General features: G+C 39.3%; 3 protein-coding genes and 1 pseudogene across 8 annotated transcripts; 1 reads left to right on the forward strand and 3 right to left on the reverse strand.

Moving 5' to 3' along the window:
- Positions 1–34,130: 34,130 nt before the first annotated feature.
- LOC131254804 (probable LRR receptor-like serine/threonine-protein kinase At3g47570) lies at positions 34,131–44,444 on the forward strand. 2 transcript variants are annotated; one of them, XM_058255525.1, is made up of 3 exons: positions 34,131–36,930; positions 39,019–39,435; positions 44,350–44,444. In XM_058255525.1, the coding sequence occupies exons 1-3, from the start codon at positions 34,260–34,262 to the stop codon at positions 44,361–44,363; spliced, it is 3,102 nt and encodes a 1,033-aa protein (XP_058111508.1). In that variant the 5' UTR covers positions 34,131–34,259; the 3' UTR covers positions 44,364–44,444. The 2 variants fall into 2 exon arrangements, with proteins under 2 accessions (XP_058111508.1, XP_058111507.1); XM_058255524.1 differs by lacking the exon at positions 44,350–44,444 and having other exon boundaries at positions 34,132–36,930; positions 39,019–39,694.
- Positions 44,445–58,872: 14,428 nt separating this feature from the next.
- On the reverse strand, positions 58,873–61,740 carry LOC131254928 (chorismate mutase 2-like; annotated as a pseudogene).
- A 1,309-nt stretch (positions 61,741–63,049) lies between these two features.
- On the reverse strand, positions 63,050–63,997 carry LOC131254929 (UDP-galactose/UDP-glucose transporter 4-like). Its single transcript, XM_058255632.1, has 3 exons — positions 63,773–63,997; positions 63,508–63,609; positions 63,050–63,175 (listed from the first exon to the last, which is right to left on the reverse strand). Exons 1-3 carry the CDS (start codon positions 63,995–63,997, stop codon positions 63,050–63,052), a joined length of 453 nt encoding a protein of 150 aa, XP_058111615.1.
- A 1,713-nt stretch (positions 63,998–65,710) lies between these two features.
- LOC131254805 (alpha,alpha-trehalose-phosphate synthase [UDP-forming] 1-like) lies at positions 65,711–70,768 on the reverse strand. 5 transcript variants are annotated; one of them, XR_009175886.1, is made up of 5 exons: positions 70,496–70,768; positions 68,950–69,188; positions 68,358–68,483; positions 67,713–67,836; positions 65,711–66,142 (listed from the first exon to the last, which is right to left on the reverse strand). XR_009175886.1 is itself a non-coding variant. In XM_058255526.1 (4 exons), the coding sequence occupies exons 2-4, from the start codon at positions 69,630–69,632 to the stop codon at positions 66,087–66,089; spliced, it is 318 nt and encodes a 105-aa protein (XP_058111509.1). In that variant the 5' UTR covers positions 69,633–69,669; positions 70,496–70,768; the 3' UTR covers positions 65,711–66,086. The 5 variants fall into 5 exon arrangements, 2 of the variants coding, with proteins under 2 accessions (XP_058111509.1, XP_058111510.1); XR_009175888.1 differs by lacking the exon at positions 68,358–68,483; XR_009175887.1 differs by lacking the exon at positions 67,713–67,836.
- Between the last annotated feature and the right edge of the window lie 73,411 nt (positions 70,769–144,179).

Here is a 144,179-nt window from a genome sequence, read left to right on the forward strand (position 1 = left end):
GTCAAAACCCGGCAAACAACATTGGGAAACAGTGAAATGGCTACTTCGATATATTCGAGGTACAAAAGACTACGTCTTAACTTTTGAGAAGACGAGGGAAAAGTTGGTAGGCTATGTGGATTTAGACTACGCGGGTAGTGTAGATTCCAGAAAGTCAACCTTAGTATACTCGTTTGTTCTATTGGGTGGCATAATTAGTTGGATGTCGAAGCTTTAGTTTGTAGTGGGTCTTTCCATGACCGAAGCAGAGTATATGGCAGTGACCGAAGTGTTTAAGGTGTTTGGTTGAGAGGCATGATAAATCAATTGGGGCTTCAACAAGAAGACGTGATGGCTGATTATGACAGTGAAAGCACTATAAATTTGGCTAAAAATTTTGTTTATCACTCTCGTATAAACACATTGATGTTCGTCACCACTTTATCCGATAGGTGCTTGAAGGAGGCATAACTCTGGAGAATATTCACACTAGCATGAATTCGACAGACATGCTCACCAAGGTTGTTCCTACAGAGAAGTTCAAGTTTTGTGCAACTTCTCTAGGCTTGGCGATGACGTAAAAGGAAGACGGAGTGTGCATGAGAAGTTTTGATGAAGCTATGATGCGAGGTAGAGATAAGAGAAGAGGACAAGGAGTTACACATTTGAAGATTGAAAACATGGTGGAGATGGTTGTATTTGATGTCTTAAATCTAATCAAATTCTATGCAGATTTTTTTGCAAAACTATGAAATTGTAGGATTTATTTTTTATTTCGTTTAAGATTCTTTCTAAGACTATATATACATACATATATATATATATATATATGCATTATAATGGTTTCTAAATAGTTCTAGGGTTTTAAAGGGGTGTAACAAGGGTGAGATTCAAGGTTATTCGAATCAGGTAAGCCTTCTCTCTTTGTAATTTCTACTTTCATAGTGAATTTCTGTTGTTTTGTGTCGTGGTTTTTTTCCAAAAGGTTTTTCCACGTTAAATCGATGTGTTCTCCTTCCTTTTTCCTTAGTGCTTTTTGATTGCTATCCTAGATTCATACCTGTGTGATTCTACCGTTTCCCTAACAGATATTACCTATAAAAACATTCCTTAAGAAATCTGTGTTGGGATGCTAGGTGGAGCCCATTGTAATGTTGGTGAGGAATCCAACCCATCCATCTATTTTGCAAGCTCATTTTAAGGCATGCATCCAAAATTGAGAAGGATTTAAAATTCAAGTCGGCCATACTAAAGGAAAAGGTGAGGATTCAGCGATCACCGTTAAAACATCTCTATGGCCACAAAAATTTTGTATTAGGATAAGTCTTTTGTGTTTTCGCTTCATCCCAGTCGTAATGTAAACACTAAGAGGTTTAACAGTAGTCATTTCTTTTTGCAATTTTTCCACTCATAGCCCACTTAAGTTTTGGATCCGCCTCAATTTTTTGTCTTATTTCCTAAAATGATCTCTCAAAACATATGGAGAGGTGGATTTCTCACCAACATAACATGATGGGCACCACTAACCAGCTCAGCACAGGAAGGAAATCCGCGTCCAACAATATGTATTGTCACGTCATTAGGCAAACGTGGGATCCACTCCAAGCATTGTGAGCCCACCTTGATGTTTGTGATAAATCTACAACATCTATCCAATTTTCTAGATCATTCTATGACATGGGATAAAAAATTATGCATATCTAAAGCTCAAGTGGGCCACACAACTGGAAGCAGTGGGTAGAGAAATACCTATCGCTGAAAACTCCCTGGGATCCATTGTGATGTTTATATGAAATCATTATTGTTCACAAGGTCATTAGTATGAGACGAACTGAAACACAAATATATTAGCTTGATTTAAATTTTTTCTGGCCCTAAGAATTTTTCAATGATGGATGTTTAATCTCGTTGTTTCCTGTTGTGCAGCCAGTTCAATTTTGGATGGGCTCATTTTTCGTTCCATGTCTTGTAATGATTTGGGGGAATAGATGGACGGGGTGGATATCTCACAAACATTGCGGATGGCCCCACCTCCTTTCCGGTCAAAATAAGTTCCGATGAAAAATAAGGGCTGATTTTTATTTTTATTTTTTTTACTGAGAAATACAGTGTGCGTGTAGATGTTTAGAATTATAAAGAAATAATGATTTTCTATAAAATATAGAAATCAAAAAATCAAATTGATCAGATATAAGGACAGGCTTAAGCACGTATGAAATGGTGTCCTTAAAGCGTTATTTGCCCCTACTCAGGTAAATTGAGTATGCTGAAAGGTTACAAGCAAATTGCTTCTAGGATACGACGAACCTGGTGTGGGTCAGCATTCAACAAACACGAAGGCCCACCAATGAAACTCTGTTATACAGTATCTGATAGAAATAAAAAAGGAAAAATCCTAAAAAAAGAGAGAAGAACAATGTGAATTAAACCAAAACACTAGTCTGTTCTTCAGCAAATGGTACAAATGAACCGTTCTTAGACCACACCACTGGTCTGATCTTCCAGCAATGGTTCTGATGAACCTTGCTGTGTTGCTGGAATTTCTAGTCTGTAGGAGAAGAGTGGCTCTGGTTCATATGGATTCTGCTGGAGTGAGTTGAGATGGTTTGGAAAGCCATCCAGGCCCTTTTTATATCAGCTATGGTGGCTGGGGGTTATGGTCCAGGGAAATAAATCCCATTGAATATTTTTCTAGCTATTGAGAACCTAGCCATTATTGGCTTTTTTTACTGTTGTGCATGAGCCACAACAATTGTTGCATGCTGACTATTGTGAGACAGTGGCTAGCCATTTCTAGCTATTAGGCTAGCCACATGTAGCAGTTTCTCCATGGTCAGTAATGAGCAATTACACTTCTCTGCAACAGCTTTTTTCCAACCTCTATATATTCAAAGGGACTCTCATTCAGTCCTCTAGTCTTCCAACCATCCATCTTCCTTAGCCGCTTGTCGCACCGCGACTTACACACGTCTCGCTCCGGTTTGCCTAAGGTCGTGAAGGAGCGACCCTCTGCGACACGATGCAGACCTGCGAAGTGTGCCATTAGTGCCTCTATAACCACACTGTCTCACATGCCCATACCCTCACACTGAGCCCATGCCCATGACCGTGACTGAGACCGAGACCGAGACCGAGATTAAGCCGGTGCTCGTGCCCTTACACTCGCACATCGCACTGGAACATGCAATCCTGATTCTCCTTAGACTAGGTGGGTAAACATTACAATACTACACCATTCTCATATATACCCAAAAATCCTCTTATCCTTTTCCAATGTGGGACTATTCCCAAAACCCATGAAAAAGGTATTTTGCAAACTCTTTTTGTATATATTATATAATATTTTTATTAATAAAAAAATCAATATATTACAACAATCCCACACTTGATTTTTTAAAATATATTTTTTGAAAAAATATTTCTGCCAGAATAAAAGCACTTTATATGCATAAAGAAAGATATCTTTCAATTTTAATCTTCCCTTAGTATAAGTATCTCAAAACTCTATTGAAATGACTGGTAGGCGTAGCGTTGAACTAGTTATTCCTATATAACAGAGCCGAAGAAACCACACACATATTAACTTTGTGTTAATTAGCGTTCCCATATTCTTACTCAGCACAATTAATGACCATGTGCTTATCCTATTTTATAAACGATCCCGAGAGAGAAAACTCCAACTCTCATGAGAGACGGCACCATATATACATTCATATAGATGAAATCCTTCCAGTGTCTTCGTTACTATAAGACACTTGTCCTTTAGACTAGATTTCATTAAGAGTTCTATAACTCAACCCTTTTTCATAATGCTCAATACTTATCTATTATGAATGAGGTCTTAAATAATTTAATATTGAAAAATTTTTCACATATCAATAACTTGTTTTTACCCATTAAACTCAAAATTAGAGATTTTCTAATTTTTGGTTGGGTTACCATCACTGGTGGAACTTTGGTTAAAGAGTTTCAACCGCATCTCTCTAGATGTCGCCTTTACTACCTCTCTCAGCAGAGGTTTAGTAAAAGGGTCTGCTAGATTATTGCTAGATTTCATATAGGAAATAGCAATGATTCTATCTCAAATTAATTGTTTAACATAGTCATATCGAAGACTTATAAGTCTAGACTTACTATTGTATGTGCCACTATAGGCTCTAGCTAATATGGCTTCACTATCGCAACGTAGTGACACAGCTGATATAGGTTTTACATAAAAATGAATTTCTAATAAAAACTCCCTTAGCGACTCAGCCTCTTGGCCTGTTGCAGCCAGGGCTAAAAATTTAGACTCTATAGTCGAATGCGTTATGCAAGTCTGTTTCTTGGATCCCCAAGATACAGCTGCACCTCCTAGGGTGAATACCCACCCTATAGTAGATTTGTTATCCCCTGCACTTGATATCCATCTCGAATCGGTATATCCTTCTAATATGGCAGGAAACTCTGAATAAAATAGTTATAAGTCTTTAGTTGCTTTTAAGTAGCCAATAACTCTACTAATTGCATTCCAATGTTCATTACTGGGGTTACTAGTAAACATACTATGTTTACTCATAGCATATACGATATTAGGTCTAGTGCATTGCATTGCATACATAAGATCCGTATGGCACTCGCATATTCCAATTGTGCAACTGTTCTTCCGTTATTCTCTTTTAGCTTGATACTTGGATCAAACGGAATTTTTGCTTCTTTTATATTTAGATGGTTAAACTTGTTAAGTATCTTCTCAATATAATAAGATTGACAAAAAGCATAACCCCCACAATATTTTTTAACTTTGATACCTAGGATGGTATCTACTTGTCCAAGATCCTTCATTTTGAATACAGAAGATAAAAATCTATTTGGTGCTTGTTTTAATCCATACAAAGATTTGATTAATCTACGTACCTTATTTTTATTTTTTAGTAGAATGAATCCTTTAGGTTATTCCATGTATGCATCCTTATTGAAGTCACCATTGAGAAATGCGGTCTTTACATCCATTTGATGGATGTGAGATGATGTATGGAAGCTAGCGCAAATAATATCCTAATGGATGTTATCCTAACTACGGGAGAATATGTTTCAAAATAATCTATCCCTTCTTTTTGTCTTAAACTCTTAGCTACTAGTCGAGCTTTAAAGGTTTGGATAGTTCCATCGGTGTGATATTTCTTTCTAAATATCCACTAACACCCTATGGGTCTAGAACTTGTAGGTAAGTTTACTAGTTCCCATGTTTGATTTGACAATATAGAATCTATTTAATCATTTATAGTTTCTTTCTAGAAAGTTGAGTCCCTAAGGATACAACCTCTTTATAAGTTTTAGGATCATCTTTTATAGTCATTACTATATGTATTTGCTTATAACATTTTCTTTATCTCCTTCTGCAAGATGGAAAAAGATACGCTGAGAGTCTATATAGTCATTATCTAGATTCTTCTCTATTCTTGTCTTTTGACTCCTACAATGTTCAACTGGAGCTTCCACTATTTGTGGAGTTGTACTATCTGGTTCTTTATTAGGAGTTTGGACTTCGTTAACTTTTGACTCCAAGGATAGTGAGTTCTCAAAGAACTCAACGTCTCGTGATTTTATTATAGTATTAGACTTCAGATCTAGATGTCTATAAGCTTTACTATTTTGTGCATACACTATGAAGGCGCACTTAATAGCTCTGGGTCCTAACTTAGTTCTTTTTGGATTAGGAGTTATGCAATATGCAAGACACCCCCACACTTTAAGATATCGTAGGTTAGGTTTTCTACCTTTCCATGTTTCATATGGAGATGTTTTATATTTTTTAGATGGAATACTGTTTAATGTATGACACACTGCAAGCAGTGCCTCACCCCATATACCGAGTGACAACTTTGCTCGTATTAGCATTGATTTAACCATCTTTACTAATGTTCTATTCTTCCTTTCTACTATTCCATTTTGTTGAGGTATGTATAGCGCAGTACACTTATGAATTAGTCCATGTTCTTCACAGAAGTTATCGAATTCATTAGAGAAGTATTCTCCTCCTCTATCGCTACGAAAATTTTTTATCTTCTTATTTAGTTGATTTTTTACTTCTGCTTTATATATTTTAAACATGTTTAATGCTTCGTCTTTGCTCTTTAACAACTACACATACACAAATCTAGAGTAATCATTAATAAAAGTTATAAAGTACAATTTACCTCCACGAGTAAGAATGCCGTTTAACTCACAAATATCACTGCGCACAAGATCCAACTTTAGATGATCTCTAGACATTGGAAAAATGTTTCTTCGTCATTTTGGATCATATGTACACTTCATATTTATCGATATTACTTTATGTGTATGAGATTAAACCATTCTTAGCCATGAACTTCAAGGTACTATACCTTATATAGGCTAGTCTATCATGTCATAGTCCAACGGATTCAACCATATATGCAGAAGTGCTGCTTTCATTCAGAGAAAACTTAACCATACTGTTACAAGCATATCCCTTTCCGATAAAATTTTCATTCTTTGACAGAATTAGTTTTCTTGACTCATATACTACCGTTATCCCTGGTTTACCCAAAAGATCCTGAAAAACTAAGTTTCGCCTCATGTCTGGATGTGTAGGACATTTGTAAGAATCACTTCTTCGCAGAGGTGAATATCAGTTCGACGATTCCTTTGCTAACAACTTTGGATCGGACTTCATTACCCATTTGGACTTCTTGACCATTGGTCAATTTCTCATAGGTTTTGAAGGCTAATCAATTGTACCACACATATACAGTAGCGGTCGTATCGTACCACCAACCAGGAACCTTTCCTTAGATAGTAATCACCTCAAAGATCATAGCCACAATATCGCCTTCTTTCACTGCACTTGCTTCTTTTTTAGATTTGCAATATCGACAAACTCGAGCATAGTGCCCATTTTTCTCACGGACATGGCATGGGCCTTTAAGCTTTTCATTCTTCTTTTGGGTGTTTTTCTTGAATTTTCCATTATTGGGTTTCAAGGAATCATCCTTCTCAAGGTTCTTATTTTAGTATTTTCTGCTGAGTTTACTTTGGACAAGGAATTTCCATTGTCATTCTTTTTATCACAGTTGCAGGACTCTTCCTCAATTCTGATATATTTTTAAATTTGTTCCAGTGTATAGTCATCAGTCTTATGCAATTACTTCTTTATATAGTCTTTCCACATCGGTGGCAATTTTGCAATAATAGCCCCGACTTGGAGTGATTCAGGAAGATCAATCTTAATGACTTTAATTTTGTTGACTATTAGTTGCAGTTCTTAGATTTGGGCTAGCAGCGGTTTGTTATCTACTATGTTATAGTCAAAATACCTGGCAATCAAAAAGTTATTTGTCCTTCTTCTTCATCTTTGTATTTGAACTCCAGAGCAGTCCAGATTTCTTTTGTTGATGACGTTTGTATGTACAGATCGTACAAACGGTCGGAGAGCGCATTCAGAATGTGTCCTCAGCACAGGAGTTCATCTTCAGCTCGTTTAATGCGGGCAGTGATCTGTTCAGGTGTGTCTTTGTCAGATGCTTCAGGTAACGGCTGCAAATTCATACCTAAGATGTAGAAGATCTTCAGCGCCATCATAAAAAAGTTGAGTTTGTCTTGCCATCTAGTAAAATTGGTTTCATTGAACCGGTCATGACGAATCAAGTCTTAATTCATCAACTTGATAGACGATACACTATCGGCTTCCATCAAATAATGCTTTAAGATTGATGAGAACTATACAGAAATAATGATTTTTTGTAAAATATAGAAACTAAAAATCAAATTGATCTGTTATAAGGACAGGCTGAAGCACGTATGAAACGTTATCCTTAAAGCGTTATTTGCCCCTACTCAAGTAAATTAAGTATGCTGAAAGGTTACAAGAAAATTACTTCTCGGATACGACGAGCCTGGTGTGGGTCTGTGTTCAGCAAACACGAAGGCCCACCAATGGAACTCTGTTACACAGTATCTGGAAGAAAAAAAAGGAAAAATTCTAGAAAAGAGAGAAGAAGAATGCGAATTAGACCACAACAATGGTCTGTTCTTCAGCAAATGGTTCAGATGAACCGTTCTTAGACCACACCATTGGACTGATCTTCAGGCAATGGTTCTGATGAACCTTGCTGTGTTGCTGGAATTTCTAGTCTATAGGAGAAGAGTGGCTCTGGTTCATATGGATTCTGTTAGAGTGAGTTGAGATGGTTTGGAAACCCATCCAGGCCCTTTTTATAGCTGCTATGGTGGCTGGGGGTTATGGTCCAGGGAAATAAATCCCATTGAATATTTTTCTAGCTACTGAGAAACTAGCCGTTATTGGCTCTTTTTTACTGTTGTGCATGAGCCATAACAGCTGTTACATGCTGACTATTGTGAGACAGTGGCTAGCCGTTTCTAGCTATTGGGCTAGCCACATGCAGCAGTTTCTGCATGGCCAGTAATGGGCAGTAACACTTCTCTGCAACAGCTCTTTTCCAGCCTATATATATTCAAAGGGACTCTCATTCAGTCCTCTAGCCTTCCAACCATCCATCTGCCTTAGCCACTTAGTCACACTGTGAATTGCACACGTCTCGCTCCGGTTCGCCTAAGGTTGCGAAGGAGCGACCCTCTGGGACACGATGCAGACGCGCAAAGTGTGCCACTAGCGCCTCTACAGCCACACTGCCTCACATGCCCACGCCCTCGCACTGAGCCCATGCCCGCAACCGTGACTGAGACGGAGATCTAGACTGAGTCGGTGCTTGTGCCCTTGGGCTCGCATGTCGCACTGGAACATGCAATCTCGATTCTCCTTGAACTAGGTGGGTAAACATTACAATACTCCACCATTCTCATATATACCCAAAAATCCTCTTCTCCTTTTCCAATGTGGGACTATTCATAAATCCATGAAAAAAGTATTTTGCAAACTCTTTTTGTATATATTATATAATTTTTTTATTAATAAAAAAAATCAATATATTACAACAATCCCACACTTGATTTTTTAAAATATATTTTTCAAAAAAATATTTCTGCCAAAATAAAAGCAGCTTATATGTATAAAGAAAGATATCTTTTAATTTTAATCTTCCCTTAGTGTAAGTATTTTAAAACTCTATCGAAATGACTGGTAGTCGTAGCGTTGAACCAGTTATTCTTAGATAACAGAGCCGGAGAAACCACACACATATTTACTATGTGTTAATTAGAGTTCCCACGATCTTACTCAGCACAATTAATGGACATGCGCTTATCCTATTTCATGAAAGATCCCGAGAGAAAACTCAAACTTTCATGAGAGACGGCACCATCTCTACGTTCACATAGGTGAAATCCTTCTAGTGTCTTCGTTACTATAAGGTACTTGTCCTTTAAACTCTATTTCATTAAGAGTTCTACAACTCAACCCTCTTTCGTAACGCTCAATACTTATCTATTATGAATGATGTCTTAAATAAGTTAGTGCTGAAAAACTTTCCACATATCAGTAACCTGTTTTCACCCATTAAATTTGAAATTAGATATTTTCTGATTTTAGGTTGAGTTACCATCACTGGTGGAACTTTGGTTAAAGAGTTTCAACCCCATCTCTCTAGATGTCGCCTTTACTACCTCTCTCAACAGAGGTTTAGTAAAAGGGTCTGCTAGATTATTGCTAGATTTTATATAGGAAATAACAATGATTCTATCTCGAATTAATTGTCTGACATGGTCATGTCGAAGACTTATATGTTCAGACTTATTATTATATGTGCCACTATAGGCTCTACCTAATGTGGCTTCACTATCACAATGTAGTGACACAGCCAATATAGGTTTTACACAAAAATGGATTTCTAATAAAAGATTCCTTAGCCACTCGGCCTCTTTGCCTGTTGCAGCCAGGGCTAAAAATTTAGACTCTATAATTGAATGCATTATGCAGGTCTGTTTCTTGGATCCCCAAGATACAGCTGCACCTCCTAGGGTAAATACCCACCTTATAGTAAACTTGTTGTCTCCTGCACTTGATATCCAGCTCGAATTGGTATATCCTTCCACTATAGCAGGAAACTCTGAATAAAATAGTTCTAAGTCTTTGGTTGCTTTTAAGTAGCCAATGACTTTACTAATTGCATTCTAGTGTTCATTACTGGGGTTACTAGTAAACCTACTAAGTTTACTCACAACATATACGATATTAGGTCTAGTGCATTGCATTGCATACATAAGATTTGTATGACACTCGCATATTCCAATTGTGCAACTATTCTTCCGTTATTCTCTTTTAGTTTGATACTTGGATCAAATGGGGTTTTTGCTTCTTTTATATATAGATGGTTAAACTTGTTTAGTATCTTTTCAATATAATGAGATTGACACAAAGCATAACCCCCACAATATTTTTTAACTTTGATACCTAGGATGGTATCTACTTGTTCAAGATCCTTCATTTTGAATACGAAAAATAAAAACCTATTTGTTTCATCACACCCTCCATTATATTACTTATTATTAATATGTCATCAATATATAGACAAATAATAATCATATATTTACCGTCTACTTTAGAATATATGCATTTATCAGCTACATTATCCATGAAACCATGAGATAGTATTTTGGAATCAAACTTCTCATGCCATTATTTTGGTGCTTGTTTTAATCCTTATAAAGATTTGATTAATCTACATACTTTATTTTTATTTCCTGGTAGAACGAATCCTTTAGGTTGTTCCATGTATGCCTCCTTATTGAGGTCACCATTGAAAAATGCGGTCTTTACATCCATTTGATGGATGTGAAGATGATGTATGGAAGCTAGCATAAATAATATCCTAATGGATGTTATCCTAGCTACAGGAGAATATATTTCAAAATAATTTATCCCTTCTTTTTATCTTAAACTCTTAGCTACTAGTCGAGCTTTAAAGGTTTGGATAGTCCCATCAGTATGATATTTCTTTCTAAATATCCACTTGAACCCTATAGGTTTAGAACCTGTAGGTAAGTTTACTAATTCCCATAACATTATAGAATCCATTTAATCATTTATACCTTCTTTCCAGAAAGCCAAGTCCCTAAGGACACAACCTCTTTATATGTTTTAGGATCATCTTCTATAGTCATTACTATAGGTATTTGCTTATAACATTTTCTCTATCTCCTTCTACAAGATGGAAAAAGATGCGTTAAGAGTCTATATAGTCATTATCTAGATTCTTCTCTATTCTTGTCTTTTGACTCCCACGATGTTCAACTGGAGTTTCCACTATTTGTGGAGTTGTACTATCTGGTTCTTTATCAGGAGTTTGGACTTCGTTGTCCTTTGACTCCAAGGATAGTGAGTTCTCAAAGAACTCAACGTCTCTTTATTCTATTATGGTATTAGACTTCAGATCTAGAAGTCTATAAGCTTTACTATTTTGTGCATACACTACGAAGGCGCAATTAATAGATCTGGGTCCTAACTTAATTCTTTTTGGATCAGGAGTTCTGCAATATGTAAGACACCCCCATACTTTAAGATATCGGAGGTTAGGTTTTCTACCTTTCCATGTTTCATATGGAGATGTTTTATATTTTTTAGATGGAATATTGTTTAATGTATGACACGCTGCAAGCAGTGCCTCACCCCATAGACCTAGTGACAACTTTGCTCGTATTAACATTGAGTTAACAATCTCTACTAATATTCTATTCTTCCTTTATACTATTCCATTTTGTTGAGGTGTGTATGGCGCAGTACACTGATGTATTAGTCCATGTTCTTCACAGAAGTTATCGAATTCATTAGAGAAGTATTCTCCTCCTCTATCGCTACGGAGAATTTTTATCTTCTTGTTTAGTTGATTTTCTACTTCTGCTTTATATATTTTAAACATGTTCAATGCTTCGTATTTGCACTTTAACAGCTACACATATACATATCTAGAGTAATCATCAACAAAAGTTATAAAGTACCATTTACCTCCACAAGTAAGAATGCCGTTTAACTCCATATATCATTGTGCACAAGATCCAGCTTGAGACGATCTCTTGACACTTGGAAAATGTTTCTTCGTCATTTTGGATCGTTTGCACACTTCACATTTATCGGTATCACTTTATGTGTATGAGATTAAACCATTCTTAGCCATGAACTTTAAGGTACTATACCTTATATAGGCTAGTCTATCATGTCATAGTCCAACGGACTCAACCATATACGCAGAAGTACTACTTGCACTCAAAGAAAACTTGACCATACCATTATGAGCATATCCTTTTCTGACAAAATCTTCATTCTTTGACAGAATCAGTTTTCTTGACTCGTATACCACCATTATCCCTGGTTTACCCAAAAGATCCCCAAAAACTAAGTTTCGCCTCATGTTTGGGATGTGCAGGACGTTTGTAAAAATCACTTCTTCGCAGAGGTGAATATCAGTTCGACGATTCCTTTGCCAACAACCTTGGATCGGACTTCATTACCCATTTGGACTTCTTGACCATTGGTCAATTCCTCATAGGTTTTGAAGGCTAATCTATCATAGCACACATATACAGTAACGGCCGTATCGTACCACCAACCGGGAACCTTTCCTTTGATAGTAATCACCTCAGTGAGCATAGCCACAATATCGCCTTTTTCACTGCACTTGCTTCTTTTTTAGATTTGCAATATCGACAAACTCGACCATAATGCCCATTTTTCCCATGGACATAGCATGGGCCTTTGAGCTTTTCATTCTTGTTTTGGGTGTTTTTCTTGAATTTTCCATTATTAGGTTTCAAGGAATCATCCTTCTCAGGGTTCTTATTATTAGTATTTTCTGCTAAGTTTACTTTGGGCAAGGAATTCCCATTGTCATTCTTTTTATCACAGTTGCGGGACTCTTCCTCAACTTTGAGATGTTTCTGAATTTGTTCCGGTGTATAGTCATCAGTCTTATGCAGTTACTTCTTTATATAGTCTTTCCACATCAGTGGCAATTTTGCAATAATAGCCCCGACTTGGAGTGATTCAAGAAGATCAATCTTAATGACTTTAATTTTGTTGACTATTAGCTGCAGTTCTTGGATTTGGACTAGCAGCGGTTTGTTATCTACCATGTTAGAGTCAAAATACTTGGCAATCAGAAACTTGTTTGTACCTTCTTCTTCAGCCTTGTATTTGAACTCCAAAGTGGTCTAAATTTCTTTTGCTGATGACGTTTGTATGGATAGATCGTACAAATGGTCGAACAGTGCATTCAGAATGTGTCCACGACACAGGAGTTCATCTTTAGCTCATTTAATGTGGGCAGCGGTCTGTTCAAGTGTGTCTTTGTCAGATGCTTCAGGCAATGGCTGCAAATTCAGATCTAAGATGTAGAAGATCTTTGGCGTCGTCAGAAGAAAGTTGCGTTTGCTTACCATCTAGTAAAATTGGTTTCATCGAACTGGTCAAGACAAATCAAGTCCTGATTCATCAACTTGATAAACGATACACTATCAGCTTCCATCAAATAACGCTTTAATATTGTTGAGAATTATATAGAAATAATGATTTTCTGTAAAATATTGAAACCAAAAAATCAAATTGATCTGATATAAGGACAGGCTGAAACACGTATGAAACACTTCCTTAAAGCGTTATTTGCCCCTACTCAAGTAAATTGAGTATGCTAACGCCCTTGCACCGAGCCCATGCCTGTGCCCGTGACCGTGCCCGTGAATGTGATCGAGATTGAGCCTGAGCTCGAGTGTGAGTGTGCACTGGAACACGCAATCTCGATTCTCCTCGGACTAGGTGGGTAAACACTACAATACTCCCCCATTCTCATATATACCCAAAAATTCTCCTCTTTTTCCAATGTGGGACTATTTCCAAAACCCATGAAAAAGGTATTTTGCAAACTCTTTTTGTATATATTATATAATATTTTTATTATTAAGAAAACAATATATTACAACAGTAGGTATTAACAAAAGTGATTTTTTTTAGAGTCCCTTACTTTCTTATAAAATGACAGAAATATCCATTCAACGGGTAGGGGTGTTGTCCCCATGGGATGGCCCACCTGAGAGTTGATTGAAATAAATTTTAGCCACTAGAAAAACAATTTTAGACATGCATGATGAACGGATTAAATTTTATACACCCATCAATTAGAGACGTGGGGTCGTTTGGCACCATGGATTGGAGGGGATTTAAGGGGGTTTCAAATTCCCTGGTTGTTTAGTAGCATAAAGTAACTTAGGGTTTCAAATCCAGGGGGTTTCCAATCCCCTCTTTGAGGGGGTTTGTAATCTGTGGTGAGAGCTTAGATTACACCTAAAATCATTTCAATAGTTGCAGGTGTAACATGTGTGTCACTATACACTATCATTCTATTGGGCACATGGCCCACTAATGATGATCAACACCTTCCAAACATTGTCCATGTAAATCAGCACCGTTCAAACATTATCCATGTAAATCAACGATTAAAATCATTGGTTAGTCACTCAGACATGATCTTGTGCTTGCGACCCACCTGAGACTTGGAATTTCATCATTTTCGGGCAAAGCATATATTTCAGCGGGCTTATCACAACCATTGTGTTAAAAATTACATATCTCACTAATTAGAGATATTAAAGTTGATTTAGTAATTAAATTCAAACCCATGTAAATATAGCATGGGTACGTACTTTTGGATTAAAGTTGATTCACACTCCAGGGTGTCAAACACACAGGGAGGATTGCTAATCCAGGGGGTTTCTAATCTTGGGGGTTCCGAATCCAGGGGGTTCCAAATCCACGTTCCAAACAGACTGGAAGAGATTGCAGTGTACTTTTTTACCTTAACCTACAAGCGCTTGGAGTAGATCTCACCTCTTCAAAGAGTAAGAAAAACAAAGGCCGGACCGATCGAAAACGTTGCTATGATAAGCTTATCCTAGAAATGATTGCATTTGTCTCCACCTTTTATACTAATGAGATCTGATTCGTTCATCAGTTGCCTAAGTCGAGCTTGTTCTTCCTAGATAAAAATCAATCCAATGTTGATCTCAGGTGGGCCACCCCACGATGGAAAGTTTTCCCACCCTTCTTTACTCTTTGATGGGCTTTTTCATCATTTAGTAAAAATGTTCAATACTCCACTTGAGCCTTGTATATGCATCATTTTTTGACTTGTATCCTAAAATGATAGGAAAAAATGGATGGACAGTGTGGATAAGACCCATACATCACGGTTAGAGGTACACACGAGCAACAAAAGCTCGGTAACTCGCTTGACTCAACTGAAAAAAGCTCGACTCGGCTCGGATTGAAACGAGTTCGAGCCAAGCTCAAGCTGATTTTTAAAGCTCGAAACTGGTTCGAGCTAAGTTTGATCTTGCCCTGGCTCGCCTTGACTTGACTCGAATACTGCTTGAACTTGGCTTTGCTCAGTTCGACTTGGCTCAACTTGGTACTAGGTATATATACCCTTTAAAAAAATCCCTACCCCACCCTTTTCAAAAAACATCCCGCTCGGCGCCCCACCCCTTTTCAACCTTAAACCCTAACCCTCTCCTCCTCCCTCTCTGTCAGTCCGGCCGGCGAAGCTCCTCTCTCTCTCTCTCTCTCTCTCTCTCTCTCTCTCTCTCTCTCTCTCTCTCTCTCTCTCTCTCTCTCTCTCTACTCTCTGACTCTCCCTCATCCTCCCTTACCCGCACGGCTGCACCGACGCATAGTTGTCTTCCTCCCTCTCTTCCTCCCTCTCTGTCAGTCCAGCCGGTGAAGCTCCTCCCCCCTCTCTCTCTCTACTCTCTCCCTCATCCTCCGTTACCCGCATGGCCCGTCTTCCTCCCTCTCTGTCAGTCTGGTCGACCTTGCTCGAACTTTGCTCAAACTCGACCGAACCTAGCACGAGCTGTTGTTCCGAGCTCGAAGGCCGAGTCGAGTCGAGTACAAGCTGGGACTCGAGTAGTTCGAGTCGAGCACAAGCTGGGTAAAGCTTAGCTCGGCTCCACTCGTGTACACCTCTAATCACGGTGGCCACTCAAACCTCCTGCCCTTTCCCAACCGGAGACGGGTGGGGTTAGGACACAATCCGCGTAGCTCGACTTCGACTTCTGGTCAAGTCCTCCATCGCATGATTTGACTGCGGATGCACTACAAATTTGTTGCAGAAGAACTTCCACAGAAGCTCGTTCGATTGGAAGGCATGTCTGCCACAGCATGATGATTCTAGACAATTCACCCAGTCCATTCATTTTTGTAGCTCAATATTGGACATGTGACAAAAAATTAGAAAGATCAAATACTCAAGTGGGCCGCATGAAAGGAGAATTTGGGACTAAACATCCCCCATTGCTATATGAAGATGATCAGTTGACCCTAGGAGGATTCAATGGTAGGAATTTTCAATTTTTGTTGTTACACAGCCCACTTGATTTTGGATCTACCTAATTGTTGGTCCCATGTCCTAAAACGATCTTATAAAACGTATGGACATTGGGGATTTCTCATAAACATGATGGTGGCACCACATAGCTTCGGGTCAAACTACCTTTGTGGGAAAGGCTTTCTATGGAAATCCACATAATTTAACAAAGTGATGGGACGTGATGACTAGGGCTAAAAGTTGGGCGGGTTGAACCCGACCAACCCGTGACCGACTCGACATTGGGTTAGGCTTGGGCAGGATATATCTGAGTCCGAACTTAGGCTTGGGCTATACAAACACCAACCCGATAAAACTTGGGTCGAGCTCGGGTAAAGGTCTTGGGTTGCCTGACCCAACCTGAACACGATCAATATATAAGTTACTTATAAATTATAATTGAGTGTGGATCGTTTGTATTGAAGACATAGGAAAATCTAGTGTTATCGGGTCTCATTGGTCCGCATCATTTCCAATGACTCAAGCTAACAAGAAATGCTGAATTTCTTTATCTCAAATAGTTTGTGTTCTACACAACACGACTTTTAAATGAGTAGTTGTCTTTTATTTTAGCTTGTTTGTTTAGAATAAATGAAGTTCTCTATGATAAATAACTACATGTCACGCCCCAAACTCAGAAATCGGATTCACAGGAATACCGATCACTGAATCCGGTGTCGACAACCTCCGTAGTACCCCATTCTTGTCTCCTAGCGTCCATACGCCAGATTTCAATCCTGGGATTCTAAAAGGAGGATTTTTTTTATTTTTTATTTTTTACATTTAATTTGCAATAAGCATAACCACAAGATTACCTAATTCACAAAGGCAACATCATCATCACATATCCACTAATATAATCAGTTGAGTACAATGTTAGAAGGAAATACATAAAAAAAAATCAAGCTCCAGAAGACCACTGTATGCTCCAAGCTCAACACTGCTACAACCTAACATCACATGCACACATTTATCGTGCATAAGCTTATGGAAAGCTTAGAGGGCGGTGTATGTGTGTGCACAAGGTAAGTGCCAAGTATTCAATACAATGCCATAATCATACAATACTGAAAATACTGATAATCCATAAATTGTATAATATCAAAATAAGTACAAATACTGACAAGATCAAGAATTATCAGAGTATACAAAAATACTGATGAGATCATAAATCATACGGTAACAAATTACGCGAAAATACTGATAAGTCCATGAGTCATACAATATTTGAATACGCAATACGAGTCAACTATACAATTGAGGAGTCATAGAGAGCCAAATATTATATACAGAGGATGCAATGCAACATACATTCCTGATGAGTAACACAAATAGCGTCAGCCGTACTTAGACCATATAAATGCAGAAGCACAATAACCTAAATTGTCATATGCCACGGATGTAATGCAATATGTGGTGCGAATGGAATGATCATGCTGGAGTGTGAAGTAGGGATGGTAGTACATAGTATCGCAAACTATGGGGTCCATCACAATGGACTTCTATCCAAACTAGTCCCATACCTAATTTGGATAGTCAGACCCAATGTGGTAAACTCCTGATCTCAGGTTAGTCGCGCGCCCCAACCGAAATCCTGGCCATTGCAAAGGTACATGTAACAAATAGTTGCGCACCACCAGCCCGAGTGGATAGTGAATGAATGAATGACTATGCAACTCCTAATCAATAAGTCCACATATCAATACAGTTCCCGGGATCATCACCAGGGTTTAGTACACTCCAAATGGCACTGCCGCTCTCCCATCCGCACAATCCAAGTGAGCGAAAGAAACCTCACTATCCATCTGGCCAATAGTCTGTCAATAGCTATCCGGCATGTCGATACCAGATCCATTCATGAGATCATCAAACTCAGCCTAGCAATGCCCCCTACGCTCGGGCGGGTAAGGCCACACCCCCTCCCAATTGACCACGACATAGTGGGAGACGCGGCCTCCTACTATTCGGCACTCGGGCGCTCATGTATCCACTCGATCTCGACGTTGGGGCGTCCTCTAGTACCAAGAGGGTTTAAGAATTTTCACCCAGGGCCATCTATGGCAGCCCGATGCTAGAACAGATTTTCGGTGTCCCATCTGGCCATCCACGATATGCTTGTGGAGGCTACGGCCTTGATGTCTCTAGGGCGTACAGTAATCACAATGTAAAATGCATGAGTCATACAATCTAATCATGCATCAATCCTGCACATACTGCACGCTCATGTGAAATAACCTTCGCCTATCATGGAGTCTCATAACAATCTGTCCAATGACATATGCAATGGTGAACCACATCTCATAACAAACATGCAGATGATGCTATGCTGTCACATACTCATAATCGGTGTCAATAACCGGCCTCAACAATCGGCTTCGATAATGTGGACATTTAACCAACATTGCCCCCAAGGAATGGCCCACATAGAGCCTAACATATAGTGGACCCATGGCCTCACACAAGGGCTAAATATACAACGCCATGGGCCTCACTCAAGAGCTTAATATACATCACGATGGGCCTCTCACATGGGCCTCATACCAGGGTTACATATATATTATGAAAGGCCTCGCCATACGGGCCACAAATATATCACAATGGGCCCTATCAACTGGGCCACAAATACATCACCGTGGGCCTAATATACATTTCACAGGTGGGCCCTATACATTAGCTTCATTCACATCAAGTGGGTTGCATCAATGGGCCGCACCAATATATTAAGGTGGGCCATAAAAACATCATATTGGGCCTTGACGAAGGCCACAAATACATAACAGGTGGGCCCTACACGTGGGTCCTAGAATACACCATATGGGCCATATAAGCATCAAGTGGGCCGCATTACACATCGTTGTGGACCGCATCATATGGGCCAGAAACACATCTCAATGAGCCTCATCATAGGAGCAGGAATATATATCACAATGGGCCTCACTAAATGGGTCGAAAATACATCTCGATGGGCCACGACGTACGGGTCGAGTATACATCTCAATAGGCTACAACCTATGGGCCCCAGTACATGACAATGGGCCGTAACCAGTGGGCCTCAGATACAACAAGTGGGCCACATCAATGGGCCTTACATACACCTTAGGCGGGCCTAACTCATGGGCCTCAAATACATAACATGTGGGCCCTACACATGGGCCTTATACGCATTAAATGGGCCACGTATCTAAGCCTTGAACACATCAAATGGGCCACGCGTCATGGGCCCAATACAATCACAATGGGCTTGCATCAATGGGTCGCACTAATGGGCCTCATACACATCAAGTGGGTTACCTCAATGGGCCGCACAAATGCACAATAGGTAAGCCCTACACATGCAGCAGATGGGCCCCCACCTGATGGTTAGTGTGGATATAGAATGCATACATCTAGTGGGTCACCCGTCTCACGGACGGTGTGGATCATACATCGAGGCTGGCCCTATATGACCTAGATGGTTATGATGGAACATATGAGGTGAGCTCTGCTCATGGGTTCTAAGTACATTACAATGGGCCTTAACCCATGGGCTTTGAATACATCTCAATGGGCCTCAACCCATGGGCTTTGAATACATCTCAATGGGCCTCAACCCATGGGCCCATATAAATATATATATATATATATATATATATATATATATCATAATGGGGTGCTTGCCCTGGACGGCATGGATCAAAATACATCTTGGTGCATCCCATCAAAATAGTTGGACAATATGGATATTAAACATATATATCATGTGGGATCCATGTGTACAACGGATGCATCAAGGTGGGCCGTACATAGATGGACTACATGGAACGAAATACATATATCACGCGGGTTCCACATCCCACGGCTAGAGATTGGGCGGTGTGGATAAATAAATACATCATGCTGGCCCCACTGCATATGGATGGTATGCTTATACAACACATATAATAGCATATAATAAGGAGGCCCCCACCATCCAGTAGCTGCTGGACGGTGTGAATATAGAATGCATGGATCAAGGTGGGCACCTCGAATGGACCACAAAATACATCAAAGTGGGCCTGTCGGATGGGCCACAAGGTACATTAAAGTGGGCCCAACAAATGGGCCGCAAAATACATCAAAGTGGACCCGACAAATGGGCCACAAAATACATCAAAGTAGGCCTATCGGATGGGCCACAAAGTACATTAAAGTGGGCTTGACAAATGGGCCACAAAATACTTCAAAGTGTATGTAATATATATATATATATATATATATATATATATATATATATATATATATATATATATATATATATATATATATATATATATACAAATTAAAAAATAGAAGTATTGGACCGCACTCCAAATAACAGTGGTAACAATGATTTCCACCATTAAAATTCCCATGGCCCACCGTATCATTTATGCCCCCTCTAATCTGATCATAAGATCTTAAAGACTAGGATTAAGAGGAACAATAAATATCATATCGGTCCAAATTTGGTAGCCCAAGGGTCTAATGGCAGACGCTCAAACCTATTGTTTTCTATAATGTGGTCCACTTGACCCTAGATCCGTCTTATTTTTAGTCTCAAGCCTGTGAGACAAGTTGGCCAAATGGTTGGACGGTTTGGATACAACACATGCATCATGGTGGGTCCCATAGATGGACTACATGGATGAAATAGGTGGGACCCACAGAACTTGGAGACTCCACCACGACAACAGTTGGAGTGAGGTACACCAGCCATCCCACTCCACACATGGGACGGTGTGGGGGTATAATACATGCATCCGTGGGTCCCATGTGGGGCCCATCATAATGCTTACATGCCATCCAATCCATTAATAAGGCCACACGGCCCTAGATGAAAAAGAAAAACAAATTTCATAGCTACTCCAAAACTTCTGTGATACCCAAAAAGAGTTTCAATGGTAGTCATTTAATCTCATTGTTTCCTCTGATGTGGGCCACTTGAGTGTGGTATAAGGCTGCTTTTGGGGTGGCCCGCTGCCCTAAGGCCGCCCACCAAATGCAAGGTGTTAATGCTCCAACACACCTCATGGTGGGGCCTACGGCTGGGACGTGGGTTCCTGGCCACTGTTGCACGTCACAGGCATTAGGAGGACGCTGCTGGCGTCCTCGGTCAACAGCAGAAGTTGCTCATGTATTTTAAAAAAAAAAAAAACTAAATTTCTGTGGTTTTTCACAGGTGGGCCCCGCCTTAGGTGGATCCACTCCACCCATTAGATTTCATGGCTCGAGACAAGCTAAAAGAATCCAATATCCAATATATTTTGGAATGTAGAAAAATTAAAGTGAATTTAAACGTTGAAAATTACTATTTTCAATGGTATGACCCGTCTAACAAGCGGATTAGCTTCATTTTTCGGCTCAACGCCTAAAATGAGCTAGGGAAAGGAATGGACCCCTTGGATTAAAATCATACACCAAGGTGGGGCCTGTAAGAGCGGCCCATCCCAAACCTTAATACACACACACACACACACACACATTTAAAAAAAAAAAAAAAAAACTGTTAATACGCCCATTACGTCCAGCGTCCCTGGATGCTGGACGAACAGCGTGGGTATATATATCATCAAGGTGGGTCCCACGTGTGGGGACCATGGCTGGTGGGTCCCATATGGACATGGTCCACTTGATTTGAATCAATCTGATACATATGTTTTCCCATCATCCAGGGGGTAGGGCCCACATGGCTTGGATGGTTTGGATAAGACATTCATCAAGATGGGGTTCATTTGGGTGGGCCACACAGCCACATCATCACACCAAAATATTGAAAGAGAGAGGGGGGAGAGAGAGAAAGAAGCACCCACCTCAAGATCTCTTATTCATTTTCCATCAACACGTTCTATAGCTCCAAAGAATGTGATCCAACGGTTGATATGAGGCTTGAAGGGTGGGATTAGGAGATAGGAAGGTGGGCCACACTAGCTTCTCCATGGAAGCTTGAGAAGCTTGGACGTTGGGGCTTGGATTGCTTGGGAGAGTGAGAGAGAGAATGAGAGAGAAAGAGGTGATGGGAGAGAGGGATGGTGAGTGATGTAAGTAGGTACTTTGTTGTAAGAAAATGTTGACTTTTGGGGAGGGTGATTGTACTTGGGGATGGGTGTGAGTGATGGTGAGTGATAGGAGTGTACTTGACATTTGATGTGATAGATTCTCTTGGGATTTGCAACGCGCGGTGTTTTCCTCGAACTGAACGCGGGCCCACATCTCCTGGCCCGGGTATCACCTCAACGCGCGAGACGCGGGATCGGAACCGCGGCTACATCGTGGTTGCTAGGGTACAAGTCTTGGGTTGATCCGACTCTGGAATATGGGATATGACTCAAGGTTACGCGCAACTGCATATAACAGATTGTGGGTTGCCGTAATTCGACCAGGAGGACTGCAAAAGCCTACGTAACAGTATGGGCTAGGATACGGGCCTCACAGCTCTCCCCTCCTAATAAAAATTTCATTCTCAAAATTTAAACCAAATACGATCAATAAAGAGCTTACCAAGGGAGGAAAATCCTTTCTGAACACAACATACCCGCATAATCAAACACCTAAGATATGGGGACAACGCCTGCGAATCTTAGCCTTCTGCTCCCAAAATGCCTCATCAATGCTATGATGACCCCACTAATATTAGATCTAGGATCAAAAATGATCAAAGCTCAAATACTAAGCAGCCTCACAATCTCAATGGTAGGGAGCTATAGTAGAAAATCTCTAAGTTATTTGAACTCGGGGATCTAACCATTCTAAGTTCTCAACAATCATAAAGTGTAAGGTAGTTATCAGTAGATATGTGATGTTATCTTCAGGTATACTCAAGTTATGCTCTGATACCAACTTCTGTCATGCCCCAAACTCAGAAATCGGATTCATAGGAATCCCGATTGCCGAATCCGGTGACGACAACCTCCTTAATACCCTATTCTCGGCTCCTAGCGTCTATACGCCAAATTCTAATCCTGAGATTCTACAAGGAGGATTTTTTTTACATTTAACTCGCAATAAGCATAACCACAAGATTACCCAATTCACAAAGGCAACATCATCATCACATATCTACTAATATAATCAGTTGAGTACAATGCTAGAAGGAAATATATAAATAAAAAACAAGCTCCAGAAGACCGCTGTACGCTCCAAGCTCAACACTGCTGCAACCTAACATCACCTGCACATATCTATCGTGCATAAGCTTATGGAAAGCTTAGAGGGTGGTGTATGTGTGTGCACAAGGTAAGTGTCAAGTATTCAATACAATGTCATAATCATACAATACTGGAAATACTGATAATCCATAAATCATATAATATCAGAATAAGTAGAAATACTGACAAGATCAGGAATTATTAGAGTAAACAGAAATACTGACAAGATCATTAATCATACGATACCAGAGTACGTGAAAATACTAACAAGTCCATGAGTCATACAATATTTGAATACGCAATACGAGTCGGCGATACAATTGAGGAGTTATAGAGAGCCAAATATCAGATGCAGAGGATGCAATGCAACATACATTCTTGATGAGTAACACAAATAACGTCAGTCGTACTTAGACCATATAAATGCAGAAACACAATAACCTAAATTGTCATATGCCGCGGATGTAATGCAACATGCGGTGCAAATGGAATGATCATGCTGGAGTGTGAAGTCGGGATGGTAGTACGTAGTATCGCAAACTATGGGGTCCATCACAATGGACTTCTATCCAAACTAGTCTCATACCTAATTTGGATAGTCAAACCCAATATGGTAAACTCCTGATCTTAGGTTAGTCGCGCTCCCAAACCAAAATCCTGGCCATTGCGAAGGTACACGTAACAAACAGTTGCGCACCACCAGCCCAAGTGGATAGTGAATGAATGAATAAATGAGTATGCAACTCCTAATTAATAAGTCCACATATCAATACAGTTCCCCTTTAGGATCAACACCGAGGTTTAGTACACGCCAAATGGCACTGCCGCTCTCCCATCCGCATAATCCAAGTGAGCGTAAGAAACCTCACTATCCGCCTGGCCAATAGTCTGCCAATACCTATCCGACACGTTGATAGCGGACCCATTCACGAGCTAGTCAAACTCATCCTAGCAATGCCCCCTACGCTCCGGCGGGTAAGGCCACACCCCCTCCCAACTGACCACGATACAGTGGGAGACGCAGCCTCCTGGTATTTGGCACTCGGGCGCTTATGTATCCACTCGGTCTAGACATTGGGGCATCCTCTAGTACCAAGAGGGTTTAGGGATTTTCACCCAGGGTCATTTATGGCAGCCCGATGCTAGAACAGATTTTCAGTGTCCCATCTGGTCATCCATGATATGCCTATGGAGGCTACGGCCCTGATATCGCTAGGGCGTACAGTAATCACAATGCAAAATGCATGAGTCATACAATCCAGTCATGCATCAATCCTGCACATACCGTACGCTCATGTAAAATAATCTCCGCCTATCAGGGAGTCTCATAACAATCTGTCCAATGACATATGCAATGGTGAACCACATCTCATAACAAACATGCAGATGATGCGTATGGGCATGTATAATGATGTTATGCTGTCACATACTCATAATCGGTGCCAATAACCGGCCTCAACAATCGGCTTCGACAATGTGAACATTTAACCAACATTGCCCCCAAGTAATGGCCCACATAGAGCCTAACATATAGTGGACCCATGGCCTCACACAAGGGCTAAATATACAACACCATGGGCCTCACTCAAGAGCTTAATACACATCACGATGGGCCTCTCACATGGGCCTCATACCAGGGTTACATATATATTATGAAAGGCCTCGTCATACGGGCCACAAATATATCCCAATGGGCCCTATCAACTAGGCCACAAATACATCATTGTGGGCCTAATATACATTTCACAGGTGGGCCCTGCACATGGGCTTCCTTCACATCAAGTGGGTTGCATCAAACACTAATATATTAAGGTGGGTCATATAAACATCATATTGGGCCTTGACAAAGGTCATAAATACATAATAGGTGGGCCCTGTGCGTGGGTCCTAGAATACACCATATGGGCCATATAAGCATCAAGTGGGCCACATTACATGGGTCTAATGCACATCGCTGTGGGCTGCATCATATGAGCTGGAAACACATATCAATGGGCCTCATCATAGGAGCAGGAATATATATATCACAATGGGCCTCACTAAATGGGTCGGAAATACATCTCGATGGGCCACGACGTACGGGCCGAGTATACATCTCAATGGGCCACAACCCATGGGCCCCAGTACATCATAATGGGTCGTAACCCGTGGGCCTCAAATGCAACAAGTGGTCCACATCAATGGGCCTTATACACACCTCAGGCGGGCCCTGCTCATGGGCCTCAAATACATAACATGACACATGGGCCTTATACGCATCAAATGGGCCATGTATCTAAGCCTTGAACACATCAAATGGGCCACGCGTCATGGGCCCAATACATATCACAATGGGCTTGCATCAATGAGCCGCACTAATCGGCCTCATACACGTCAAGTGGATTGCCTCAATGGGCCGCACAAATGCACAATAGGTAGGCCCTGCACATGCAGCAGATGGGCCCCCACCAGATGGTTAGTGTGGATATAGAATGCATACATCTAGTGGGTCACCCGTCCCACGGACGGTGTGGATCATACATCGAGGCTGGCCCTATATGACCTGGATGGTTAGGATGGAACATATGAGGTGGGCTCTACTCATGGGTTCTAAATACATTACAATGGGCCTTAACCCATGAGCTTTGAATACATCTCAATGAGCCTCAACCCATGGGCTCTGAATACATCTCAATGGGCCTCAACCCATGGGCCCTGATATATATATATATATATATATATATATATATATATATATATATATATATATATATATATATCATAATGGGGTGCTTGCCCTGGACGGCATGGATCAAAATACATCATGGTGCATCCCATCAAAATAGTTGGACAGTATGGGCATAAAATATATATATCATGTGGGATCCATGTGTACAACGGATGCATCAAGGTGGGCCTTACACAGATGGATTGCATGGAATGAAATACATACGTCACGCGGGTTCCACATCCCATGGCCAGAGATTAGGTGGTGTGGATAAATAAATACATCATGCTGACCCACATTGCATATGGATGGTATGATTATACAACACATATAATAGCATATAATATGGAGGGCCCCACCGTCCAGTAGCTGCTGGACGGTGTGAATATAGAATGCATGTATCAAGGTGGGCACCTCGAATGGACCACAAAATACATCAAAGTGGGCCTGTCGGATGGGCCACAAGGTACATTAAAGTGGGCCCGACAAATGGGCCGCAAAATACATCAAAGTAGGCCCAACAAATGGGCCATAAAATACATCAAAGTAGGCTTGTCGGATGGACCACAAAGTACATTAAAGTGGGCCCGACAAATGGACCACAAAATACATCAAAGTGGGCCCCACAAATTGGCCACAAAATACATCAAAGTGGGCCTGACAAATGGGCCACAAAATACTTCCAAGTGTATGTAATACACACACACACACACACACACACACACACACACACACACACACACACAAATTAATCATATCAAAAGATCAACTGGACCGCACTCCAAATAACAACGGTAACAATGATTTCCACCATTAAAATTCTCAAGGCCCACCGTATCATTTATGCCCCATCTAATCTGATTATAAGGTCTTAAAGACTAGCAGTAAGAGGAACAATAAATATCATATCGGTCCAAATTTGGTAGCCCAAGGGTTTAATGGTAGACGTTCAAACCCATTATTTTCTATAATGTGGTCCACTTGACCCTAGATCCGTCTTATTTTTAGTCTCAAGCCTATGAGACAAGCTGGCCAAAAGGTTGGACGGTTTGGATGCAACACATGCATCATGGTGGGTCCCATAGATGGACGGCGTGGATGAAATAGGTGGGACCCACAGAACTTGGAGACTCCACCACGGCAGCAGCTGGAGTGAGGTACACCAGCCGTCCCACTCCACACGTGGGACGGTGTGGGGGTATAATACATGCATCAGTGGGTCCCATGTGGGGCCCACCATAATGCTTACATGCCATCCAATCCGTTAATAAGGCCACACGGCCCTAGATGAAAAAGAAAAACAAATTTCATAGCTGATCCAAAACTCCTATGATACCCAAAAAGAGTTTCAATGGTAACCATTTAATCTCACTGTTTCCTCTAACGTGGGCCACTTGAGTGTGGTATAAGGCTGATTTTTGGGGTGGCCCGCTGCCCTAAGGCGGCCCACCAAATGTAAGGTGTTGATGTTCCAACACACCTCATGATGGGGCCCACGGCTGGGACATGGGTTCCTGGCCACCGTTGCACATCACAGGCAACAGGAGGACGTTGCTGGCGTCCACGGTCAGCAGCAGAAGTTGCTCATATATTTTTTTAAAAAAAAAAAAACCAAATTTCTGTGGTTTTTCACAGGTGGGCCCCGCATTAGGTGCATCCACTCCACCCATTAGATTTCATGGCTCAAGACAAGCCAAAAGAATCCAATATCCAATATATTTCGGCGTGTAGAAAAACTAAAGTGAATTTAAATGGTGAAAATTACTATTTTCAATGGTATGACCCGTCTAACAAGCGGATTAGCTTCATTTTTCGGCTCAACGCCTAAAATGAGCTAGGGAAAGGAATGGATGGCTTGGATTAAAATCATACACCAAGGTGGGGCCTGTAAGAGCGGCCCATCCCAAACCTTAAAATATATATATATATATATATATATATATATATATATATATATATATATATATATATATATATATATATATATATACATTTAAAAAAAAATTGTAAGTACGCCCACTGTCTTCATGGTAAAACAACGTCCAACGTCCCTGGATGCTAGACGGACAGCATGGGTATATATATCATCAAGGTGGGTCCCACGTGTGGGGACCATGGCTGGTGGGTCCAATGTGGACATGGTCCACTTGATTTGAATCAATCTGATACATGTTTTCCGGTCATCCAGGGGGTAGGGCCCACATGGCTTGGATGGTTTGGATAAGACATTCATCAAGATGGGGTTCATTCGGGTGGGTCACACAGCCACATCATCACACCAAAATATTGAAAGAGAGAGGGGGGAGAGAGAGAAAGAAACACCCACCTCAAGATCTCTTATTCATTTTCCATCAACACATTCTATAGCTCCAAAGAATGTGATCCAACGGTTGAGATGAGGCTTGAAGGGTGGGATTAGGAGATAGGAAGGTTGGTCACACTAGCTTCTCCATGGAAGCTTGAGAAGCTTGGACGTTGGGGCTTGGATTGCTTGGGAGAGTGAGAGAGAGAGAGAGAGAGGTGATGGGAGAGAGGGATGGTGAGTGATGTAAGTAGGTACTTTGTTGTAAGAAAATGTTGACTTTTGGGGAGGGTGGTTGTACTTGGGAATGGGTGTGAGTGATGGTGAGTGATAGGAGTGTACTTGACATTTGATGTGATGGATTCTCTTAGGATTTGCAACGCGTGGTGTTTTTCTCGAACTGAATGCGGGCCCACATCTCTTAGCCCGGGTATCACCTCGACGCGCGAGACGTGGCATCGGAACCGCGGCTACGTAGCGGTCGCTAAGGTACAAGTCTCGGGTTGATCCGTCTCTGAAATATGGGACACGATTCAAGGTTGCGCGCAACTGCAGATAACAAATTGTGGGTTGCCGGAATTCGACCGGGAGGACCGCGGAAGCCTACAGAACAGTACGGGCTAGGATACGGGCATCACACTACATATATAATTAATAAAATCATAGATTTAAAAATAAGACGTGTATTGAAATATAATAAACTAATGCAATCATTAAAATATTAGCATGTATCCACCCGACCAACCCGACCGAACTAGTTTGGGTTGAGAATTCCCAACCCGAGGTTGGGTTGGGTTGGGTTAGGGTTGAGGTACAAAGAACCTTGGGTTAGGCTAGGGTTGAGCACCAACCCGACCCAACCCGGCCAACTTTCAGCCCTAGTGATGAGTGGAGATGATTGTGTATAGGGTAAGCAGTACTGAGTACATTATATGGGGCCGCAGTGATTTATATATTTTATCCATTCCATCCATTCTTTTTTCCAGGTAATTAAATTTAGGGTTAAAGTCTAAAAATAAAGCACATTTGAATTTCAAGTGGACTACACTGCAAAAAAGAGTATGAATTGAATTTCTACGATTGAGAAAGTTTTAGTGGTTGCTCCACCTGCTCATGTGCCTGTGGCCCAGCTTCTATCTGTGTCTTACTTTTTTCGACTTCGACATCAATAACTGTTTTTTTTTTTTTTCATTTCCTTAAGTTCATCCTTATGGAACAAGGAATCCTAATCAAGCCTAACGCCACAACTAATCATGATCTTCAATGTGACCCGGTCATACAACATGTATCCCTTCACACTATCACCATAGCCTACAAAGGTGCACTTCTTAGCCATTTGGTCTAGCTTATCTCTCTCAACTGACGGTACATGAGAGTGAGCGTCACAACCAAATACTAACAATCCTTAGTAGGTTATATCACGGTCACTCCACACTTCTTTTGGAATTTTACAGTCTATCAGTGTGGAGGGGGACCGATTCACTAAGTAACAAGCCATGTTAACGGCCTCAATCCATAAATCTTTGCCTAACCAAGCATTGCTCAATATACTTCAGGCTCTCTCTAAGAAAGCTTGATTTATTCATTTTGCAACACCATTCTGCTCTAGTGTGTGTCTGACTTTGTTATTTTGTAAGATCTCGTCATATTCACAAAACTGATTAAATTCATTCGAAGTGAATTCTCCACCATTGTCTATCATTAACACTTCCAAATTTTTTCATGACTATTCTTCTGCCATCTCCTTCCACATCTTAAAGGTGGAGTAAACATTTATGCTTCATAAAGTAAACCTAAATTTTTCTAGAGTAGTCATCTATGAATGAGATAAAAAAATGATGACTCCCCTCTAGAAACAATGAATGACGACCCCCATACATCGAAATGCACATAATCTAACACACCCTTACTTATATGTCTTTCAGATTTAAAAGATAATCGTGATTGTTTACCATATATACAATGCTTATATATATATATATATATATATATATATATATATATATATATTAAAATCAACATTTTTAAAAGCACGAATCAAGTAACAATCAGAAAGTAGTGCTCATGCCACAAATGTGTCGAAGTGGATTCTGTTACAAATGTTGTAACTCCACCCGATATGGTATTCCCAATCAACTTGTAAAAGTAATCTCTCCAATGTGCCTTTATCATATAAGTGCTTCTTTTAAACCTTCAGGACACAATCAAACCCGATGAACTTGCACTCAAATGAATTGAGAGCTCCTAGGGAAATCAAATTCTATCTCAGTTTAGGAATGCATCTCACATCCATAAGATTTACTTCATTCCATTAAACATCTTGATGTGCACTGATCTGACATTAACAACCTTATAAGCAAAGTCATTTCCTATAAACACTTGGCAACCATCACACTCACTCAACTAGTGAACCAATTCTGCTGAAAGGTTATGTGGTACAAAGCCCTCGAATCTAAAATCCACTCATTATTGAGATACCCAAATTTGGATACTATTAGAACATCAAAACCTCCCACTTCCTCACACTATTCTACTTTGTTGGCCTCATTCGACATTTCATCTAATTTTTTATCTTTCTTTGCTTTAGGATTCTAACAATTCTTCTTTATATGTCCATGTCTTCCACAGTTTCAGTACTCCATCTTCCACTTGCCCTTAGACTTGGATCGAGATTGTGAGTTTCCATTCTCTTGCTTAGAATTTCTCCCCCTAATAACCAACACATCTATAGAGGAACCACCACCATTGTCATTCTTCCTTAACTACTTCGATTGAAGGGCTGAGATGACAGTTTCGACGTGTATGGTCACCTTACCGTGGCACATAATATCTATGAGACTCTTGTAAGACTCTGGAAGAGAATTCAACAAAATCAGGGCTTGGTCTTCCTCGTCGATCGTCACTTCCACACTTGTCAATTTGCAAATCAACTAGTTAAATACGCTAATGTGTTCATTAATATCAAACCCTTTTTCCATCTTTAAATTATAGAAATTATTTTCTTCAAATATAGACGATTTGAGAGAGATTTCATCATGTACAAGCCTTCTAACTTTGTCCAAAATCCCGTGGTGTTCTTTTGATCAAGGACATTATAAATGAACTCATTGAACATACATAATTGAATCGATGTTTTCTCTCGATTATTCAGTTCTTCCCACTCTTCTTTAGTCATAGTTTCACGACGCTTCGCTACACCAAGGAATACCTGTTGCAATCTTTGCTTAACTAAAAGGCCTCTCATCTTCACCTTCCATAGTTCAATGTTATTTTTATTGGTGAACTTTTCAGTTTCATACTTAATGTTTGATCCCTTCATCAACATATTTTAGATTTCAACTCGAATCCCAATGTATAGCTCTGATATCACTTGTTGGTAGACCGCGGAAGCAAATCCCAAATTTGAATCAAACAAGCAAAAGATAAACACAACAAAGCATGCATAAGAATACACCATTTTACATGAAAAGCCATTGAGAGAAAAACCACTGCACAAAGTGATAAGCAAATTCACTATGAAGAATGAATTAATTAGAAGAGATTATATAAACTTACAAATGCGAAAACCCTAGCCTTCATCTAAAACCCTCTTAGAAATATTTAAGCTATCTTAATCATACCCTAATCCTGCATTACACGAATATTTATAGCATAATACCAAGAATAGGAAACAATCTGTGTAATTACGCAAAAATTTTCACACCATCAATTTAAGCATCGATCGATCGACAACAATCAAGCAACCCTCAATCGATGGGTAGCTACTTGTTCAATCATTCGAACATGCTCAAAAAGGTTCAAATAATTTACAAGTATTATTTGAAAGTAGTCAATCGCTCAAACCTCTCAGGTCAATCAATCGAACCTGTCCTGAACTGTCTAAAGACCAATCTGTATGATTTGGAGCTCATTCGATTGATCGATTGGTCTGATTGATCGATCAAGACCCTTATTTTAAGTACAGATCATATACATTCAGACAACAATATGGCATGTTTTCTCCATGGCCAAAGTTACTTTTCAATGTGGCGGAGGAGATAGGGCATAGCTTTTCTCCCATAGTAGAAATTGTCAGTAATTGACTCGGAGGGCCTGGAAATGCAAATAATTCATGAAGTCTGCTCGATCTGCACCTGGATCGGATATGGAGAGTTCAACTCTTTCCTTGTTTGCAATCCAATTGTTGGTTCCAATGAAAGGTTTGGAGAAGAGAACTAAAAGAGGGCTGCTCTCAATGTTATCTAGCAGTCCACTAGTAGGAAAGAGTTCAGGTAGGTGGCCAATGATAGCTAGCTTATGGACCTCGGAATGGCTGGGGAGGACTGGTCCAACTGAGGGCAAATGCTGAAAAGTCTATTGGCAAAACGCGCATGTGCCCCTTAATTTATGGATGTTTTCAAGCTAATAGGGTGCTAACATTTTCTTTAAGCCCGTTATGTATATCCGTCAGTTTCTAGATAAAGAGCTGCAGATCATCTGGCAGGATGGTAAGAAAGATCGGCTGGCATAATTCCTACATCATAGGCTATCCATGGTAAGTACCTGAACGATGTGTGGTTCAGATCATTAGACCATGCTGTTTTGTGGTCCCTATCCAACGTTTCATAATCTATACTGAACTGTGAACATCTCAATCTTCCTTATATTTAAGGATGAGTTCTGTAAATGTCATCAGATGGACCATGTAACTTGGCTCGCACACTACTCATAAGATTTACCTAAACTGATAAGGGGGAGGCGATTGGGTCAGGTTGGAGTAACACCGACCTTGCTCAGGCAGCCACAGCCTACTTTAATGTATGTGTTATATTGCCAGCTCATTTTAAGCCACGGGCCGAAAAATGAAAAATGAAGAAGATCCAGATCTCTGGTGGACCACACCACATGAAGCCGTGGTGATTGAGTGCCCACTGTTAAAAACTTCTTTTGGGTTTCAAAATTTTTTAGATCAACATGATACTCGTGTTTACCCTTTATCTAAAAAAAAAAAAAAAACCTTATGACTGATTGGATGACAAATGAAGATTATAATAGGCCTTTGAAAGTGATGTATATACTTTATCCATGCCGTTCATCTATTTTGATAAATCATTTTAGGGCAATATTCCAAAAAGGATGGAGATCAAAGGCTCAAGTGGACCACACCAGAGGAAGCAGCAGGGATTGAACTTCTACCGTTGAAAACTTCCTAGGGTCCACCATGATGTTTATTTTCCATCCAACCTATTCATAAGATCACGTAGAGATGAACCGAGGGAAAACATAAATATCAGCTTGATCCATAACGTCCGTAGCCCCCAAGAAGCTTTCAGTGGTAGGCTTTCAATCCCCACTGCTTCCTTTTGTGTGGTCCACTTGAGCCTTTGATCTTCCTATTTGTTGGACTCATGTCCGAAAATGATATTTCAAAATGGATGGACGGCATGGATGCAATATATACATCACGGTGGGCTCGGCAGAGCACAGAGCCCCTGACAGGACCGTCCGTCTGTAGCACGTACCGGCGGGGTTAGTACCGAATCGGCGTCCCCGTTGGACACCGAAATGATTCGGTATTTAAAAATAAAAATAAAAATAAAAATAAAAATAAAGAAGAAGAAGAAACAAACATACAACAAACAAAATAAAATGGTAAACTGGGACCAACCAAAATCATCTGAAATAATAATGGAAACTGGGAACCACCAAAATCATCTCTATCATTTTCTTATAAGTAGACTCCTCAAGTCATCAAGCGTTCAGAATCCACTCCATATTCGTCTCCTCGCTTTGGCTTTCCTTCATTCACAAACACTATTATGGAGCTCCCAGCTATGACCCTATGGGCATTTTTGTCATTTCTCCTTGTCTCTTCCACTCACGTTCCATGCTTCTTCGGATCAGCCGCTCACTTCTCCAACGAAACCGATCACCTTGCTTTGCTCCACTTTAAAGATCTGATAACCGATGGTCCTCTCCATTCCTTGAGCTCATGGAACCATACTCTCCACTTCTGTCTCTGGCAAGGAGTCATTTGCGATAGTCGGCGCCATCCTCAAAGGGTCACTGCCTTGATCCTCAGTAACAAGAACTTGGTGGGCCCCATTTCTCCCTTCATAGGGAACCTCACCTTCCTCAAGAGAATCGATCTCGGAAACAACAGCTTCAGCGGACCGATTCCTGAACAGATGGGCCAGTTGCTTCGCTTGCGGTTTCTCCGTCTGCGCAATAACACACTCACTGGAGAAATTCCAACAAATCTGACCTACTGTTCAAAACTCCAAGTCCTTCATCTTCGGCGGAATCAGTTGTCAGGGAGGATTCCAACTGAGATTGGCTCTCTATCGAAACTCACTTTTTTGTCTCTTGGTAACAACAATCTTGCAGGAAGCATTCCACTTTCACTTGGAAACCTTTCGTCTCTCTCTTTCCTTTATCTCTCAATAAACAGTCTGGATGGCAGCATACCAGATGACCTTGGTCGGTTGGCAAGCTTAGAAGGGTTTGGCATTAGTGAAAATGAACTGTCAGGTACGATTCCACCTCAGCTATACAATCTCTCCTCTATTAAGTTTTTGGACGTGGGATTTAACAGATTGCATGGAAACCTTCCTCCTAACTTAGGCCTTAGTCTTCCTAATCTCCAAGAGCTTTACACTGGAAGAAACCAATTCACAGGACCCATACCAATTTCATTGTCCAATGCTTCAGGACTCGTACATATTGACCTTGATAGCAATAGCTTTAGCGGATCTGTACCTACGAATTTTGGAAGCCTCAAGGGTCTGTCCGTGTTACTTTTGTGGGGTAATAAACTTGGAATTGGAAAATCTCATGACTTGATTTTTCTCGATTCTTTGACCAATTGCAGTAGCTTACGAGTGCTGCAGGTACGCAGTAATCATCTCAGCTGTGCGTTGCCCGACTCCATGTCTAATATTTCGAGCCAACTGACTTGGCTAACTTTGGGACATAACAAGATATTCGGAAGCATCCCATCTGGGATTCAAAATCTTGTCGGCTTAACATTACTGGAGATGGGGTATAACTTTTTAACAGGTACTATTCCCATTGGTATTGGGAAGCTTAACAAGGCAAGAAAGCTTTCCTTTGAAGCAAATGAATTATCAGGGCAAATTCCGTCTTCCTTGGGCAACATCTCCCAATTGTTGGTACTCGTTTTATCTGAAAACAATCTATCGGGGATCATACCTTCAACTATTGGTAATTGCATAAACCTGCAATTCATATACCTCAACAGTAATAAGTTCAGCAGTAGCTTACCCAGACAACTTTTCATCTTTCCATCTTTGATTGAACTTTACATTGGAAATAACTCTTTTACTGGAAGTTTGCCAGTTGAAGTTGGTTACTTGAAAACTCTCTCGACATTGAACGTTTCAAATAACAAATTGTCTGGAGAAATTCCAAGCTCGCTAGGCAATTGTCTCAGCCTAGAGTATCTCTTGTTGGATGGAAACTTCTTTCAAGAATCAATTCCTCCAACATTCAGTACTCTAAGAGGCCTTCGATCCCTGGATCTTTCACGCAACAACCTATCTGGGGAGATTCCAAAATATTTGGAGAAGCTTGCTCTAGAGTCTCTAAATCTATCCTTCAATAATTTTGAGGGTGAATTACCGAAACAAGGGGTCTTTGGAAATGCCAGTCAAGTTTCAGTGCTCGGAAATAATAAGCTTTGTGGGGGTATTCCAGAATTAAATTTGCCTCAATGCTCTAGCCAAGCTTCCAAGAAACGGAGAAAGTATCTTGCATCAAAAGTAAAAATCTCAGTTGTCGTTGTTTTCCTGTGCCTTGTGTTAGTATCATGTATGTTTGCCACTCTTTATTGGGTAAGAAAGTCGAGAAGGAAACCTGTTGATGTGCCTTCTGCGGAGGATCCTTTCGTCACCATGTCTTATGCGGAACTCTTTAAAGCAACAGATGGCTTCTCTTCTACCAATTTGGTTGGCACCGGAAGTTTTGGCGCTGTATATAAAGGGGCTCTAGATCGTGATGGAACTATGGTAGCAGTGAAAGTCTTCAATCTTCAACAACAAGGAGCTCCGAGGAGCTTCATGGCTGAATGTGAAGCCTTGAAAAACATTAGGCATCGGAATCTTGTTAAGATCTTAACTTGCTGTGTAAGCATTGATTTTAAGGGCAATGATTTCAAAGCTTTAGTTTACGAGTACATGCCCAATGAGAGTCTAGACAAGTGGTTGCACAGAGATGGTGGTGACCAGCTTGGAAGGAACTTAAAGTTTATTCAAATGCTAAACATAGCTATTGATGTGGCTTCTGCACTGGATTATCTGCATAATCATTGCCAAACACCAATCATTCATCGAGATTTAAAGCCAAGCAATATTCTTCTTGATGATGAAATGATTGCTCGTGTGGGTGATTTTGGGCTAGCCAGGTTCTTACCTGAGGTTGCTCAAACTAGCTCAGTTGGAATCAAGGGATCTGTTGGATACATCGCTCCAGGTAACAATTTTGTCTATTATCTTATTTAATTCCTTGTATATGAATACATGAATATGAACAAAAACACACACCCACCTAGTCTGGCTATTCGCTTCGCAGGAGAGTACTGGCGGTGCGACCAAAGTAGGGTGGGCTTGGGTAGGCCCACTGTGATATGCATCTGAAATCCATTCTAATCAATAGATGCATTAGCCCATGTTAGGCCTCAGGTCAAAAAATCAGACTCGTTCTGATTTAGGTGAGCCATTCCAAGGGAAATAATTGGGGAGAAGGATGCCAACCATTGTTTATTTCTATATGGCCCACTATGAAATCCACTCGATCATTAGATACGTCATCCCGAGTAAGATTCGGGGCCAAAACTCAAGCTGACCTATGATTCAAGTGGGCCACATCAAACTAAAAGTTAGGAGAGGACAACCCTTAATTTTTACTGGGTCCACTACCATGATAATATGAAATCAACTCCAACCATTAGCTTACACACTAAAATAAGGCCCAAGGCTTAAAAAGCAAACCCATCCATGATTCAGGTGAGCCGTACAAATTGAAATAGTTTGGAAGGTGAGTGTTTTCCCGTGTATTATTTCCAATTGTGTGGTCTACCTAAATCATGGAAGGGGATTTTTTTGGGCCCTGGTGTGAAATAAGGTGATAAACCTTGTGATTCGGGTGGATTTCAAATAAGCATCCAATCCATGCAATAGATTGGCCCCATCATAAGGATTGCCTCATGAAAAAATCAACCATCAAATAATTGAGCAAGTCTATTTATCAATGGATGGTCATTGTTTTTTTTATAGATATGATCCACCTTATGGGTGGATGAAGCTGATTTTTGCAGTGCAAATGATCCTCATGGTGGGCCTAACCTATTGGATTGGTTGGATGCCGCATTTACTTAAGAGGTTGTAGGTTATTCATTGGGTAGAGTGTAACTTGTGGTCCAACCAATTGGACATGAAACATTCTCCCTCTACACGCACCCCCAAAAGGTGAGAGCACACCCCTAGTAATTGTATGGATAAAAAGGTATTCTAGCCACCTACATATCTTTACACTTATCTACTTGGGTGTGTGGGTCAAGGTAATCCCGGCATGAAGACAATCTTGCGCCAAAGTAAGGCTCATCCACTCATTTGGGAACTTTTAAGAGGTATACCAAACATACTAATTCAAAGCATACATGTGGTTGGAGCATCTCACGCTCACGCGATCACTTCTTTGGGTCCTCAGATGTATTGGAAAAGTACACATGCTATCGTGGTATACACAATAAAATCATAGCCATCCATGAGTTAGGACCATTTCAATTATGCACTGGGATAAGATTATGCTTCCGAGTTGAATAGGTAGATCTGTGTACGTTGATCATCCACATGTATCTTGAACATGAAATACTAGTCATGTTTTTCTAAGCTTCCAAATTTTCTCATAGGTATTGTTGATTAATGGAACATTTTACTGTATTGTCATGGTATTTTTATAATAGGTCCCGCTTGTTAAATGGCTTACGTTTTTATAAGCCCCCACATATGACTAATGCCTATTCATTATGTGGGTTCTAGCCCGATCATTCTTCTGATCAAGTAGGCCACCTCTTGTACATTGAATGTGGAACACTGGTAAATCTTACCCGAACCTGATTTTATCTGGTTTTGGATCCTGAAAGAATGACCTCAAATTTAAAGAATATATCTAACAAGATCTAGATAGACAAAGTCGTACTCACTTGCACCCCACATTAATCACACCATAGTAAGATATAAAGAATTATTTTCTTATAATGTCTTTAGTTAAGATATGTGGTACACAAAAATCATAACAACAAGTCTTTTGTTTAGTTGATGATTGACATGTTGAGTTCTTTCACTTTAGTAATAGAGTCTTGATTAATTTTGAACAACTTTGTAATCACTTACAAGTTCATAGCACACCAATTGATGTTAGAAATTTAGATCCTTAGAATAGCAAAAATGCTAATTACTCGTTTAAATAGAATATTCCCCCTCTCTCTAAATTTAACATTTGATATTATTTGTATCCAAATGGTCACTTATATTCTAATATGAGATGTATAAATTACAGAATATGCGATGGGTAGTAAAGCATCTACACAAGGAGATGTTTACAGCTATGGAATCCTTCTATTGGAGATGATCACTGGAAAGCAGCCAACTGATGGCATGTTTACAGACAATCTAAGCCTTCATCATTTTGCTAAGTTGGCTTTGCCTGAACGAGTAATGGAGATTGTTGAGCCACAACTGCTTATAGAAGACACTGAAGTTACTCAGGGCAATGGAAATCATATCAATACAAGAAATAGAATGCATGAATGCTTGATTTTAATGGTCAGAATTGGTGTGTTGTGCTCTTTAGAGTCTCTAGGAGAAAGAATGTGCATGAAAGATGTGGCTTCAGAAATGCATGCAATAAAGAACCAGTATCTCGGGGTCAGGATTCACAGACACATACAAGTTAGATCACAAATGTTAGATGGAGGTTTGTCTTACCTCAGTCATTACTAAGTTTTTATCGATAGTTATGTTGAGAAATATTTTCAAACAAAGTTATTTTGTTGAATACATTTCTAAACAAACTTTGGATATATTTTGTTTTGGGTTAAGAGTGTACTTGTATTGATATTGGATATATCAGAAGATGTGTTTCTTTTTCTTTATTTTATATTATGCTAGACAATGAATTTAATATGAAAAAGACATTATCATATTATAATGAGAAGAATATTGGGTTACTAAGATGTTTAATTGTTAATAAATTTTATGTAAAAGTTTTAAAATTGATGTTTCAATAATAAGGAATGAGTTTAGATGTTAGACTGCCAACTTATTATTAGTCAATGGATGCTTTCATGCGAGCATGGTGTTCTCACTTACTCGGCTTTTTCTTACTCACCTTTAGTATTTATGTGATTAAGGTACAATTTTACTTAGATGAGATAATGCATATAACTTAAAGTCACTACTGGTCAAATGAGGGTTACAATCTAAGCTCCACTAGATATCGTAGAATAACGCTTATAGGTTGGGAAAGCATAGGACTCCTTGTTAGAGTTCCAACACTTATCTCACACTACTATAATCTAATCCCAGCCACAATAAATCCAGATCAACCTTAGGTATTAGAAATTTGGATCTAATACCATAGTTAATTTATACACTTTGTAGAAGCATGTTCAATAAAGATAAAACAATTAAATAAACAATAACTAATAAAATAATCACACAAAGCATGAGGTAATTAATGCAAAAAATCCTTGTGGGAAACAACTATGACACAAAATGATAGAAATCCACTATGATTAAAAGCATTAGAGTTTACACCACTCATCTTCTTCGATTATAGCAGAAACCCAATCTCCCCTTACATTGCGTACCTAGAAAAACTCTGGCCCCTTAAAAAAAAAAAATCCATTCCCATGCCCTTATGTACAAGTGTAGAAATTTGACTCACCTCACAAAACTCTTGCCCTTAGAGAGAAAGCACTTGTATAATCTAAGCCCTAATCGAAAACGGACTTAAATACCATGATTTGTACTAATCTGTGTAACCTGTCGGTCGGACCGAATAGGACCTTCTATCAAATCGAAATAAACCAACTCACATATTTTGGTCGAAATGAAAATGTGTAAATCTTCATAGTGAGAAAACTAAGAAACCTTCCCTAATTCTATTGAACCGAAAAGACACCGGTCGAACTGAGATAGGGCTTCTCTACACTAACAGATTGGCAAAATCTAAGGCATCCCACATAATAATCTCCACATTGACTTGCATTATGATAAGTCACCTTAAAGATCTCCCTTACAACCTCCACCTTGAGCATAGACTGCTCCTAACATTCTTCACCTAGAACGCACCTAGAACGCATATCCATTTACACCCCTGTGCAATGGTGCACAATATTAATAATGGATGGAGAGATTGATCAAGCACAAGTAATACTTAAACTCTCTCTGGTCATCGGCTTAGTCAACATATCAGTGGCATCCTTGTCCATGTGGATCTTTCGAAACATAATCTATTTAGAAGTAATGAGTTCTTATATCTTATGAAACATCACGTTGATGTGCTTGGTTCTTGCGTAATACATCTGATTCATCGTTAGATGGATAGAACTCTGACTATCGCAATGTAAATGAATCACCTCTTACTTCAACCTGCGTTCTCCTATCAGACCTTTCAACCATAGTGCCTCCTTTGATGCATCTGTCACAATTATATATTATGCATCGATTATAGAGAACTCTATTATAGACTATAACGTAGGTCTCCAACATACCGATTGGCCTGCTAATGTCAAATATATCCCGTAGCAGACCTCTTATTGTCTAGATCACTTGTATAATCCGAATCCATATAGTCTACAACTCCACCTAAAGTTCCATGTCCTCCGAATATGATTCTAGTGTCGATTGTGCACTTAAGATACCTTAAAATCTACTTAACAACATTCCAATGCTCATTTCCTACATTCGCCATATATCTATTGACCACATAACTGTCTATCAGATATTTGGCCACGTGCAAACCATTGGATACATGAGACTCCCCATTATAGTTGCATATGATACCCGTGACATATCTGAAATCTCCTTTTCTATAGTTGGACATAACCTTGTTAATAACTCAAAGTGCCATGCTAGAGGTGTGCTAACTATCTTATCACCTTCCTATTAATGCCCTTATTAGTCAATCACATGTGTCCATGTGTCAGTAAGTCGGTTGAGCCCTTGAAAACTAAAGATCGAAGACACAAGAGAACGTGAAATATCAAGGAGTGAAGAACAGGTTAATCATGAGGTGCCTTGGTGATTCTAACCTTAGACCCGAATAGACTCAAAACAACCTTAAACTCTAGATGATCTATTCCTTAATAGGTAATCTTTATGTGATCATACTTTAGCCTTAGGATCCTTATTTAGACATGCTTAGATAAGTTATAGAGATTCAGAGTTGTTGTAAATTATATATCCCAAAGACAGCAGAACTCTGGGTGATTTCGATTGATCCTCGATCAATCGAGCGAATCCTCAATCGATTGATTGATCGAGCAAATCCTCAAATGATTGATTGAGAATGGCCAAAAAAATTAATCTAGCAATATTTCTAGCTACGTGAACCTAAGTTTAACCGATCGACACATCGATCGATCGATCGAATGTGTCATTTTATGCTTGTTTATAGTCATTAGAACTCAACTTCTTTATAAAGGGCATTTTGACCTTGAGATTTTTTATGATTTTTTTATGCCATTAAAGCTTAGGTAATTCCCTACTCTTAAATCCACTTTTAAGCCTCTAAACCTAAGAGATTCAAGTCATGTTCCTTGAGATTTATCACTCTAATGAAGATTCCACCCTTTATTATGAGGATGCACTTGATCTCCACCATTTTCTAGTGAATAGACACAATTTCATAGGAAAATCCTTAGTCTATTGACCTTTAGAACACCCACCTAAGTGAATCTGCATTGGATAACAACTATCTATTCAGTTGTAGGAGATTCCACTTTCTCCCATTACCTTAGTCATCTCATTAAAGCATTAAATATAAGGTGATTGATTATATGAGCTGAAGTATCCACATCAACAATCGTGGGAGCAAATGAGAAGTTAATTTAAGAATGAGAGAGTATTAAAGAAGCATCCCAAGAAGGCATAACAATAGGGCTCAATCTTCAAATTACAGTTTTACCACTACAAGCGAAGCTTTAAGATATGGCTAATGTCCTAAAGGATGGTGAATAGGACTTTTCAAATTTTGATTAAATAATCAATGTACACTTACTTCTAAATACTTATATAAATGAATATAAATAAGAAAAAGTGCAAAAACAAAGTCTACTTAGTGAAAGCATCATTTAGGCATTCTGTCAAACACATTTACTGCAGTAAATAAATCAAGTATATTGTTCAATAAGACATAACAGATAGAAATTTAAATCATTTAACCCATTGCATAAAATGTAAAGTAGTTTGGCTACATGCCTACTCTCGGCTAATGCACTTTCTTCTAAAGTGTGCCGGATTTCACTATTCAGATGGAGTTCGTTCGAAACCAAGTTGAGCCAATTTAGTTTGTGATGTAGCCGAGTTTAGTGAAGTTGAGTTTGTTTATGTCGACTCAGGCGTGGATATTTGGACTCCCAGTAGAGCATATCTTTTGTGCTTTGTAAGCCAAGCGAGTGTATCTGCATCCCAAAGTGAGGTTTCCCCATTTTAAGCTTATCACTTGAGTTCGTTAATCTTATTATAGATGGTGTTTTAATTACTTATATTTAGAACCTATTGAGTTACTTGGTTAATTTATTTGTCTCAATATACGAATATGCTAATCTTTTATGCAATTGACTCTTACATCGAATAATTGACATGCCTCTTTAATTCTATTAAGAATAAGTGATTTGATTATCACATGTTATCTCAAGTTAAAAATAGGTTAATTAATTATATGTTTGCCACTTCTGACTACTTGATGATATTTCGAAGGTCCTTGAACTAGTGGACATTTTTTTCTAATGGATTAAATGAAAATTGTTGTGGACTTACCATCTTAGGGATCATTTGGGCCTATGTGGCTTTTGGGGATAATCCAATTTTATTGCATCCTTGGATGGACTATTTTCCTTATGTAGTTTTGATGGAATATTTGCTATTTTGCGGCTTCATAATTTATTTTATGCGGTGTTCATTATAATTTCTGAGTGACAATGGAGTTCACGTGTTGATTTTCTATTCACCTTGCGGAGTTCACTTTTATTATTATTTTTAAGTGAAGTTGAAGTTCACTTGTTGATTTTCTAGTCACCTTATGGAGTTTTATATGATTTTCGAGTGAAGTGGAAGTTCATTTGTTGATTTTCTAGTTATCTTGTGGAGTTCACATACAATGTAATTTCCGGGTGAAGCAAAAGGTCACATGTTGATTATCTGATTATTTTGATATGTCTATTTATATTGTGGTTCCTTTTACATTTTCTTAATAGAGTAATTATGTTGGTTGGATATATTCTTTGTGTATATGATCATGAGTTAGAATTTCATTGTTTAATATATCTTTTTCTATGTCTTGCGAACTATTCTAAATTATGAATGTTAAGTGTGTAATCTTAGAGGGTATTCCTCACTCCAATAGATATTGACGTTATCAAAATATATCAGTTGATGCAGGTTAGAGTGAGCCAACAATGTTCACCTAGTTGCTAAAAGGGATGAAGTAGTTGAGGAGCTAGACAAGATCCCATTGGAGCATATCGAGCTTCATCATTAGTTCATAAATTTCTATTTCAGATTAAGGTACTTTTGGTATTTAGGTTGTATAAGTTTTGTATAGGCATTACATTTGAATTTTTGTTATGAACGAAAAACTTTTACAATCGAGCTTCATCATTAGTTGATGCAGGTTAAAGCGATCCAACGATGTTCACTTAATTGCTAAAAGGGATAAAATAGTTGAGGAGCTAGACAAGATACCATTGGAGCATATCGAGCTTCATCATTAGTTAATGAATTTCTATTTCAGATTAGGGTACTTTTGATATTTGGGTTGTATAAGTTTTGTATGGGCACTATATTTGGATTTTTGTTATGAATGAAAAACTTTTACTCAATGCACAGTTTACTACGCTAGTAATTATTGCTAACAATGATTATTGAGAAGATTGTTTAAATTTAGAGTTTAAATTTTAAGGTTAACACTCAGAATTTCAGAAAACAAGTATTATACTCAGGTTATGAAAATTGGGGTGTTACAAGATGTTATTCGATCAGAGTTTAGATAAATTTGGCCTTGGGGAAAAAGGAACTTATATAAATTCAAATACTTAAAAGTTACATTGATGAAATTAGAGACATGAACTAAGTTTAATTCCTATTAGCAATATGGTTTTATGAATCTAGAAATATAATTTTTAAGCTCCCTTGAAAATTACTAGAATAATCATGGAACTTAAAAATAGAATTTAGGTGTCGTGGGAAAACAAATTGCTATCATAATGTATATTGGATGAGAACACCTCCCAACTAGACATTTGAATAATGTTCTCTTAAATATGACATATGAACATTTCAAACATCATTTTTGTTAGAAATAATATCCTTCTGTTGGAATATTGGCATTAGATTGGAAAATTCTTATTAGATTCTAGAAATTGCAAGTTTAGACACCTTATAATTTGTCATGGGTTACAAATATAACCTTATAATAACTTGTAAAAAAATTTAGGATATTCGTAGAACTTTAACAATAGGGTAAAAATTAGAAAATATGTGTTGAAAAATAACTTTTATATGAATTGCATCATAATTTAGATACAAATACTTTGCCGTAACATCTGCCACTTCCTGTTGGAGTAAACCGGTTCATTATTACATCATAACAATGTAGATACAAAATAGAAACTTTGACAAAAATCACATGACTGGAGTGTTGTTAGAATCAATAAAATCTCGACAACTCTCTATTCTTTACGATTATGTATAGAAAGACTCCAAAGGTCCTAAGATGTTCAACCAAAAATCTTTGCATTTGCTTTCGTGAAATAAGAGAGTTTTTTTTTTTTCCTGAAAAGTTAAATGGAGGGAAAGTAGTTTGCCTATAACATGAGGTGTCAAATAATAATGGAGTGAAAAAGTGAAAAACATTTCCCTATGTAGGATTATAATACAAACGGTTGCAAATGCGATGAAAAGGTATTTCCAAGGATTCTTATTTAGACAAAAAGGTGCAAACAGTTTTCATCCCCTAATGTTGATCAATGTCTACCTCTCACTTATGTCATGCCTTTTATGCTTTCTTTGCATTTCCCTAGTTGACCTTCGGTGCTTACAGGCCCCTAGGATATTAATGAGGTTATCTAATTTTACAATCCAAGGCTTATCAATTAAATTGAAATTTTTTAATGAAATGAATTTGTTGAATGTTTTTTCTTGTCAAGATCTTAAAACTAATGTTAAATCCATGGAATGATGGGACTTGGCCACCCACACCCCACACACTCACGCACCCACTCATGCCACATGTGCACTCGATCCCGAGTCTCTCATTGTTGCAACAGAGGCATGTCTACCATTGAGCCATGGAACTAGACCCCTGCTTTGTCACATAGCTTGAAATGCTTAGGATGTTTTGAGCTCATTTATGGTTCATGCTCTGGATTGGTGTGATCGTTGATGTAATATTGAAATTTCTAATTGACCTTTTGAGAGGTGTGGATCCCATAGCATTCGGTTGTGATTAAAAAATTCTTCTTAACTTCCTACCATGAGAGGGTATTTGAAGATTTTTGGGGTAGATATGACGGTGCAAAATTTGATCCAACATATTTTAATGGCTAATATCTATTAGACAATTTCAACCATCAAACTTTAATTTCCAACACTAATCAAACGGCCCCATCAAAGTTTGATTTGGACCACTTGCCATCCAAAGCAGGGTTGCAGGATGTCTCATCTATAGAAATCCATATTGTGTCATCCAGAAAATCAATTGATTCCTTCTTTCTTTTTGCTTCAGGGGAGTTCCTCCCTACTATGGAGGAACAGATACTATGAATCATTTAGCTAATAAGCCCATGGATATTGAGGTTCCACAAGCTTTTCTTCCTGATATTGTATTTGAAGCAGTTGTTAGACACATTTGGAAAGCATCAATTGTTGCAGGGGATATACCATATTTTCTTAAGATTCTTAGAGCTAAGCGGACTGTTCCCAAAAGATTAAACCTACTAGGGTAGAGAAGGTGCATAGTTTTCAAAGAAATAAAGATAGGGCATTGCTTTTGTCCTTAGAATTAATTTTTCAATGTGTCAAGAGGAGAAAGGGCATTGCTTTTTTTTCTATAGACTTCAGACTTCTTTCCATATAGGATGAAGATGGGGCAACTAATTGGGGTGGGACCTGCAATGCGGAATTGGATTCAGGTCATGATTGCCGACCGCCATCTTTTCCCTCAGATCTAGGATGGAGAAGAGTCATTTGCCTCGAACTTGTGGTTGATTTCAACGAACCATTGATTTTCTTGTTTCAACTTTTCGATTCAGTCTAGTATGTGATTGCATTAGTCACATTACAAATATATTGATGTGGCCATCAAATTGTATAATTTATGGCCTAATAGTTTGTTGGAAAAAAAAAAAAATGAAACAAAATAGTTCAACATTTTTGTTAGTAATATGTAGACATTGGTGTTGAATTTGTGGAATGATTAGGTTTGGTAAAAGGATATGCCACGGCTGCAATTCAAATACAGAGTGTGCACTCTCATACCTGAGTTAGGACCCATGACTTGTACTCCAAGTGTACTTAGATTGATAATTCATATAGTTGCTTGGAGGCATAGCTTAATGCATTCTAAGTTCATCCACAATTCTAACATTCACACATCCATACATATCGTACAATTTTACACATTTCTATTAATCACTACTATCTCATTCTCAAACCACTTCATCTAACTGATAATTCAAAATAAGTCCATCCATTTGGGACTTTATTCAATCATAATATCAACAACCATCCAGTGTAAATGTCTATTAATAAATATCCTAACAACTTATAATCATAAATGAGTAATATAAAGAGATCTTAAAGTTCCTGATCATCAGTTCTTGTTAAACAATCCATTTAATCAGCTCATCACAATAACTTCATCTTTAGATAAGTATGGTCGTTGATCTTGTGGGTCATCCGCCCTTTGGGCCTCATTCTTTGGTACCTAATTTATATTTCCAATCTCGATCACGTCTGTATGATTCAACAAACATTAGCTAGCCAAGCCTAGTGAGTGAACCCATCATGGTTCATGCACGACACAATTAAGATAGCACATAACAACAATTAAATTAAAGAAATGTAGAAATGGGCATGGATGCAAAATTGCATGAGATGCATGCATTAAGTGGGATAATCATACACTTACTTGGGTTAGATATCCGTCAACTAGCATTGCACTTGACAAGCTTCTCTAGGAATAGTGGGCATCTAGTAACAATTCTACCAGAAAACCATTCAAGGAGATCCCCCAGGAACCCAGGCACGAGGTGTACATGCAATTCATCTAGAGCGGGCCTCTAAGAATCAGCACGGGAGCACTATGCAATGCATGTGATGCAAGCTCAATGCTCAATGCATCGACATATCCAAATTGTCATATACATCTCTCTATATAAGTAGAAACTCTAATTTCATGAATGTAATGATAGACATCTTCATATATTCAATTCACAGTAATAGTCGTTCATTGTAATATTTCATAATTCAATAAATCAATCTTAGCAAGACATTACAACAGATATGGCAATCATAACAAATCCATCTTAATCGTAATAGAGATGTGGTATGTTGGGATTCACTAACCTGTATTTGGTATAAATAAATTCGTCGAATAGTCATACATGTTTAAATCCAAGATTCCTAATACATAATTTCAACCAATCGTGAATTTAATCTAATTGTTCCATTCAATGGGGCCCACCTTTGATCAAATTAAGGTGACCCTCTATCATTCATAATTTGGTAATTAATCTAGGGTTATATATGTATATTATAACGTAATAATCCAATTATCACATTCCAATATCTAACAAATCAATCTAGGAATCTGTTGATCGAACCTATCAGTTAATCAAAGTCCCTCGATCGAATCGATCTCCAATCAATCGAATCGAGAAAATCAAGATTAAAATAGTTTGGTCGTTGGACCATTTTCAACATTTTCGATTGAATTCTTTGGTCGAACAAGTCTAATTGATGCTCCATTGATTAAATCAAACATAAATTGATCAAATTGGAAAAATCAAAATTTTATAGTTTAAGTTTCTAGACACATTTCGACATATTTCGATTGATCGAAACTCCGTTTGATCGAATCGATAGAGGTCGATTATGCTCTGTTACATGATCCATTTTTGCAAAGTTAAGGAATTTTTCTTGTTTTTAAGTTTTAAAAAATTTAACATACTCATAGGTTAGATCTGAACCATCCAATGATTTTCTCACCATCAAGTTATAGAAAAATCATAGGATTGTTCAGATCTAGACCATCCTAAGATACACTTTACTAGGCATGCATATATATATATATATATATATATATATATATATATATATATATATATATATATATATATATATATATATATATATATATATCATTATTGAAGGAGATTCGTGTAGATAATCTAACGATTAGATTGATCTAAAATTTTGGGTAACATCCCAAATATAAGCCAGAAACAATATCAATGCTTTATATCGATCTAATACATCAGAAAATCAACAAATATGCAAAACCATGACTAGGATTTACTCCAATCATTATGGCCCATTCGGTGTTCAGATCATTTTAGAATTTGGGGCCCTGGTATATTTTGGCCTTAGGAAACATATGATCTAAAGGAATCTGAGCTAACACCGCTAGATATACCATGTTAATCTCCACGATAAGAGATCTTGCTTAAAACCTTCATCTATTATCAAAACTTCTCACATATCAAAGCAACAAATGCAAGGTCGATCTGCCCCATTCATGGCATAGATCTGAGGGTTATTAATCAAAGGCGTAAGAAAATTTATAAAAAGAAAGGTTAGGAACCTACCGGCGAGGGCTTTTCTCCACAGGCCTCCCCTCTCTCACACTTTCTCTTTTCTCTTTTCCTTAGGGTTTTCGTAGGAGAGTTCTCTCTATGATCCCTTCTTATAGAGAGAGAAGAGCCCCGGATCTAGAAACTTCTTATCCAAATGAGCTCATTTTCCTAATCTAAAATTTTATCAATTTGGACAAAATTTTATTTAACCTAAAGTCGCAACGACACAAGTCGATCCTCCAACCTCTCCAACCTCTCCTTTATCCAAGAGTATCTACTAGCATGCTAAGTAATTTATTTTGTTATCAATTATAAAATTTTGTTATCATTTATATGAGTAAAAATTTAGGGATGTTACAGGCTAATCCTAGGCTAGGGAAAATCGATATTTTGAATAGGCATGTAGGCTTGTTCATTGTCGTCCATTGTTAGTTATTTGGACCTCTAGTTGGATTGAAACTCAATGTCGTAATGGGTAACATGTACGCTAATTTTGATGGTGCAATGGTGCTTAAGATGCATGGCAGGTGGTTGATCGATAGAAACTGCTTATAACGTTTCATGCTTTTTCCTAGCTTATGCTTTGAATTGGTGTGTTTCTTGTTGTCTGAAGCAGATTGCATGGTGCCTTTGGTGATGTGGGGCTCACTGTGATGTATATGTGTTATATCTATATTGCCCATCCATTTTGTGAGCTTATTTAAGGGCATAAGCCCAAAAATTGAAGAAAATCCAAAGCTCAAGAGGACCACACCACTGGAAACATTGGTGATTGAACGCCCATGATAAAAACTTCTTGGGGGCCACAAAAGTTTTGGATTAAGCTCATATTTGTGTTTTCCCTCTATCTAGATTTGTGAGACCTTATCAACATGTTAGATGGCAAGTAAGCATCATGGTGGGCCCTGGGAAGGTTTTAATTGTGTGTGTTAATTATACCCACCATTTTGTGTGGTGTGGTCCACTTGAGGTTTCAAGCTGCTTCATATTTTTAGGCTTATCCTCAAAATGAGGTGGCGACATGGATGGATGATGTGGATATAAAACACATACATCACGGTGGGCTCCATAGAGCCCTGGCGGAGTGATAAAAGAGGTGGAAGCATGCTACATGTAATTTTGTTGGTGAAAATTAAGGGCTCGTTAGCCATCTCTACTAATAAGAGTTTATTTGCTTGGTCTAAATAATAATAGTAATAATAAGCCCGTTTTGAAAATAGACTAGTTGATGATGCTCTAATTTTATCATTTAAGTTTTAGAAACTAACCAAGATGCTCTTAATAAATAAATGGTGGAGATATCACTTATTTTTTAAGAGCTTAGTTAGCTTACATAGGTAGATTTTTTGATAAGCTTGTCCTTAAACTTTTCAAGTAATTCCCATGATGAATGACCTAAATTGAAGGTGGAGCCCAATATGATGAATGGTCCACATCAAGGTGGACTCACATAATGTACAATCACATCAAAGGTGGGCCCCAAATGATGATAGCCCACATCAAAGGTGGGCGGCACATGATGGATGATCCATATCAAGCTGGCACCACCTGATGGTCAGTCCACATCAAAGGTAGGACCTACATGATGGATGGTGGACATTGAATGTTGGAACACATAGAAGGTTGACATCAAAGGTGGTCCCACATGATGAACAACCCATATTGAAGTTTGGGCCCCACATGATGGGCGGTCTACAGTGAAGGTGTGACCCACTTGATGGGTAGTGGACATCGAAGGTGGATCCTATATGATGAATGACCCACATCAAAATGTAACCCCATATGATGGATTATCTACATCAAGTGAGCCCCATATAAGACCCGTATCCTAGTATCATACCTTCCATCCAACTCTTGCAATCCTCTTCATCGTATTCCAGTGACCCACGACCTATAGAAAGTGTTTGCGCGCGACCCTAAGTCGCATCCTGAAGATATGAGTCGACTCGACTCCAAACTTGCACCATTGCGACTGCACCGTCGCCACGATTCCAATGCCGCGTCTTACGCACCAATGCGACAACTAGGCTAGGAGTTGTGGGCGCGTGTGTATTCGAGGAAACACCGCGCGTTGGGAAATCTAAAAGATTCCAGTTTGGAGAGAATCTCTACATTACCTAGCTATGCTTAGCCTATGGGTCAGCATAGCCTAGCCACCCATGCGTATCCCTCATCATTGCTAGCAACCATGCTTCCCTCTCTCTCTCTCTCTCTCTCATCCAAGTCAATTCTCCATCATTACTTACCATCATCACTCCTCTTACGTCTCTTACAACCCATCATAGCTCCCATCCCATGCCTTCTTAGTCTACCCTTCTCCCCCATTTCTCTACCGTTTCTCTAGCAACCATTGTAGAGAAAATCCTAGGAGAGAAGGAGAACCCCCAAGCTCAGCCCATTTCCTACCCCAATCTCATCATCCCAACCATCCAAATTCTATCTTCCACCATTGAAGAAGAAGCCTAGGAGCTAAGGAGTTCAAGAAACTAAAAAGGAGATCAAGATGTGGGTGTTCATAGGGTAGATCTTTCATTTTAATACATGGGACAAGTGGGGCTTACCGGTTAATGATAGAGATCCCATTTTGGACCCAAGGTGTGGCCAATGGCCCACCATGATATGCACATGTATTCCATGATGGGGTCATTCTCCATGGACCCCACCATGATGTTTTATTTGATATCCATCTTGCAAGAGGTCATCTAGACCTTGAGTTTGTGGTGGGGATAATCCCCACCTTGATTTCCTTTTGTAAGGCCCCACATGTTTTGGAATCCATCTTGATGTATGTATTATAGCTCAAAGGGAGCTCATAGTGGTGGAGCTCCCTTCCACCATGCGCCTTTCTCTCTATCTATTTCCTTTCTTTTGCATTTTCTGTTTGCTAGAATATTTCTAAGTACCTAACTGCATTGCATGTAGGCCTCTTCAACACCTTGTGTGGGGCCCTCACTGTAGTTAAGGGTACCACTATGAGGGATGTTTAATTCTTCTATAAGTGAGCTAGGCTGTCTCACATTTTTGTTACGAACGATCCCCAAGTGTTTGGAAATTGGGCCCTCAGTTGTGATAGACCCCATTGCTAAAAACCGTTTAATTATTTGTGTTTTGTACCAACTTTGGGCCTCTACAGTGGACCACACGCTGGAGATATGAGTAGGCCACCACTTAAAATCTTTAACCTATACCAATGCATAGATAAATAATATTTTACTCGGGCTAAATCAGACCCTACATGATCAGGGAGTGGACCCCAAATTGTGGCCAGGCATGGTTGTGCAGAAAATTAAAGTACCTATGTTTAGCCCTATACCAAATATTATATATGCACAACCAGTTGGTCCCAACTTATACTTTTTAAAGTACATATATAGTACTACCAAGGGCACTAGACGGCACACTGAAAGGTGGTCCCTTGTGATCATGGGACATACTCAAAATCGGGCCAAAATTAATTCTACACTATGTTTCCTGCACATTTCCTCCAAGTACCCATATTTGGGACATCACTGTAAATTGTATACACCTAACCAATGAGGCTTGCCTTATACCTTTTAAATCCCATACATAGAGCTACCAGATGGATCCCTTCTTTTCACCATATGTGGGTCCCACATGATCATAAGTCTGAATTGAAGATGGCCAAAAACCAACATTGCACAAAAACTGTTTGACGTAAAATTTATGTGGGGCCACATCAGTATGGTCCACCACCTTTCCAAAGCATTTAATATAGCATCTGAACTCTGAAAAATAATTCTCAGGTGTTGTTGGGCTAAAAACCTTAAGTGGCTATCTTGTATGGGCCTTACCTTTTATGTAATGAGGACCACCTAGCATGTTTTGTAAGTAGGTGTTACGTAACTTGTAAAAATATTTAGTGGAGAGACCTTGGTGTCTATCATGATGCAGATGATTGTGTTCACCCACTGTTCATCTGGTAGGGCCCATCTGAAATGTGTAGGCCCACCTCATGTATGTGTTCCAGGCCCTCCATTCGCTGGACGTCCAGCAGGCCCCCAGGCTGGTGGGCTGGATGTCCAGCAATCGGCCCACCATGCTATATGTATTTTATCCATGTTGTCCGGCATGTGTGGGGCCCATTAGTGCCTTGTGGGGCCCCCTCTACACCATGATGTATGTGATACACACGCTATCCATTTATTTTAGGACCATGGGCCCCATTGCCTTGAGAGGTCTACCCTGATTTATGGATCCTATGCCCAACCAGCCTTATGAGGCCCATCATGATGTATATGTTACTTATACGCTGCCCATCCCTTTCCCTAAATAGTATATATAGGGTGAAAGTGCCCTGGTTTGTCAATTAGCGTGAGTGTTGAGTCAGCAAGTCAAGTGAGCCCCCACAGGAAGATCATTCAAGCGTCTGCCTCAACCAGATGTGTGCTACGAACTCGTTAAAGGTAAATTAAGCCTCACATCCCATGTCCCAAAAACACCCAAGTATATAAAAACCTTAAAATGAGTAAAACAACATATGTGCTTGAGTATGAAGACTTATCTTGCAAAATAAGAAAATGTCTAAGTTTTTAACCTTTCTCGATATATCAATATCACATCAATGTGATCGAACACCTATTATCGATATCCTCGAAAAGTTCTCGATATCATCGAATTGAGGACATCTTGTGTCCAGCAACTAACTTGATCCTAGACAACATTCTTAATAAATCGATGGACTCATCGATATCATCGAAATTCAAATACTGATAACATCGAGATAGCTCGATATAATCGAATTTGGGCTAGTTTGTGTCCAGCGTGCTGATGAGGTAAATCTCATATTTATCAATAACTCGAAGCAAGCCTCGATTCCATCGGAAATCAAATTCCGATGATATCGAGGGTCCTCCAATGTTATCGAATTTGAACCAAACTAGTCCAGCGAGCTCAATAGGAAAATCCTATGGAAATGACTGAGGAATCGATGATGTCTCAATATGATCATATTTTAAATATTGATGAAATCGATGTATGCTCGATATCATCGAAATGGATCAAACATTGTCCAGCAATCTCTTTTGAAAATCATGTGGAAATGATCTATGTATCGAACATATTGTCGATGCAATCAGAAGTCAAACTCCGATGACATAGACGCACGTTCGATGACATCAATCCTCTAGTAGAAAGTTTCAAGTATATTTCAGTGGAGTTTGTATCATAGAACCATGCTTCGGTAGCATCGAACGTATACGTTCAATGATATCGAAGCAGGCCCGATGATATCGAACTTAATCAAAATCTGACATCTTTATAACCATTAGAACTTTTTGTCTGTTTAAGGAAAGCTTGTTCTTAGTTGCTGTATTGAGAAAAAGAGAGAGCTTTGAGAGAGTAACTACATATCATCTAACCTAAGCCTTTTTTCTCATGAGAGTTCATTCCTCAATCCACCCTCTTCATTGATATTCAATAAAGTGGATTTGTGAATGAACTTCCGCATTCAAGGATCTTTTAACTACCACCTTAATGACAAATCATTGAGTTAAGATCCCTTAAATACCTAAGATCTGGGAATTACTCTCTTCAATGATTATCATTTAATAGAGTAATTACCAACATAACCTTGACCCAACTCGTCGCCATACATCAAAGCATCATCAGTGTTACGGTTCAAGGGAGCTGAAGATTATTCGTCATCAAAGGAGGAGATCTTCATCAATGCGCTTAATGGGGCTCATCGACTTATCTGTAAGTCACTAGAGTCTAGAGACTCTGCTGATCATTCATTTGTGTAAGATTTGGTCACAAGTGATTCTCACCCCTTTTAAGACCTCATAGGAGGCTTCTGACGGGAGAGTACATGTGGGTGTTGTGTGTTGACCTTTGCTCTTTTAGAGCATAAACTTAGGTCCTTAATGTAGGTCTTTAGCCTGTGTGGCCTAAAAGTTAGGTTCCTTATGTGTATCCTTTGCTCTTGTGTAGGGCATAAAACTTAGGCGTTGTGTGTTGACCTTTGCTCTTGTGTCGAGCATAAACTCTAGGGTCCTTGTGTGGATCTTGGCATGTGTGGCCTAAAACCCTAGGTTCCTTGTGTGGATCCTTTGCTGGTGTGTAGAGCATAAAACCCGGGTGTTGTGTATTGACCCTTGCTCCTATGTGGGGCATAAACTTATGTCTCATGGAGACATGCCTAGGTTCCTTATGTACGTCCTAGAGTCGACCTTATGTAGGTTGTGAAGATTATAGGTGAACCTGATTTAAAACCTCCTTTAGTGAGATCTGGTATACTCAATGGGTTGAGTGCGTCATCCGGAAGTAGAGTATGCATGTAGCCGAACCACTATAAATGACTATGCTTGGGATTGATATTTTAGTCTTACTATTTGTGTTTACTTTAAATGGTCTCATAAAACATGCTAACATGATTATTTAGAATTGATAAGAATCACATCCTACACACACAGTTGCATCGTTCATTCATCATAGACTAAGATTACATACTGTTTAAATCTGAATAGTCTTATTATTAGATCCTCTACTTGGCTTTGAAGCCATTAGAGTTAAATTGAGGTCATCTTGATAGTTGTTTGTTAAATCTGGATTCTGATAATGGGATTTTTGACCTATTCCTACTTCTACTAAAGTGGTCATCACCGCAATTTCATAGGGGCCGTGGGCCCCATTGAGGTTCAGATTTTTAAACACAAGTAGACCGTACACCAGGAGGCAATGGTGATTAAATGTCCACGTTGTAAACCTCCCTAAGGCCCATTGATAAGCCCATTTCCACCCTTACCTTATTGGGCTATCCCAAACTGTTGGGCCCCCATTGATGATAGTGTTACCCATTTTCCCTATTGGGTTACCCCAAACCATTAGGCCCCCATTATTGGTAATGCCTTCCACCATACCTTGTAGGAGAGTACATCATCACCCCTTGCTATAGATGGAAGAATATGTGGTATCAGGTTTAGTATATCCACTGTTTAAAGCCTATCTTGATATTTGGACTAGATCCGCCATCCTTCTGTGGACCCTATCATGTATTTAGGCCGATTATTGTTTATATCTAATAATCATGCTAGTGTACTTAGTCTAGTAGGACACACTAAGAACATGCTTAATATAACATCATGATACATGCCCATACGCATCATTTGTATGCATGTGAGGAATGATTAATCATAGTATATGCCATTAGGCTGAGATGTTTATTGGACTCCTTATGAGATAGTTGTCTCACATGAGCGTGGTACGTGCAGGTTTAATACATGACTGGATGGTATGACTCAAACATATCGCCTTTTGTGTGACATGATCATTGTATACCCTAACGACACTAAGGTCGTGGCCTCCATAGGCATATCGTGGATGACAAGATCAGATACCGAAAATATTTGGTTCTAGCATTGTGGGCACTTAGGATGTCCTTGGATGAAAGTCCCAGAACCCTTATGGTACTAGAAGGATGCTCCAACATCGAGACCGAGTGGATAACATGAGCGCCCGAGTGTCGAATACTAGTAGGCAGCGTTTTCCACTGATCGTGGTCGGTCGGAAGAGGATGTGGCCTTATCCACCTGAGGGTAGGGGCAAAGTTAGGCTGAGTTTGACCAGCTCGTAAGTGGGTCAGCTATCGATGAGCCAGGTAAATATTGGAAAACTACCAGCCAAGCGGATAGTGAGGTCTTTTCCACTTGCATGGTTGCGCATCCAGTTGGGGTGGCAATCTGGTGTAAAGTGTACTAGACCCCGGTGATATTTCAGAGATGAAACTGTACTGATATGTGGATCTTGATGAGGATTGACATGTTTGCGTTGCATCTTGCATATGACATTAGCCACGTAGGCCTTGCATCACATAGCCTTGATATAACTAACAGCATTCATGGACTTGACCAGTATTTCTGCTTACTCTGATATTTGTATGATTAACACATGCATCGCATGCACATACACCACCCTCTAAGCTTCGTAGTAGGCTTATGCACGACCATGCGTGCATGTGACGCGAGGACGTAGCTGTGCTGAGGCAGGAGCGTGTGGCGACTTTTTTGGAGATTTTGTTATTTATGTATTTCCCTTTCAGCTCTGTAATCTAATGTTTATATTAGTGGATATGTAATAACGATTATTTTTTTGTGATTTGGGTATACTTGTAGTTATGCTTCTTTACAAAAAAATAAAATAAAAAATCATACTGAAAATCCTCCTTGTAGGATCCCAGGATCGGAATCTAGCATATGGGTGGCGGGAGCCGAGAATGAGGTACTACAGAGGCTGTCAGTGCTGGATTCGGTGATCGAGAATTCTGTGAGCCCGGTTTCTGAGTTTGGAGTGTGACACCCCACGTGATGGGAAATTCATAATAAAGGTGGGACCTAAATGATGGATGTCATACATCAAAGGTGGGTCCCACATGATGGATGGCCCATAGAAAAATGTGGCCCTACATGATGGATTAAACACATCAAGTGGGCCCCATATGATAGATGGTCCACAACAAAGGTGGGACCCACATGATAGATTGCGAACATCAAAGGTGTAGATATTTGGGGCATGTTCCGTCTATAGTGAGATCCACTAAAGCAACCATCTGAATTGCTCTTATAATGGAGTAGTCGTATTTTTTAAAAATGACATCAACTATCACCAAAAAAAAAACTCATATTTGAACATTCTACAAAACTTGCTTATTTCAAGAGTTTTTTATAGCTTTGAAAAAGTGATTTACCCAACAAGCTTATTTAAAACAGGAGTTGGAATAAAAAGAGCTTATAAGACTAGTTGTTATCAGAAAAGGAGACAAAAAGGACAACGCCGACGGCTTTTAGCCGTCGCAAGGTCCGTCGGTAAAGACTACAAGATTAAAACCGTTGGGAGTTTTCGGCAGCTAATAAAAACCGTCGGCGATTCTCATTAATTAAAAAATGATAATAATATAATAAAAATTAAGAATTTGGATGATATATTTTGATTTCTTGCTTTTCTATTGTGTAGAGTTTTCCTTCTCAAATAAGTTGGTTCTTTAGGGCTTTAGAGAAATTGGTATATCTAGTTATGGATGTGTATTAATCAACGCACATCCAAAACTAGGTATACCCGTTTCTCCAAAGCTCTGAACAAACCAACCTATTTGAGAAGGTAAGTCTACACAATAGAAAAGGAAGAAATCAAAATCAAATATACCATCCAAATTCCAAATATTTGGATTGGATATATGCTTAAACAAAAAAAAAAAAAAAAAAAAAAAAAAAAAAAAAAAAAACAAGAGAGAATTTTAACAAAATTGCCCTATTTTCATCCAAGTAGCACTGAATTTACCTACTTCCAACTCTCTGCTAAGGTGCGCATTTTCCGCAGATTCAAAAGCACTTGGCCTTATAGGCTTTGTCATCGAGGCTCACTTCCTGCCCAAACACCTTCCACCTTCTTCTCCACCCTTCTCTTCACCATTTCTTCCACCTCAAATGTCAACATTTTCATCAGAGCATCCCTGTTCTGAAATAAATAAGAAAGCAAAAGAGGTGGACGTTCATGATGGGCTCCAAACATAAAATTGCTTTATTGCAGAGAAGTTGGAATGCCAATGAACCAGTGCAGTTCATGTGAATTGTTATGTGGGGCACACCAGTTGTACGAGATTCATTGACAGTTCAATCAACTTTATGGACCATTGATTCACTATCCCAATCTTTGCATATTCATTGCCAAAATACACTGACTGGATAATCCTAACCATCCAACCAACAGGCCAAAAAATATCATTGAAAAAAATTTAAAAAAAAACGTCCAATCATCAACCTGGACCATCCATCCGGTGAGCCCCGTTAAACAGTTTGATGTGATGTTCTTAAAAACAAATTCATTACTTGAAAAGAGATGGCAAAATGGCCAACCATTGGATGGTTAGAGTTACCAGATGGACAGTTCAGACCAATGATCGGATTCTCAAGGTGTCCTATACAATTCATTTGCACCATACTTCCCAATCATTCCACATAAAAAAGAACCAACACATAGAAGACTGCTTAATGTAGAAATAAAAACCATCTAACCAGTTGTTTATCAACATCCATACCATCTTCCAAGGGTCAGATGGCATTTTATTTTGCACCATTTAAAAATGGTGACAACTCATCATTCTCACAAGTGGTGCTTAGGTGCAGCTATCCAGACCATCCAAATTCTGAAGTCCCATTGTGGATGGAGCATATACCTAATCCAATGGATGAAGCATACATCTAAAATTCACACTGATCAAGCAATCCTAACCATACAATTAGTGGGTAACAAATGGATCATTCAAAAACAATCGTGAGTGATCCAAATTGGAAGGGAAAAGTCAGATGGTTAATATTTTCTCAGCGCAAATTTTCGATTATGCTCTATGTACAGTTGGGTCAGCATCTTGGACAGTCTGGACTGCCGCACAGCTCTGCATGTGCACATTTAAAGAGCAACCCCCATTTTCCAAATGGTGAAAAGCTAATATAGGAGTCGAGCCTGAATTTCAAACTATTCATTTCACTTCAAAAAACACAAAATAGAAAAGAAGTGCAGACCTGAGCACGGACAGCAGGCCCATACTCCTGTGGGCAATCTCTGAATTTGATTTTGGCAACATACATTCCATAACGAATCCTTCTAGAGATAGTCTGCGAATACCAAAATCATCTCATTTGTGTAACTAGCACATATAATCAGCACTGCCCATAAGATGAATTCAACCAATCCTTACCTGCAGACATGCGAGATCACATGTTGCCGTTGACGCATAGTTGCCATCATCACCCTCGGCCGTGAATAGCGGCAGCAGCTCATTGATGTACATATTCCATATGGTCTTATTTATGTTGATAGATGCAGCTTTAGGATACAACACCTATGATGGACTCGCACCAAATGAGATTCGGATAGGGGGGGCGTGAGGAAAGTTTTAGCTGAATGCAGTGGAAATTTACTTGTGCGTGGTCGAGAGGAGGAGCCAATGGAGACGGTAAATCATCAGGGAAGAACGGACACTCCTCTGGGTTTTCATACCTACCAACCTGTAAAAAGTTTTTCAGATTAGATGTCTAGGATTCTTCCAATCTTAGAAGACACCATCTTTTTTTAACAGACACAAATCTTGGAATTCTCCTCGTGTGCATCTCCAAATACCCAAGCCAAGTGCCCCACACACACCAACTGGGCACATGTGTGAAGAACTGTTGACCTGTTCATCAGATGGACCCCAGGCTGCCTAGGACTGGCAACTAGATTATCTTTTAGCATAACTGAGAAGTTCTATACTTGCTCTCCTAAATAAATGATATTCACGTATAGAAAATAAAATAGAAGGTTCTACATAAAGCTTGACTGAAAGAAAACAACCTAAAGTGCTTGATCGAATGCCTGAAGAATAAAAAAATTAACAGCTCAATATTTTTGAAGAAAAGATGTATGTAGATCAACCTCATTATTGAAGGGTGTTTATCATTTAAGGGAACCTTTTCACTTTAAAGAAGAGGTTCCATAAATTCAACACAAAAAAGGAAAATTTCTTCTAATTCTTTTCCAAGTGACAATATCAAACAAAATATCAAACAAAAGCCAACCTAAAGGGCATGAGAAGAAGGTAATGCATAGTGGCCTAGGTAATGCATAGTGCATGAGAAGAAGGTAATGCATAGTGCATGAGAAGAAGGTAATGCATAGTGGCCTAGGTAATGCATAGTGCATGAGAAGAAGGTACAAGCAATAGCAAAGTTGTCACTTCTTGCCTTCTTCTCAAAAGTTGACTGGACCCAACATTTCCTAGTTTTCATAATCATAGTTCAAAAACATGAGAACTCAACTTGACTGGACCCAACATTTTAATAACTGATTTTCCAATCCAAGAATGTAAATGGGTTTTGTCGAAATGCAAATTGTGGTGTTGTCTGCTCCTATTTGATAAATGGATGGAGTGCATTACCCAGAACCGACCATATATCCTAAGACAGTGGCAGCAAGCAAGAAAGGACGCCGCGTCCTTGCGGTCATCCCAAGTGCCGTTGGGGACAAGAATGCGAGAGCAAATGATAAAATGAAAATGGCTGTCCAAGTCCACACCTCCACACTTGAAAATGGTGAAGGTTTTGTCATTGGCTCAGCAGCTAACATTTCTGTCTTTACAATCTTTCTTGCAGTTAGGGCCGTGTAGCCTGCAACAGAAAGTGAGGCCAACCACCCAACAACTGCAGAAAAAGAAGAAGAAAATGGAGTCCATTAGCACATGAAAGAAAACCCAATCAAAATTATAGTTGTGGGTTGTGTTATGATGCACTATCGAATTGAATTACGACCATTAATTCAGTTAAGTAGAAATGACCAATTTGAATTTCTGGAGTATCCAATTACAATTACATTATTATCAATTGGACATTAAAGGCTTGTAACTACAATTGGGGGTGTACTTCCTCATCACGAATGCTGAGGAAGACTATTCTAATTGGATCATTTAATCTCTACTCGACTACTAATTGCAATTCAATTCAAAAGTTCATATAAACACTGCCTAATAGTGTAACATCGCATTTCAATCAAAATCTGTCATTTGAACAGTCCTTGATATGAAGTGAAGGTTTTTGGCCATTGCTTTTCTTGCAATTAGCCTCAAAGCATTTTCTGTGAAATGCAGTTTGACCTGGGACACACAGTTAAAACTGATACAAATCAAAACACTTTTCAGGCTTTGCTGATCCATCCAAAGCATTAAAAAATCCTTCACTGTTTGATCATGTATGGGTTCTAATAATGCATTTGCAAATGTGAATGCACATACTGTGATTTCTTTGCGGATTCAAAGTGTGAAAACTTGCTAAATGAAGATGTCTGCTAATTACAAATTACAATTTAGAAGTATACATAGAGAATGATTATGGTTTTGCCTCTGTTTTGATTGGACTGTACTGTGGTTCTAGGATCCTAGCCTCATTACGGAATAGTAGTTGGTTCTACACTACCTGAAAACTTTGCAAATAAGTGTCATACTTGCGTTTAATCCTCATGACTTTTCTTGTCCTCAGCAAGGAAAAAGAGGAGAAACATTATCATTTCCTCATCTTTCTTCATATCGCTAAAACTTGGTCACATACACACTCTTAACTATTTAAACATGTGAGTTGTTCAGAAGTCCTTGTGTCTTTGTCGGAAGCTTGGTCCATTTTGGTGTTCAATGTTCAAGTGACGTAGGCTGGTATTGTAACTCATGTTTCTATTCAAATGCTTCCATGTCCAAGTAAAATAGGCTGGCATTGTAACTCATGTTTTGATTCAAACGCTGGAAATTTGTTGTTATTACTATGAAGTGCAGAATATCACTTGGTACAAACTTTCTTAGTATTAGAAACCATTATGTACCAGTTGAGGGTTCACTGATTTTGTCACTTTGGGTCTGGTTCATACCTTGGGCACCAATACTGTCTGATTCATATGGCGTATCATTTTTGGGGCTGGCTGATGTGGACTGATCCTGATATTTATAACCTTGAATGGGAGTCCTTATATTCCAAACTACTAGCAAGAGCTGCAAGAAGAATTTTCTGAAACTGTAATCCCATTCCTTCCAGCTACCTCTAATGATGGAACTCTTACCAAGGGCAATCTACTTCCTGGTACCACTTCAATGCGGCATAAATCAAACTGCAACAATGATACTGGAGGTTCTAATGAATTGCAAAAGAAAACTTGAAAAAGAGAAAGTTTGCATCTCGGAAGTCTGTTCTTTTGCATGGTCTACTTTAATAGGTTCTAGAGATACATGTATGGGAGTTGTCCCTAAAAATCACCCACATTTGGAGATACTAACCCTTCAGTTGGGGATCTACAGATAGATGGTTAATAGCATCCTCTCTTTTTTAAACAAAATCTTAGCCATCTTTCATAAAAAAAGAAGTTCGAAGACTTCATGGTTAGAATCATCCAGTCGGGGAGATTTTTGAGGCATACGCCATCCATAGGCAGGGGGATCTCACCTGAGAGTAGGAATTCCAGGCCGTGAACGGCTCTCCCATTAAAAGCATGGGTGGAATCAAGAAAGGAAGCCCAACCACAGTGGAGCAAAAGAGCATCTCCATCTGTTAGGAAAGAAATAACAGTTCTGTCGTGGGGAAAAAAAATAAAGCACACTACAGCCCAAGAGATTTAATAAATACCCTCAGAGAGAAGTAACAGATACATGACACATGCCAATAAGCACCATTGAAACAGGGGAAAATGAATGGAGGAAATGCAGAATACCTGTGTGGTTTCAGGATTCATTGTAAATATGGCTTCCTGAAAATTAACCAGAAAAGAATCCACGACCAAAGCACCCGACACCATCACAACTCCAAGAAGACTGAAATTCGGAGATGTATGGGCATCTGCTAAGGTGAAAAGGATCAAACCCACCACTAGAAGAATGGTGGAAATGTATTCATGGAGCGGGTATTTACGTCTGAGACCAGGAATGAAGGCTCCCATTATCATAACTGGCAGCACCTGAATTTAGCCCACATAGTTCACATTTCTGATCATCCATCTAGACCGTCTGTCATGTAGTTCTCATCCTTAATCACACGTCCTGTAAAAAAGATCACTTTTATTGGAAAATAATAACCACCCATTCAATGGAGTCAGCTTCCAACAGGTGGGTACTACACACCAATGTGGCACATTGGAGCAAGACCCAATCCATCCATCACACTCTGGTATTTAGATTGTGTTTCAAAACAATGGCCTGCTAAGTCAATGATAATTTCCTAAACTACAGTTAGGGAAACACAATTGCAGCGGGTATGTTCATATTGCCCATGGTTTAGCTCATGAAGTGGGCCCACTACAACCCTCTTCCAATGAAATAAAGAAAGTACATAGCTAGCTACCATTCAACTCATCCGTGCCAGGGCACATGTCAAACCAAGGCAAGGTAAGAAAGGACATGCATTGATCTCCAATCAGTACAATATCAAAATTAGTTTTTTTTTAAAAAAAAGTCCAAACATTGTATATTTTTCATTTCTCAACAAGATGAGAAGTGTCATTAACCATGAAGTGAGCAAGATAATTGCAAATCCATATCCATAGGGAACGTGTAAAGTTGCAAGTCCATCCTTCAGCACATGTCATCAATGCAATTGCTCAAACATTCACATCTACACCGGTCCTCAATGCACCCAAAATCCAGAACAGTTGAGCAAATTAAACACAAAATATTTCATCTGTCATGACAAACAGCAAAAGCAAAGTAATGGGGAGAATGTTTATGCAAGAATGAGTTCAATCAGATCAGGTTATCTATTGTGCTGAACTTCAAGAAATACAGAGAAAATCCAGAAACTTTCACACAGTGTAGCTTTTAAATAGATACAAAGATGCAATTACACAGCACACAACTTCTATTAGATGAGATGTTCATTTATTTAGTTTCTTTCTTAGTTGTGAGCACTGATGACAATAGATTTCAAACACATTAACCGTTTATATTGGGTCTAATTAAGAAAAAAAATTATACAAGGTTTAAAAATCAATTGTCACCACTAAAATCGGGTCATATCTCCCTCTATCAGGCCAATACAATGGATGAAACTAGTTCCATCAGGCGATACATACTGGTTCAGATGATACTTAAAATCAGTTCTATAGCGCTTTGGGTTACATGGGCATCATGTAACAGGGGATACACACAACTTGGGTCCCATCATCATCGCCTTCTCCTTGCTTATTTGGGCTGGCAAAAGTTCATAGTTCAATGACGGGATGCTTAATATCAACCCTCCATCCAAGTCTGGGTCCCACCCAGCCAGCACATCATGACCAGGTGGAACCTAGAATACTTGTTTTATTTGATTTACAATGCATTTATTTATCATGCCTATTCAAATTACTTGAAAGATCCAAAAGGAAAAAAAAAAAAGGAACTACTTGGCAGAAACAGATGCAGCTTAAACTACAACAAAAAGCCGGGAAGATTACAACTATCTAGCTTGAAAGATCCAACCTTATATGTACATATATGTACATATATAAATACTTAAACATCCATCCGGCATTATTAAAATAAAATAAAAAAATAAAAAAAAAGGATTGATGGCGGTTAAGTATCCAAACCTACTGAAATGTAGCTGATCATATGTATTTTTCAGCTTCATCTCAAACCTGTGAAATATTCAAGCACAATTTGAGAAAAGGAAGAAATAACTGAGAAATGGATAAGCTGCAATTTGAGAGAGGGAGGGAGATGGGCATACATGTCAATTCTCAAGGACACTACAAACTGACAAACTATCATCAATTATAAGATGCTAACCCTTCTCCAGAAAGTAGAGATATTTAAGCAAATTATCTTTCGATAATTAAAAGATATGTTGCTAAAGTGTTTGATTTCACAGATATTCAAAGCATGTATTTTTACTATTTGTCAAAAGATAGGGATATATCAGCCTTTTCGCTTCACAATCCCACAACCATTTGATGGGCTACGGACTTGGTATTTCATCTCATGAAATCAAAATAACTATTAAATAAGGGTAGCTAATGACCTGCTTCTTTTTCAGCGACTCCTCTGCAGCAGCTATCTTATCTGCACACGCTTTTCAAGATCAGATAGCATGCTCTTTTCTCTCTTCCCTGAAAACCAATGCAGTCTCGCATATCAATTAACAGTACTTTTTATGTGTAAAGTAAATTTCTAAAATTGTGATGTTTCCTAGCATTCACAGTTGGAAAGTAGCCATCAGTCACATGGCAGCAACGTTGCTTTCCAGTTGAACTTGAAAGGAAAATTGCTGTCAATTGGAGCTCAGGTCATGAATGATGAGGGAATTAAGATTTGGTTATTTCCAAATTATTAGACTAACAATTGCAGAGCTTTCCTAAGCAAACACGCACGTGCAATAAAGCTCATGTACATGCCACAAATGTGCCAACATGGCACATGGATGCAAAATCCAATCCATCCATTAGGTTGGTCCAACCCTGTACATGTTTTCCCAAAAAATAAATCTGGTCCACTCAATACATAGGTCGCAAAATATATTGGGGCCTGTGCCAAGATTGGAAATAGGTGGATGTGTTAGAGAACTTCAGCCGAGATTTTCAGAGCTGTACATTTGTTTGGATCTCGGATCTATCATGCCATGCCGGCACATGAGCTTTATTACAACAGAGACCAAGAACCACGCAGGTTAGGATGGGTGAGTTGGTACAAGTTGAAGGCTCTAAAAGGGCAAGAGGAAGGCTCAAAAGGAGGTGCATGGAGGTAGGAAGAAAAGTCTTGATGATCTACAGTCTAACTGAAGGACTAGCCCTTGAATGGAATGGTGGAACAAGACTCACGTAGCTGATCCCAATTACTTGGGGTAAGGCTTAGATGATGATAATGATAATTGCAGTAGTTACTAGAAAGGAACTCATGAGATATTTTTTGTTTCAAAATTTTAGGTATGGCATTTCCATAAGTGGATTTGCATAAGGGCTGCATCATATTGAAAGATTAAGACCTCCATGGCCAGACTGCTCCTTGTCAAGGGATACATAGTTCCGTTTCCAAGGAGGGGCTCAAAGGCTTGATATAAGCAACAAACAATGAAAACAAGGAAAATGAGAAAGAAGGAATATGTGTTAAGGATTTGGAATAGAAGAGCAACAATCCCCACTTTCATCAATGAGCCAGATTTCTCTCGTTTTGAGCTTGTTTTCTGAAGCCAAACTACAGTGTTTGATCTATTAATACTTTGTAAGTACTAGCTTCTTGAGTTTATTTCTTTGATTATCAAGCAATGCAATCTCGTTCCAGCAGTGGCGGTAGTGCTGAATATGTAACAGTTAAATATCTCCATCAGCATTCTCTTCTAAGAAAAAACAAATAAATTTGTCTAAAGTTGGTTAACACAGATGGAAGAATACCATGTGCAGCTGATGGAAAAAAATAAAAAAATAAAAAAAAAAATCCATCTAAAATTGTTGAAGAAAGAAGTTTAACATAATGATCAAGATGGAACTCTTAGATCAGCTTATAAAAATTTAAGCTCCCATTGCTGTGAGTGATGGTTTCCCAGTCTGGTTCAGTGTCAGCTTATAAAAATTTAAAAGCCTGCAAGTGTGCTTGCAACATTCAACCTTCGAGCATCGCACATGCAACAACGAAAAAGTGTACACACACCATAGCCTACATTTGTTACCATACATCTAAAAGTACCTTGGAGGTGCCACTATTAATCTGCAAGAGCCTCAAATGTGCAAAATTGTCCATTTGTATATAAGCCATATGTGACACAAGATCGCTCCCTATTCCAATGCATTTGACAAACAATTACAGCTCCCTATTCCAATGCCTTTGACAAACAACATACAGGACATTAAAATAATAATAATAATAATAATAATAATTTTTAAAAAAAAAACTACTCCAAGATCATTTGCTATTTAGGGTGTTTGACAAACAACATACAAGACAGTAGACTAGGCCAGCACAATCAGTTTTTTCATCCTTCTAGTTTGATCAGCTCCCTTTATTGTATAAATATATTTGATGAAGCAGAAAACTGGAATAACGGTTTAAAGCATTCATAGAGATGTTGATCTAGACGTAGCCTAAGCATTCAACATGGTCTTCAAATAGTTCACTTCTAAATTAGATCTATAAACTAGAATGACAGTGAGGTATTTTAGATTACCTAGGAAGATGGTCGACTTGTGAAAGCTTCAAGAAGCAACAAAATTCCTTAATGGAAGACAAATATGAGTTTCTTGGAATGCCAAGCATCTTCCCTTGCCCGTGGCTGTAATCCGTTAAAACCCACATTTTTGAAATGTGACTCAATCATCTATTATTTCTACTGACCTTGCAGAAAGAAGTCTTTTCCGAAATAACTGATCTCCCCCACAAGAAAATGGGCGCCCACCAACAACACTGAGCTTTAATGTGGGAAAATCCAAATGACAATAACCAACATGCTGTTCACCGAGACTGATCATCAATGAAGACAATTTTCGCAATTAAGATGAGGCTCTTCATTTTCTCCAATGATTAGTAAAATACAGTTCTTAGAATTGTAGTCTGTGAATTGCCATGCCAATGATGGAAACTTCCAGATTTATGAAAGCTACAATTGGCCTGTCACTAAAATTTCTACAAATACAAAACAAAAAAGCAGCAGTATATTTGTTGATTTTTGAATATGTTGCGCCTGATAGCCATTTTATTCAGCTTTCAGCTGACCGACCTATCTCAATTTGAATAGTATTATGTAGATTAGGCAGAGACAAAACTTAGCCTGAATTTATTCAGGATGAAATCCTCAAACTATTTTTACATTTTTACAAAAGAAGTGAGAAATGTTTTGAAGTAACAATAAGGTTAAGGTAATCATGAAAATCTGGGAGGAAAAATATTTGAATAGAACCGTTGAATAAAGAGCTTGTTTTCCACTTACCAAGAAGAGCATTTACTAGACCCCCAGAACTGGTCTCTAGTGACCAAGAATCGTAACCATTCCTAACAACAAAGAATGGAAGCCTGTTAATCACCATCAGTATTCGTTGTTTTAAAGGCCTTGTGTCTTTGTTTTTCCATCCCATGGTGAGAGTGCTGGCTACTATAGTTGCTTCTGTAACTTCTTCCTCGTGGAGAACTCCCCAGTCATTACCCTCTCTTAAATTCAATTCATGCTCCCTTGTCTCAACAAGCAAAGAAAAAAATCAGATACTCAGCAAATAAAAGATAATTAAAAACTTGTGTGCATGTTAAAATTACTAGAATCTCTTATTGGTAACTACTTGAAGCTCTTACTGCTTTCTATTAAACCATTCAGCTTCAGGGAGCAAACACAATTTGTTTTTATATTTACCAAACTAAAGAAATGATCAGCATTTCTAATTTTCTATCCCCAAATCAAACTAATCGAGTTATGTGAAGCCAAATATGAGAAACTCCCTTAGTACACATAAGCAATGAATCAGACTTGCAGGAATTTAGCGACTGGGTGGGGACACGTCATTAACTGATCTTAACATCCTCAATCATCCCAGTATTTGTTAACCCCACTATCAAATCAGACAAAAAATCCCATTTCTAATACTTTTAGCTAACTTACAATGAGGTCTTTCTTTTTTCCATAAGGTGATTGGATTAAGGTACGTAGCCCATCTGCACACTGCATTTGCCAAAATAAAATATGGATATAAGATCCAAGCCATCTATCCAGTGGCTCCTGCAATGCAGATGCCATGTCCCAAAAAAGAAGCTTGCTACTTATCATGTGGACCACAATGTCAGAAACAAATGGGCAGCTAACAAAAGCATGATGAAGTTATCTTGACTGTCCATTTGTACCATAAATCCTAGACCACCTGATAATTGAACTATCATGATTTTGGGCAAGGAAAGGTCAAAACAAGCATCAAAAGCCTAGACAGAAACCATCAACTACCCAATGAAGAATTACAGCTACAGATAGAAACAATTGCAACACAAGATTCTTATGCCACTCCAATACTGTGCAAAGACGTGAGTGCGTGTGATACAAGTACTTAAGACTTTTTTTTTTTTAAGAAAAAGAAAAAAAAGGGATAGTTGAAGACTCTGGTCAGCCCATGGTTTTAAGACTTGGACGGGTTATGCAACTCTTCAAAAAGACTCAGTGGGATCTGATTCAGTTTGGTACGATGAGCCAAGTAGACAATTCACTCACATACATACTCACACCCCATGGTCTCAAAGAGGTGTGATATAAGGACCCGATGTTGGTTTAAACTCTGTTTCATCTGCTGCCCAAAACGGAAGGAACAGGACTACCCAATCGGAATCCATCCATCTTGGCCACCCTTGTCCAAACAGGCCGTCAACAAGAATCTCTTGGTTGAAGCATTTCTTCAAACATGTAGGAGGCCATGGACAGTGGCAGATATGGCTGCCACTGCCATGGTTGCTGCCCAATTTCTGGCCATTGAAAGAGGAAATGAGAGAGAAAGAGAGAGTACCTTTCACTTCGTGTGCCCTAATTTCTTCTATTCACGTCAGCTATTGGACGGAGATCGATCAATGGTTGCTTCGAGGAGAGCGAACTGGGAGAGACGTCAATGGAGAGGGAGGGAAATCAGGGAGATCGAGAGATGGAGGGAGAGGAAAGGAGAGAAATCGAGGAAGCCAAAGGGTCGGACAAGCGAGATGGGAGAGAGATCGAGGAAGGGAGAGGGCCGGGAGAAGCGCACGGGACAAGAGAGAGAGGAGGGAGTTTGCGGGCGCGACGAAAATGAAACTCTGCGTCCGTAGCGGACGGACTGCCCGGGCAAGTTCTTCTTCATCTTCAACATATGAAAGCAAGACTGAGAGGGAATGGGAAAAGAGAAGCTTACCTATTTGAAGACGTTGCTCGATGGAAGGCTGAAGACGCTGCCAATGGAAGATGACCCGCTCGATGGAAGGTTGAAGACGCTGCTCGATGGAAGAGGCCGCTGCCAATGGAAGGCTGAAGACGCGCTCGATGGAAGGTAGAAGACCCGCTCGATGAAAATGGGAAAATGGGAAACGGCGCTCAACATTTTGGCATTCCTCTTCCAAATCACATAAACATTTCAAATCCGAAAAAGTGTTAGTTTACCATTGTTTATAACAAACAACTTGATAACAACCGTACATGCGAGAGGGACCCTTTTCTAGATACTTAAGATGTATATATAATAAAATCATAAACAATAAACATTTATACCTAGACGGATTATTTGAATGGTCTGGATAACTCTATATCATTGCCACTATTTTCTAGAACTAGTCACCACCATTTTACATTCTGTACAAAACTCATAGTTTTTTAAACAAGAAAAAGGTCAATAGCTTTGGAAATGGGAGGGCTCTATGGGCCCCACCATGATGGATATGTTTCATCCATGCCGTCCATCCATTGTTACACATCATTTTGGGATCGATCCCTGAAATTTAGACCTATTAAGTCTTAGGTGGACCACAAAAGGAGAATATGCTGGACGGTTGGACGTCCACCATTAAAAAATGTGGGAAGGATAATTGGGTTTCGCCGACGGCTTTTAGCCGTCGGCAATAGCAACGAATTTTGGCCTTAGTTAAAACTACCCCAAGTCCACCGGCTTTGCCCAATTTTTTGGTAGTGAGTATAAATGTCAAACAACCCCATTGAAAATTTATGTTCATTCAAAAACACTAGGCTACAATTATTGTATAAATCCAAATCAAAATCAACAGAAAACAATACAAAAATATCCCTTCTAATTTCAACTACCCCTCCTGTTGGACAAAAGCGCAGCCTCATTACCAAAATTCTAGAGGCTTGGTTGCTTGAAGCCAACTCGCACTGTTTTCTATAGATGGTGTAGATATTTGCTTTAAAAAATTTTAACAATCAAAATCATGGACATTAGATAGTCCCATCCATCAAATTTTTTAGTTTCCCACACTAATCAAAATGGTTGTGACCGTCCAAAGTAGGGAAAACTATTTAGATTGTAATCAATTAAGTTTGATTTCAACTATCATATTGTCCAAAGTAGGGGAAAATATTAAGATGGTAATCAATTGATATATCTTCATTACTCATGTTATGTGAAGATATTGCTTTATGTTATAGTTTCAGCTCTTATCTCACACCAATATGATGCAATCCCAAGCCACAACAAAACCGGATCAACCCTAAGTATTTGAAATTCGGATCTAATGCCACCGTTAATCACGCTTTGTGCAAGTATGTTCAATGAAGTTAGAATAATTACGATAAATAGAATAACCAAAACAATCAAACAAGAAAACATATAACATGCCTATTATGTGGAAAACCCTTACATGAAAAAATCATGATACAAAGAGATGGAAATCCACGATAATCAAAACTCTTAGAGTTTATACCACTCACCTTCTTTGATTATAGAAGAAACATGAGCTCCCCTTGTGATATGCACTTAAGAAAACTCTAACCTCTTGAGAAAATCATTTCTCAATCCCTTACAAGTGTCTACAACCCTCTCACCTCACAAAACACTTTCCCTTAGAGAGAAAACATGTTTCCATCAAGCCCTAATCTAAGATAGACTTAAATACCCCAATTTGCGTTAATCTAGGTAACCCGTCGATTGGACTTAAGGGGACCTTCGGTCGAACCGAAACAAAATTGACTTACACATATCAGTCGAACCAAAAATATACAAATCTTTATAGAGTGCAAACTAATATTCACCCATTAATTCAGTTAGATTGATGGGATACCGGTTGAACCTACAGTGACCTTCTCTACACTATCAGATTGCCAAAATACAAGGCATCCCACAAAACAATTACCACCGTGACTTACATTCTACCAAGTCACCCCGAAGATCTCTCGTGAATTCTCTACCTTGAGCATAAACCATTCCCTACATTCTCCATCTAGAACATAACTTCATCTACACCCCTGTATAAGGGTGCCCGATGTCACGCCTCAAACTTGGAAAATGGGCTCACAAAATTCTCGATCGTCGAATCCGGCGCCAACAACCTCCATAGTGTCCCATTCTCGACTTCCGGCACTCATATGCCAGATTTCGATCCTGGGATCCTACAAGAAGGATTTTCAGTATGATTTTTTTTTTTGTAATGGAGTATAACCACAAGCATAACCAAGTCACAAAACAACATTACCACATATCCACTATATCAAAAACTTTAAGTAGAATGTGGAAAGAAAAATACAAGGTAATCAAAAGCTCCAAAATAATCTAATACGTGCTCCTGCCTTAGCGCTACTGCGAACCAACGTCACCTGCACGCAACGGTCGTGTATAAGCTTACAAAAGCTTAAAGGGTGGTGTAAGCGTGTGCGCAAGGCAACCACCAAGTATACAATATTAGAATAATGCGGAAATATACGGGTAAGTCCATGAATACTATCAGCCGTACCAAGGCTATGTGATGCAAAGCATGAATGCTATCGACCATACCAAGGCCATGCGATGCGAGGCCTAAGTAGCCAAATGTCATATGCGAGATGCAAAGCAAGCATGTCAGTCCTCAACAAGTACACACATCTGTACAATTTCTCTCTGGGATATCACCGGGGTTTAGTACACTTCACACTAACTATCACCTTCGTAGTCACATAGCTCAGTAAGTGGAAGAGACCACACTATCCACCTGACCAGTAGTTTGTCAATACCTACCCGGCTCATCGATAGCGGACTCATTTGCGAGCTGGTTAAACTCAGCCTAACTTATAACCCCCTCACTCGGGCGGATAAGGCCACACCCCCTTCCAACCAATCACGACACAGTGGGAGACGCGGCCTACTAGTATTCGGCACTTCGACGCTCATGTATCGACTCGGTCTAGATGTTGGAGCATCTCCTAGTACCAAAAAGGTTCTGAAATTTTCACCCAAGGACATCCTACGTACCCATAGTGCTAGACCCAATATTTTCGGTGTCCAATCCGGCCATCCACGACGTGCCTGTGGAGGCCACGACCTTGATGTCGCTAGGGCGTACAATGATCATGTCACACATATGCGAAATGCATGAGTCACACCTCCAGTCATGCAGCAATCTTGCGCGTACCATGCGCTCATGTGAGTAACTCCTATTAGTGAGTCCCATAAATAATCTACCCAATGGCATATGTTATGATCGGTTACTACTCATATCAAGCATACATATGATGCATATGGCATGAGTCATGGAATTATACTGAGCATGTTTATAAAGTGATGAACCATCCTTAACAACAAAGATGGGCCTAGACGGCTCACACACAACAAGTATGAGCCTATCAATGGACCCTAAGGAAAGTTACAATGCGAACATTTAACCAACATTATCCTTACAATGTGGACGTCAAACCATCATTGCTCCTAAGGTATAGCCCGCCATAAACATTAGCACATAAACCATGGTGAAACCACACATTACAATGGACCTTATGTACATCCCATTGGGCCTCGACCCATGAGCCTCAAATACATCAAATGGGCCGTATCACATGGGCCTCATATGTATCAAGGTGAGCCTCAACAACGGGCCTTATACACATCAAGGTGGGCCTCAACAACGGGTCTTGTACACATCAAGGTGGGCCTCAACAACAGGCCTTGTACACATCCAAGTGGGCCTTAACAACAGGCCTCATATATCACATCGGGCCTTATTAAATGGGCCCCAAGTACATCACATCAGGCCTTACCAAATGGGCCGAATCAGTGGGCCAAATCAAATGGGCCAAGTCGAATCCATCTATTCTTAGAAATCAATATAGAGTATTATATAAAAATGAATCATATCAAAAGATCAACTGGACCATATCATGCCTAACCGTGGTGATAATGATTTCCATGGTTAAATTCCAGTGGGCCCCACCATAGGGTTTATTCCCCATCCAGCCTATTCATAAGGTCACAAAGACCCGGATTTAGAGGAAAAAACAAATATCATATAGGTCCAAACTTGGTAGCCCAAGGGATTTAATTGTGGACATTCAAACCCACTTTTTTCTGTAATGTGTCCACCTGATCCTAGATTTGTGTTATTTTTAGTCTCAACCTGTAAGATGAGCTTGCCGATAGGATGGACGATTTGGATGCTACACATCCATCAGCGGGCCCTCATAGAGATGGACGGTCATAGATAAATCACATACCTCATGGTGGGGTCGTGTGGCCCACTAGATGGACGGACGGTCGGTTGGATGGATGGACGGATGCACATACATCACGGTGGGGGGCCACGACTGGGACCCACGGTGCCTCTCCCGCCTACGCAGTAGCAAAACGCTGCTACAGCGTCCTCTAGACGTGCAGCAGCAGCAGCACCTGCTGTATTATTTTTTTTATTTTCATTTTCAGGTGGTTTTTCCCTAGGTGGGGCTCGCATCAGGTGGATCCACTCCACCCATTGGATTCTATAGCTCAAGACAGTCTAAACGAGTCCAATATTCAGCACGTTTTGACAGGTAAAAACATCAAGGTCGGTCCTAACAGTCTTTAACAGTCAATATTGTTGTTTTCTATGGTATGGCCGGCTTGATTATCGAAATAGCTTCATTTTTCGGCTCAACGCCTAAAATGAGTTGGGAGATGGGATGGACGGCGTGGATTAGATTTATACATCAAAGTGGGGCCTACATGAGCAGCCCACCTAAAGTTTTGAATCAAGCTTATATATATATATATATATATATATATATATATATATATTCTTTACACAGCAATGTCCAGACCTTGCTAGGCGGGGCTGGCCCATCTAGCCATGTTGGGGTCCACCTATATTTGTATTTTCACATCATTTGGACCTGCAAATAAAAAGGGTAGCAAGATGGGTTGGTCCCCATGTTGGACAGCCATGTGGTCCATTAGATGGACGATCTAGATATCACATACACTCATCATGTGAGCCATAAAATAAAGGAAGGAGAGAGAGAGAGAGGGCTTTACCACTATGAGCCCTCCCTTTCCATGCATTTAATCATACATCAAGTGGGTCCTAATACATGTGGGCCCACCAAATCAAAATCAATGGTAGATATTCCTTCTCCATCATAATGGAAGGTCTAGATGATCCCTTTCAAACTAGAAAAGTAAACATCATGATGGGGTCCATGGAGAATGGCCCCATCATAGAATGGTCATGTGAATCATGGTAGGCCATCGGTTACATCTACAGTCCAAAGTGAGGTCCATACCATCAATCGGTAGGCCCCACTTGACCCATCATCAAAGCATTAAATCTAAGCCTATAAAACACCCACTGTTCAATCTTCTTAGTCCGATGGAATGTCAATCTTCTTGTGTCTCACTTTGATGGAAGGTGATGAGAATTGAAGGGCTAGGATGATGGATTTTGGAATAGGAAGTGGGCCATACACAACACACTTTTTCTCTCATTGAAAATGCTTGGACTTCCACTTTGTTGTTGCTTGGAAAATGTGAAGAGAAAGAGAGAGAGAAAGGGTAGTTGTAAGAGAGAGGTGATGGGTTTGAGTAAGGGATGTGAGTGATAGATGTACTTGACTTGAGAGTTAACTTAGGGTATGTTGCTTAACTTAGGAAGAAAGAAAACATGGGTTGTGTACTTTGATTGATTGATTGATTGATTGATGATTGATTGAAGGGATTGGTTATAGAGATTCTCTTAGGTTCGCAAATACGCGACGTTTCTTCGAGATAAACACAGGCCCACATCTCCTGGCCAAGGTATTGAATCGGTGTGCAAGATGCGGCATCGGAAACGCGGTGATGGTGCGGTTGCAATGGCACAAGTCTTGGATTAAGCCGACTCAAATCTACAGGATATGACTTAGGGTCATGCAGAAACGTTGATTATAGGTCGCGGGTTGCCGAAATTCATCAGGAAGGATTGCAGAAGTCTACGAAATGGTATGGACTGGGTTACAAGCCTTATAGCTCTCCTCACCTAATAAAAATTTCATCCTCGAAATTTATATTACCATCGCAACTAAACAAACTCATAATGGAATAGAAAACATAACATCATATATAATCAAAACACAATACAATATACAATCAAACATCGAAAAGATGGGGATAACGCTCTCGAATCTTAGCCTTACGCTCTCAAGATGCCTCATCTACACTATGATGACTCCACTGCACCTTCACTAAGGGAAAACCTTGGTTCAGAGGGCTTACTCCTTCCGATCAAGGATACAAACTAGCTGCTTAATGTAAGAAGCATCCTCATGAACCTCCAACTGCTGTCAATCAATAACAGGAATGATGTCTGACCCACACTTCCTCAACATAGAGACATGAAAAATGTTATAGACAGCAAACAACTGAGATGATAAGGCAAGCCAATAGGCCATGGCACCAATGCACTTGGTGATCTCGAAAGGTCCTATAAATCTCAGGCAAGCTTGCCCTTCAGTCTAAAACGAACCACACCCTTCATGAGTGAGACCTTGAGATACACACGGTCCCCAACGGCAAACTCTAAGGGACGACACCAATGATTAGCAAAACTCTTCTGCCGACTCTAAGCTGTGCGCATCCTCTGCCTAAAGATGTCGATGACCTCTAATGTCGCTGCATAAGCTCGGGACTTAGGAGATGCCGCTCTCCAATCTCGGTCCAACAACTCTGAGATCTGCACGGTTTGCCATATAATGCCTTAAAAGGAGCCATGTCAATGGTCGCCTGATAGCTGTTGTTGTATGCGAACTAAGGTAATCATAGGTGCTCATCTCAACTACCCAAGAAATCAATCACGCAAGCCCAAAGCATATCCTCAAGGATCTAGTTGACTCTCTTGGTCTGTGGATGATACGCGGTGTTGTGCTGCATGTAACGCCCTGAGTTTAGATGGTCGAGCAAAGCTCTACTCCTAAGATCCAGCACATCACTTATGCAACATAGATAATGATGTTTAAATGTTGTCCATATTAGTGCATTAAAAATGAGAGGGATTACTAATTCAGCATATCATACTCTAGAGTTAATGAAATTAAGCAAACGAATGACTGAGATAAATATATAAAGTATAAGCGTGTTTTATAACCTCTAGAGTATGAATGTGTTACTGGGCTAAATATATACATATTTTGTTTCAAAATATACAAAATTTCAAAATGTGAATGTCTGACTAATCCATATAATCCCCGTGATCCTGTCAATTAGCACATGGTCTACATAGACCCGCCTGATAGCTGTATATAGGAGAACTCCTCCTCCTCGTTAAAGAAGTCCATCTCAGATGTATAGACTTCACCATCACCTGCATCTACAACAGAATCTAGTTGGTGTTTTAAAACATCATCCCAGAGTGGGAGTGAGTGATCAACTCAGTGGTACTATAAGGTAAAGGTTAACATGTCATCAATTCAATCAAGCAGTAATGATAAAGCAGTACAACAATAACTTCCTAAATACTCTGGTTAATGCAAGAATAAAGTGTAGTAATGATGCATGCACTCGCACAAAGCTCCCTCACAAGCGACAAAATCAGCTATTCGCGCATGACAAACTTCTTCATCGTGCCCTTTCTCTATAAAGGCCATATGCAATGCGGTGCATGGTCATGTTAGCCGAATACTTAATTAGGCTTATTCATACAGCAGGTTTGAGAAGCTAAGGTACCTCCCTTTGAATCATTTACCCAAACAAAGGATCCATCTAGGGTCGTCAATCCTAGTTAACCACATACTATAAGCAAGTTGTAGAGTATCACCCTAATGAAGAATAGTGGATGAGCAAGTTCAAGAGTTTATACTTGAGGTTACTACGGGGAGGCTCGTCACCTCAGCGCAGGCCGACAACTCAAATAAAGTGTCTCATACCACCGTATTTAGCTCACAAGTTTGGTTGCTCACTAGTCACTACGAGGAGGCTCATCACCCCAGCGTAGGCCGACGGCTCGACCACGGTGTCCCATACCACCATACCCGGCTCATGAGTCTTAGTGGATTAAGGTACCATGGTTGAAATGGGTCTTTACATTGATAAGGGTATCTTAGATTCCAGCAGTGGCGTCCATACATAACGAACATACAATAGGCCAAATCGGTTTTGTTGGATAAGTGTGATTGGTACGAGTGCATGCTGATTTAATCGACATGGAGCGCATACGCACTCCACGTGGCCTAACCACTGTCGACAATCGTCATACGACTCGGATTCATCGAACGTATCAAATATAGCGAGACTAATTCTGCCACTCAATGAGAATTGTTACCGATTGCTTAGACTACGTTGTAGTCCCAATCTTACTCAGATGTGGCACGTAAATACATGTGAAGATCATATCAGCATTTGACAAACAATTCTAAATCAATATCTCATTTGAGCATTTTACCAAACACATTGAACATGTTGCTAAGCACTTGCATTTAATCCATGCGTAGTGGCGATATGATTTCATGAAAGAAGTTATTTATATGGTTAAAGAAATTAGGAATCTTATCTTAATACACTCAATAAATACAATCCAATAAATACAATCCATCAACAAATTCTCATTCAGACATTTTAACAAACACTTACACTACACATTTCCAAGTATATAGACTAGATTAGTTACAACCCGAACTATAGCACTTTCTTACACAAATTAGGTTATAAAGCATATGGCAAACATGAACCTTAAGTTAGAAATCATGGCAAGCATAAATTAGAATTTCATACTCATTTAAACATTTCAACAAACACATGGAATGCATTTTATATTCAACATAGTTCACATATGTGTAATTTATCAAAAACGTCGTAACTAAGATCATATGGCAGAAATCAAGTTAGACACAAATCATTGCTAACTTTGAGAGCATTGAAAACCATAACCTAAACGTTTATAATCTTCACCTTTCTTCAGAAAGCTTGATTCGAACTCGGTTCCAACACGACGTTCCGGAAAATGGAACGATGGCACCTAAACAATGAAATAGGTTAGCTATTTCATCAATTACTCTATTTAGATTTCTAAAACAAGATTAGGGCTAGGATTTCTTACCCAAATCGTAGTTGAAACGGGTTGTGTAGTGATGTGGAAGGGCGATCTAGTGCGTGTAGTCTTAGGAGAGAAACACTGCCATGATCTCCCTGAATCTCACTTCTCTCCCTCCTCTTTTCTCTTCTTTTCTCTCTTTTCTCTCCTAGGGTTTTGAGAAATTCGTATGGGAGAGAGAGAGGGTGGTTTAAGGGCATTATATAGGCCCAGAAGTGATGTCAATGACTCTAAGGCCATGGTATACTTAGGTTATAGCCAAAAGGTGCCTGTTTTTGACAAACAGGGCCCTTAGGAAGGTCTGTTTCTCACCTACATCATAGAACAAGTTCCCTGACCATGGATCTAAGCCAAGTTATGATTTCGGTTCAATCGGATTAGCGGATCGACCGTGGAGAACTAATATCAGATTAACGATTGTTGTTCCTCGATCAGGGCTACAAGTATACCGATTGGTGCAGAGAAATTTTTCTGATCCATGGGTAAAGTTCGATCAGAATCTGACGGTCCGAAGTCTTCAATTTTACCCTCAAACGAATGGCCCAATTCACTTAAGTTTCAAGTCACTTTCTAAAGATATTTGTGTTTCTCACACACTTTACTCAAGGCTCAAGTTGTGCGTTTTGGGATACTATTTGGGCTTGATTCCCACGATGATTGTTAAGCCCAATAAAATGGTCATAACCATATAGTTTCACGGTTATCGGACTTTCAACATGCGGTTCAGGTCCGATATGGAGTTTCAATGTCCTCCCAAGAGCAACTGGCTTTTAGGATTCCTCCTAGGTTTTTAAGTAGTGTTGAGTTAGTGATTCTGATGGTTTTCGAGTCTTGTCATTTGTATAAATAGTGGTTCATGCTAAATCCACCGATTATTTAGTTCAGTACTTAATTAATTTTCGTCTAATTCTTAAAGAATATGGTCCATCGGGATTTCTGCCTGAGGTGGTACTCTGGCCTTTGTACGGATTTTTTCGAGATGTTACACTGCAGTACCCATCGCCGTTTGGAAGCTCCTCCAAAACTGAGATGTGAACCTCGGATCTCGATTAGAAACGATAAAAACTAGGATGTCGTGCAATCTCAATCTCCTTGATGAATAACCTCGCAAGCCGGACAGTCGGTCTAAAGTCCAGGTCGCATGAATCGCAAGAAAATGTGTCGACTTTATCAGAAGATCGACGACATCCCAGATGATGTCGTGACTGCGCTGAGTCCAATGCAAACCCATGATATAATCAGTGGATACATGCTTCCATTTCCACAACGGAACGTTCAACGATTACAAGGGACCCGGGAGTCTCTGATGATCGGCCTTAACACGCTGGCACGTGTCACACTCGGCCACAAAACTGTCTATCTGGCGCTTCATCCCCGACCAAAAATACTGACATCTCATATTATGATAAATCTTCATCGAGGCATGGTGGATAGAGAACCACGATCGATGTACCTCGGTCATAAGATCTCTGCGCAACTCAAAAATATCCGGGACACATAATCGGCCTATAAAGCGAAGTCCACCAACAGTCCAATCTGTCAATTTTACTGACTCTCAAATGATGCCTCTGCCTGATAACTCTACACTGACTCATCTACCAGCTAAGCCTCAATCACCCTTGTAACAGAGAGAGGGTTGAATCGATAGACTCGATAACTGCATAATAGAAGACTGCAAGTCGATCTTGAAGTCAAAAATTAACACATCCTCAAGCATCTTCCACTCATGAATCATCATGTGCGCCACCAGACCTTGTGGCTGACGGCTGAAGGCATCTGCCATCACGTTCGCCTTACCCGAGTGGTACTGGAGATCAAAATCATAATCCTTCAGGAGCTCTATCCAACGCCTCTGCCTCATGTTCAGCTCGGACTCAGAGAACAGATACTTCAAACTCTTGTAGTTGGAGAAGAGCTCAAATCTCACCCCATAGAGATAGTGCCTCCACACCTTCAGGGCGAAGATAACTATTGCTAGCTCCAAATCATGCATGGGGGTAATTTAGCTCATGGACCTTAAGCTAGCGAGGCGCATAAGCCACCGGTTTCCCGTACTGCATCAAGACAACACCCAAGTCAACTCACGAGACATCGGTAAATACAATAAATCCATCACTCTCAGAGGACAAGAGCGAGGACAAGAGCGGACATGAAGCGATCATTCAGCTCCATAAATTCTTGCTCACAAGCGTCGTTTTAAATGAACTCAGTACCCTTTCGGGTCAACCTGGTCAACGAGGCTGCAATACGAGAGAATCCCTCACTGAAACGTCGATAGTAACCCGCCAAACCAAGGAAGCTACGGATATCGGACGCGTTCATGGGCTGACCCCACTTAGGCATGACATCAATCTTCAAGGGGTCTACTGCAACGCCCTGCCTCGTCACCACATGATTGAGGAACATCACCTCCTTCTGTCAGAACTCACACTTCTCTAACTTCGCGTAAAGCTGGTGTACAAGGAGGGTCTGTAAGGTAATCTCTAGATGCCGCTGATGCTCCTCATGGGTTCTCGAATATATCAGAATGTCATCAATGAAAACCACAACAAACTGGTCGAGATATGGATGGAAGACCTCGTTCATCAACTGCATGAATACTGTGAGCGCATTGGTCAGTACGAAGGACATGACCTGGAACTCAAAATGACCAAAGTGCGTCCTGAAGGCTGTCTTCGGGATATCCTCATCTCGGACCCAAACTTAATGATAACTAGACCGCAAGTCTATCTTCGAAAAGAACTGCGCCTCCTGCCGCTGATCAAACAAATCATCAATCCTCGGGAGTGGGTTCTTGTTCTTCATCGTGATCTTATTGAGCTCTTGGTAATCTACGCAAAGCCTCAATGAGCTATCCTTCTTCTTTACGAAGAGTACCAGCGCTCCTCACGGCGAATTGCTGAGACGGATAAAGCCTAGCTCGCGTAACTCGTCCAATGGCTTCTGCAGTTCTCACAACTCCAACGGTGCCATACAATACGGGGCCTTCGAAATAGGCGCGATACCAGGTACGAGATCAATCTAGAACTCGGTGTGCCGACAAGGTGGTAACCCCAGAATCTCCTGGAACACATCGGGAAAACCACAAACGACTGGAAGCTGGTCGATACTCAAAGCAGCTGACTCCTCAACAGCACACGACAATAGGTAGGAAAGCTGCTCTCCTCTAGGCTCGGCAACAAACTGGAACTCTAGCATGCCGGGTATGCAGAATGTGACCGTCCTCGTGGAGTAGTCCAATATGGCGTGGTACTCAGCGAGCCAATCCATGCCCACGATGACATCAAACTCAGACATCTATAATACGAACAAATCAGCAGGCAAAAAGATGTCCCCAACAAGAACGGGGCAAGCTACGTAAAATCGGCCCAACACTGCAGTCTTCCCTAAGGGCATCGACACTAACAGACCCTCATAGGCAGACTTCATCAGCAAACCAGTTGATCGGCAGAAATCATCGACTACAAAGGAATGCGATGCACTAGAATCAAACAATACACATGCAATGCATGCAGAAACAGGGAGAGTACCCTCGACGACCCCTCCTGATACTGAGGGTCCTGTTGGGCGGCATAAAATCTGCCTTAGGCCTGCTAGGGAGGTGCAGGTCCCCTTTGAGGTCTTTACTGTTGCTACTGCCACTGTGGCGGTCTGATCTGCTGCCTCTGCTGATGTGGGGGAGGTCCTGAAGGCTAGTGTTGTAGTCGCTGCTGCTGTTGTGGTGGCTATCGCGGAGGCGGATGCAGTGCCCTCGGCTACTGCTGTTGTGGATGGGGACACTCGTGCCTATGATGTCCTGTCTTATCGCATCCAAAGCAAGTACCTGGGAACGGTCCCGAAGGTAGTGCTGGGGGTAATACTGGTACTCTGAATGTTGGACGGGTCGTGCATCGTTGCTGTGGACGATGCTGCTGCTACTGGAAGCTACTAGAGGGCGCCTTCCTCTCCTGATCTCCTCTCTGGTCACGAGCCCTCTGTAAACTAGCCCAATCTGCCTTGTAAATCTGTGCCCTTTACACAATCTGCTCAAACGTTGGAAGCATGTGTCCGACCACACGGCTCTTGTGGGTAGGACGCAAACCGTTCTCAAAATGGCAGGCCTTCCGCCCCTCATCATCAACAAGGTACGTCACAAATCTCAATAGCGTGACGAAACATGCCTCATACTGGGACACAGTTATATCCCCTTAAACTAGAGTCTCAAACTCTAATGTGCGCTGCTGCCACACATGTTTAGGAAAGAACTTCCAGTCGAACCAGTTTACAAAGTCCTCCCAGGTCTACTCGAAATCGGCCACTGCCACTCGGGCAATAGATGCCCACCAATGCTGAGCCTCACCCTGGAGAAGAAATACAGATAAAGGGACCCGCTGCTGGGTTGTACATCTCATGGTGTCGAATATCTTCTCCTCCTCGGAGCACCATATCTCTGCTGCAATAGGGTCTGGCTCGCCCCGGAAGTGCGGGGGATTGTGCTGTAGGAAGTCTTTGAGAAGGGCGCTCACACATTCCTACTCTGCCTCGGCTAGCGTAATAGTGGGACGCCTGCCCTGCCCTTAAAGAATAGCGGTCATCGCCTGTAACATCTGCTGCAGCTGGGCGACACTCACAGGTACGGTCGAATTCGCACCGGTCTCGCGTGGAGGAGTAGCATCCTTAGGCTGGAAGTAGGAATATCCGGTGGTGGAGCGGGAGTCGCAGGTGGTAGAGCGGGAGTCCCAGGTGGTGGAGCGGGAGTAGCTCGGGTCGCTCTTCTAGGCAGCATGTCCTAGAGGAAGGAACTAGGGCCTATCAGCCTTGAGAATTCTCGAAGGCATAAACATTAAGGGTCTATGTTGAAAAATTGCCAAGTTATTCGAACTCAAGACCTATTTATTCTAAGTTCATAGTAGATATGTGATGTGATCCCCAAGTATTCTCAAGTTATGCTCTGATACCAACTTTTGTCACGCCCCAAACTCGAAAAAAGGGCTTACAAAATTCTTGATCGCCGAATCTAGCGCCGACAACCTCTGTAGTGCCCCATTCTCGGCTTTCGGCACCCATATGCGAGATTTCGATCCTAAGATCCTACAAGGAGGACTTTAAGTATTTTTTTTTTTTTGTAATGGAGCATAGCCACAAGCATAACCAAGTCACAAAACAACATCACCATATATCCACTATATCAAAAACTTTAAGTACAATGCGGAAAGAGAAATACAAGGTGATTAAAAGCTCTAAAATAATTTGATACACGCTCCTGCCTCAGCGTTGCTGCACCAACGTCACCTGTACGCAACGGTCTTGCATAAGCTTATAAAAGCTTAAAGGGTGGTGTAAGTGTGTGTATAAGGCAAGCACCAAGTATATAATATCAGAGTAATGCGAAAATATGTGGGTAAGTCCATAAATACTATCAGCTGTACCAAGGCTATGCGATGCAAGACATGAATGCTATCGGCCATACCAAGGCCATGCGATGCGAGGCCTAAGTAGCCAAATGTCATATGCGAGATACAAAGTAAGCTTGCCAGTCCTCAATAAGTACACACATCAGTACAGTTTCCCTCTGAGATATCACCGGGGTCTAATACACTCCACATTGACTGCCACCTCCCTAGCCGCACGGCCCAGTAAGTGGAAGAGACTACACTATCCGCCTAACCAGTAGTCTGTCAATACCTACCCGGCTCGTCGATAGCGGACTCATTTATGAGCTGGTCAAACTCAACCTAGCTTACAACCCCCTCACTCGAGCAGATAAGGCCACACCCTCTTCCAACCGACCACGACACAGTGAGAGACACAGCCTACTGGTATTCGGCACTACGGTGCTCGTGTATCCACTCGGTCTAGACGTTAGAGCATCTCTTGGTACATAAAAGGTTTTAGAATTTTCACCCAAGGACATCCTACGTGCCCATAGTGCTAGAGCAAATATTTTCGGTATCCAATCCGGTCATCCACGTTGTGCCTGTGGAGGCCACAGCCCTGATGTCGCTAGGGTATACAATGATCATGTCACACATATGCGAAATGCATGAGTCACACCATCAGTCATGCTGCAATCTTGCGCATACCACGCTCTCATGTGGGTAACTCCTATCAGTGAGTCCCATAAATAATTTGCCCAATGGCATATGATATGATCAGTCACTACTCATATCAAGTATACATATGATGCATATGGCATGAGTCATATAATTATACTAAGCATATTTATAAAGTGATGAACCATCCTTACAATAAAGATGGGCCTAGACGGCCTACACACAACAAGTATGAGCCTATCAATGGGCCCTGGGAAAAGTTACAATGTAGACATTTAACCAAAATTATCCTTACAATGTGGACATCAAACCATTATTACTCCCAAGGCATAGCCTGCCATAAACATCAGCACATAAACCATGGTGGAATCATACATTGCAATGGACCTTATGTACATCCCATTGGGCCTCGACCTATGGGCCTTAAATACATCAAATGGGCCGTATCACATGGGCCTCATATGTATCAAGGTGGGCCTCAACAACGGGCCTTATACACATCAAGGTGGGCCTCAACAACAGGCCTTGTACCCCTCAACAACAGGCCTTGTACACATCAAGGTGGGCCTCAACAACAGGCCTTGTACACATTAAGGTGGGCCTTAACAACGGGCCTCATATATCACATTGGGCCTTATCAAATGGGCCCCAAGTACATCACATCGGGCTTTACCAAATGGGCTGAATTAATGGGCCAAATCAAATGGGCCAAGTCGAATCCATCTGTTCTCAGAAATCAATGTAGAGTATTATATAAAAATGAATCATATCAAAGATCAACTGGACCATATCATACCTAACCATGGTGATAATGATTTCCACGGTTAAATTCTAGTGGGCCCCACCATAGGGTTTATTCCCCATCCAGCCTATTCATAAGGTCATAAAGACCCGGATTTAGAGTAAAAAACAAATATCATATAGGTCCAAACTTGGTAGCCTAAGGGATTTAATGGTGGACGTTCAAAGCTACTGTTTTCTGTAATGTGGTTCGCCTGATCCCAGATATGTCTTATTTTTAGTCTCAAGCTGTAAGATGAGCTTGCCAATAGGATGGACGGTTTGGATGCTCCACATCCATCAGCGGGGCCCCATAGAGATGGACAGTCATAGATAAATCACATACTTCATGGTGGGGTCCACACGTGTGGCTCACCAGATGGACAGACGGTTAGTTGGATGGATGGACGGATGCACATACATCACGGTGGGGGACCATAGCTGGGATTCACAGTCCCTGCCTCTCCCGCCTATGCATAGTAGGATGCTGCTGCAGCGTCCTCTGGACGTGCAGCAGCAGCAACGCCTGCTGCATTGTTTTTTTTTTTTCATTTACAGGTAGTTTTTCCTTAGGTGGGGCCCGCATCAGGTGGATCCACTCCACCCATTGGATTCTATAGCTCAAGACAGTCCAAACGAGTCCAATATTCAGCATGTTTTGGCATGTAGAAACATCAAGGTTGTTTTTAACAGTCATTAATAGTCAATATCGTTGTTTTCTGTGGTATGGCCCGCTTGATTATCGAATTAACTTCATTTTTCAGCTTAACGCCTAAAAATCGTTAGGAGATGGGATGGACGGCGTGGATTAGATTTATACATCAAGGTGAGGCCTACATGAGTGGCCCACCCAAAGTTTTAAATCAAGCTGATATATATATATATATATATATATATATATATACTCTTTAAATGCACGGCTCAAATGTCTCACACATTGGCAGGCTAGTATCTGTGCTTGCTGCGTGTTAGGGTCCACCTATATTTGTATTTTCCCATCATTTAGACCCTGCAAACAAAAAGGGTAGCAAGATGGGTTGGTCCCCATGTTGGACAACCATGTGGCCCGTTGGATGGACAATCTAGATATCACATACACTCATCATGTGGGCCATAAAATAAAGGAAGGAGAGAGGAAGAGAGGGAGAGGGAGAGAGAGAGAGAGAGAGAGAGAGAGAGAGAGAGAGAGAGAGAGAGAGACGTGTGATGGAGGGCTCCACCACTACGAGCCTTCCCTTTTCATGCATTCAATCATACATCAAGTGGGTCCCAATACATGTGGGCCTACCAAATCAAAATCAATGGTAGAGATTCCTTCTCTATCATAATAGAATGTCTAGATGACCCCTTTCAAACTAGAAAAGTAAACATCATGATGGGGTCCATGGAAAATGGCCCCATCATGGAATGGTCATGTGAATCATGGTGGGCCATTGGCCACATCTAGGGTCCAAAGTGAGATCCATACCATCAATCGGTAGGCCCCACTTGGCCCATCATCAAAGCATTAAATCTAGGCCTATAAAACACCCACCATTCGATCTTCTTAGTCCGATGGAATGCCAATTTTCTTGTGTCTCACTTTGATGAAAGGTGATGAGAATTGAAGGGATAGGATGATGGATCTTAGAATAGGAAGTGGGCCACACATAACACACTTTTTCTCTCCTTGAAAATGCTTGGATGTCCACTTTTTTAGTTGCTTGAAAAATGTGAAGAGAAAGAGAGAGAAAAAGGGTGGTTGTAAGAGAGAGGTGATGGGTGTGAGTGATAGATGTACTTGACTTGAGAGTTGACTTAGGGTAGGTTGCTTGACTTGGGGAGAAAGAAAGCATGGGTTGTGTACTTTGATTGATTAATTAATTCATGAGATGGGTCATAGAAATTCTCTTGGGTTCGCAAATGCACGGCGTTTCTTCAAGATAAAGGCGGGCCCACATCTCCTTGCCAGGGTATCAAATCGGTGTGCAAGATGCGGCGTCGGAACTGCGGCGACGGTGTGGTCGTAATGGTACAAGTCTAGGATTAAGCTAACTTAAATCTTTGGGATATGACTTAAGGTCACGCGCAAACATCAACTATAGTCGCAGGTTATCGAAATTCGTCGGGAAGGATCGCGGAAGTCTGCGGAATGCTACGGACTGTGATACGGGCCTTACTCCTAATCTCATCAATGGTTGGAGAAATTGATCAAACTCAAGAAATACTTCAAGCTTCGTCAACATACTTCAACATTCTCATCTATGTGAATCTTATAAAATAGAATCTCTCCTAAAGTAATGAGTTCCTATATCTTGTGGAATCTCACATTGATGTGCTTGGTTCTCGTGTGATACATCTAATTCATCGCTAGATGGATAGCACTCTTTCTATCACAATACAACCGAATTGTCTCATACTTCAACCCTAGTTCTCTTAGTAGACTTTTGAAGCAAAATGCCTCCTTTAACACCTCTATTACAGCCATATATTTTGCGTCGCTTATAAACAAAGTTGTCGTAGACTGTAACATAGATCTCCAATATATCATTTCACCTGCTAATGTGAAAACATATCATGTAGTGAACCTCATATTGTCCAAATCACTTACATAATCCAAATCTATGTAGCCTACAACTCCACCTCAAGCTCCATGTCCCCCGAACATGATCTCAGTACTGATTGTGCCCCTGAGATGACCTTAGAATCCACTTAATAATATTTCAATGCTCCTTTCCTGGATTCATCATATATCTATTGAACACACTAATTGCCTGTGAGATATTCAGCCTCGAGTAAACCATTGCATACATAAGACTCCTCACTATAATCGCAAACAACACCCATGACATATCTCAAATCTCTTCTTTACTTGAACATGACCTATCTAACAACTTAAAGTGACCTACTAGAGGTATGCTAACTAGCTTAACACCTTCCATGTGTAACCCCTCTAACACATTTTGCACATATTCCCTTTGAGATAACCATGGCTTCCCAGACTCTCTATCTCTGTTAATCTTCATGCTTGGGATTCTCTTTGCAGTGCCTAAATCATTCATGCCAAACTCCTTGCTTAATAGATACTTAAGAAAGAGTATGTCCTTGTCATTTACAACAATCAACATATGATCATTGTATTGTATTAGCAGAATGTAGGATCCATCCTTGAGCACCATATAATACTCTTAGCAATTGTACTCACATCTGATATAACCAATCTCCACCATGTAAGAATCGATCCACTTATACTACTACCTCAGAGGCTACTTCAGCCTATTCACATGACCTTCCTTAGCAAGCTCCTCGAATCCTTTAGGTTTTACTTCCTCTAAGTTCCCATGAAGGAATGCCTTCTTCACATTGAGCTACTCTAATTCTAACATATGCTTCACGATCGAAGAGACAACTTCATTGTAATATACTCATATCCTTTGTGAGTTACCCTTTACTACCAGTCATACCTTGAATTTTTTGCCCTTATTTCCTGTTAATGCTACCTTCTTCCTGAACACCCACTTACACCTTATAGCCCTCTGAGTTTTGAAAGTCTGAACAATTCGCATGCCTGATTCATGTGTAGAGATTATATCTCCTACTCCATGGCCAACATCCATTTATCATTATACTTTTTAGATTTTGCATCTTAAAAGGTGGAGGGATCTTCACTCCTTATGAATAAGACAAAAGAAACCATATCCTCGAACCCAAATCAAATTGGGACCCTGATGGTTCTTTTCTCTCTGTTGTTGGGTATACTCTCTTGGGTATTGTGCTGATTGTTTTGGTCAATTTCTTAGTCTTGTAAAATTTCACCTTTAGTAACTGGCTCAACTGCTTCCATTTGTAATGATAATTTCTCAGACTCATTGTGTTTTTTTAACTTCTCTGCAGCATCCTTGTTGGCCTTCAACATTGATACATCATCAAAGATAACGTCTACACTAATGACCACCTTCTGTGAAACTAAATTCCAAAGCTTGTAACCCTTGACACCTTTCTCATACCTGATAAAGATGCACTTCCTAAATTTGGGATCAAACTTTATCATTTATCCACTATGCACGCTGATATATGTTGGACACCCAAAGATCCTCATCACTAAGTAATTGACATCCTTACCTGTCTAGACTTTCTCTACAACCTTGGAGTCTAACATTATATATGGTGACTGATTTACAATATATCATGCCATGTTAACCTCTTCTGCCTAGAAGCTTTTAGAAAACCCCACATGCAGCCACATACTTCTCACCATTTTCAATAGAGTTTTATTTATCCTTTCTACCACCCCATTCTGTTGTGGGGTCTCTAGAGTTGAGAAATGCCTTGTGATGTCATATTCCTTATAGACTTTCATAAAATCCGCTTATCTGTACTCCATACCATTATCTGAACTAAAACAGTTAACATGTTTTCTAATTTTCTTCTTTACTTCCGCCTTCTATTCATTGAACTTGGCGAACACCTCAAACTTGTTCTTTAAGAAATAGATCTAAACCTTCCTCGTCGTCTATGAATCTCATGAAGTATCATGCTCCTCCCATTAACGGTACTATCACTAGCCTCCATACATTAGAATGAATATAATCGAGTACTTTACTGTTAGGATATGTAGTAGTCTTGAATCTTAACCTGCATTGCTTCCCATGGATGTAATGCTCATAGAAATTCACTTTGCACGCCTTAATTCTATTCAACAGCTTCCATTTATGGAATTCCATCATGCTTCTCGCTCATATGCCCTAGCCACATATGTCACAGGCTTGTGTCATTTATGTCGGATTCTATATGTGAGGTGTAACGGCGTCACCTATAACCATGCTCCTAACTAATTTGTATAGATTTCCCATTTTATGTCCATTCATTAACATCATTGCACTTCTGATGACCTTGATTACGCCACTAGGTGCAGTGAATATGCACCCATTTGTTTCTAAAGCCCCTAAGGACATCAAAATTTTCTTCAAATCTAGGACATGCCTAACATCACCTAGAGTCTGTATGACTCCATTAAATATCATTACATTGATGGTCCATATTCCAATGGCCTTACATACTGCGTCATTCCCCATCAAATCACTTCCACCATCATGGGACTATAGGAATCGAACAAAGTTCTATCTGTGCACATATGATACAAACATCATGAAATGAATATACATATATATGAGAGATGACTCATATTTGAAGAGACTGAGAGGAGGTCTCCTTTTGAGCTCTCTTCCACTACACTAGCCAATTCACATGTGTTCCTTTTACCCTTGCTTTCTAGCTCATCCTTTCATTTATGGCAGTATCTCTTGAAGTGCCCCTTTATGCCATAATAAAATCTTCCATCTTAGAATTTGATTTCGATCTAGACTTTTTCTTCTTATCAGACTGAGGTTGCTTCACGGATCTACCACATCCCTCACCCCCTTTCACAATTAACCCTTCTGCTTGAGAGTCTTCATCGCTTAAATCCTTCATCATCTCGTTAGAAATAAGAGCCATAATAATTTCTTCCAGCTTCATTGTATTCACTAAGTTGTCTTCATCCTCGATCGTCACTCTAAGCCTTAATAATTTGCTACAGACCTTCGGAAATGAGTTCATGTACTCTAGGAGATTGAATCCTTCCTTCATCCATAGCCCAAAAAGTTATTTCTTCATAAATAACTTATTATTGAGGGATTTCGCCATGTATAGATCTTCTAGTTTCTTACACATCTCTAGGGGAGATTCCTCATTCAGAACATTGTACATGACTTCATCGGATAGACAGACAGATGGTGCTCATAGCCTTTTCCTCAAGTTCACTCTAGTCATCATTTGCCATCTTCTCTAGTTTAGTATCCAAAAATGCCTTGCTCAACCTTTGCGATAAAAGAATAGCCTTAACCTTTCGCTGTCACAAACTAAAAATTTTCTTTCCATCTAATTTTTATATATAGAATTTCGATCTTGACATCTTCACAAAATTCCCAAACATCCTTAAACATGATGTTCTGATACCACTTTATTAGAGTTTTAACACTTATCTCACACCACTATGATGTAATCCTAAGCCACAACAAACTCGGATCAATGTTATGTATTAGAAATTTGGATCTAATACCACTGTTAATCTATGTGATTTACTGAAGCACATAGTAAATCACATTAAACAAAGATAGAGCAATCACAATAACTAGAATAACCAAAATAAACAATCAAGCAAATACAAAAGTCACTAATTTTACGTGGAAAACCCTTGTGGGAAAAAACCACGGCATAAAGCAATAGAAATCCATTATAATCAAAAGCCTTATAGTTTAAACCACTCACCTTCTTTAATTATAGATAAAACTCGATCTCCCCTTACGATGTGCACCTAGGAAAACCCTAGCCACTTGAGAAAGTCCACTCCCAAGCCCTTACAAGTGTCTAAAACCCTCTTACATCGCAAAACCCTTGCCCTTAGAGAGAAAACATACTTTCGTCATTAAGTCCAATAAAAAATGGACTTAAATACCTCGATTTGTGTTAATCTGTGTAACACATAGGTTGAACTGAAACAAATCGACTCACACATATTGGTCAAATCAAAAATGTACTAATTTCACAGTGTGCAAACTGAGATTCACCCACTAAATCGGTTGGACCGATGGAATACTGGTTGAACCGATAGTGGCCTTCCCCACACCTTCAAATTGGCAGAATCCAAGACATCCTGCACAACACTTTAGCATGCTCAGTGTTGCATGAGCTACCCTATATCAACTCTAAATTCTCAAAATTAGCAAATTAAATGAGGTGGATATGGAGCATTGCTTCTCTCTCCCGAACTAACTTTTTAAGATGACGAAGGATGCGCAACATCATTTTCGTACCTAGACTTGCTCAGAGTAGATAGTGCAATGCTTTTCTCAATAGACTTGAACTTCTTCCCACATTCGTGAAGACAGGGAGCAATTAGGAAATACAAGTCTAGCAGATATTCAACATAAAATGAGAAAATTCATTTCCAATGGAGCCATCAGTGGAAGAAATTGTGAATCCATACATGTGTGCTATGTGTACAATGATCAATAATAGTTGATTAATATATAAGACTCCATCAGGTGGGCCAAACATGATCATTGTTTTAGATTTGACTGTTGGATTATTTGGATTGAGCGATTCAGTACGCCCCACTACAATTGTGATTATTAGAAATAGGTTTCGGGTAGGACGCTTGAACCGTGTTCCCTATACACTATTATTAAGCCGGATATGGAAACCTACGGTATGGAGACCCTAGAGGAGAGAAGTCTGATAGGTAAGCTTCTTTATCCCTCTTTCTTATAAATACCCATCTTAGTCCCATCACCAACACAAGAGAGAATCGCATAGTTTCATTAAGAGATTCTCATAAGGGGGTAAGGTGCGGAAGACCAAAATCCTTTCTCTGCAAATCATTGCAAGATTACTTTGTCAAATCTTTATTATTGATGCGTTGATGATTCGTCAATTTCACGATATATAGTTAATAGTTAGTATCAGACCATCTATGCATTGAATTGGTAGATTTGCAATCAATCAAGGTTTTCTCTTTTATATCTTTCTTCATCATATTTATGGGCGGGATTGCCATTTGTGGAATGTGTTGATAATTGGCACTAGGGTTCTATAACTAAATATCATAGATGTTGCAAATAGGGTTGCCTTGCTAGAATCCGTGAGCGTCGCGACCAGCCGCTTTGGGAATTAGATTGAAACCATAATCATATAATGTTCTTCCTGCTTGCAATGTTGAACTGTAAAACCCTTGGATCCACACCCTACGTCTATGTTTTTTTCTTCCCAATCAATGATTGTCACCCCTCTTCGCATCGGCCTACTGCGGCTATTGGTATTTAGCATTGATGTAGGAACTCTAATAACTGTCAAGCGAGGCTACTGTCCAAATCGACAACCACGTCTTAATGCGTCGTTCTGTCTACCCTGGGCCAGCGGTGTAGCCATTGACGCCGACGACCACCTTTGAAGCTAAAGTCCCTTCAGTAGTTATCATATGGCGGACCGGATCACAACATCGGTGGGATTTTCGAACAAATATGTCATGGATTGTGGTGAGTTCTCTTTCTTTAAAAAAAAATGACACCCAAAGCAACTCCACTACCATGATCACTAGCCCTGCCCTATATCTCGTCCAGTGGCAATGGCAGATGCCTTCTTCCCATCTCTTCCTCGTACGCATCGGTGGTCAGTAAAGTCGGCTAGAATCCCATCCGGCATGCTTGCCAACCCTAGCAAGAAACCCACCAATCTTCCTCGATTGACTAAGGTGCTAGAACTAATTGGTAGTCCTGATATCTCATTCAAATTTTTAAAAACAAAAAACTTTCGGTAGCCTTGGCTGTGGTCGAAGATTGTTGTGTGACAGTTAGATTCCACCGAGGGAGATGGCAACAGGCAGGGGTTCATTCAGCTATGGTGAGAGCTGATAGTGTCTAGGTTTCAGCTCGTGAAGAAGTCGATGTGTGGCTAGAGTTTTGGGAATAGTGGTTGAATTGGCTGCTAGTTGGGCGTGGCCCTAGGCTTTTCGAGTATTATGGCCCTGCTAGTTTTAAGGCCGTCCATTGGGCATTTTCCTAAGAACTTGTTTTGGGATTCAAGGCCCAGTTATGATGATTCTAGGCCCATTTTTTGTGGTCTGATTGTCGATTTTTCTAGGCCAGTTGGACTGTGCTTCCTTGAATGTTTTGAAATGGACTATGTTTTGGGCCTGACTATGGCCCTCTTCATATAAAGTGTGACTTTTTTATTGGCATCAGGCCTAACATAGGGCATTTACAAAAAAAAAAAAAAAAAACTATTCCCATGGATCCATGATGCTTTGAATGATAGCCTAATTTTAGGGGTCTGATTGGATTTTCTTTTGGGCCTAGCCTTGGGTCTATTGACGCACTCTTTCCTTGGATTTTATAGGGCCCACTTTAGTTTTTGGGCTTATTGTCCAACATGATGATCTAAACAATTGAATTAATATACTTGGGCCATTTCGGTGCAAATGAAACCTAAATATTATATGATAGTTGGTAGGTTAGACTTTTTAGATGGCCTTGATAATTTAATAAATATGGTTAAATATATTATTTAGTTCTGATTTAACCTGAAATGGGGCCTTTACCCATTCCTCTTGGTTGATATTAAGCAGTTGACCATGAAGAATTTAATTCTACCATCACTTTAGAATATGTTTAAACCTGCGGGTGGTCAACATCAACCATATTTTGGGTTAAATCAAATCTTTTGCAGAATGGTCCATTGTGGGCAAGACTATATAACAATCATTGAATATGGGAGTAGGAATTGGAGCTAGTTGTGTTAGCCACCAAAGTGACCTCAATTGGTAAAATTTTTTGCTTTCAGACTTCGGGATATGGAATTTAGTGACCATCTATCATAAGATTGCATTTAGTAAAGTTGCATTTGTATCCATAGCGGGCAGTGATCAGAACAAAGAGGTATCATTGTTTTGCAAAATGCGAGTAGGGTGAAGTGATTGGTGATGGTGATATAAGTTTGAGAGATTCATTTTGCTTAAAAGTGATAAATGTCTTAGATTTACTTACCTAGCATTGGTCAGCTTCATATTCAGTATAGCCTCTTGTATGTTGTAATTTCACCCAAAGGAGGAGTCGCGATGATACGTTGGGCTCTTGCCAAACTTTGATGATTTAGGCCCATCATCATTCTGGGATATTTAATTAAAGGCCACACTCAATCAAATGTTAGTACATGTATAATGTTTGTGGTTTATATTCATGTAGTATTATGTGGGACTTGTTTATTTATTAATGTGAGTGGCATGCTTTGTATGTCCAGCTATGATTGTTTTCAATGTTCCAAACTAATGCAATTCCATTCATTTGCTTATTGGGTCTAACTACTATAAATGGAAATCGTTTGTTGAAATAGTCGTAAGCTGCATGGACTTGGGTCTGGCCCTAGAGGAAGTTGAGCCTCCCATTCCATCTGACTCTAATATGGAATCAGAAAAGGCTTACTACAAGGCCTGCACTAAGTCAAATAATATATGTCTCAAGATCATAAAGAACTCGATTCTTAAGACCATATAAGGTATCAGGTCCAACACTGAGAAAGCTAAAGAAGTCCTGACCGAAATAGGGAATCGATTCATGAAGTCGAATAAAGCTGAGATGAGTTAGTTTTTGCATAAGCTTACTCAAGCCACCTATAACAGTTGAGGAAACACCAGGGAGTCATTGGTAGATTGTCCGATGTGGTGGCTAAAATTCACACATTGGGCCTTAAGATTGATGATGAACTCTTGATTTTCTTGGTTCTGAATTCCCTATCTCCACAGTTCGGTCAATTTCAAATCAACTATAACACCCAAAAGGAAAATAAACATTAAATGAACTGTTATCTCAGTGCATTCAGGAGGAAGAGAGATTTAGAAGGTTGATCAAGACATAAAGTGTACACCTAGTGATATCTGGTAAAGGATAAAAGGGGAATCAAAAAAGAAATCATAATTCAGGAAAGCATTCTACGGGTCCTATGGGTGGCAATTAGCCTAATTCCGAGGGAAAACAAAGAAGAAAAAGTGAGGTCCTAAAGATGGTTGCTTACTTCTATAAGAAGCCTAGACATTAAAGGAAGGATTACGCATAATTTAAAGAATGACACATTTTTAAGGGTAAGAATCAAGTTTTAGTCTGTTTTGAATCAAATTTAGCTTATATGTCCGCAGACTCCTAGTAGATAGACACTCGTGCAACTATTCACATATGTAATTCAATGCATGATATGCTCTAAAGTCAGACATCAATTGATGCAAAAAAAATCGATCTACATGGGGAATGACATTAGAGTAGACGTGGAAGCTATTAGAGTATGTATGCTTAGGTTATCGTCGGGACACTTTCTTAATCTAGTAAATACTGTTTGTGTGCATTATATAAGGTGTAATTTGGTTTTCATTTCTTTTTTAGATAAGTATGGTTATGAGTTTAAACTTAGAAATGAAAATTTGAATATTTATTATGATTCAGTTGTGATTGGTTTTGGCAGTTTAGTTAATAACATTTATCAGCTAAATTTGCATGTTTCACATGTCTATAGCATTAACTCCTCACATGGAAATACTTAAGGCATCAAGTGAATTTTTGACCGTAAAAATTTGTCCATGTTGTGGCATAGGCGATTAGGCTACATCTCTCGTGAGAAATTGAAAAGACTTGTACGTAAAGGAATTCTCTACTCTCTAAACTTTTCAGACTTAAGGATCTACATAAATTGCATTATAGGTAAATAAACTACAAACAGGAAAAAGTGTGCCACTAGAAGCGTATGATTCTTGGAAATGATTCATACAGACATTTGCGAACCATTCCCTACAACGTATTGGAATGAGCAGAAGTATTTTATCACCTTCATAAACGACTACTCTCATTACGGGTTCTTATATCTTATTAATGATAAGTTGGATGCCCTCGATACATTTAAGATCTATAAGCCTCAAGTCAAGAATTAACTCGATAGAAAGATAAAAGTCGTTAGATCCAAGAATGGTGGTGAGTAGTATAGAAGGTATGATGAATATGGGCATAATTTAAGGCCATTCATTTGATATCTCCAAGATCATGGCATTGTCACATAGTATATCATGCCTGGTACCCTAGAGAAAAATGATGTAGCAGAAAGGCATAATCTCACCCTAAAGGACATTATGCAGTTTATGATTAGTAATTCAACGTTACTAGAATCTTTATGAGGTGATGCCTTGAAAACAATGTGCATATCTCAAATAGAGTTCCAAGTAAGGCTATAATGAAAACTCCATATAAATTGTGGACAAGGCAAAAGGCTAGTTTATAATACTTTCATTTTCCTACAGAAGTCAAACCGTATAACCCGCATGAAAGAAAGCTTGATCATAGAACGGTTAGTTGCCGCTTTATTGGATATCCAGAAAGATCCAAAGGATTTAGATTTTATTATTCATCCTCTTCCATGAGAGTCATTGAGATTGTGAATTCTAGGTTTATTGAGAGTATTGAAGATAGTGAGAGCACAAACTTAAGAAACATTGTGTTTGAGGAAGAGCGGATTGTGATTCCCACCACAATCGTTTAGAGTAACGTGGTCGTACGTCCGGCAACAAACCCTGAGATCCTTATGGATGAACATGTAGAGCCTCAAATACAACCCACTGATGAGGAAATAGAAAACCCAATTTAAAATTTTAAGCCTTTAAGATGATCACATAGAGAGAGAAGATCTGTGATTATAAATGATTACATTGTCTATCTGCAGGAGCATAAATTTGACATTGGGGCTGAAAATGATATTGTATCTTTTTCACTAGTAAAAAAAAGTGTGAATTCTTCTCATTAATTCTATGTCATGAAGGATGAATTGAAATCCATGAGAGATAACAAAGCCCATGACCTTGTTAAATTGTCTAAAGGGATTAGGCCAATTGGTTGTAAGTGGTATTCATCCAAGGGCAATATCGACAGGTATAAAGCCAGACTAGTTGCAAAGAGTTTCAGTCAATGTGAGGGCATTGACTTTAAAGAGACTTTCTCATCTATGTCCAAGAAAGACTCATTTAGGATCATTATATCTCTTGTGACTCATATGGATTTAGAGTTACATCAAATGGACGTAAAAATTACATTCCTTAATGAAGATCTAAGTAAGAACATATATATGTTGTAAATAGAAGATTTTAGAGTAAAAGGCTTAGAATATCTAGTCTGCAAGCTCAAGAAGTACATTTATAGGCAGAAACAGGAATCACGACAGTAGTACCTAAAGTTTCATGAACTTGTTTCCTTATATGGTTTCATTGAAAACACTGCGGATGAGTGTATATATGTGAAAGTCAGTGGAAGTAAGTTTATTATTTTGGTGTTGTATGTTGATGACATTTTGTTGGCCGGTACTGATATTGGACTATTACATGAGACTAAGAAATTTCTATCTTAAAACTTTGAGATGAAAGATCTTGGTGATGCATCATTTGTCATTAGCATTCATATTAGCTGGGATAGATCACATGGAATATTTGGCCTATCACAAAGGGCCTAAATTGATAGGGTTCTTGAAAGGTTTAACATGCAAGGTTGTGCTCCTAGCCAAGCACCTATTATAAAAGGTGATAGGTTTGGCTAATTTCAGTATCCTAAGAATTACTTAGAAAAGGACAAGATGAAAGATATTCTATATGCATCAGTAGTAGGGAGCATCATGATTGCTCAGGTCTATATGCATCCGGATATTGCTTTTGTGGTTAGAATATTGGACAGGTACCTTAGCAATCTATTGATGAACCATTGGATAGTTGTTAAGAAAGTATTGGGCTATCTACAAAGGACAAAGGACTTCGCACTCACGTATATGAGATCCGACTGTTTATAAGCTTGTTGGATATACATATGCAAATTTAACGGGCTATCTTGACAGCAAGAAGTCCACCTCATGTTATTTATTCATGATGGGTAGTGGATTTGTAAGATCCATGTCCTTTGTAACACCGCTCATGCACACACGTGTCCCAACTTGCACTATTGATAGACCATACACTGCACCCCAGCGCACCGAGAAACCCCACCTGAGTAATTATTCTCGGATAACCTTGAAACCTTTGTCATGTGGACTGCGTCGTCGCTGCAGTCGCTACAGTGAAAACCGTGTGTCAATTCGATTCTCCGTGAGTGAGATATGACCTGTAAGTGTTGTGATGTATAAAGCACCTGTGATGTGTAAAGCACCCTTTGTTATCAAATTTTAATGAGACAAAACAATTTAGAGTGTGACTTATTCATATGATAGAACGTTCACCTTCAAGTGAAGCCAAATGGAAAGTTCACCTTCAAGATCATCATTTGAAGTTTAAAAGTGCAAGACATGAAGATAGTTCTATAAGGTTGAGATCTTCTTCAAGTTCAAGATCAAGCTACTAATTCAAGTCTGCTTCAAGTAGAAGATTGACTAAAGTGACTAAAGATTTGAGTAGTAACTTCAATGTCTAATGTTTCAGGTATAAGTGACCCTAGAAAGACCCTAGGCTTAGGTCCTTTCTTATGCATATTATTTACGATTTTTTATACTTTAGTTAGGCTTAAATTCGACTAGTCCTAGCTTAAGTTCGACTAGTCTAGGCTTTGATTCGACCAATCCAAGAAATGCTTCGACCAGTCCAAGATTCAAACTCAATTTTAGAGTTTTTCTGGTAGTTCCTCGACTAGGCGAGCACCCTGCTCGACCAGTCATGGAGATTTGTTCGACCAATCGTGGGAAGCTCGACTCAAACTCTGGCAATATATCTCAGGCTCCCTTGACAAGTCGAAGGCATTGCTTGACTAGTCGAGCCGGCCACTCGACCAGTTGAAGGTCAATTTTATCAGATCGCACCGAAAATTTTGAAATTTGGTTGATTCTTAGATCAGTCGAAGGAGATCTTAGACCAGTCGAAGGAACTGTTTTTCAGCCTATAAATAGAGGTCTTTTCTCATTCCAACAAAAAAGCCACAGAAAGCCTCCACTTTGAGAGAAAAGTCTCCATCATTATCAAGCTATAATCTGATAATTTTAGATCCTTTAATAGCTTATTTATTTTTGTAATTCCTTAATCTCTGTTTTGTGAATCTAATTTTTTTTTAAAGGGAGTTTTTACTCTACCTCATGAGATCTAAGGAATTTAAACAAGTAGCCCAAGGTTTGAGATAATTTAAAATCTATTTAGAACCTAGAACCCTTGATTATGTTTGTTGGACATTGAACATCTACACATCGAGTGAAGCGGTTCTACGGCCTACGTCAAACAGTGTCTTCAAGAAGAAGATAAGTATTATTTGTTTATTTTCTTTTTGGTTTATGAGATTTGCCAAAAAATCTTTGTATTAGTTTTGATTGAGATCAGCCAGAAAATCTTAGCGTAGGGCATTGATTATGATAGCCCATTTGAAAACACAACTGTATAGGTTTTAAGGTGAACTTAAGAAAACCTTACTTTATAGTGAATGTCAATATCACGTGGGTTGTGGTTATTGGGAGTGGAGAAGGTGTGGCTGTTTGAGAACATTTGGTGTACACACCGAACCACTATAACTCCTGGTGTTTTGTGGTGGATGATGTATGTGATGGATGTGTTAAATGTTTATAATCTTTTCATGTACATGTGGTGAATGCTTGTAATAGATAGCTTCCTTTCTTTGCCTCTTGTTTTAGTTTGCAATCTTGATCTTACTGCGATCAAGAAATTAGGTTGTCCTACCATAAACATTTATTTTTGATGTAAGGTTGTCCTTTGAACAAGGTTTGAATCAATTTCTCATTACTATTACAATTGAGATCTCTGATTGATTTAGTTTTTTTACTATTTCTATTCAGCATTTTTTTATTTGGCATAGTCCTATTCACCCCCACCCCCTAGGACTGAGAGCTCACCATTTTCAAGTGGTATCAGAGCTAAGTTGCTCATTTACTTAGATTAAATTCCTCAAGTTTATCAATCTAGAGCTTTCATTAAAATTTTGATAGCTTGTCTATTACTTGGCCACCACCCTTTAATGGTTAAAATTATGCTTATTGAAAAGCCAAAATGAGGATTTTCTTGAAATCTATTGATGAAAGTGTGTGGTAAGCCACGATAACTGTCAGGCCCTTATACTAGACCTACCATTCTGTAGGCTTCCACGGTCCTCCCGGTCGAATTTCGGTGACCCGCGATGCGTATCTAGTAGTTACGTGTGACCCTGAGTCGTATTCTGTATTCCAGAGTCCGCTTGACCCGATACTTGTACCCTAACAACCGCACTGTCACCGCTGTTCCGACACCGCGTCTTGCGCGCCGACGCTATACCTTAGCCAGGAGATGTGGGCCCATGTTCAATTTGAGAAAAATGCCGTGCTTTGCAAAACCCAAGAGAACATGCCAAATTAATTAATAAATCACATCAATCAAGTACACATCATTAGTCAAGTACATACCCCATCACTCCCTTACCAAAGCAACCCCAAAGTCAAAGTAACTCATCCCTTACATGTCAAGCATACATCACTCACTCACCCATCACTCCATCACCCATCCCTCTCTCTCCTTACAACCCTCTCTCTCTCTCTCTCATTTCTCTACCCATCTTCCAAGCCACCATGAGAGCAATCGTCCAAGCTCCCCGAAGAAGCTAGTGTGGCCCACATTCCCACCACCAAATCCCACCCTCCATGATCAATCTCAACCATTGAATCATGTTCCATTAAAGCTTTAGGATGCATTGGCAGAAGAAGGAAGAGAAGATCCAATGGTGGGTGTTCATAGCATATTAAATCATTGATTTTATATATTTGAGGGTCCACATACGTGGGACCCATCTTGATGTATGCATTGTATAGGGAGGGCCCATAGTGGTGGGGTCCCTCCCCTTCTCATGTCTCTCTCTCTCACTCTCTCTCTCTCTCTCTCTCTCTCTCTCTCTTTTGTGATGGGCGTGGCCCACTTGATTGTATGGGGCCCAGCCTTAGGTGGATCGGCTGGTGTATCTCACCTAACTATATTGCTACTGTATTGATGTCAGTAAGTCGTGGGGCCCACATGAGTTATGTGTTACATCTAAACCATCCATCTGAGGGCCCCACCGGCTATATAGCTGTTGTATTGATGTCAACAGGGTTCTGTGGGCCTGACTTTTATGTGTGGTGTCCTCACCGTCCAACAAGGACAGTGGGACCCACCAGATGTATTGTTTCATCTAGGCTGTCCAACGTGGCCCCTATGATGTATGCGTTTTCATCCACCTACCCATCCGTGCTGGCAATGGACGGACAGTGTTGTGGCCACCATGCAGTATGTGTTGTATACACACCGTCCATCTGTTGTGGGCCACACCCACGTGGACCCACATGATATGTGTATTGCACCCACCACCGTCCAGCAATGGACGGTGGGACCACTGATGCTGGATGGTGGGGCCACTGATGTATATGTCTCAATCCATGCCATCCACCGTCCAGGGGTCTGGACGGTGGAGCCTATCCATGATGTATTTATTTCACCCACACCGTCTAGATTTTGCTGGACAGTGCTGGATAATGTTTGTACAGTGCTGATTTACATAGACAATGTTTGGACAGTGCTGATTTACATAGACAATGTTTGGACGGTGCCGTGGGCTCCACCGCGATGTATGTTGTACCCACACTGCCCATCTAATGGGGCCCATTTGCTGTGTATGCAGGGCGTATATTTATGTCATTCATTTGTGTGGCCTACCATGATGTGTGTGTTGCATGCACACGGTTCATCCACTTTTCTAGGCCGATTGATGCGACCCACTTGATATATATGAGGCCCATGGCTGCGGCACATTAGTGCAGCCCACTTGATGTACATGAGGCCCATTGGTGTGGCCCATTATGTACATGAGGCCCATTAGTGCCGCCCACTTGATGTATATGAGGCTCATTGGTGCAGTGTGGCCCACTTGATGTATGTGAGGCTCATTGGTGCGGCCCATTGAGTGGGTGATATATGTTAGGCCCATGTCATATAGCCCATTGTGATGTGTATTAGGCCCATGTCATGTGGCCCATTGTGATGTGTATTAGGCCCAGGTATGTGGCCCGTTGTGATGTACTTGAGGCCCAAGTATGTGGCCCATTGTGGTGTATTTATGGCCCATTTGATAAGGCCCATTGTGATGTATTTGTGGCTTGTATGGCGAGGCCTGATGTGGTGTATATGTGGCCCTTGAGTGAGGCCCAATGCGATGAATGTGCAGACCGATGTAATATGTGATTTTACTATAATGTATGTAATGATGTTTATGTGGGCCACAGCTTGGGAGCGATGTTGGTTAAATGTCTACATTGATGAGCAATGATGGTTAGATGTTCACATTGTGACCTTCCCTTGGGCCCATTGTGAGGCCCATTCTTGTTGTGAGTAAGCCGTCTGGGCCCATCTTTGTTATGAATAGAGTCCATCACCATATAACATGCTTAGTATATCTTCATGATTCATGCTCATATGCATCATATGTATGCTTGATATGAAGAGCGACTGATCATAGCATATGCCTTCGGGCAAATTGTTTATGGGCTCCTTGATAGGCGGAGTTGCCCCACATGACAGATCACCCCATGATGGCTTAGAAAATTGTGCCATTGTAATAGGTGGGTCCCACAACGTGTAGTCTGCAGTCATTAGAATGTGCGAGCCACAACTTATGGCATTGACGCATGAGATGCAACGTTGGAACCGCGGCAATAGTGCGGTTGCTAAGGTACAAGTTTCGAGTCGAGCTAACTCTGATATACGGGACATGACTCAGGATCGTGTGCAAACACCAATAACAAATCGCAGGTCACCAAAATTCGACCGGGAGGACCGCGGAAGCCTAAGGAATGGTACAAGCTAGGATACGAGTCGCATAAGTCTCTCCACCTAAAAAAATTTTGTCATCGAAATTTACAGAACAAACAAGGGAAGAGAAAACATCATCAAGTATATATGTCAAAGCTCAATCAATTTATAAAAGGATGAAGATAACGTTCTCTAATCTCAGCCTTGCACTCCCAATACACCTCCTTAACAGAATGGTGAACCATATTAATCCTTGGATCAGGATTGCTACATGACTGATAGTGTGATTCATACACTTTGCATTTGTATGATATGATTATTGTACGCCCTAGTGATATCAGGGCCTAGCCTCCACAGACATATCGTGGATAGCTAGATGGGACACCAGAAATGTTTGGTTCTAGCATACGGGCACCATAGATGTCCCTGAGTGAAAATCTCTAAACCTCCATAGCCAGGAGACACCCTAATGTCGAGACCAAGTGGATATATATGAGCACATGAGGGCTGTATACCAGTAGGCCACGTCTCTCACTGTGTCATGGTAGGTTGGGAGGGGTGTGACCTTACCTGGTTGAGTGAGGGGGTAATATCTAGGTTGAGTTTGACCAGCTTGAGTAATGGGTTCGCTATCCACGATCGGGCCCGATATTGGTAGGCGAATAGTGAGGTCTCTTCCACTTACCCAGTTGTGCACTCGGATAGGGACAGTAAGCTGGCGTAGAGTGTAATAGATCCCGGTAATGATCTCAAAGATGTACAGTACTATTATGTAGACTTATTGAGTAGGAGTTACATACTCAGCATTTTACTCATTCATTCATTCACTATCCACTCGGGCTAGTGGTGTGTAACTAATTACTATGTGTACTTTTACAATGGCCAGGATTTCGATTGGGGCATGCAACCAACCTGAGATCAGGAGTTTACTACATTGAGCCTATCTATCCAAATTTAGTTGTGAGACTAGTTTGGATAGAAGTCCCATGTGATGGACCCCATAGCCTGCGATACTATGTACTATCATTCCGACTTCACACTCCAATTTGGTTATTTCATTCGCACCTCATACTGCATCCGTGGCGTATGACATTTTGGGTTACTATGTTTCTGCATTTATATGGCCTAGATGATCCTGATGATATTTGTGGACTCATCAGGATTTGTATATTATATTGCTTCCTTAGTATATGTGGATAAGGCTGATGATATTTATGGACTTATCAGTATGTTTCCACATTACTCAGATATTGTACGATTTATGGATTGCCAGTATTTCCACTTATTCTGATATTTATATGTTAGGCACGTGCATTGCACACACTTACACCACCCTCTAAGCTTTCTATAGGCTTATGCACGATAGATGCGTGCAGGTGACGTTAGGTCGTAGCAGCATTGAGCTTGGAGCACATAGCAGTCTTTTGGAGCTTTGATTTTCAATATATGTATTTTCCTTTTAGTATTATATTCAACTGTTTATATTAGTGGATATCTGATGATGATGTTCCTTTTATAATTTAGGTAAACTTGTGGTTATGCTTCTTACGAGATAAATGTACATTGGAAAATCCTCCTTGTAGAATTTCAGGATCGGAATCTGGCGTATGCAAGCTGGGAGCCGAGAATGGGGTATTACGAAGGATGTCGGCATCAGATTCGGCGATCAAAAATTTTGTGAGCTCGATTTTTGAGTTTGGGGCGTGACAGTAACCAAATGGAAACCTCCAGTGTCTAAGGTTCTAGACAGTGATGAAATTAAGTCCATTAAAGAAACTCATTTTTATTTATAGATTATACCTCAGAAAAGTAAAAGCAATGCTAATGCTAAGTCTTTAAATGTAATTACATGTGCTTTATCACTTGATGAAAAGAATCATTTCATGTGATACAGCTAAACAAGCCTGGGACACTCTTGAAATGACATACGAAGGAACGACTATTGTCAAAAAGTCTAAAGTTCAGATCCTCACTACTAGGTTTAAGAAAATTCGTATGGAAGAAAACGAGTCTTTCATTGACTTCTATATAAAATTCAATGACATAGTCAATTCTTTGTGGGGTATAGGAGATGGAATCCCAGAAAGTAAAGTCTGTGCTAAAATACTACGATCTCTTCCTGAGAGGTTTAATTCCAAAGTTTCTGTCATTTAGTAACTAAGAGACATAAATCAAATGAAGGTTGAGGAGTTAGTTGGTTCACTTCAAACCTATGAGTTAAATTTTAAAGCTCCTAAAGGTAAGTCAATAGCTCTTAAATCATCCAAATCTATTTCAAAAGATAGTGATGTTAATTCTGATTTTGAAAACTCAGAGGATGATATGGCTTTACTTGCTAAAAAGTTTTACATGATTTTCAAAAGTAAGAAAAGAGTAGATTTTCAAAAACCTTTTAAGAAGAGAAAGGGAAAATCTAAAAATTGGAAATCTCTAAATGAAAGTCAATGTTTCAACTACCATGGATATGGGCATTTGACAAATAAGTGTCCAAAAAGGGATATGCCAAAAAGAAAAGGCATGTTAGCCACTTGGGATGAATCATCTAGCTCTGAAGTTTCTTCTGAGTCGAATGAATCAGAACAAGAAACTTCAAATGAAGTAAAGGCTCTAGTGACTATAACCAGAGTCACCTCCTCAGATAGTTGCAATTCATCTAATTATGAGAATCTCGGGAGTGACCCTGAAAATGAAAACAAAGATGATCTTCAAGATGCTTATAATGCCCTATATAGGGAAAGTTCAAAATTACTGTCAAATTAAAGCTTCAAAAAGAAAATTTTCTTAAATTAAAAGAAAAACTTGAAAATATTGTTTTGGAAAAATCTCATCTTTCTGATTGTGAAAAAGCTAAATGTGATTTAAGTATCAAAACTTCTGAATTTGAAAAACTCATAATAGAAAATGAGAGATTAAAGCTTGAAGTTTCTTCTCTATTGAGTTCTAAGGATACTTGGAGATATGCACATGGAGACCCTAAGCTTGAAAAATTATTAACTGCATCCAGGAAATATGGTGATAAATCGAGTATGGGCTATATCAAAGACACTCCTCTGAAAGATAAGAATGTATCTCCTATATTTGTTAAAGGAGAATCCTCAAACTCAAAAGGAAAGAGCTTGAAAAATAATAATCAAAACAACTTTAAAAATTCAAAACCTTTTCAAGCTTCTAAAGTCAATCCTAATAACATCAGTTTTAGAAATCAAAGTTATAACCCCTTAGCTGAAAAAATAGTGGACTTACTCAAAGAGCTTCTCAAATCTAACTCTAATATCAGAATTGATAGACAAAGAAATTTCAATTCTACCAAGTCAAGGAAAACCAATGGTACTCTAAAACCCAGAACAAAAATGAAATGGGTTCCTAAAGTTACTTGTCTTGTTGCCCACACAGCCTTCAAGGCTTCTAACCATTCAAAGTGGTACCTAGGTAGTGGTTGTTTAAGACATATGACAGGTGATAAAGATATATTCACCTACTACAAAGAAATAAATGATGGCTCAGTTACTTTTGGTGATGGAAGCAACTGTAAGATTATTGACCAAGGTACTGTATAAATTTCTAATCTTCCTCCTTTTGAAAACGTCTTATATGTTGAAGGTCTTAAGCATAATCTTTTAAGTATATCTCAAATCTGTGATAACAAACATAGTGTTAAATTTACTAATCAAGGATGTGAGATTTCAAATGAGAAAGGTTGTGTGATATTAAATGGTCGTAGAACGTCTAAAAATTGTTATATTATTAATGAGTCTTACTTGTCTACATTCTCATGTTACATGGTCCAAATTGATGAAATTGAATTATGACGTAAACGCCTTGGACATGTTAACTACTGAAATCTCTATAGACTAAGCAAAATCAATCTTATTAGAGGTCTACTCAAACTAAAGAAAGTTGATAAAATATATGGCGTATGCCAAATTGGCAAACAAATAGGAGTAGTCACAAGAAAGTGAACTCCGCCACATCCAAACCCCTTGAACTTCTCCATATGGATCTTGTTGAACCAACCAGAACGGAGAGTAGAGGTGGTAAGAAGTATTTTCTGGTGATTGTTGATAACTTTACCAAATTTACTTGAGTAGCATTCATGAGAGAAAAATCCAACACTCTCGATGCAGTAAAAAAGATAGTAAAACAAATTCAAACTGAAAAAGAAATGAATGTTATCGAGATCAGAAGTGATCACGGGATTGAATTTGAAAATAGCAATTTTGAGAAATTTTGTACCGATCATGGCATATCATATGATTTTTCAACTCCTTAAACACCTCAACAAAATAGGGTTGTTGAAAGAAAAAATAGAGTGCTACAAGAGATGACCAATGTTATGCTAAATAGCATGAAGTTACCTAAAAATTTATGGGTTGAAGATGTAAATACTGCTATATTATAAACCATGTGTACATTAAAAAATCTAAAGATAAAACAACTTATGAGTTGTGGCTTAATAAGAAACCTACTATTAAATACTTTTGAATTTTTAGAAGTGCTTTATCTTACGTGACCGTGAAAATTTAGGGATGTTTGAAGCTAAAAGTGATGAAGAGATATTCTTAGGTTATGTTTTGAATAATCGTGCATATCGTGCTCTTAATAAGAGAACATGTGTAATTCAGAAATCTATTAATGTTGTAATTGATAATCACCTGAACACACCCTCATCTAGTTCAGAAGATGATGAAGTCAATGTAATTGAGAAACTTGACTCCTCATCTAGTCCAGTCAATACTGAACTAAGATTAGTCAAAGATCATCATACTGATCTAATATTAGCCAATCCTCTCACTAGTGTGCGTACTAGAAAACAATTAGAGAACATTTGCAATTATGTTTGCTTCACTTCTCAAGTTGAACCAGCCAACATAAAAGAAGCACTTACTGATGAAAATTGGATTGTAGCCATGCAAGAAGAATTAAATCAGTTTGTTAAGAAAGATGTTTGGTATTTGGTTCCAAGACCATTTGATAAACATATAATTGGAATCAAATGAATTTTCAAAAATATAATCAGAAATAAGGCTAGACTAGTTGTATAAGGGTAAACTCGAATAGAAGGAGTCAATTATAATGAAACCTTTGCTGTAGTAGCTCGTCTTGAATCCATCAGATTATTTATATTCATTGCCTGCTTTAAAAAGTTCAAGATATATCAAATGGATGTTAAAAGTACTTTCTTAAATGGTGATTTACATGAAGAGGTATATGTTGAACAACTTAAGGGCTTTGAGGACCCTAAATACTCTAATCATGTATATTGCCTTAAAAAGGCACTTTATGGTTAGAAACAAGCTCCCAGGGCATGGTATGAGAAGTGACTAAGTTCTTACTCAATCACAATTTTGCTATGGGAAGTGTTGATAAAACCTTATTTGTTAAAAAAATATAATGAACATATACTAATTGTACAAATATATGTTGATGATATTATCTATGGTTCTACTTGCACTAACATGTGTGTTGAGTTTGCAGAGCTTATGAAATCCAAGTTCGAGATGAATATGGTTGGGGAATTGAACTACTTTCTAGGTTTGCAGGTTAAACAGCTAGAAGATGGTATCTTCATTTCTCAAACCAAGTATACTTCAAATTTAGTTAAGAAATATGGATTCAAAGATGGTAAAATTTAAATACTCCTATGAGTACGACTCTCAAACTTACAAAGGATGAAATAGGTAAAAGTATAGACTCTCAGTTATATTGTAACATTATTCGTAGTCTATTATACCTAATTGCAAGTAGATTGGATATTGCATTAGTGTAGGTATTTGTGCTAGATATCAATCAGATCCAAAAGAATCACATCTTACTATTGTCAAACGCATTATTAGATATGTTGCAAATACTGCTAATTTAGCCATCTAGTATCCACATGATACAAATGTTCAATTAGTTGGATATAGAGATGCTGACTGGGCAAGAAACATTGATGATAGAAAGTCTACCAGTGGTGGATGTTTCTATGTTGGGAATTGCTTAGTTTCCTGACATAGTAAGAAATAAAGTTCGGTATCATTATCCACAGTTGAGGCTGAATACATTACAACTAGTAATACTTGTACTCAGCTTGTTTAGATGAAAAGAATGCTAAACGATTACGGAATTGCGCAAGATACAATGATCTTGTATTGCGATAACTCTAGCGCAATTAATATCTCAAAAAATCCCATCCAGTATTCTCGTACAAAGCATATTGACATTCATTATCACTACATTAGGGAATTTGTTGAAGATAAAAGCATTTCTTTAGAATATATTCAGACAGAAAATCTGTTTGTTGACATTTTGATTAAACCGCTTGACAGGAATAAGTTTTCTAAATTAAAACTTGATATTGGTATGTGTAATTCAAATTAATTGGATTATGTTATTTTTGTGTGATTTAATTTTTAAATTTTTTATGTAAAATTTTTTGAAAAATTTTAAATAAAATTTAATTTTTCAATGTATCACGACCGGTCGATCACATACTTGACCAGTCGAGCCTCGACGGGTCGAGCACGTACTCGACCAGTTGTGGAGCACGGGTAGGTGTCTTAAAAAGGGTGAAAACAGTTTATTTTTTTCATTTTCTTCATCTTCCTCATCAGGCCCTCTCTCGTCTCGTCGAACCCATCATCATAGGATCATTGTAAGTGCTCCATTTTCAATTTCCTTCTAGATTTGGGTTATTGTATGCTTCTTTTGCAACATTTTGTAGTCGATTTGGGTTTTCCATTCCATTTTTTAGGGTTTTGGCTATAAAATCTGATCTCCTTAAAACTCATACTCCATTTCTTGATTCTCTCTATTGCCATCTTCTAATGAACATTTGATCTAAGAAGAAAGCAACTCGTGGTTCTTCTTTAAGGGCAACTCCTCTTAGGGTGAGAACCATAAGGGCACCCGAGGAAGACCCGGAGTATGTGCGGAACCTTCACAATAGGGAAATCATTGTCGAACGTACTGTTAATGTAGATCATTTGACTCCATTTCATCATCTTCCCATCCTTACCATTGTTGTTAGGAAAACATTCTAAATTGGGGCGGACTAGCATACCGCTCAATTGCACAAGGGATGTATGCATGTATCAGTGAAGCGTTCTAAGAAAATCTAATTTTCTTTATTAATTTTAGAGAAGGGACGATCCATGTTGATAAACATCTCATTTCGGGTTTATTAGACATCATTGTTAATGATGACGTTATTCCTATACCAACACTTGCTGAGAGAATGTCTGAATCTGAACAACGTAAACTTACCCGCAAATTGTGTTGATTTGATGCCGAATGGAGCTCAGGAAATTCCCTTTGTGCCAATTAGATGTTGCCCAAATATAGGGTTCTGCACCACATCTTTATTGCCAATGTGTATCCTAGATATGGGTACAAGGCCGAACTTACCTTGTTCATGTGTCGTATTCTTCATTCTGTCATGTCTAGCATACCCATTTGTCTTCCTTCTTTGATCTGTTATATCATAATTCAATTCGGTCTCCATCCTGGCCATAGTTATATACATTTTGCCTATCTGATGACTACATCAGCACTTCATTGTAATGTGGTCATTCCGCCTACTGAGGCACAGATAGCTGTTCTTCAATTCAATAACTCCAACATCAACAAGATGCACCTAGAGTATTTACCTAGCTAACGTGATGAGGAGGACGTAGAAGTTGAAGAAGAAGACACTCTGCCTGCTGACACTATAATGGATGATATTTTTGATAAGTTGGAAACCGATAATTAGGCGGATCCTGATTTTCATCCATCTCACTTTGATGAGTGCCTTCGCTCTTTAGAGGAGAAGGTGGGGGAGTTAAAAATGTCACTAGACAATCTGACTGAAAGTCACAAATCTTCAATGAAATACATGCACAAATATTTTCATCGCATTACCAGGGGACTTCATCAGATTGACCCATCCATTCCAACTCCTTCCTCAGGTTCTGATTAGTTTTTGAGTTTATTTGTGTTGGAACCGTATAACTTTACTTTCACTTTCTCTTGGATTGTTTGTCTTTATCTTGGATGACACTCTCTTGGATGATTACTCTTTTTATGATACTCTCTTGATGTTACTCTCATTATTTTCTCTTAATCGTATTTGTGCTTCATTTATAATTTTGTATTCCTTTGTCAAGTTGTGACAAAAAGGGGGAGAGACTTGTTATTATGGTTATTAGTTTTTGCTTGGCGCATTTGCCTGTTATGATAATAATTAAATCAAATGCAATGCACAAGTGAGTAGATTGTGTGACTATATATTTTGGATATATGTATATTTCTTAATACAGGTACTCTATACAAGTCAAAGCTCAGATTGAGGGGGAGTAGATGTTGTGAAAGAGTGTTGTGAATGAATGTGAAGTTATGAAGTTTGTGTACTATAATTTTCTAAATTTTTTTGTCACGAATTTGACAAAGGGTGAGATTGTAAGTGCTGTGATGTATAAAGCACCCTTTGTTGTCAAATTTCGATGAGACAAAACAAATTAGAGTGTGACTTATTCATATGATGGAAAGTTCACCTTCAAGATCATCATTTGAAGTTTGAAAGTGCAAGACATGAAGATAGTTCTACAATATTGAGATCTTCTTCAAGTGCAAGATCAAGCTACTAATTCAAGTCTACTTCAAGTAGAAGATCTATTAAAGCTACTGAAGATTTGAGTAGTAACTTCGATGTCCAATGTTTTAAGTATAAGTGACCCTAGAAAGACCCTAGTCTTAGGTTCTTTCTTATGCATATTATTTATGGATTTTTATACTTTTTTTAGGCTTAAATTTAACTAGTCCTAGCCTAAGTTCGACTAGTCTAGGCTTTGGTTCGACTAGTCTAAGAAATACTTCGACCAGTTTAAGATTCAAACTCAAATTTGAAGTTTTTCTAGTAGTTCCTTGACTAGTTGAGCACCCTGCTCGACCAGTCGTGGAGATCCACTCGACCAGTTGTGGGGAGCTTGACTCAAACTTCAGTAACATATTTCAAGCTCCCTCGACCAGTTGAGCAAGCCACTTGACTAGTCGAAGGTCGGTTGGTCATGCCAAAAATTTTGAAATTTGGTTGATTCTTAAACCAGTCGAAGGAACCATTTTTCATCCTATAAATATAGGTCTTTCCTCATTCCAAATAATTCAAAAAAAGCCACAGAAAGCCTCCACTTTGAGAGAAAAGTCCCCATCATTATCAAGCAATAGTCCGGTAATTTTAGATCCTTTAATAGCTTATTTGTTTTTGTAATTCTTTGATCTCTGTTTTGTGAAACTGATTTTTTTAAAGGGAGTTTTTACTTTAACTCGTGAGATCTAAGGAATTCAAATAAGTAGTCCAAGGTTTGAGATAATTTAAAATCTGTTTAGAACCTAGAGCCCTTAATTATGTTTGTTGGACATTGAACATCTACACATCAAGCGAAGTAGTTTTACGGGCTACATCAAACAACATCTTCAAGAAGAAGATAAGTACTCTTTATTTATTTGCTTTTTGGTTTTTGAGATTAGCCAGAAAATCTCTATATCGGTTTTGACTAAGATCAACAAGAAAATGTTAGCACGGGATTTTGATTGTGATAGCCTATTTGAAAACACAACTGTATAGGTTTTAAGGTGAACCTGAGAAAACCTTGTTTTATAGTGAACGCCAATATCATGTGAGTTGTGATTATAGTGTACACACCGAACCACTATAACTCCTGGTGTTTTGTGGTGGATGATGTATGTGATAGATGTGAGTTAAATGTTTGTAATCTTTTCATGTACATGTGGTGAATGCTTGTAATAGATAGCTTCCTTTCTTTGCCTCTTATTTTAATTTACGATCTTGATCCTTACTGCATTCAACAAATCAAGTTGTCCTACCATAAACATTTATTTTTGGTGTAAGGTTGTCCTTTGAATAATGTTTGAATCAATTTCTCAATACTATTATAATTAAGATCTCTGATTGATTCAGTTTTATTTAATATTTCTGTTTAGCATTTTTTTATTTGGCATATTCCTTTTCACCCCCCCCCCCCCCCCCCTCACCAGATTAAGAGCTCACCCTTTTCATGACCCATCGAATCCACGACCAAATTATATATCCTATAACATGAGCAACATTTATTGTGCTAGGCCTATTGGACTTGGGCCGATGTGGGCCTAAACCCCAATTTCTAGAACATAGAAATTATCACAAAATAGGACAATTAGTACATGACAAAAAAATGAGCTAGCACATATAAGACAATGCACTGTGAGATAAAACTAGATCCTGCCCCAAAATCCATCATTAGCCCTCTCCCTAATCATGGCCCACGTCCACCTCATCCTACACATGCATCCAATGCATGTCTTGATTTGTGTCACATTACTTTAAACAACCAATTACGACATTCCACTTCATCATCCACCATGCATCACCTACAACCCACAACCCTTATCCATCCATTACCCAATGCATGTCTAGATTTTTTCTGCCTTGGCCAATGCATGCTTAGCACCATCCACCTCATCCATCCACTACCTATCCCATACACCACTTTTCACCTCACTTTTAGCACCAATAAGATCCCATTAACTTGTCACATCATCTTGTGTAACACCTCGTACTTTTTAGTACTCGGGTGTTACCATGATGACCTAATTTAGTAAACTCAAACTCAAATTTATATGAACATCCACACATTGTAGCTTAAATCTGACAACTGGGAGTGATTTAGGACTATGAGTCAATGCATCCGTCCGTTGATTATCAAGATGGACCATTATACCACCATAGAAATCTACTCTTATGGTTTTAAACACCCTGATGGACAAATCGAACCGCCCATACCAATATAAAACATTAGATCCTCAAATCCGTCATCCATTAGGCCATGGACCAAGAACTTTTGATCCACGTTAATCATAACTTAAACACATAAGTAAACTACCATGTTTTCCTTTAAATGTGGTGGGGAATACCAGAGACCACCGTCGGTCAGGTTTAAAATCGATCTGACCATCGAATGGATGGGAATCATAGTTTGAACCCAAAAAATAAACATTATGTGAACATCTGGTCAAAATGACATCAGTTTAAAATATATAGTGGCCCTGGGTGGCTCACTAGTTAGATGAACAGTTCTGATCGCAGGAGTGGACCACTGATCATTGCGAATTGATAGTGGTTGGCACTTAATGGCCATAATTCAGATGATATGGCCCACCTAAGTCATGGATTTACTTTGTTCTTTGGACTGGGCTATAATGCGGGCTGACAAAATAGATGAACGGAGTGGATTTAACCACAAACATCATTCTGGACCCCACGCGTGAGTGCGTGTGCATGGTTGGAACACACCCGAGGTGCACCAGATCGTGGAGCTCGGTCAAACCGGGTCTGACCCAACAAAAATGGGAATGAAGAAGGGAGCTTTCTCCCTGCCTCCGGCCTTCAACGACTTCAAACGAATAATGTCCATTTAGACGTGATGTGACTTACCATGATAATCCGAATGATAGATCCAAACCGTCCATCTTATAGAGGACCTGAATATGAACAAAACCATGGTCGATCCACCTGTTGGATTGCACACGTGTGCACACAAGATCAGATGTGAAATGGTTTCATGAAGCTGGCTATTTTTGAAAATAGAAAGAGTTTCATTTTCCCTCTTTCCACGCTGGTGATCCGCATGGTTTGCCTCTGCAACATCTCAGCCCTCCACGTAGAGCCATCATAGCCCTCCAAACTAAGGCTCTCCTTTGGCTATTGATTGAGTTTTCTTCCACCACCACCATAAGATGAAGCTAAGCTCATTAGGATAAAAGTGCTAACAACCTTCCATATAGTGGGCCCCATTGTGGTCAGAGGAAGAATCCACGCCATCCATTTGCCTTCGATCATCGAATCAGCCACCCAATGATGACCCGCCATTAATGGTCGGGCCATCTTCTTTGTTGGCTGAAAGAAACCACCACCATTGTGTGGGCCCCATTGTCTGATCTGTGATGATCATTCGACGGGCCATGGCGTCAGAACTCCATCTGTGGCTCCAGATTGCAACCATGAAATCAGGATCGGTTGTGCCATCAGAGATCTCTTGCTGCTTGAAGTCGTTAAAACACAACTAATCCAAAGGATTAGTTGCATTCAAATCCTGTATAAACAAACTAAGAGAGCCCTATTTAAGCTCTCTTTTAGCTAGGGCAGCCCATCAAAAAGAAAGGAAAGAAAAACGAAGTAGCCAGGGCGTCATTCCTCCCGCCATGTTGGGTCGAGTCGACTCAATCCTGGCTGAGTGATTCCGGCACTATTGCTGGGACGAAGAGAAACGAGAGAAGAAAGAGAAGAGAGGATGGAGTGCCACTTGCCATTGCTGCACCAGCTAAACTCAGATCGAGCTCGGTCTGAGTTTGATCATCGACCCTATCCGGTCATCAGAGAAGGAAGAAGGAAAGGAGTAGAGATAGAGAGAAGTGCGAATGTGCTACCACACCGAGCTCGGGCCGAGCCAACAGAGGTTGGGTTAGGTCTGCTCCTGGTCTGGTCAGGAGCTATTGGATGGTACAAAATGAAGAAGAAGAAGAAGAAGAAGAAGAAGAATAAGAAAAGAGAGAGAGAGAGAGAGAGAGAGAGCGGGAGGACGTTGTCCTCTTTCTTCTCATGGCACGTTGCTGCAATGAGTCTCAGACTTGGTTTGTTCGAGTTTAGGTCGTGTAGGCCTCTCGAACCTTCAAATGACAAGAGAAGAAGGAGAAGAGACGAACGCAGAAAAGAAAGAAGAGAGAAAGAAGAACGTGAGAGAGGATAGAGAGCGGTTGGCTGTTGCACCACCCAACTCGACCAAGTCGTGCTCGAGTCAGACTCGATCCAGGGTTGCTGGATAGTGTAGAGAATACAGAGAGAGAGAGAGAGAGAGAGAGAGAGAGAGAGAGAAGGAAGAAGAAAAACAAGAGAGAAAGACAAGGAGTTTGGGTTGGTGGCTGATGAGTCAACTCGATTGAAACTCACCTAGCCCAAATGAGTTGATCTAGGTTGACGTGAGTCAACTTAGCTTCCTGAAATGATTAACCCTAATTTAATGCAATTAAATATTTAGTCAGTTTCTTAGTTACAAGTATGTGAATGATATTGGTGTAGATCATTTTTGTTGAGAAGGATAAATCATTTCGAGCCGGGCTAGATCCAAGTTGACTTGGATTTTTGGTAAGCAGGCCCTACTCTATTTTATCCTAACCATTCACATGTGATATTTTATCCTAACCATTCACATGTGATATTTTAGGTTAATTGAGTGTTTTGAATCCTTTAATGGTCTCTAACTAAGCAAGAAATAAATCTACACTCTAAGGTAAGGACTCATCCTTTGAGCTTCCCACTTAAATTCATTAATCTAATCATAGATGATTTCTTAATCCTTCCCATTTAGTATCTCCTAAGTTACTTGATTGAGTTACTTAACTTATTATGTAAATATGCGAATATGTGAATATGTTAATATGTTGCGCAATTGATTTTTACATTAGATAATGGACGTGTCTCTTTAATTTTTAGCGAGCATAAATGATTGATGTTCACATGCTATTTCTATCTGCATAACCTACTAATTAATTGGATGTTTGCTACTTACGATGATTTGATGGATTGAATGAAACTTATCGGGGACCCACTATCTTGCTGTCCCTATTTGCCTTCCACGGTTTGGATCACACATTTGCCTTACACGACTTAGACCACATATTTGCCATCGCGACTTTGATGGATATTGGCGCCCTTTTGTGGCTTGCTGGCTATAGTCGCATATATTGTTAATTTTCGAGTCATTATGCAGAGTTTGTTATGTTTTTCGAGTGGAGCTGAAGTTCGTTTATCGATTTTCTAGCCATCTTGCGGAGTTCATATGATTTTCGAATGATGCCGGAGCTACCATGTTGATTCTCTCTTCATCTTGCGGAGTTCAGTTGAACCCTGATTTCTAGGTGGACCTGAAGTTCGCTTATCGATTTTCTAGCCATCTTGCGGAGTTCACGTACGATATGATTTCCGGGTGAAGTAAAGGTTTGTATTTTGGTTTTCTAGTCATCTTGTGGTGTTCAGTCGTATTGTGATTTTTGAGTGGAGCTAAAGTTCGCTTATCGATTTTCTATTCATCTTGCGGTGTTCACGTATGATATGATTTTGAAGTGGTCTAGAGTTTATATATTAATTATCTATTCATTTTGCGGACTTCAATCGTATCATAATTTTCGGGTGGAGCTAAAGTTCGTTTATCGATTTTCTATTCATCTTGTGTAGTTCACGTACAATATGATTTTTGGGTGAAGTGGATATTTGTATGTTGACTTTTCCTTCATCTTGCGGAGTTCATGTAACGCCCTGTACTTTTCGGTACTCGGGTGTCACCATGAAAATCTGATTTAACTTACACGTGTGTGGGAACATGTGTTACGTAGACATACAGTGATTCTCAATCTATCCATCTTAACCGTCTAGTACAACCTTGATTCATATATCAGGTCATCTGGCCATTGAGTCTCGAGGACAAAAATCACCTCATCATGAAATTTGCATTGATCTTCAGGAACTCACCATCCTTATGATCTCAATCACCTTAATAGGCCTATTAAACCATACATCATAAGTTTCGGGACCCGAATTATTGAATTCACCGTTCATTAGACTCACAACATTCTACTGATCAATTTAACTATCAGTCTTCCTAAATTAATCATTGAATCATAAAATCCAACCATAAGCTGCCCCAGTAATGGAGGTGCCAGAGATTGGATAGATGGCTCAACTTTGACAACCACGATTAAAGGCAGATCCTATAAATAAAAGAACAAACGAATAAGCATCCATGTATACACATATAATAACAATACGTAGAGTATAATAGTACAAATAATATTATTAAGAGTGCCTAATAAATAAAATAGTTGGGCCTAAACACACCAAAGAGCCGTAGAGCCTCTTGTCCGTTGATATCAAAATCAGAATCGATCCAACCGTAGAGTCATGGAGACCCTACTATTTAACCAGACTAGGTTATCGTGTCATTAGACTGTCATGGACCTTTACTTAACTGCCCAATCCCTTTGGATACTTGATAATTCGAATTTAGGATTAATCTAACCATAAATCAATGAAGTGAAATCGATTAATGACTTGATCATTCGGTGCAAAGTAAAATAAATATATATAAATAAAATTATTAGCATAATAGAAACATTAACAATAACATTAAACGATATTTTAGTAAGAAAAATATAGAAAATGCCACCTGGACATTCCTAGTCATTAGTATGACCATCAATGGACTCTTAGTATTGAAGTAGGACTCCTTTAGACCATTGATTTTTTATAGTATGGCAATCTGACCGTTAGAGCAATAGAAATCAACGTTTATAAACTGTAGTCCATTGGCATGGCCCACCTAAACTGCGGAGTCCTAACTCGAGCTGACGGAACAGATAGACGAAGTGGATTGGCCGAAATCATCATGGTGGACCCCACCCTGAGTGGTACGTGTACGCAGTGGGCGTACACTCACGCCTCATCGAGATGGCTAGCCCGGTCAAACCGGGTCTGACCCGTAATATACGAAAGAGGAAGGGATTTCCCTCCTTTTTGAATTTTCGTCCGCCAAAAGCAGACAGTCAGACAGAGTCCGTTTTCGGCGATTTGTGGCCCACCATCAGGGATCCTTTGGCTGATCCAAACCGTTCATAATGTCCTGGACATTGGTCTGACCAATCCCTATTGGTTTCAACCGTTGGATTGCGCATGTATACACATAATATCAGCCACAAATCAGGCTACAAGCACACCATTTCCAAAAACGGAATGGATTCTGTCCTTTCTCCTCTTTCCAAGATGGCGATCTATGTGAAACCTCTTCATATGATCCTAGACCTCCACCCCAGCAAATTCCAGCCCTTCAAAATGGGGCTTCCTCCACTTTTGCTTTTGCTTGAACCCGCCGCCGCTGTTGAAGCTAAATCTTTGAGAGATGCTAATCATCATCCATTCAGTGGGTCCCACAAGGATCGTCGGAGAAATCCACACCGTCCGAAAGCATCAGATCGTTAGAATACTCATCCAATCCGAACTTACCATTAGCTAGGAAGCCATCTTCTTCGTTTGATCAGGGAACCCATCGTAATCCAATGGGCCCCATTTGCCAATCGGAGACGTTCATCTGGAGGGCCACCTCAATAGATGATCATCCCTAAGGTTACATGTCATCCATGCATTCAAAACGACCCCTGCCTAGCCGATCTTCTCTAACCCATCTCAAAATGAAATTGGCTAATGACTCAACTAACTGCTGGATTAGTTGCTTCAAGCCCTCTAAAACAGGATTAACATGGCTTATAAATTCCACCCTTTTAGGGCAGCCATCTAGAATAAATAAAAGAAAAAGAAAAATGAGAGAAGGTGAGAGCGCCGTTTCTCCCTTGCTGCACTAGCTTGAGTTGGGTCAACTCATTCCAGGCGTTGCTGGATGCAGCAGAGGGATAGAGTAAGAAAGGGAAGAAAGAAAGAGAAGTCGAAAGAGAAGAAGAAAGAAAAATGAGAGAGAAGTAAAGGGACGTTGCTGCTGCTGCTAATGCTGCTACCGTTGCTGCTAACGCCACTGCCGCTGCAGCTCAACTTGGGCTGATGTCGGGTCCAAGTTTGCTGGACTGTATAAAAAAAGGGGAAGAAGGAAGATAGAAAATGAGGGAGAGAAGATAGATAGATAGATAGAGAGAGAGAGAGAGAGAGGATGGTGTGGCTGCTGTTGCTGCCACACCTAGCCGGGCTAGGGGGAGCTGCTGACCGAGTTGGGCCAGTGGCTACTACACGCTCTAGGAGCTACTGGATGTTCTAGCGTTAGAAGAGAGGAAAGGGAGATAGAGCACGTTGCTGCTGGGTGTTCTAGAAGAAGAAGAAGAAGAAGAAGAAGAAGAGGGAGAGAGAAGGGAGGATTGAGGCTACTGTCTGGTCAAAATCGAGTCGACTCGATTTAAACCGAGTCTGAATGGGTTGAGTCAGACGTGGGCCTGGTGTAGACCTAGCTGGGAGTGAAAGAAAGAAGAAAAGAAAGAAAAAGAGAAGAAGAGTGAAAGGAGAAAGGAAGAATAGAGAGATTGGGTGGTTGTGCTCCTGTTGAGTCAACTCGGTTGAGTTGTCGGGCCAACTCGGTAGATTTATTAGTGTGGATCTGATTGAACCCGGTCCAGGTTGAGTTGGCCAGGTGTTGGTTGAGTAGGAAAGAAAAGGAATAAAAGAGGGATAAGGGGGAAAGAGAGAGTGGAAGTGTTGCCTAGGTCGCTACCAAGTCAACTTGACAAGCTTCATCAAGATCATCGTAGTTGGGATTGTTAGGGGCCGAATCAAGCTAAATCGGGTCAAGCTCAGCTCGGTCAGCCAACTTCATTTAAATTTCATGTCAAATCATGTCTAACTATGTTATTAGTTCCTAAATTTCTATTTAATTGGTAACGGTTCAAATCTCATATGCATAGATCCTCCTTGCTTGAGCCGACTTAAGTCCAAGGCAGTTTGATGTGGGTGCTGAGTTGAGTTTGTGCATATTGAAGGGGTTCAAATTGATGTCGTCTTGAATTGACCAAGGTGAGGACTCACCCTTTGAGCTTCCCACTTAATTTCATCAATCTATATATAGATGATGACATGTTTCCTCTAACTGAGTTACTTACCTTACTATTGAATATACTAATTTGTTGTGCAATTAATTCATGTGTTAGATGATAGACATCTCTCTTTAATTATAACATGCATAAATGATTGACGATAAACATGCTATTCTTTAGTCATACATTGTTGATTAACTGTATGTTTGTCGTTTGTGATTGAGTGACGTAATAAATGAAACTTGTCATGAACTCACCATTTTGCTGTCTATATTTGACCTACGCGACTTGGATCGCACATATGCCTTACATGGCTTGGACCGCATATTTTTCCTACGCGGCTTGGACCATTTATTTGCCCTTCGTGGCTTTGATGGAACATTGACGCCATTTTGTGGCTTGTTGGTAATATTTTCATATCTTGTTGATTTTCGAGTCATTATGCGGAGTTCGTTATGATTTTCTGATGGAAATGAAGTTTGCTTGTCGATTTTCTTGCCATTTTTCGGAGTTCATATAATTTTCAAATGACAACAAAGTTCCTATGTTGATTCTCTCTTCATCTTACGGTGTTCAGTCGTATGATGATTTTCGGGTGGAGCTAAAGTTCGCTTATTGATTTTCTAGCCATCTTGCAGTGTTCACATACGATATGATTTTCGGATAAAGTAGAGGGTTATATGTTGGTTTCCTAGCAATCTTGCGGTGTTCAGTCGTACCATGATTTTCAGGTGGAGCTGAAGTTTGCTTATCAATTTTCTAGCCATCTTGTGGTGTTTACATACGATATGATTTCCATGTGGTCTAGGGTTTGTATGTTGATTGTCTCTTTATCTTGTGGAGTTCAGTCGTACCATGATTTCTAAGTGGAGCTGAAGTTCGCTTGTTGATTTTCTAGTCATCTTCTTGAGTTCACGTACGATATGATTTCTGTGTGAAGAAGAGGTTTAAAGGTTTATTTTCTATTCACCTTATGGATTTCACTTGTACGATGATTTCCAAGCGAAACTGTAGTTCGCTTATCAATTTTCTAGCCAACTTGTGGAGTTCACGTACAATGTGATTTTCGGGTGCATTAGAAAGTCGTGTGATTGATTATTTGATTATCTGGGCATATTCCCTTGCATTGCGATTGCTATTATATTTTGCTTAGGATGAGATTATGTTGATTGACTTAATTTTTTAGTATATGATCATGATTATGAAATACCCTATTTAATATATCCATTTTCATGATTTGCGGTCTATATTGGATTATGAATAATAAGTGTGCAATCTTAGAGGGTGCTCCTCACTGCAATAGCCATTGATGTTATCAAACCATAACAGTTGATGCGTGTGTAGAGTGAACCGATGTTGTGCGCTGAGTCACTAGAGCAGATCGGATAGCCGAGGAGCTAGACGGGGTCCCTACCGCCCATGTTAAGCTTCATCATTAGATGGTAGATTTCTATCTTCATTTAATGAACTTTGTATTTGGGATTATATAAGTCCGGTATGGGCGCTACATTTGCAATTTTGTGATGATCAGAATATTTTTATTCAACGCATGGTTTACTCTAGCTTTATTGCTATTAACTCTGATTAATGATAAGTGGTTTAAATTTATACTAAATTTTATAGGTTAACACTCGAATTTTTGGAGAACGAGTCATATACTTGGGTTCCAAAAACCAGGGCGTTACAGTTCAGTCGTACCATGATTTCAAGGTGGAGCTAAAGTTCCCTTATCGATTTTCTAGCCATCTTGTGGAGTTCATGTATGATATGATTTTCGGGTGAAGTAGAACTTTAAAGGTTGATTTTCTATTCACTGGAGTTTAGTTATACTATAATTTCCGGGTGGAGCTGAAGTTCACTTATTGATATTCTAGCCATCTTGAAAAGTTCACGTACAACATGATTTCTAGGTACAATAGAAAGTTATATGATTGATTATTTGACTATCTGGACACTTTCACTTGCACTCAATTGTTATTGCATTTTCTTAATGTTGAGATTATGTTGACTGGCTTAATTTTATAGTATATGATCATGATTATGAAATGCGCTGCTTAGTATATACATTCTTATGACTTGCGATCTATTCTGGATTATGAATGATGAGTGTGAAATCATAGAGGGTACTCCTCACTGCGATATCCATTGACGCTATCAAACCGTATCAGTTAATGCAGGTGTAGAGCGAGTCGATGCCGTTCACTGGGTTACTAGAGCAGATCGGGTACCTAAGGAGCTAGTTGGGGTCTCTGCGGCCCATATTGAGCTCCACCATTAGATGATAGATTTCTGTTTTTATTTAATGAACTTTGCTATTTGGGGATTGTATAAGTCCTGTAGGGGCGCTACATTTGGATATTTATGATGATTGAAACTTTTTATACAATGCATGGTTTATTCTGCTAACATTTGCTGCTAACTCTTAGTAATGATTAACGGGTCAAATTTAAACTGAATTTGAAAGGCTAACACTCGGGTTTTTAGAAAACGAGTCATATACGTGGGTTTAAAAAACCGGGGCGTTATCTTGCCACCTCAACCCCCAATTCCCTATATAAGAGTAGGAGCTGGAAAACGAGTCATATACGTGGGTTTAAAAAACCGGGGCGTTATCTTGCCACCTCAACCCCCAATTCCCTATATAAGAGTAGGAGCTCTCTTACACCCATCATTTTGCTATACTTAGAAAAATTTTGAGATTTTAAGACATAGTGAGAGATAGTGGGGTGTGGCCCATCATCAACCTAGAAGGAGTAGACTACACATCATCATCAAGCCATCCATCTATTTGAGGTGAGTCTGCACCCCTCCTTCCATCTTCCTCATCCTCATCTTTCTCTCTTTTATTTTTCTTGATATGTGTGGGGCCCACTAGTGTGGAGCCCCATGGGTTCATATATTACTGGCCATGGTGGTCAGTAAGGTGGCCCAAGTCAGTATGGTCCATCATGATAAACATTATATCAACACCCTTCACATGCATGTAATCCCATTTTTGTATCTGGATAACAACTTCTAAAAATCGTAAAAAATCAACCATGCAAAGATCAAAGTAGAAACCTGGGAATAATATGAAACATAATATGAGCTAACTCTGAGCCAAATTTCGTAGCCATCCAACGGTCCAGTCATCTGTGAAATCAACTTTACTTGGCTATTGTCTAGTAGCACATGTAAAATTTTGATTTGCCAAAAATGGACCCCTTTTTAACTCCTTTAATGAATAAATTAGAAATATATGTTCCATTGGATTCGTAGAAAATTAAACCAGCTTTCCAACAGTATATAATAAGCCTCGATCAGAGTTCGGACGACTGAGATCTTGGCCTTATAAAAAAAATATATTTGGGGGCTTGTTATGACCATACTTGTGTGGGCTATATCCGTGATTCCAACAGTCAGATATATTTGATATATATTCTTAACTTACTTGAGATAGTTAATTTCATATGTATGGTCCCCATGGTCATATTCTTTCATGATAAATTTTAGAAAATTCTGGACCAATAAATACTTCCATAAGGATAAATCTTGAATTGTTTTGTATGTTCCAGGTGAATCCAAGGCTCTGTATGGTTGGAAATCTATATACAATATAAATGACTTGTTCCCAAATCATTCATTGGATCATATTTTTCAACAGAGGATCTGATCATAGTGATTTGATCAATATATTACATGTGCTACTTGTTGTGTATGTTGGATCTATGTTGTACATAACATTTATCCTCTTATTGACCCATTTTGGTGTGAGATCACTTGCCATTTATACATTTTATTAGTTCATCCAATATAGACACCCATGTATATTATTGTGTATCTCTTATCTATGGTTTGCTAGCATGTGGGCTCAACTTTCCATTAGATCTATTTCATTTCGTTTATACTTTCTGTTTGTTGAAATTTTCTAAGTACTTAACTATATTGCATGTTGGCCTCTTTTACTTCTTGTAGTGGGCCCTAGGCTCTGTAGTTAAGGGTACCACTATGGGAGATGTTTAATTCTTATATCAGTTAGATGTGATGTCTGACCTTTTTGTCAGGAATGATCCCCAAGTGTTTGGAAAGTGGGCCCTAAGTTGTGACAGATCTCATTGTTGAAAACTGTCTGATTATTTTGTGTTTTGTACCAACTTTAAGCCTCTGTAGTGGACCCCACGCAGAAGATATGAGTAGGCCACCACTTGTAACCTTTAACTTATACCAATTAATAGATAAATAATAGTTTACTCGGGCTAAATTAGACCCCATATGATCGGGAAGTGGATCTCAAAATGGGGCCAGGCATGGTTGTGCAGAGAACTCTGCAGAAAATTAAAATACATGTGTTTGACCCTACACCAAATATTATGTGTACATAATCCATTCGTCCCATCTCATATTTTCTTGAAGTGCATATATATGAATACCAAGGTCACCTGAAGGCTCGCCGAAAGGTTGTCCCTCGTGATCATGGGACGTACTCCAACTTGGGTCAAAACTAATTCTGCACTGTGTTTCCTGCACAGTTTCTCCAAGTACTCATGTTTAGGCCATCCCCATAAATTGTTCTTGCCCAAACAATGAGGCCTGCCTTATAATTTGTAATGCCCATACATAAAGCTACTAGATGGGTATTTTCTTTCACCATATGTAAGCCCCACGTGATCATGAATCTGACTCCAAAATGACCCAGAACCAACCTTGCACCAAAAGTCTATTTGATATAAAATTCATGTAGGCCATATTAATGGGGTCCACCACCTTCCCAGGGCATTTAACACAGCAACTAAACCTTAGAAAAGAAATTGCATTTAACACAGCAACTAAACCATGGAAAAGAAATCGTTGGTGCTGGTGAGCCCATAACCTTGGGTGGGTCATCTAGTATGGGTTGTCTTATATGTGTCATTCAATTCCCTTCATCTGATGAGGCTCACCTAGCATGTTTTATAAATGGGTGTTATATAACTTGTAATATATGTAGTGGACTGATCTTGCTGCCTAGTTGTTGTCTTAAGATATGGATGGCCTTTTTTTTAAAAAAAAAAAAAGAAAAGAAAGGAGGGCACACACCCCCTAATTTATTAAACCAAAGAGTCCAGATGTACAACCCTTCGGGCTAGCTCCAATAAAAAGGAAAGGAGCACCGCCTATCATATGCAAAGACACTCACACCACTAGAAACAAAGAGCCTAGGGTAGAACTGAGGGGGCCCAGGCAACAAAAAAAGCTCGGCCCAAGACCCTAGACGAAAACAAATCACACCGGAGTCAGGATCTCAAGTAACCTAGCTCGACTTTATCAAGAACCAGAAGGCCCCTAATGTAAGTCGGCATTTCCGAATGAGAGAGGAAGAGGGTGTTGGGACATCCTTCGCTCAACAAAGATATGGATGGCCTTAGGCCCATATAAATGAGGCAATCCCAAGGCCCAAGTGGGCTATCTTGTATGAGCCGCACCCTTGCCAAATAAAACCCACTTAGTATATTGTGTAAATTTCAACTAGGTCATATGTGGCCTTGGGCCAATCAAAATGAAGTAAAACCAAGGCCCAATGGGCCAAATACCAAGAGAAACACATGGAAGTAGAAAGCCCGTCATGGTAAATCTTCTTAGGCCCGCTAGGTAGTCCAATTGTCTAGTGGGCAGCGTGTCTTGCACACTATCACTAGTCAACTAGGCCACACTTAAAGGGGCCCATTTGGATTGTATAAGTTATAATAGACAAACCTTCATATTTTACTTGTGAATGAGGTTCATGGGTCCAACACGATGTGGAATCTATGCAATGTTGGAAATGTTTGGGATTGTAAGTTTATCTCCTATTTGATGTTGGAGTTGTGGGGCCTAGTCATGTAATGGGATCTACCTTAGAGGTATGTATCCATGTATACTTCCTTCGGTGTGGGATCGTTGTCCACTAATAAACCAAACTTAGACCTAAGTGGGCCATACCACAAGAATGTTAAATCAATGAAAAGCCCATTAACCATACTTGTGATAAAATGCAGGGCACAATCATGTGTTGAACTTGCACCTTCAGCTAGTGAGGCCCACTTATCCATGTGACTGGATCCACATCATCAAAGAGCCCAGTAGTTGGATGATTATCCTATACGAAATTTTCTTAGTAGTCCACCACGTGGGACCCATGCTTAACTTTTATGATTGTGTACCTTACGTGTAGTGCAAGGTCAATGTGGGGGTCACACTAGGTGGGACGCACCTATTAATGATTGTGATGATGATGGTGAATTGTTGGTTTTTATGACATGTATGATCTAATTAATGGTGATTATGCTAGGGTTAATATCGATTATGGTAATGATTTAATAGATAGTGAATTGATGGCATATGCATTAATGATGAATGAATAGTTGTTTGTGGTAGTTGTGACGTTGCATATGTTAATCATGAAGTGGAAGTGGCCTTCATGCTAATGATGACGATAGTATGTACATGTATATGATGACAGAATATGCTAGTTGATCACCATGTTTTACTTAATGATCTTTACATTAAATGATAATGTTGATACTTTACTTGATAATCATGCACATGTTGATGCTCATGACGATGATACATGTATAATCACTATGCTTTGCTTGACATTGGTTACATTGAAGATGATATTGATATCCAAGTGAGAATAATGCACACGTTGATGGTCACGATGATCTCATGCATAAGATAACTATGTTTTACTTTATGCCTAAATGATAATAAATAAATTATGCTTGTGAATGTAAGGATAACATCATGTATGATAAAATCCTAATGCCTAGGGTATGTAAGATGCTAGTGTTGGATGATGGCCATGATATTGATGATGAATGTGAATCCTTGTATACTATGTACTTCATGCACAAGTTTGCATGATTTGGATAATTCAGCATAAAATATTAGTATGACGCCAGATAATTTTTGTGGTGTTACATACTGATTGGTGTGAGGTCACACTGAATGTTTGCTAATACCATTTTCTTTATGTTGACATGGCACTTTCTTTATATTGATTTAAACATACTTTATGTTTAATGCGATATTACATAACTCAAGCATAATGCTTATGATTGCACCTTACCATATCTCATACGCATCATTTGTATGCCTGTTGTGGATGATGATTGTTCATAGTATATGTCATTCGACTTAAGACAGTTAGTGGACTCTATATGAGACAGGGTTGCCCCACATGATTCATGCGATATGCGCAAGTTTGATGCATGCCTTGGATAGTGTAAGTCATGCATTTTGCACTATGTCTGATATGTACATATACTCCTAGAGACACTAGGGAGGTGGTCCCATAGCCTTGTTGTGGCTGGTGGATGATGGACATCGAAAATTACTGAGGTTATAGGGCATCACAGGTGTCCCTGGTTGAAAGTCCCTAAACTTGTGGTACCAGTAGGATATTCCAACGTCTATACTGAGTGTATTCATGAGTGCACGATGGCTAGATACCAGTAGGTCGCGTCTCCCACTGTGTCAAGGTTGGTTGGAAGGGGGTTTGACCTTACCAGCGTTGGTGAAGATGGTTATATGTTAGGTTGAGTTTGACCAGCTCGTGAAATGGATTCGCTATCGAAGGACCGGGTGGTTTTTGTACCACTGGTAAGGTGGATAGTGAGGTCTTTTGCACTCGCTTGGTCTTACGGGTGATGGGCGGCAACCAGTGTCGGAAGTGTATTAGACCTCGGTGATGATTCCAGTGATGATAACTGTACTGAGATGTGGACTTATTGAATAGGACTTGCATATACAGCATTTGACACATGCATTCATTCATCCATTATCCACTCGGGCTGGTGGAGCGCAACTAAATCATTATCCACTCAGAGGTTTACCACACTAAGTCTAGCTATCCAAATCAGGTATGAGATTAATTTAGATAGAAGTCCCTTGTGATGAACCACACAGCTTGCGATACTATGTACTATCATCCCGACTACATGCGCCAACTTTGTTATTCCTTTTTCATCATATGCTCTATAGTGGAATATGTAATTTAATTATATTATACATAATGATTGGCTATTCTTATGATTTATAATCGTTCGTCCGAGTAGTATGCATAAAATTAAATTGATCACATGATCTATGTTAACCTGACGAACTTTAATAATATGCTTAGTTGATAACATTGATAACATGCTCACCTATGATAACATGCATGGTTGATAATATGTTTGTAGTTGTTTTGGATGTTTTTACGGGAATGCAATGATAAGCCGTGTTTTACTCCTAGCACACAATTGACTCACGAGCTTTGGTTTTCTCATACAGTTTATTTACACTTTTTCAGGATATGTTTAGTAGCATGGTGCGTGCAGGAGTTATAGGGGATTTATTATCTCTTCTCCCCCATTGTTGAGTTGATGCACCAACATCTGTGTGGCATGTCGACCAGGTTTGTTTCTTGGATATGCATTGATACCATGTATAAAAAGGTATAACCACCTAATCAGATTAACCATTCAATAAATTTAAAAAAAAACTCCCTCACCATGAGTTAGGTTTGGCGTTCGCGAAGTTTGCAACTGTTCACTAAGTCTGACAAGTGGTGAGGAAGTTGTCGCAACTCGAGTTCAGGACTTTGGAAGTAGTAGGGCCTGGGTTCCAAATTTGGGGCATGACAGGATTTGTATCATAGAAGAGAATGAAGTAGTCGATTACAGCGTCTTCAATCATGGAAACAGAGTATATATCTTGTCATAAAGCCACAAGTTAGGCGATCTGGCTTTAGAGGTATTTTTTTTTTTTAGTTTACAGGTTGTGTAGATGATCTCAAAACTATTGAAAATCTATTATCATAGTTCAATTGTAGTTAAATTCTCTAACAACAACAAGCATTCATCAAGGTCAAAATATATTGACATTATCTTATTGTGAATGAGAGAGTTTAGAATTGTTAAGTGTTTATAGAACTTATCGGCACAAGGTAGATGATAGTGGATTCTCTCACTAAAGGCCTTACTATCATGCTCTTTAAGGAACATGTGATGTCTATGAGAGTTGTAAATCCCAATGATGTATTTGAATAGTGGAGGTTTTCAATTTTTATCTGATTATTTGTAGACATTTTAGAGATATATTTATATATATTGATGATTCTATTATTTAGTTTATATCTTGTTTATCCTTCACTGTGCACATTCAGTTTTTAGAGAGCAAGACTTTGGTTTGTGTCTTGGTGACACGTTCAGTAGGACTACTTGAAGATAGGCACATATGATCACATTAGATGTATAATCTTCATACCACACCATCTATTTTCAATCCATATCATTAAGGCTATTGTATTCATGACCGTGATTTGTCACACTTCGAAAAATGTAAATGTTATGTTAACTACCATGATTCAATATCAATGGTCTTGATAGACCGGATCTAACAAGTGTTGCTCATAATTATCTAACGGTGTTGTTTTAAAACTCAGTAAGATGCCCATTAGGAACTTTCAAAAGAAAATACATTTCATAAAATTGTTTTCACAAATAAAATAAATTGTTTTTTTTCATTCAGAAATCAATGAAGCCCAAGTGGGAGAATGTAAGACTCCATTGGGTGGGCCATACATGATCATTGATTTAGATATGATCGTTGGATTATTCAGATTAAGTAATTTAATGAGCCTTACTACAGTTGTAATCATTGCAAATAGGTTTGGGGTGGGACACTTGAACCGTGTTCCCTATACACGGTTATTAAGCCGGACATTGAAACCTATGGTGTGAAGACCCTAGAGGAGAGAAGTGTGATGGGTAAGCTTTTATAGCCCTCTTTCTTATAAATACATGTCTTAGCCCCCTTACCAACATAATAAAGAAAACCCCTGTCACATTAAGAAGTTCTTGTAAGGGTGTAAGGTGCGAAAGACCAAGATCCCTTCTCGGCAAATCATAACAACAGGAATGTCTCCCCAATCCGATACGCTTTTAAGATTATTGTGTTAAATCTCCATTATTGATGCATAGATGATCCATTAATTCTACAATATATGATATTATATAATACTTTATTACTGCAAAATTTTAATCATATAGTGCTTGAAATATTTGCACCAACCTTGTGCTAATTATGCCACGACTGTTCCTTTGCAAGTCCATTGTAGAATAAGCTTAATCGGGTTATACATGCCACCCATTGTCTTAGTCTACGTGGCCTCCAACTCGTCCAGAAGGATCTCTCAATATTCAAAAATCCAGCTTATCTAAGCACTGAGAGAGAGGTTTGTTAGTTTTAAAGAGGAAACTTGCAATCTCACTTGCATGTGTGTGATACAGGTGAGAACATGCACTTAAATTGGTTCATACGGGCACACTACAAGAAATATGGTTTTTATCGATGAAACTTTTACCTACGAAAATAATTTTCATAGGTAAAGATGACTTTTACCGACGAAATTAGATTTCGTAGGCAAAAGTCATCTTTCCCTACGAACATTTTCGTAGGTGAAGGCTATTTTCAATTTTCTAAATTATAAAAAATCAAAAGGTTTACTTTTGCCGATGCAACTAAATTTCGTTAGTAAAAGTTATCTTTACCTATTCGTAGCTAAAGGGTGTTTTGAAATTTAAAAAATTGAAAAGTTTACTTTTACCTACGAAATTAGATTTTGTAGGTAAATCTTTACCAATGAACATTTTCGTAGGTAAAAGGTGTTTTAAATTTTTTAAAAAATAAAAAATTGAAAAGTTTACTTTTACCTACGAAATATAGTTTTGAGGGTAAAGTCATCTTTACCAACCAAATATTTCATAGGTTAAGGGTGTTTTCCATTTTTGAAAAAACAAAAAATCGAAAAGTTTACTTTTACCTACGACATAGAATTTCGTAGGTAAAAGTCATCTTTACCGACGACAATTTTAGTAGATAAAGGGTGTTTTGATTTTTTAAAAAAACCTAAAATCGAAAAGTTTACTTTTACCTACCAAAAGTTTCGTAGGTAAGAAACGTCACTACAAGAAAGAGGATTTTTAGCGACGAAATTTTTTTCGTCGCTAAAAGTGACTTTCAGCGACGAAATAAATTTTCGTTGCTAAAAGAGTACCTTTAGCGACGAAAGTTTTCATAGCTAAAAATAGTGGATGAGACTTTTAGCGATGAAAATATTCGTCGCTACAGGCTCAAAACATTTTGTATGATTACTTTTAGCTACGAAACTTTTCATAGCTAAAAATTGTGTATGAGACTTTTAACGACAAAACAGTTCGTCGCTAAAAGTAATTTCCCGCTTTTTAAAAAAAATTTCAGCTAAGAGTTTTAGCAACGAATATTTTCGTTGCTAAAACTTCGTCGCGAATAGTGTTGTGTATTACAGTTTGAAAATTTTGGCCTTGACTTTTAGCGACGAACCAAAACTGTAGCTAATAATTTTTTTAGCGACGAATATTTTCATCGCTAAAAGTAATTTCTAGAAGAGTTTTAGTGATGAATATTTTCGTCGCTAAAAAATCTATCTCAGTATGAAAATTTTGGCCCCGACTTTTAGCGACGAACCAAGACCGTCGCTAATAATATTTTGAGCGACGAAAGGTTTTGTTGCTAAAAGTAATTTCCAGAGAGTTTTAGCGATGAATATTTTCATTGCTAAAAATCAAAAGTCTGCTTTTAACGATGAAAACTTTCGTCGCTAAAAGTGTTGTGTATTCCAGTTTGAAAATTTTGGCCCCGACTTTTAGCGACGAACCAAGACCGTCGTTAATAATTTTCCCGCTTTTTAAAAAATTTTCCCGATAAGAGTTTCAATAACAAATATTTTTGTCGCTAAAAGAGTTGTGTATTTTGGTTTGAAAATCTTGGCCCTGACTTTTAATGACGAACCATTAAGATTTTTAGCGACGCAAAAGTAATTTCCCACTTTTAAAAAAATTTTCCCTCTAAGAGTTTTAGCAACGAATATTTTCGTCGCTAAAAAACAGAAATTTACTTTTAGCGATGAAAATTTTCGTCGCTAAAAGTGTTTTGTATTTTGGTTAGTTTACTTTTGGCCCTGACTTTTAACGACAAACCAAAACCGTCGCTAATAATATTTTTAGCGACGAAAATGTTCATCACTAAAAGTAATGTTGCTTTTGAAGAAAAAATAGGAAATTTGAAATTTTTGAGAAAAAAATTATAATATGAGAAATTTTTTGAGATTTTGAAAATAAAAATTCTAAATTTGTATTTTAATTTTTTTTGAAATATTTTATAATAAAAATGATATTTTATTAAAAGAGTAAAAAAATATACATTTTGGAAAAAATGTTATTTTTAAATGTAAATTGAAATTTATCTGTGAAAAATAAAATTACTAAATTATTAGGGAGATCCACTAATTGAGCCTTTAATCAACTCTTTTTGGACAATTTAATCAGTTCAGATTGAACAGTAAATAACTTCAGATGTTTAAATCAAATTCACCAATTTCTCCCAAATTGGATCACCTGCCCTCAAATTTTGAAATCAAACGTTCAAATCCTTGATTTTGTTGGAAAAACATGAAGAATCAAGCATTTCTCACATATTGGCACTAATTTGGTATGATTTGAACAAAAAAATGGAGCAAAATGCAAAAATATGACAATGTTTGTGAAAAAATTTGACAGTGTTTGAGAAAAACCTTGAAACAAAATGATGCTTTTGGAAAAAAAAAATCAACATTTTGAAAGTTTTAAGGAAAAATATTAAAATATGAGAAAATTTTTGAGATTTTGAAAATAAAAATTCAGAATTTGTATTTTTATTTTTATTTTTTGAAATATATTATAATAAAACATCATGGTGATCCATGGGTTTGCCATATCCCAGGACAAATTCATCGGGTTTGTTTGGCTCGTTTGGCATATCATGGGATTTTACCATCCCATCCCTCCTAATCCCTCTTAATCTGCTTGGCCAAACAGACCCTGAATGTATTTGGTCTATCCATGTCATCCATCTAATTTTCTGTCTAATTTAAGGAGTTGAGCCCAAAAGATCAAGTGGATCATATCACTGGAAACAATGGGGATAATAATTTCCACCGTAAAAACCTTTCTAGGCCCCATAGTGATGTTTATTTGTCATCCAACCTGTTCATAAGATCATACAGACATAGATGAAGTTAAAACACAAATATAAGCTTGATCCAAAACTTCTAGGGCTCCCAAGAATTTTTCAACTGTAGATGTTTAATTCAATTATATCCTGTTGTGTGGTCCTTATGAACATTGGATATGCCTCATTTTTAGTCTCAATTCGAAAATTTATCTGTTAAAATTAACGGATGGAGAGGATAAAATACATAAATTATGGTGGACCTCACAGAGTTTACTCGTAGTGAGTTACTCACTACGCAATCCACTTCAATGGTAATAAGCTATATGGGCCCATAGAAGAGTTCAAAAATCAAGCAGATCTAAAATTCAAGTGGGCCACACGTCAGACAAAACAGCCGGGATGGAACATCCACCATTGGAAACTTGGTAGGACATCTGGATGATATTTGTGCCCATGGTTTTATTCGTGTGGTGATGACCTTATTAACGGTTGAGATGGTGTACAAATATCATAATGGGTTCTAGGAAGTCTCAATGGTGGACGTTTCCATTCTCAGTATTTCACTCGGAGTGGCCTAGCTTAGTTTTGAATATACCCAATTTTTAGACCCTGTCCCATTACGCTCTTGAGAAAATCATGAACAAAGTGGTTTTGTTACTGCATTTCTGTGGGCCCACATAGCTTCTGGTCACAAGAACTTCCCATGATGCATTTCGTCATCCATCCCTTGGCATGCATTTTGCAGTGAGGATTTTGACAACTCACGGTGCCCCTTATCAGCATACATTGTTGGGGTGGGTTTTCAATCCGTTTTGCTTCCTTAACTATGATCTCCCCTGTTTTTGTTATAATCATGCCATAGATGCTATGGTAGCAATGCTTCATTGTTGATCCTAACCTATCATGCTTGGATTCGAATATGAGCCATTTGATCTTTAGTTCTCAATGTTCTAAATTTTCTGTCCTAGACAATCATTAGTTCAGCGAATGCTTCTTAGTATAGACTAGAATATGAACAGTTTATTTCATCATCTAAGATGTATTTCAAGTTCTAAACCCATCCTCGATGGCTATGATATGGTGGGCACCATTCTCTATCAAAACCCTTACAGCGACTGACGTAGGTGTGGACGTGATGAGGTCGATCACTGTCTTCCTCAAAGTGGATAATTATTCCAATTCCACGGAGCTTTTCTATATTCTTCATAAAGATTCCTCGAATCCATGAGAAAAAATAGAAATAAATTCTAGTAAATTCAAAAATAGCTTAATTGATGATAAAAAAAATGGAATTATATGGGTTTTTAATTGTCACTTGCACAAATGTGATTCTTTACAATTATAAGCAAACCATGATAATCCTAACAAATGGATGAATCGAAATGTTGATTGGACCTATTTTTGCGTAAATGATCTTGACTGTCCATTTTTAATTCCATTTATCGAATGGTCAAATTTACTAAATCAGTGTGATATTTTCATGTTAGTTCTTGAAATATGGATTAGACCTGATGAACCGTATTGATCAATGGTTTGGACCGTCTAGGTTCTGAATAAAAATGGGAGCACTATAACTAATTGTGTTCGTAGGCACCGGAGCATTTCTAAATAAATAAATAAAAGAGTCCTTGAGATGTGTTGGTGTTCCCTCACATAATTTAAAAAAAAAAAAAAAAAAATTAGGGCTTGATACAAAAAATGAGAGGGATATAAATCTCAGGTGGACCACACCACATGATAACAATAGTGCTTAGATATCCACCATTAAAACCCTCCTAAGGTCCATTGTACTTTTTATTTGACATCAAATCTATTGATTAGGTCATACATGCCTAGATGAAGGGAAAAAAAATCAGATTGATCCAAAACTGTATATGGCCCCCAAAAGTAACTTAATGGTCGACGCTCATTCAACACTATTTCCTATAATGTGGTCCAGTTGAGATTGGGATATACCTCATTTTTTGTCTCATACCATAAAATAATATGGAAAAATAGATGGACGGTAGGGATGAAACACATACAACATCGTGGGGCCCACACAACACCGACCAAGCCACGGGCGTTGGTGTCAACACGAGTAGAGAGAGGGAGATATACTCTCCTCTCTCGGTCTCTCACTCTCTGTCTCCTCTCACTCGCACACCCACCCTCTCTCTCGCACACCCTCGCGAGTTAGAAGATAATGCCAATGAGCTTAATGTATGCTATGCTTTGCACCAGACCGGATATTAGCTATGCAGTTGGCATAGTCAGCCGTTATCAGAGTAACTCGGGACAATCTCATTGGCAAGCCGTCAAACGTATATTCCGCTATCTCAGAGGAACAAAAGACCTAATGTTGTGTTATGAAGGCATAAGCCTCGAGCTTAAAGGATATTCAGATGCTGCTTGGGGTAATGACGCCGACGAAGGAAAGTCTACTTCAGGATATGTATTCTTACTCGGAGGAGGAGCTATCTCATGGTCGAGTAAGAAACAGACATCCACAACTCTTTCATCTATGGAGGCTGAGTACATTGCATGTTGTGCTGCAGTTCAGGAGTGTGTATGGGTTTACAGATTTCTATTGAGTCTGGGTGTTGTACCGAGTGTTCGTCAGCCTATATCGCTGAAGATAGACAAATACTTCTGCCATTGACTTGGCAAAAGGACCCTAAACACCACCAGAAATCTAAGCACATTGAGATCAAGTATCATTATGTCTGTGATCAAGTGAGAGATAAGAAGGTCGCCCTCAGCTACATTCCTACTAAGGAGATTATGGCTGATCCCATGACGAAACCTATAGTTAGAGATCTATTTCGGGTTCACGTCAGGCAGATGGGATTGAGGAAAGCTTGACTAATGTACTTGTTTTGTAAGACATTCGGTCTTTCATGTATAATATATTCCTTTTATTCAGTATTGAACACTTATATAACTAGGTATGAAGATCATCAGCATTTACCTTAAAATCATGTAGGATTTCTATTTTTGTCGACAGGCCGGTCACCCACTCGCACGGGTTGACCAACCTTGAATGTACAAGAGAGGTACATTTGGGGCTATGTTTATACATTGAGGTATGAACTTCCCTTTATTGTGAATAATAGAGGATGAGGATATGAGTGAGTGGTATCCGCCTACAATCTTATAAAGATTGTAGATGAGACTGATACAGTCGAATAACATAATCGCACCATTCTGTTATATGCGATCAATGTTATGGCCTGAAATTAAAGCCGGGTTATGAGGTTATGAGATGAGTCGTACCTTATGTAGAATGACTGTGTATTGTAGACCCGACATTTACCTAGTATTGTCCACTTTACGACGTGGATTGTAGCCACGTGCTGGGACCTATTACCTACAGATTGCTTTGATTGATCTAATCATTGCAACGTGCGAGTAGCCAGTCCCGTAGGTGACTCTTTGTGTCGTTAGCTACCCTACTCTTGTGTATATGAGGATGAGATTGAGTGTTGCTACTTTAATGTACTATGACGAAAGGTCCTTGATTGGACAGACTCAGTTACACTAGGAAAGCAGCTTGATTACTTTTAAATTACACATCTGCGTGGGGAAGATCCCGTGACAGCTACACCAAGTTTCTAGAACTATAAATACGCACTTGAAGACTTATCTACAGGCAGTATCGAGTTATTTTTTATTAGACTTTTGCAAACAGTATTTTTCTTAAAAAGCATATATATATATATATATATATATATATATATATATAAGTATTGCTTTGAATTGGTTTTAGTCAAAGTTTGTGAAAAATCAAGTTTTCAGAATAACTCGATAAGTTGGATAAGTGCGTATGTTGGCCGAGTACTCCAGGTCGGGAGTTAACTCCATTCGGTGTGGTCATGCGGACTAAGATAGGCATTGTAAAGCTTGGGTTATTGAGTACTAGTTAGGTGGTCACTTAGTACTTAAGCACTTATGAGAAGATTATGGTGATCCAGCTGGTCCCACACCTCTGATTCTTTTGATCGCGATGTTTGGTACTTTGATTGTTATTAGGCAAGTTAGATGGAAAATTTATGTGCCTATCCCACAATGTGATTGAGTGGGAGATGTTGGATGTAGGCCAGTGGGGCCCACTTGTGAGCAATCACTCGTGGGTACATCCCATGTTTTCTTCGGTCTCTTCCTTTGAATTAAATTTCAAATTCAAATATGAATTTGATTTTTAATTGAAGATAGGGATTTGATCGGATTATTTAGCCTTATCCCAATCCCATCCAAACTCTCCTTCTTCTATTATAAAAAGGAATGCGCTTCTCTCGTGTAAAGCATTGAGTCATACGATAAACCGAGAGTATACAGAGAGATACAGTGTGCACTATATTCTGTCCATTTTAGCTTGTCCTTGGAATGATCTGATCCATAGATCGCAATCCAGGGCCACTTATACCGTACGATCAGAGGTGTGAATAATTCCATCTACTCCTGTAGTAGATAGGCGGGCCGTTGGAGAGTCAATCTTCTGCAAACTTGCGACAATGGACAAGATCATGCGGATTGAGGAGAACTTTGCAACAGGCAAAAAGGTCTCCTCGTAATCAATGCCTTCTTGTTGTGTAAAACCTTTAGCAACTAATCATGCTTTATACTTGTCCACTGTATCATCTGCCTTTCTTTTGATCTTAAGTACCCATTTATTACCTATCGCTTTGCGACTGGAAGGCAGATCAACAAGTTCTCAGACTTTATTTTTCTCCATGGAAGCGATCTCTTCGTCCATAGCATTTACCCAATCGGCCAAGTTAGAAGATAATAGTGTATCCTGATACGAATCAGGTTCATCATCATCAACTGCAACGCAAGAGAATGTTTGCTCCTCAATATTGAAGTATTTTCGGGGAGTCAATCCTTTTTCGCTTCGACGTAACTCAGGAGCCTGCTGAGATGTCCTCCCACTGTCCTGGTGAACTATAGGAGCATCTTTATCTTGAGGAGCAGAATTCCCACTCTCCTGAGATACATCGGGTATTTCAAAAAGTTCTATTGGAACATTTTTCTTTATTCGGCTTGGGTATCTATCTTCAACGAAGGTAACGTCTTGGAATTCTATCTCAATCCATCGTCCATGGTCCTCATAAACTAGAACGTATCCTTTTGAATGCATAGGGTACCTTATGAACACGCATTCAATGGTTTTAATATCAAGTTTACCTCTATGTTGAGTAGGTAGCAAAACATATCCCAAAGATCTGATACAGTCGAATAACATAATCGCACCATTCTGTTACATGCGATCAATGTTATAGCTTAAAATTAAAGCCAGGTTATGAGGTTATGAGATGAGTCGTACCTCATGTGGAATGACCTGCATATTGTAGACCCGACATTCACCTAGTAATGTTTACTTTACGACGTGGATTGTAGCCGCGTGCTGGGACCTATTACCTACAGATTGCTTTGATTTGATCTAATCATTACAACGTGCGAGTAGCCAGTCCCGTAGGTGACTCTTTGTGTCCTTAGCTACCCTCCTCTTGTTATATGAGGATGAGATTGAGTGTCGCTACTTTAGTGTACTATGACGAAAGGTCCTTGATTGACCAGACTTAGTTACGCTAGGAAAGCAGCTTGATTAATTCCAAATTACACATCTGCATGGGGAAGATCCCGTGACAGCTACACCAACTGTTGGGAAGCGCGGAAGGTGAGCTCTCAAGATCTTACGGTTTACACGATGTTTGGAACCTTTAAAAAGCAGAAGATTCATGCTCCAACGGCCCGCCTATCTACTACAGGAGCAGATGGAACTATTCACACCTCTGATCCTACGGTATATAGTGGCCCCGGATCGCGATCTATGAATTAGATTGTCTCAAGGACAAGCCAGAATGGACAGACTCTCGTGCACAATATTTCTCTTTCTGTATACTCTCAGTATTTTGTATATGATATGTTGCGAGAGAGAGCGCATGCCTTTTTATAGAAAAGAAGGGGAGTTTGGATGAGACTATATCATCTGGTCTTATCCCTATCTCCTATCATAAATCAAATTCAATTTTGAATTTGAAATATAACAGAAAAGGAGAAAGGCCGGAAGATGCCTAAACTTATGGGACCCACCCACTAGTAATTGCTCACCAGTGGGCCCCACCGGCCTACATCCAACATCTCCCACTCAATCACATTGTGGGATAGACACAAAAGATTTGTCCATCTAACTTGCCTAATAACAATCAAAAACCAAACATCGCGATCAAAAGAATCAGAGGCGTGGGACCAGTTGGATCACAATAATCTTCTCACAGGTGCTTAAGTACTAAATGACCACCTGACTAGTACTCAATAACCCAAGCTTTGCAATGCCTGTCCTAGTCCGCATGACCACACCGGATGGAGTTAACTTCCGACCTGGAGTACTCGGCCAACATACGCACTTATCTAACTTATCGAGTTATTCTGAAAACTTGATTTTTCACAAACTTCGATTGAAACCAATTTAAAGCAATACTTATATATATATATATATATATATATATATATATATACTTTTTAAGAAAAATATTGTTTGCAAAAGTCTAATAAAAACAACTCGATACTGCCGACGGATAAGTCTTCAAGTGCGTATTTATAGTTCTAGAAACTTGGTGTAGCTGTCACAGGATCTTTCCCACGCAGATGTGTAATTTGGAATTAATCAAGCCGCTTTCCTAGCGTAACTGAGTCTGGCCAATCAAGGACCTTTCGTCATAGTACACTAAAGTAGCGACACTCAATCTCATCCTCATATACACGAGAGGAGGGTAGCTAAGGACACAAAGAGTCACCTACGGGATTGGCTACTCGCACGTTGCAATTATTAGATCGAATCAAAGCAATCTGTAGGTAATAGGTCCCTGCACGCGGTTACAATCCACGTCGTAAAGTAGACAATACTAGGTGAATGTCGGGTCTATAATACGTAGGTCATTCCACATGAGGTACGACTCATCTCCTAACCTCATAACCTAGCTTTAATTTCAAGCCATAACATTGATCGCATGTAACAGAATGGTGCGATTATGTTATTCGACTGTATTAGTCTCATCTACAATCTTTATAAGATTGTAGGTGAATACGACTCACTCATATCCTTATCCTCTATTATTCACAATAAAGGGAAGTTCATACCTCAATGTACAAACATAGCCCTAAATGTACCTCTCTTGTACATTCAAGGTTGGTCAACCCGTGCAAGTGGGTGACCGGCCTGTCGACAAAAATAGAAATCCTACATGATTTCAAGGTAAATGCTGATGATCTTCATACCTAGTTATATAAGTGTTCAATACTGAATAAAAGGAATATATTATACATGAAAGATTGAATGTCTTACAAAACAAGTACATCATTCAAACTTTCCTCAATCCCATCTGCCTGACGTGAACCTGAAAGAGATCTCTAGTTATAGGTTTCGTCATGGGATCAGCCATCATCTCCTTAGTAGGAATGTAGCTGAGAGCGACCTTCCTATCTCTCACTTGATCACGGATGTAATGATACTTGATCTCAATGTGCTTAGATTTCTGGTGGTGTTTAGGGTCCTTTGCCAAGTCAATGGCAGAAGTATTGTCTATCTTCAGTGATATAGGCTGACGAACACTCGGTACAACACCCAAACTCAATAGAAATCTGCGAACCCATACACACTCCTGAACTGCAACACAACATGTAATGTACTCAACCTCCATAGATGAAAGAGCTGTGGATGTCTGTTTCTTACTCGACCATGAGATAGCTCCTCATCCGAGTAAGAATACATATCCTGAAGTAGACTTTCCCTCATCGGCGTCATTACCCCAAGCAGCATCTGAATATCCTTTAAGCTCGAGGCTTGTGCCTTCATAACACAACATTAGGTCTTTTGTTCCTCTGAGATAGCGGAATATACGTTTGACGGCTTGCCAATGAGACTGTCCCAGGTTACTCTGATAACGACTGACTATGCCAACTGCATAGCTAATATCCGGTCTGGTGCAAAGTATAGCATACATTAAGCTCCCTACTGCGCTTGCATAAGGTACAGAGGACAGTTAATTTCTCAGCTTCAGTCTGGGGACATAATTTTCTGTCTAGCTTGGTAGCTTTATCCATAGGGGTTTCAACAGCTTTTGAATTTTTCATCCTGAACCGCTCTAAGATATTTTGTATATAGGTTGCTTGAGACAAGCCTAAAAATTTCTTAGAACTATCCCTGATGATTTTTACCCCAAGAATAAAGTTGGCTTCACCGAGGTCTTTCATCTCAAAGTTCGAGAATAGTCAATATTTAGTCGATATCAATAATTGCATGTCATTACCAGCTAACATGATATCATCTACATATAGAGATAGTATTAGAAAAGATCTTCCAGACCGTTTCATGTATACACAATGATCTTCTTCACTCATCGTGAATCCAAAAGTGGTGATAGCCAAGTGGAACCTCATGTACCACTGTCTTGAAGATTGCTTCAGCCCATAGATAGATTTTAACAATTTGCAGAC

The sequence above is a fragment of the Magnolia sinica genome, chromosome 9 (assembly GCF_029962835.1).
Source record: "Magnolia sinica isolate HGM2019 chromosome 9, MsV1, whole genome shotgun sequence".
Taxonomy (NCBI): Eukaryota; Viridiplantae; Streptophyta; class Magnoliopsida; order Magnoliales; family Magnoliaceae; genus Magnolia; species Magnolia sinica.

Excerpts from the sequence above, each read along its gene's own strand:
- LOC131254804 (XM_058255524.1), top strand. The coding sequence starts at position 34,260 with ATGGAGCTCCCAGCTATGACCCTATGGGCATTTTTGTCATTTCTCCTT. Across the intron at positions 36,931-39,018 it reads TGTTGGATACATCGCTCCAG|AATATGCGATGGGTAGTAAA; the intron begins GTAACAATTTTG and ends TATAAATTACAG.
- LOC131254929 (XM_058255632.1), bottom strand. The coding sequence starts at position 63,997 with ATGGGAGCCTTCATTCCTGGTCTCAGACGTAAATACCCGCTCCATGAA. Across the intron at positions 63,610-63,772 it reads TGAATCCTGAAACCACACAG|ATGGAGATGCTCTTTTGCTC; the intron begins GTATTCTGCATT and ends CTTTCCTAACAG. Across the intron at positions 63,176-63,507 it reads CCTGGAATTCCTACTCTCAG|TTTGATTTATGCCGCATTGA; the intron begins GTGAGATCCCCC and ends TCATTGTTGCAG.
- LOC131254805 (XM_058255526.1), bottom strand. The coding sequence starts at position 69,632 with ATGGAAAAAAGAAAGACCTCATT. Across the intron at positions 69,189-69,609 it reads GAAAAAAGAAAGACCTCATT|GGAGCATGAATTGAATTTAA; the intron begins GTAAGTTAGCTA and ends TGTTGAGACAAG. Across the intron at positions 66,143-68,949 it reads TCTAGTAAATGCTCTTCTTG|GGAAGAGAGAAAAGAGCATG; the intron begins GTAAGTGGAAAA and ends ATTGGTTTTCAG.